The sequence below is a fragment of the Protopterus annectens genome, chromosome 4.part1, assembly GCF_019279795.1.
Source record: "Protopterus annectens isolate FY-2018-M chromosome 4.part1, PAN1.0, whole genome shotgun sequence".
NCBI classification, from domain to species: domain Eukaryota; kingdom Metazoa; phylum Chordata; order Ceratodontiformes; family Protopteridae; genus Protopterus; species Protopterus annectens.
Window position 1 is genome coordinate 75775802 of NC_056734.1, and position 144179 is coordinate 75919980.

The window sequence follows — 144179 nt, forward strand, 5'->3', positions numbered from 1 at the left end:
AAACATGCAGCAGACGCCATTACATCAGTTTTTCTTGCTGTGCAGTGCTAGATGCAGAAGCAGTTCGCAAGTGCCAGTCGGCCGACTCCTGAAATTTTTGTTTTCGAGTTTCAGAATCGATGTCTTCAACTTAAAGCTAAGTACCCCATTGGGGAAACTTTTTCTTGCTCCTTACAGATGCCAGTAAAAGTTAATAATTGCATTACTTGTGGAAAGCAAATACCTCAAGATTTTCATTCGTACTGTATTCCTTGCCTAGGCCCTGACCTTGATGTACCTAGCTGTCGGTTTTGTGCTTTATTTAATCAGCGCACTATCAGTAGTCTGTATATTTTTGCCTCTAAATATTTTGGTTCTGCATTTAATTATCCAGAAATGTCGTCCGTTAGCCATCAGACTACCGGGATTCCGAAAAAACGCAAAGATAGACCGAGACAGGCCGCCAAGGTCCAAAGCTGCCGACGACAGGCCGCCGAGGTCCAAAACTGCCGACGACGCTTCTCTTAAGCTAGTCGCCAGTTTGCCGGTACTCAGTGAGGTGCTTTCACAACCTCTGATACCCGCTACTTCTGATTCGCAGGCCTCTACTGAGACCCATTCGGAGTCCTGTATGCCGCGAGATACTTCAACTGTGGAACCCGCGGATGTCTCTACCTTGGATGGGTCCGGAGCCGCTGTGCAGGCACTGGCTTCTGAGGGTGTATTCAGGCCTACGGATTTGCATATTAAATCGACGCCTCCTTCATTACTAAGGCCTAAATCTCGATCTGTGTCTAAAAAACCGACGCCCAGGCCACATGCTCAGGCCCCTATGCCTACAAAAACAAATGATAAAAATGGCTGAAGATCTAATGACTCTAATCCGGGGTAGTCAACCCCCCCCCCCCCCTCCAAGAGGCCTAGGGCTGAGCTTGACTATGAATCTTCTGATCAGGATTCTGTTTCTTCTGACTCTTCTGATGACCTGGATTTGTCCTTACCTACTTATGAGTATTCTGATGCAGAGGATTCTATTCCCTCTGCTTCCCCTTCTGAGGATTTTTCTTTTGGGGAAACCTTACATACTTTAAGGGAGCATTTTCACTGAGAAAGCCAGGAATTTTCTGATTCAAAAAAGAGGCTTAGGGATTTTCTCTGAATCCAGTTTGGCCCCTGATTCCCTGCCTGTTACTCGTAGTAAACCTGACAGATACTTCAGGATTCCTCAGTCCCACAAGTTTCTTTTCAAAAATCCTGTTACAGATCCAGAGACCATTTCTCAGGAGCACAGCCTTGAGCTACCAAGCACACCTACAAGCTCAATTCCTGTCAGGAAAATTAAATACACTGGCAGATGGACTAAGCAGAAACCTCATGGACCCACACGAGTGGAAACTGGAACCAAGGATTTTCAACATGTTGACAAGCGAATAGGGGAGCCCAGACATGGACCTTTTTGCCTTCACCCAGAACTACCAATTGTCCAAGTTTTGCACAAGGACTCCCTACAAACAAGCCTGAAAAGTGGATGCTCTGTCCTTCAGCTGGAAAAACCTATCAGTCTACTCCTTCTCCCCGCTGCTTCTGCTCCCCAAAGTTCTAGTAAAAGTCAAATGGGACAAACCAAGGATGATTTTGATTGCTCCAGACTGGCCGCGCCAACACTGGTACCCCCTCCTGCGCAGTGTCGCAGTTATCTCCATGGCACCTGCCTCAGACCCCCTTCCCTGTTGTCTCAGCAGGGGAACCAGATTCTGCACCCTCATCTTCTAATATTGAACCTTGCAGCCTGGCTAATTACTTAAACTCACCCTTATCCTCAGTAAACCTGTGATGGATGTCATTTTAGAGGCAAGGAGGCCTAGTACTAGAAAATCTTATGCTGAAAAATAGAAAAGATTCTGTGCCTGAAACCAATCTCAAGGGATGGGCACAGCAGCGCCCAATTTACCTCAGATTTTGCAATACTTAACTGAGATGCTTCACAAGGGCCTGTCTTTTTTTCCTCCATTAAAATCCACGCCTCGGCCATTTCAGCTCATTATAACACAGAACCTCCCATCTTCTCTCATCCTCTGCTCAAGCAGTACCTCAGAGGGGCCAAAAATGTGAGACCACCTAGGAGAGCTCCAACCCCCTGCCTAGGACCTTAGAGTGTGTTTCTCCAATACAAAGTTATCTCCTTTCAAGCCAGCTGCTACTGCAGACTTAAAATTTCTTTCTTGGAAAATGGCTTTCCTTTTAGCAATCACTTCAGCTAGAAGGATATCTGAATTACAGGCACTTGTGGCAGTGGAGCCTTTCATCATTTTTCATGTGGACAGGGTGTCACTCGGGACCAATCCATCCTTCATGCCCAAGGTGGTGTCCAGTGTGGTTCTTAATCAGTCCATTCATTTGCCAAACTTCTTTCCCAATTCACAGAACAAAGGGGAACAGATTCTGCATTCCTTGGATGTGCACAAACAACTTGGATTTTATTTGAACAGGACTAAACCTAGATGAAAAATTGAACAACTGGTAGCATTTGCTGCAGGGGCAGAGGGGAAGGCTATTTCAAAACAAACCATCTCTAAATGGATAAGCCATTGCATTCATTTCTGCTATAAGAACTATGGAAAACCTATTCCCCAGGGAATCTGATCTCACTCCACCAGGGCTGCATGTACTTCTGCAGCCTTTCTCAGAGGTGTTCTTACCAGGGGCATCCTAGAAGCTGCTACCTGGAGTTCTGTACAAACTTTCACCAAGCATTATCATTTGCCAATTTTTTTTCTAAATCCAGAGCTCGCTTTGCCACTGCAGTCTTGTAGGGCCTTATAGCTGGCCCTAATGCTATATAAACCCCCCCCCCCCTCTCAACCATAGCTTTGGGAATCTATCCAAATGTAATGACTGCAACAGTGAAACACTAAGAACATAGTACAGTTGTGTACACTTACCATAAATGTAGATGTTCGAGTGTATTCACTGTTGTAGTCCTGGTTACCCTCCCTCCAGCCCCCTAACATCTGGCTATACTACTACTTTCCTTTTGCTATGCTTAAAAGGCTTTTTGGTGTATTTGCTTTTTGTTGGAGGTATACCTTTGTGCTTTATTTGCTCCCCATTAGGGGGACACCTGACATCTGGGGCAAGAAAAACTGATGTAATGGCATCGGCTGCATATTTTATACCCCCTGATGTCATGGAAGAAGGGACAGCAACCGACGCAGGACCCAAGACTTTGTTAATCAGGCCGACTGAGGGCAACCTGCAAGCAGATTACCCAAATGTAATGACTGCAACAGTGAATACACTCCATCTACATTTATGGTAAGTGTACACAACTGTACTTTTCATCATCTCCTTCCATTTTGAATTATAATTTTCTGCTTGTGCTATGCACATACACCAAATGTCCGAACCTGCAGTTCCTCTCGTACTGAATCAGGATTACTGTAGTAACAACACATTATCAGTAGGGTACAACTAACCTGTCTGACGATGGTCTAACCCAGCTCAAGTTCCCTATTGGTTAGTGAACAATCCAGTTCTTGGTGAATTCTCCTTCACAGTGATGGGAAGAGCAGACATTGAAGGATTAAAAAGCGATGTCATTATGAATGCTTGGCCGCCACAAGCCAGTTATCCCCGTGGTAACTTCTGACCCCTCCTGCTTAAAACCTAAAAAGTCAGAAGGATCGTGAGGCCCCGTTTTCACTGTCTGTATTCGTGCTGCAAATCAAGATCAAGCTAGCTTTTGCCCTTCTACTTCACAAGAGGTTTCTGTCCTCCCTGAGTTTGCCTTGGGACACCTGCGTTACTCTGACAGGTGTACCACCCCAGACAGACTCCCCACCTGACACTGTCCCCTGACCGGATCATGCCTGGATACCCAGGGGCTTGGAGCCAGAAGTGAGAGCATCGGACTTTCAGAAGAAATTTCTTCTCTAATATATCCTGAATAATTTCCACTGCCATTCCTTAAATTCCTCTCTTTTCAACAAATAGGTGGGAAAGCGCCAGTGTCTCATTTTTATTTCATTGCCCTGTGTTTTTATTTTAGTTATTATTGGCACATGATCTGAAATAAGGGGTTGGGTGCATATCAAGACCTTCAATTAAATGCACATGTTCCTTTGAAAATGTAAATTCTGTCTTACCTAGCCCAGATGTTCATCGTGTTTCACTGTTGCAGTCATAACTGTAGGGTGCTCCTGCCGGCAGGCAGCCCGAGGTCGGCCAGAATCCCAAAGTCTGGGTCCGGCGTCGGCTGTACAAGCCAGTACCCTGACGTCAGTACGCTCTGGTACATAGCCCTCAGCCGACGCCATCTTCTCCAGTCTTTCTTGCCGTGCGGTGGAAAGCAGCTCGCAAGTCGTTGGTTGGCGATTTTCGAACAGCGTTTTTGGTTGTTGTCGGTCCGAAGTTCTTACTTCTCTTCTCAAAGCTAAGTACCCCGTTGGGGAATCTTTTTCTTGTTCCTCCGATGTCAGAAAAAGTTAATAATTGTATTGTGTGGGAAACAAATACCTCATAAAGATTTCCACTCTTACTGTCTACCTTGCTTAGGCCCTGACCACGACGTTTCTTGTCGGTTCTGTGCCAGGTTTAATTCTCGTACTATTAAACGCAGGTACGACTGGGCTCTGAATTACTTTGGCAGACGCTTCAGTTAAAGAATGTCGTCTGATACTACCGGAATTCAAAAGAAGCGCAAAGAGAAGGACAGGCCTCCGAGGTCCAAACAGGACTCGTTGCAGCTGGAGTCAGCGTCCAGTTCGGCTGTTGTCAGTGAGGCGCTTTTGCAGCCCCTGTCGTCCGCCACTTCTGAACCGATGGCCGATACGGACTCCCATGGGGAGGCATCAAGACCTATTTTATCTGCTTCAGGACCTTCGGACGTCGCTCCCTCGGATGGGTCCGGAACCGCTGTGCAGTTACCGGCTTCTGAGGGGGTATTCAGGCCTACTCACATCACTATTTCAAAGGCAAAGACAGACTCCTGTTAAGTCCAAAGCTCCTGCTCAAGCTACTTCTGAATCTACTTCCAGGACCTCTTTTGATTTGCACAGAACACCACAGTCATGTGGTACATAAACAAGCAGGGGGGTTCTCATTCGTACCCCCTTTGCAGACTAGCTATGGCTTTATGGGACACAGCTCTAAATCTGAATCTACATCTCCCGGCCCAATTCATACCAGGAGAACAGAATCTCTTAGACAGCCTGAGCAGGAACATTTTAGATCCTCATGAATGAATGCTAGACACCAACTTATTCAACAGGATTACTGCAGTTTGGGGATGCCCCCAGATAGATCTGTTTGCATCCCATCTCAATCATCAGCTGCCTCTCTTTTGCACCAGGTCATTCCACAAAACAGCTTGGAAAGTGGATGCCCTGTCCTTCAGCTGGAGAAACCTTTCGGGATATGCCTTCCCTCCTCTTCCTCGGATTTTACTAAAGATAAAACAGGACGAGCCCAAGTTCCTCATCTTGATTGCTCCAAATTGGCCTCGACAGTTTTTGTATCCAACTTTAAAGCACCTGTTCTTGGAGCCTCCTTGGATCCTCCCTCTGAACCCTTCTCTTCTGTCCTGGCATCAGGGTCAGTTGCTACATTCCAGTCTCAAGACCCTTTGTCTGGCAGCTTGGCTCTTCAAAGGAATTTGATCTCTTCTAGTCTTCCCAAACAAGTTTTGGATGTTCTTTTGGAAGCTAGACGACCTAGCACTAGGAAATCCTATGCCTCTAAATGGAAGAGATTTTGCATTTGGATGCAGGACCGAGGCTTGGACCCTCTGGTACCTGATCTCTCTTCTATTTTGCTTTACCTTTCGGATCTTTTGTCTAATGGACTTTCCTTTTCTTCCATTAAGATTCATGCTTCTGCTGTTTCTGCTCATTTCAATACTGATCCCCCTGTTTTTTCTCATCCTTTGGTGAGACAATTCTTGAGAGGGGCTAAGAATTTAAGGCCTCCCAGAACCCCTCCTGTTCCTGCTTGGGATCTTAATTATGTTTTAGAAAAACTTACTTTGCCTCCTTTTGAGCCTGCTGCATCTTCAGATATTAAGTTTTTATCTGGGAAGACAGTTCTTTTGTTAGCCTTGACTTCTGCGAGAAGGGTCTGAGTTGCAAGCTCTCATGACTGTGGAACCATACCTTATTTTCCACCAGGACAGAGTATCCTTGAGGACCAATCCTACTTTCATGCCTAAGGTGATTTCGAAAGTGGCTTTGAATCAAACAATTCACCTTCCTACCTTCTTTCCTAATCCTCAGAATAAAGGGGAAAGGATTTTGCATTCCTTGGACGTGCACAGACAGTTAAGATTTTATTTGGACAAGACTAAAGAGCTCAGAAAATCTAACCAATTGTTTGTTTCTTTTGCCTCCAGTTCTCTTGGAAAGGCTAAAACTATTTCCAAATGGATTTCTTATGGAATAAGATTTTGTTACACTCATCATGGGAAACAATTTCCAGGTACTGTGAGAAGTCATTCTACTAGAGCAGCTGCTACTTCTACAGCTTTTCTCAGGGGAGTTCCTACCAAGGATATCTTGGAAGCTGCCAGTTGGAGTTCTGTGCATACTTTTTCCAAGCACTACAATCTCCCTTTGTATTCTAAGACCAGGGCAGGCTTTGCCTCTGCTGTTTTGCAGGGTCTTCTTGCTGCCCCTTCTGTCTAAACCTCCCCCCTTTTTTCACTGCTTTGGGATTCCACCCTACAGTTATGACTGCAACAGTGAAACACGATGAACATAGTACAGTTGTGTACACCTACCATAAATGTAGATGTTAGAGTGTCTTCACTGTTGCAGTCGGTGTTTCCCTCCCTCCTATCCCCTCTTTTTCTCTTTTTTGTGGTGTATTTGTGTTTCCTAGTGGGATTCATTTATGATTTATTGGGGACTTCTGACATCTAGGGCAAGAAAGGCTGGAGAAGATGGCGTCGGCTGAGGGCTATGTACCAGAGCGTACTGATGTTAGGGTACTGGCTTGTACAGCCGACGCCGGACCCAGACTTTGGGATTCTGGCCGACCTTGGGCTGCCTGCCGGCAGGAGCACCCTACAGTTATGACTGCAACAGTGAAGACACTCTAACATCTACATTTATGGTAGGTGTACACAACTGTACTTTTTTTTGTATCTTGGGAATTGAGTAAATTCACTCCAGTCCTAGTACTGAATTCAAATTTTCCATGTCAAATATTTTCATAAATTTATTTAAAAAGCTACCCTCCTTTGTTATATTTTCCCTTCTGCCCCCCCCCCCCTCGACACATGTTCATTGTTGCAAATCAAATTCTAGCTCCCACCTATAAGTGATATTCCTTGCTGAAAGCTGATTATTTCTCCCAGAATTTTTTTAAGCTCCATTATAGCAGTTTTTGGTGGAATGTAAATACATGCCAGGATAATCCTTCTCCCTTAGCAGTAGCCCCTTAGTGCTACAAATCTGTCATTCTTATCTTTCACGTTTTCTTCTATTATTGGAGCTCCTTTTGCAATTAATACAAGTACTTCTCTCTTCCTTTGCCCCAGGTATTTTGCTGAACAACAGTCATGAAAACCTTTCTTTATCAAATCCACGAGTTCCGTTCTTTCCAAGTGCGTCTCCTGGAGCATAGCTATTTGCATTCTTTTTAATATAGTTCACCACTCTCTTGTGTTTATCTGTGAGATCATTAACATTTAATGACATTGTATAGAATCGTATTCTTGAGGGATTTTATTCCCACCATTTGTATATAACAACTTTTATGTTAAATGCCTGGTTCCAGCTTTTGTGTTACATGCATGTATCATTTAGCAGATTAATCTTTTATACAATTGTTTCTTATCTCCATTTGAACATATGTCACATCTTGCAGAATTTTTTGTTTTATTGAAAACACAAAAATACACCCCCAGTACCCCCTAAAACCTATTAATGTAACCCACAAAACTATGTACATAGTAAGAACAAATGATATCCTTCTATTCCTATGTTGCAGTATTCTAGGTGTGGGATTTCCTGTTCAGGCGACTCGTACATTGGCTCCTATACAAAAGCTTCAGCTTGGCTCTTGCAGTGTGCGTGGGATTTCGCACGTAGGGCCGTAAACCGGTGGCCTTAAATGTGACGTCTGCACGCACAATCCTCAGAGCTTTTTATCTGCAGACTACATTCGCATCGCATTATCGCTTCTTCACAGATTTTGCATCTTAAAGATAAGTAACCCATTGGGTTTCTAATTTTCGTATTTTTTTGCCGATTTGTTCTTGCTAACACTTGGTTGTTGTAGCCTTTAGCTGATGTCAGGAAAAAAGGGAAAGTATACACGCTACCAGGATGACATTTTTTGTATATGGGAAGGCCATAGCGAGTTGATCCCGACATTCATTGAAAAAATCACCAAACTAACAGACTTTCTTGAATTCACATATAAATTTGATGATGCAGAGATCAATTATCTTGATATATTATTAATTAAGGATTCACATAACCAAAGGTTAAAAAGTAAAATTTTCAGGAAATCAACATATTCCAATGCTTTTCTTCATTTTTCCAGCAATCACCCCTATCACCAAAAGAAATCAGTCATTAAAGGCCAGATGGTCAGGGCAGCCCGTATGGTGAGCGATCCAGCTGACTTTCAGCTAGAATGTAACAATCTTTTTGATATGTTTATCGCAAGAGGCTATCCTCAGTCTTTAGTATCAAACGTTTTGGCTGAAGTAACCAACAAAAGGCAGATAGGATATTTCCTGCCCTTACTTTCTGACCAAAGAAACAATGATCTACAACACTTAAATGATCATATACATCTAACAACTTTAAGTAATGCTACTCCCAAAAATGAAAATAATAGGTTTAACACTAGTTTTCTACACACTTACTGTTTTGATTCTTTAAAAATCAGAGAAATTGTCAATAAAAACTGGGAGATAATTAAAGAAGATAGATCATCGTTTTCTCTATTGGGTGATTGCCCCAAAATTACATATAGGAGGGGGGAAAATTTGAAAAGCATATTCCAAAGAAAAGTGGTTCGTAGGTCCAACAGACAGTGGGGCATGTCCAGATGTGGCGCATGCTCTCAATGTAAATTCATTAGAATAACAACAGCATGCACAATCAATGATAAAGTGTATAGGTGTAATGTGCACTACAATCGTGACTCTAAGGCCATTATATATGCAGCTATTTGTGATTCTTGTAAAGCCTTCTATATCGGTAAAACCGAGAGAAGGCTAAAAAATAGAATCTATGAACATCAATATGCAGTCACAAAAGTAGATGTCAATAATGCACTTGCAAGGCATTGCCTGGAGTTTCCAGGCCATGGCTTTTATTTCTTTGCATTACAACAGCGTGAGATAGACTCAAGAGGTGGGCCATGGCAGATCTTGTTGGAAATCGACGAATTGCTTTGGCAGATTAGGACCAAGGCTCATGTTTCCCCTGGCATCAATGAAAGTTTATCTATTAAATGTGTATTAAAATGGTTATCCCTTAACAGGTAAAAATCAATATTTATATTAATATACATTAATTAATTTGTAACTTTGGTATATGTTTAACAGGTTCAACATGAATACTTAATATAATAAGGTCAAAATAGTAAATTTTTAATGATCTAGTTTATATTCAGCTATTGTCCTTATGGAATATAGGGTTATGCTAATGATGCACTCCTACTGTTTCTAACTTCAAGTGTGCATCATATTTGGTATAACAGCTTTTTGGCCTATTTATCAGTAATAGCAGAGTTTGGTTATCCACTCTTTTGCATATAATTGTTATACATTGTTTTCACATAACATTAACTTTTAAATTTAATAATTCATAAACTTTTCTGTTTAATGTTGCTAGTATAGCACATTCTCTGTAAATACAAGATTTAATTGCAAATATGAGGATTAATTTCAGTTTTGTTAGATGGTCTAGAAAAATTTATTTAGAATACTGTCCTTGAGTCCCTTCATTAGAAGTCCATAGCAATACAAGTATTTTTATGCTTTTTGTAACAACATTTATGGTACATACTTATCAACTATTTGAGAATATAATACCGAGTGCATATATAACACACTGATGCTTTCATGTTATAATTTTTTGAATTTTTTCATTTTTTTAAGATTTTGTCCTTAATTTTCTCATCTATGTAAATGTATAGACATGTCATTTTATCTATTTAGTCTGTTGCCTTTTTAAGGTTGTCATGGTTCCTTTTGATTGTATAATGCACTTTACTCTGATAGGCTAAATGTTTTTAATATTATAGTATAAGACTAACTTTTTGCAAACTCGTGGTTGTCTGAAGAAGGCGGGTTATTTGAACCTGCCGAAAGCGCTTACTTTCAACTGGTTTTACTTGTGGAATAAATTTGTTGTTTTAGCTCTCTTATCGTGTGCTGTCCGTAATTTCTGCAGTTGTAAAAAAGGGAAAGTGCCAATGCAGGGGCCAGATACCCCATAAAGACTCCCATGACAGGTGTGTTTTTTACCTATGCCAGGTGTGTTTTTTACCTATGCCAGGAACACTCACTCCTCCAGCACTATTTGTCAATCGTTTATGCCCAAGACCTTGCACAGCCATCTAACTGCGTTAAACCTCTACCTTGAGAACCAGCGCCTTAAGCAGTTAGCCCTTAGGATGGATCCTGTGTTGGCGGATGCAACCGAACCTCCACACAAGGCCAAGATTCCTAGGGCTTCCTCACCTGCAGCCCCGCTTCCTGACGCACCGCCAACTGCCGATCTAAGGGTTGAGGCATGCTTGGCAGATCTGTCGACCTGCAGTGAAATCCCTCGAGGAAGCTGTTTCGCAGCTGATGACCAGCACATCCTTGGAGCTTATCCAGACCTTGACGGCGGTCGATGTCGAGGGAGAACCAGTTTCGGTGGTACCTCTGGCCGGGATCCAGACTTCGGCTGTGCTACTATCCAAGCCCGACACTGGGCCATGGTCTACTTCCTCCTCAGCCAAAAAGAAGCAGAAAACTAAACACACCTCCACCTCTTCAGAAGCCACACCAGATTGGCAGGCCTTCACTTCTTCTCTCATGCAGGCCTTTATGGCTCTCAGGCCATCTACCTCAGCCACTTCCACCCTGCCTCTTCTGAGCTCTAGGCCTCTCTCTGCTTCTTTCCTCCATCCCATGACACCTCAAGTCAGGAAAGAAGAACATGATTCTTCCTTCTTATCCTCAGAAGAGTCCATTTCTTATTTCCCAGATAGCCTCCCCCAGGAATATTACTCTCCTGATGAGGAATCTGTGGAGGTGGATTTGACTCCTGAGGACATTACTTTTGGTGAGACCATCACCAAGATGAAGGATTACTTTAGATATGTCTGAAATGAGTGACACCCAAAAAAGGTACTTTGAGCTTCTGCAAGTAGAATCACCCTCCCCTTCACCCTGTTCTGCCTACCTACTTGGATGCCTTTTAATGCTGCTTTTAAGGCCCCTGACTCCCAACCTCCGGCTCCTAAGCATTCTGACCGCTTCTATAAAGTACCAGAGGACCAAAAACTCCTGGTTTAAATCACCCTTGGTGGACCCAGCTGTTATTGCCACCTCTGCAGATGAGCAATCTAGACTGCTGCCTTCTGCCTCCCTTCTACCCATTGACAACGATAGCACGTATATGGATAAGGACAGGGAAGAAGGTATACAGATGTCCTTCATGGATGCATCTGCAGTCATAACAAATGGGTTGTCCTGTCAGGCAGCCCTTCGGTCGGCCGGATTCCAAAGTCTGGGTCCGGCTTCGGCTGATGTCGCACTTCACCCGACGTCATCTCTGCTGGTCTTCGGGTATAAAGGCATCAGCCGACGCCATTTTCCTCAGTCTTTCTTGCCGCGTGGCGCCCGAAGCAGAAGCTGTTCGCAAGTGCCGGTCGGTCAGATCCAGAGATTACTACTACCGAATACTACTTCGAAGACTTCTAAAAGCTAAGTACCCCGTTGGGGACTCTTTCTTGCCTCAGCCGATGTCAGAAAAAGTCAATAACTGTTTAACTTGTGGGAAACAAATACCTCCTAAAGATTTCCACTCTTACTGTTTGCCTTGCTTAGGCCCAGACCACGACGTAGCAGCCTGTTCGGCCTGTGCTTCCTTCAACCGACGAACGCTTAGGCGTCGGTCGGAGTTTGCTGAACAGTTTTTCGGCTCAGATTTTGCGTACATTATGCCGTCGGATCCTCCGACTACCCAAATTGTTAAACGCAAAGAAAAAGACCGACACTCGCGGTCCGCGGTTTCGGCTGAAACCACGGTTAAGCAAGCCGCGAGTGTCTCTGTTTCGGCCGAAACCGAGAAAACTGGTCAATCTTCAGCCGAATCCATGACCACTACTGAGGCTCCTGCTACCTTACCTGAATCAGCCTCAGAAATTTTGCCTACAACTGTGGTTCCTACTGATCTATCAGACACCATCCCTTTGGATATCTCTACTCCAGCACGTGGTGCTGCTAGGCCTCCTGCAGCCATGTCTATTAAGGCCTTTGCCAGGGCTAAAGCAGCCAAATCGGCTAAATCAGTGCCTGTTAAACCATCCTCACTCAGGCCTACTTCTAGTTCTCAAATGCTTACTCTGGCAGAAGATTTAATATCCTTAATTAGGGGATCCCAATCTCACCCAGACAGGGCCTCTCAGCCCCCAGGAAAGAGACCTAGAGCAGAGCCCCCCGAGCCTGTGTCCTCTGATTCTGCGGATGACTCAGACATTACAGACCAGCCAGAGGCTCCTTTTTCCAATTATGAAGATTCAGATGCTGAAGAATCCATTCCAGCTGCCTCTCCACCAGAGGAATTCTCCTTTGGGGAAACCTTACATGCCATGAGAGAGCAATTCCAATGGCAGGGACAAGATTTCTCAGATTCAAGAAAAAGGCTTAGGACTTTTCTGCACTTACCACAACATAGGCCCTTAGCTATACCTCCTGTCCTATCTGTTGTGGACGATGCATTTAATGATGTCTGCACTGCACCTGATTCTTTACCTCCAGCCCCTGCTAAACCAGATAGATTTTACAGGGTGCCAGACGCTCATCACCACCTATACAAGGCCCTACTTGCAGACCCCGAAAATATATCCCAGGGGCCTAAGGCAGTAGCCTCGACCACAGCAAAAATCCCTATTCCCTCTGAAAGGGAATCCAGGTCCTTAGAGAGATGGGGGAAAAAAGTCTACACCTCTGCTACTCTCTCAGCTAGAGCTTTAAACTGTCAGTTTCACATGATCCAATACCAAGAGTTTATGCTTGATCAGTTAATTAAAAAGCTGTCCTCTGATGAATCTTTAGATAAGAAATATGTATTAGAAATGGTGAATAACATCCAACAGGTTAGTAACCATTCTTTAAAATGTGGCTATGATGCACTGGAGGCTTCATTTAGATCAGCCATGACTGGCACAGTGATAAGAAGGCATGCATGGTTGAAAGAACAGGTCTTGCCGGATCATGTTAAAGCTAAGCTATTGGATGCTCCTATGGATAAGGCCAGTCTATTTGGGGAACCTGCCCAGCAGGTAATGAAGAAAATGGAAGAGAAGGCAAAATCTGTACAAACAGTTAAAGATTTCCTACAGGTTCAGCCCCCAAGGTTTAGCAGGAACTGGCCTGCCAAAAATTGGTCCTTCCCTGACTCCACAAGATCACAAAGGGCAGGAACAGACGCTCTAGGGGCAGAAATCAATCCAGAGGAGGTGCCTACAGAGGACGACAGTGGCAAGGCAATAACCGAGGCACAGACACAACCACTGCAACAGAACAATCACTGTGACTTGGCTCTGACTCCGCCTACCAGGGAGCAAATAGCAGCACCATTAGGCGGAAAGTTAGCCTTATTCTTGAAAAATTGGCACTATATTACAAAAGACAAGTGGATTTTGCAAACCATAGACCAAGGCTACCGGTTCCACTTCCACACTTTACCAGTAAAAAGAGGAATGCCAAACCTGCCCCCCAAATCAAAAAATAGAAGCCCTGCACCAGATAGCGGAATTAATAAAGATGAGAGCTGTGGAAAGGGTACCAATAACAGAACAGGGCAAAGGATTCTACTCCAGACTCTTCCTAGTTCCAAGAAAAGAAAAACTGGAGACCTATTCTCGACCTGTCCATCTTAAACACATACATCATTGTCCCAAAATTCAAAATGCTGACCCTACAGCAACTTCTTCCCATGCTGGGCAAGGAGTGTTGGCTGGTAACTCTAGATCTCAAGGAGGCATACCTGCACGTCCCCATTCAACCAAATTGCAGAAGATACCTCAGATTTCTTGCAGGATCAGAGCATTATCAATTCTCAGCATTGCCCTTTGGCTTATCTACTGCGCCCAGAGTATTCACAAAATGCCTGGCATCAGTAATCGCTCACTGCAGAGTGCAGGGAATCCAAATTTATCCATACCTGGACGACTGCCTGTTACAAGCGGACAACAAAAGCAAGCTGACAACAGATTTACAAAGGGTCATTTACTTGCTACAAGCCCTGGGATACACAGTCAATTTACAAAAGTCAAGGCTGATACCATCCCAGACAAGAACATTCTTGGGCGCAGAATTGGACACAGTAAAACAGATGGCATTCCTAACTGCAGAAAAACAAAAAGAGCTCCCTCTTTACTTCTTGGCATTAACAAAGCAGAACAAACTAACAGCAAGAAAAGTTCTGCAGGCCTTGGGCTTCATGGCATCATGCATAATCTTGGTCCCACTTGCCAGACTGCATATGAGAAAGTTACAGTGGTACCTAAAGAATTTATGGTCTCAGCACAGGCACAGCTTAGAAACAGAAATACCACTAATCCCATGCTTAAAACAGGAGTTCCTATGGTGGGCTCGGGCATGCCAGTCAAACCCAGGCTTACCCTTCCACAACTTTCGAGCAAACCAAACCATCACAACGGATGCCTCAGACCTAGGATGGGGGGCACACATGCTGGACAAATGCATACAAGGACTGTGGACTCAGGACCAGCTGCACCTGCACATAAACCAAAAAGAAATGCTGGCAGTAAAACTGGCAATCCAAAAATTCAGACCATTCCTCAAAGAAGGCCATTTGATGATAAGGACAGACAACACCACAGTCATGTGGTACATCAACAAACAGGGAGGCACTCATTCTTACCCCTATGCAGAATGACTTTGGACCTTTGGAATCTGGCTCTCAGCTACAACATCCAGTTACAGGCAATATTTGTACCGGGAAAAGAGAACACCCTAGCAGACATTTTAAGCAGAACCACCTCGGATGCTCACGAATGGATGCTACACCCGGACATCTTCAAGGCCATCACAAAGAAATGGGGAATGCCACAAATAGATCTATTCGCTTCCCCACAAAATCACCAGCTCAAATTCTGCACAAGGACATTCCACCCACTTGCATGGAAGGTGGACTCTCTATCCTTCAGCTGGAAAGGCCTAACAGCATATGCATTTCCACCTCTTCCCTTGATGCACAAGGTACTACTGAAAATCAGAGGAACGTCCAAGGATAATTCTGATGGCTCCGAACTGGCCGAGACAACACTGGTACCCATTGCTGAGGAGCATGTCTCGGGAGAAAATGTGGTCAATACCCCTGATGCCTTTGATGTTAACTCAGAACAACTACAACATCATACATCCAAACCTAAAAACCTTGCAACTGACTGCCTGGAACATCACATAGCAGTAACTAACCCAGACCTTTCACAAAGGGTTAAAGACATTATCCTTGAAGCCCGCAGACCTTCAACAAGAAGGAACTATGCAGGAAAATGGAAAAGGTACGTCATTTGGAGTACTGAAAGAGGAAAAGATGTGTCTAACATAGATATTGCTAACATTCTGGAGTACTTGGCAGAGCTTCTACATACAGGCCTATCCTATTCCTCCATCAAGATACATGCATCCGCTATTTCAGCAGAATACAGCTTTAATCCTCCTGTCTTTTCACATCCTCTACTCAGGCAGTTCCTCAGAGGGATCAAGAATGTAAAACCTCCTAGGAAACCACCATTACCAGCATGGGACTTGAATTTTGTACTAGAAAAGTTGACACTCCCTCCGTTTGAACCAGCAGCAACAGCAGATCTACAACACCTGTCATGGAAAACTGCTTTCCTACTGGCTATTACTTCAGCAAGGAGGGTTTGAACTACAGGCCTTAATGGCAGTGCAACCCTTCCTAATCTTCCATCAAGATAGGGTGTCCATGAGAACTAATCCTACATTTATGCCTAAGGTGGTATCCAGAGTGTCTTTAAACCAGGCAATCCACCTACCTACCTTCTTTCCCAATCCACAAAACAGAGGTGAAAGAATAATGCATACCTTGGATGTACATAGACAGTTACGCTACTACCTGGACAGAACCAAAGGTAACAGAAAAACTGACCAGCTCTTTGTAGCCTATGCAACAGGAAGGGAAGGAAAAGCAATTTCCAAACAGACATTCTCCAAATGGATAGGAAATTGCATAAGATTCTGTTACTCCTACCATGGAAAACCAATTCCACAGAACATAAGACCTCATTCTACAAGGGCTACAGCCACTACCACAGCTTTCTTAAGAGGAGTGGCAACCAAGGACATTATTGAGGCGGCTACTTGGACCTCCGTGCATACATTTGCCAAGCATTATAATTTACCTCTATATTCTAGATCCCGAGCAGGGTTTGCCACTGCTGTACTGCAAGGGATTCTGACTACACCATAATTATTATTCCTGCTCCCGTAGTTTGGCTATGGTATTCTACCCATTTGTTATGACTGCAGATGCATCCATGAAGGACATAGTACAGTTTTGTACCTACCATAAATGTAGATGTCCGAACTGGATAGCATCTGCAGTCAGGATTACCCTCCCTCCTTCCCCTCTGCGGTACTCCTAGGGTATTTATCCTCCTAATAGATAGCTGGGGGGGGGGGGTCTCTTATGGTGTATTTGTTTGTATATATGTACATACATGTTTATTTTTTGTGTTTGCCTTCTACTATTTTGGAAACATTGGCATTTATCCAAAATTTAGCTTTCCAAGAGGGCAATTGGCATCTGGGGCAAGAAACACTGAGGAAAATGGCGTCGGCTGATGCCTTTATACCCGAAGACCAGCAGAGATGACATCGGGTGAAGTGCGACCATCAGCCGAAGCCGGACCCAGACTTTGGAATCCGGCCGACCGAAGGGCTGCCTGACGACAGGACAACCCATTTGTTATGACTGCAGATGCTATCCAGTTCGGACATCTACATTTATGGTAGGTACAAAACTGTACTTTCTTCAGCTTTGGCTTTCAGAGCCATAAATTCAGACCCTCGTGACCAAGTATGCATTAGACTTGGTCTCAAGCCACCTCCCTGCTAGCATCCTTGGCTGAGAGTCCCATTAAGACAGATATCGCCTCCAAACTTTCATTGGCCCAACAGGTAACCAGACATTCTATCAGATGCAGCTATGATGCTGCAGAAGCATCAGCCAGGTGTGTAGCATCTGCTTCGGCCCTGGAAGTACTCATGGCTAAGACTCCAGAACCTCCCTGAGGATTTCAAGTCCAAGATCCTGGACAGCCCTCTGGACCACAATCTGCTAACCTTTTTCAAAAATCTACAAGAAAAAAGCAAAGAACTTCAGGACATCAAGCATCTGCTGGTGTCACTCATCCCCAAATATTATAGGAACTACCCTGCTAAGGCCACCTTTTGTGAGATGTACTCCTCAGTCCTCCATTTCCTCTTCCAGGTGTAGGAGAAGGGCTAAAAGACCTACTTCCTACAGGCCCTCTGCTCCTCTACATCAACCCAGACTGCCCTTTCAGGACAGAGGAAGCCCCAGTATAGCATGACTGCCTTGCCCACTTTCCCACTGTCTTCCCCTTTGGCAGTGCATCACTTCAGACCAGTGGGTCTTGAGCATTATCCAGAAAGGGTACTTCCTGTCCTAGAAAGAGAAGCCATGCAGAAGAGGCACCCCCCCCCCCAAAAAAAAAAAAAAAAAAAACCGGCCCATCTCATGCCACAATTTCTGTCTGACCTTTTACAGCTAGGCACCGTAGAACCAGTACCTCCCAGGACATTAAGGAAAGGGTTTTTATTCCCGGCTCTTCCTTATCCCCAAAAAAGGCAGCCCATGGAGACCCATCTTAGACCTGTCCTATCTAAACCTCCATCTTCAGGTACTGTATTTCAAAATGCTCTCTCCCCACCCTGCTTCCTCTTATTCCAGCCAGGGCCTTCATGGCCACCCTGGACCTAAAGGAGACCTACCAACACATACCCATCATGAATTCCCACAGACAATTCCTTTGCTTCTCTGGTTCTGCCTCTCATTTCCAATTTCCTGCCTTGCCCTTTGTTTTATCCATGACCCACCGAGGATTTACAAAGTGCCTAGCCCCAGCCATTGTCTTTTGCCAGACTCTGGGTATACAGATATACCCTTTTCTGGATGACATCCTGATAATGGCAGAGTCCAGGGATGCTCTATTGAAACATCTACATTTCACAATGTCACTTCTGCAGAATCTAGGATTCACCATCAACTTCCCCAAATCCTGTCTGATCCCAGGCCAGGACAAGATTTTCTTAGGCTGCAGAATCAGAACACACAGTGAAGGCCTTTCTTCCACAGCACAAGGTTCTTTCTTTGACTTCCCACGTTCAAGAAGCCCTCCTATCCTAAAAGGTGACGACAAGGCAATTTCTTTGTCTCCTATATTTAATGGCAGCAACCATCCCCATGCTACCTCTGGCAAGAATGCACATGCGCAAGCTGCAGTGGTTCCTCAAGAATATCTGGTCCCAACACCTACATCCCCTGGAGCAGGACATTCCCCTCCTTCCCTGTCTGAAAACAGAAATAAGCTGGTGGATCCAGCAAGTGCAACTGAACCCAGTGCTCCCACTACAACCCCTCACACCAACACAAGTAATGTATACAGATGCCTCAAATACAGGTTGGGGAGCAACCCTAGCCTCTTACAGAATTCATGAAAGGTGACATCCCTCTCTTCAGGCCAAGCACATCAATATCCGGGAAATGACAGCAGTCTTAGCTCTAAAGACCTTCATCCCCCCCCCCTCTTGTTCCAGGGGTGCTCCAGATTGTCACCGACAATACCAAGGTGATGTGGTATCCCAACAAACTGGGAGGAGCAAAGGCCTATCAGCTGTGCAGACTAGCCCTGCTGATATAGGACTTAGCCTCTCACCTCAACTTAGTCCTGCAGGCTGCCGACATTCCCTCACAGGACAACCACCAAGCAGATCATCTGAGCAGGACCTCCTTGCCTCAGCACGAATGGATGCTGAACAGGGAGGTCTTCCTAGACATAGTCCACTGGTGGGGTGCTCCACATATAGGCCTCTTTGCCCCCCCCCCCCCAGAACAGGCAACTGCAGAACTTCTGCTCAAAAACCCACTCTCCACTCCCCTGTAGCATGGAGAGTAGACGCTTTCAGTATCTCTTGGGAGGGGAAGTTCCTTTATGCCCCCCCATTCCCACTGATTCAGAAAGCCCTTCAGATTCAGAAGGACGAACCAAACATCCTGTTAGTGACTCCCTTCTGGCCAAGGCAGCACTGATTCCCCCTACTTCACAAACTAGCCAAGGGCAATCCCTTCAAGGTGGACCTACTGACACGAGACAAACTCTCCTACACCCACACGTACAGATGTTGTCTCGGACTCAAACTTTTGATCCTTTTCAGACACCACTATTCAGAGGACATGCCTTCAGTCCTAATGGAGGCAAGGAAACCTACCACTGGAAAAATCTTACCTGGTAAGTGGGAAAGATTAAATGGGTTCTGCACAAGGGGAAGGGACCCTTGCTCTGTGGAAGTTCCCCTGGCTCTAAACTACCTGTGTCAGTTGATAAAAAGTGGACTTTATTCTTCTGTAAAAGTTCACCTCTCTGCCATATCAGCCTGCCTGCCCCTGAAACCACCTTTGCTGGCCAGGCCCGACGTACCCCTTTTCCTTAAAGGGGTCTTGCACATGAGACCACCTAGGAAACCTATCCCACCACCCTGGGACCTTAACTATGTCCTGGAGAAATTAACCCAACATCCCTTTGAACCAGCAAGTGCCTCTTCCTTACATATGTGTACATGGAAGGCGGTCCTACTGGTGGTTATCAATTCAGCCAGAAGAGTGTCAGAATTGCAGGCCTTAATGGCCTGGACCCCCTGCATTATCTTCCACAAAGACAGGGTGTTGTGAACCAACCCCTCCTTTATGCCTAAGGTGGTCAATGACCTGTCTCTGTACCAATCCATTCAAATTCAACTACTCGCCTTTTTCTCCTCGCCCACTAACGAAGGTGAAAGGTTACTGCACTGCCTGGATGTGCACAGACAGCTTAGGTTCTACCTGGACAAGACCAAAACAATCAGGAAGACTAAACAGCTTTTTGTCTCCTTCCACCCCAGAGCCCTAGTCAAGCCAGTCTCCAAGCAAGCCATCGCATGCTGGATTAGGAAAGCTATTTGCTTCTGCTACTTCCACCATGGAAAGGACCCTCCAGTGGGAATCTGGGCCCATTCTACTAGAGTTGTGGCCACCTCAAGGGCCTTCATGAAGGTCCTAGACACTGCATCCATTATGGAAGCAGCCACTTGGGCCGCTATCTGTACCTTCACCAAACATTACAAACTGGACCAAGTTTCAGGAGCTAGGACAGGATTCGCCAGGGCAATCCTGCAAGGTCTTGTAGAACTCTCTTTACCACCACCACCACCCTCTCATTCGCATAAGCTGTGGTACGGTCCCACACCTAGAATACTGCAACATAGGAATAGGACATATATAATAGGTGTGTAAAATCTTACCATAACTATAGATGTCATTCTCTTCCATGTTGCAGTATTCCTTCCCACCCACCAGTCCCCCCAGGTCCTATTCCTTACCTGTAATATATACAGTCACACACCTGGAAACCACTGGCATTCGTCCTGCTGGGCCTTATTCTCTGCCTGCTGGCCTTCGAGTTCTGAGGATTGTGCGTGCAGATGTCACATTTAAGGCCCCCGGTTTATGGTCCTACATGTGATGTCCCATGCACACTGAAACAGCCAAGCTGAAGCTTTTGTATAGGAGCTGACATAAGAGTCGCCTGATGGCAGGAAATCCCATACCTAGAATACTGAAACATGGAAGAGAAGGACATCTATGGTTATGGTAAGATTTTACACAACTATTCTTTCTAAACTGATAGCCACACCCACAGGCTAGAGACAACCAAAAAGGAAGGTCATACATGCTAAGATGCATGATACAGCCTATATTTTTAGTAAGTGCTTATCCGGTTTTGTCTTAGCTTATCTTTATAGCTCTCCCAGTTAAGAAAACACTTGAATGCTTTCAGTAAACATTTTCTCCAAGCCATTTCTCTATCAGATTGCCTTCTGGTGACATGCAGACCAGACACAAATTGCTAAGGATACCTAGTTTACCAGAAAAAAAAATATATAATATTCAATATTCTTTAACATTTATATGCTTTGTAGTAAATATGTTACTGAATAAGTCCTAGGGTTAACCCACTCCTTTCCCTATGCAAGCATGGAGAAAAAGCACACTAATTTTTCTTTAATCATTCTCTCTTAACCAGACCCCCCCACACACATTTCAGTGCCTATGTTTCTTAAAACTGAACAAGGAAAATGAGAAAAGGGAGGAAAAAAGCACCTGTTTATATTTGTATCCCAATTGGATTTAAAAAAAAAAAAAAACTTTATTTTCGTACCTTGCTAAGAAAGTCATGCAATATTTAAACATTACCATTAAGAAAAGTTTGTTTTGCTTGCAGTGAGCTTTCTCCCTTCTCCTCCCCTCTGCAAAGTAATTTTCCAAAGATTAATGAAAATGTAGGGCATATGCTTTAGAGTTTCCCACAAGTTTAACAAAGTCCAATATTTTCAGATTTTCTTTTCTTGTTCTTTCATGTTTCACAAATATACTTATTGCTTTATCATCCCATTATTGTTGATGTTTTTCTTTCAGCTTTTCCCGGTTAGGGGTCACCACAGCGGAACTCCGGTCCTCTAATGATTGGCAGTCGATTTTTTTATGGTGCCAGCCCGACACCCAACCTTCAATGAAGGCACGCCCATTCACGTATGTCTTTCGAATGCCGCTCGACCATGGGGAGGGCATGCAGACTCCACACAGAAGGCGCTCCAGCTTTAATCCTGTTCATCTCCCTCTCCCAAATCCTGTCTGTTTCATTTCCAACATATTCCCAATTCTTATAGTTGATTCTTAGGTGGCAACTGAAATATTGGAAAAAATTTCATGGGCTCAGTTTCTCTCTAGTCCTCATCACCAGGAGAACCTGAAGTAGAACCACCTCCTGATTCACAGCTCATCCTTTGTTGGGCAAACTTTTTTGTATTTCCTCCTTGGCATTTATTTCATCAAAAAAGGATTTTGTCCCTCCAGGGAAAAACACTTTGAAGATGGCTGGGTACAGCACTTTGAATCTCATGCCTGCTTTTTTACATTCCCTAAATAATGGAATACATTTACTCATCTGTCTGGTGTACACTGAGTAGTCATTCTCCAAAGCCACTCTCTCACTTTTAGCAGTTTATTCTTCTGCCACAGTTTTCTCGGATCTACTCCTGCCAGTAAGACCATCTTTACTATTAACGGTCTAGGTTAATAAGTAACCAGATTTGGAGCATACACACCATGTGCCCTTTCAAATAATAGTTCCTGTTGTGGAATACCAGTCCAGTTACTTATCTGTGCTTTCATAAAATTAATAGTCTGTTCCTTCCAACTTCTCTGGTACAACGGAAAATCTCAGGTTTGCCTTACATGTTCTATTCTCCAACTCTTTATTTTTTTTGAAACCTCTCTTCTTGTGCAGTCTCATATACAGCTCATTTACAGCCAGCTTTTTCCTCATTTTCATCTTTGTAGTTCTGTCACCTTATCTGAATAGCTAAACTGCAAGGTTACACTCACCAACACTCCTGTGCTTCCAAATGGTTAGAGAAAATATATGAAATGCAGGCGTGGTGGCACAGTATGCGTACTACTACCTTGGATATACTCTGTTGAACGCTTGGTTTGTCATTGAAGGTTTCCAAGCTATTGTTCCTCTGAAGTTTTGCTCTTGAATCAGGTACTTTATTTGAATTAACTGTTGACTCCATCTACAAGCAGATAGCTTATTTTTGTATGCACGGACTCGCATACTGGCGTTGAATAACAAGCCTGCATTGCATTTACCTGCTTTCTGTGTTATACGACTTTGGATATGTCCCGTTGAACGCTTGAGGTGCTGAAGAGTTTTCAAGCCATTGTTCCACGGAAGCCTGATACAGTACTTGGTATAATTTTGCTTTTTACGGTGATACTGATTAACTGGTAACTCTATCTGTACGCAGCTAACGTATTAGTGTATTTGTGTGTTATACAGACTGCTGTTGATTGATACGCTCTACGCATACTGTGCCACCACGCCTGCATTTCATATATTTTATCTGAATAGCTGTTTAAAGCTTCCATTTTTTCCATCTTTTTATTGTTTGTGTTTATATACTCCATCAATGTTTCATTTATTTTTAACAAGTTCTGTGTGCAGCTACCTTATGCTCTCATCTGGGTTACTGGAAGTCATGTCTGGAACTTTTACTGCTTCTTGGTGAAGTGGCAGTACTCCTGTCGGTCTGTTTCATTCACACCTTTTGCAGTTGATTTTCCTTTGTCCTTTATTTCTTTTTCCTGGCATCCAGGCAGTGCACTTACTAGCCCGTTACTGAAATTTACCCAAAAACCGAGGTCCACTGGCCTCCTTTGCTAAGTTTCTGTTTTCAGACTGGGAGAGCCAGAATTAAGCTGTTACTCAATGTGCCGCCATCTTTTAACCACCTCCAAAGATAATTTTGGTGACTCCCTTTTGACCCAGATAGCAGTGATTCTCACTTCTCATGAAGTGGCCAAGGGCAGTTACCACAAACTTCCCCACATGATGAATTTACTAACCCAAGACTAGGTATACTGTCATTCACCCATCTTAACAATTCACCTAACTATCTATTTGATACAATTTTAATTATTTTTCAGCACCTATTTTCTGAGTATGTAATGCATGTGTTAAAGGAGGCCCAGAAACCTGTTACTAGAAAGTCTCATTAGCCAAAAGAAGAAATTGTGCCAAGTTGCAAGCACATATGGTGATTTAAACTTGCCTTACTTTTCATAAGGAACGCAGGAGAATCCTTAAGAATCAGCCCTTCCTTCATGCCAAGAGTAGTATCCGAATTCACTCTAAATCTGTCATCACCTGCTTGTCTTTCCTGAACCAGAAAATCTTGCATACTCTGGATGTCTGTAGACTACTCTGGTACACTGACAAAGCAAAGGACTTAAGAAATGCCAATCAAGTGTTCATTGTCTAAGAAGGTAAAAAGTAGATGCAACCAGTGACCATACACACTGTTTCCATTTGGCCATCCCATACTATTCAGTATTGTGATAATTGAAAGACCCTCTCACCAAGGTCAAAGCCCATTCTTCTAACGCTTTGGCAACTTCTAGAGCTTCTGGAAAGGGGTGAACTCTTGGAAAATTGTAAAGATGGGAACTTGGTTATATGTACACATTTTCACTAAGCATTATAAAAGACTCCTCCAGATCAGGAGCAGGTTTTGCTACGACTCCTCTACAGGGGCACCTGGACCCTGCCCACTCTGCCTCCTCCCCTACTTTCTAAGTTTTGGAAATTGTCCTGTATACCTTATGCTACTGCAGCAGTTATCTGATGAACATATACAGTTGTATAAACTTACCATAACAGTAGATGTATGACTAAGTCACTGTTGCAGTTTTAATACCTTCCCTTCTTCCCCTCATTCTGATCTTTGTGTTGGAGTTTTCTCCACCTGATGTTTCTGCTAGGGTGGGTTTCCATGTATTCCTTTTTTCCTGTCTGATAGCTCCATAACTTTAGGGCTGTAGCCTCCCTCTCCTGAGAGGTAATGAAGAGCTCCAAATTGTGACCCCAGTTTCTTCTCTTACACTGGCATGTTGCTTCTACATCTGAGAAGGCGTATGTGGAAGGCACCCTGAAGCTTTAAATGCTGCCTGGACATATGATCATTGGCAGAATACAACCTATAATGCTTAAGTTACTACAACAGTGATCTATTTGAACATCTACTGTTATAGTATGTTTACTTACGCAACTGTACTTTCAAAATGCATGGCAGAATAATCTTTAACTCTAAGGTCATTACAAAAGACACTTTTTTCTATTTTCACAGTGATTTTGGAAGGGTTTTCTTGTGTCACAACAGCCATTTTGCAGGTGGTAAGTAAATAAGCTTATTCAGAGTGTATCAACATCGTTGGGCAGCGGTACATAATTTGAATGAAAGGGTGTTCTGTCTGGTCTTTAATAAAATGGCTCCTTCACAGGTGATGGGCATTCAGTCAAGAAGGACTTTAGAATGATCAGGTTTAATTTGAACATTGGTCTCCCAGGGAAAATGCTTAATTACACTTCAGACCACCTGATTTAATTAGCAGCTGTAATTTTTAAGGATGAGGAGCAAAGCTATTTATTTTGCACTCCAAAATAATAGTGCTCATTTATAGTGTTCTCGTATTTTCCGCAGATTTTTGGCACTTGCCTTATGAGTGATAGACTTTAAATGTTCTACAATTAATTTACACAATGCAGCCTCATAATTCGACTGGTTTTCATATTTACTCTCAGAACATGAATCATGAAGCTTTATTTGGAGCACTCATGTATGTGCTACCTGCCATATATGATTGCAAACTAAACATGTCTTTGTACTTCTCTAGGAGTAGTGCAGTAGGTCCATCTCAACATTGCAGATGCCAATTTTTGCATACATCTAATCTTTGTTTTGACTTCTGTAATTTTATGGCTATTCCGTGTCTCATTGTCTTTCTATTCTGCAAACTTGTATATGACCACAGTGCACATTTGTGATGCTTATCACAGCACTTCTCGATTAATTTTAAGAGTGATAGTCCCCTTTCTGAAGCAATGAACAGTTGAACTGCCAGCACAAAAGCTCACCACACTTGCTGACTTTTGTCAAGAGTAGAGTAGTAGAAAATGTATGTCTGTAACAAAAAAAAAAGTAAAGAAACGCTATTAAAATGCATTTTAATTATATGCCTGATAAATCTGTATTCGTTGCAGCATTAAGAAATGCTGCTTATCCTAAAACTCTGTACGCTGGGATAACACTGATAAAGACTTGTGACGTTGTCCTATATCGCCTTCATTCTTCACTGGTTGGGTTTGGAACTGATCCTCTGTTACAACTTGGCTGTATACAAAAGCTCGGTCTTCCACTAGCTTGTGGCTGAAACCCCTATCCCATCATGCTCTAGCAAGTCTCCTCAGATCTCATTTGCCATTAAACAGATTGGATGCTTCTATACTGGCTCTGGCGAAGTGGGAAAAACTTCTTTATTCATTATTAGAATATTTTGTTGCTTGTTAGAAACTTTGCGATTTAGTGTTTTTATTACATTATCAGTTAGAGTATTCATCGCTGTGCTTTTTGCTTCTGGCTACCGTTGTACTGCTAGGCCCTTGATGTTCATCGTGTTTCACTGTTGCAGTCATGACTGTAGGGTTCTCCCCTGCCGGCAGGCAGTCCTCGGTCGGCCAGAATCCCAAAGTCTGGGTCCGGCGTCGGCTGTTCAACCATGCTCCCTGACGTCAGAGTGCCAGGAGTACATAGTTGACAGCCGACACCATGTTCCCCAGTCTTTCTTGCCGTGCGGTGATAGCAGTTCGCAAGTGCCGGTCGGCTGACTCCTGACCATCTTTTCTGAACAAACTTCAGTCCGAAGACTCTTCTACTCAAAGCCAAGTACCCCGTTGGGGAAACTTTTTTTCTTGCTCCAGTCCGATGTCAGAAAAAGTTAATAATTGTATTTCATGTGGGAAGCAAATGCCTCAAGGATTTTCATTCTTACTATATTCCTTGCTTAGGCCCTGACCATGACGTAGCTAGTTGTCGGTTTTGTGCTAGATTCAATCAACGTACAATTAAACGAAGGTACGATTTTGCATTTCATTACTTCGGTAGGCGTTTTAATTACAAAATGTCGTCTGATACGGATGTTCATCGTGCATACAACTGCAGTCATAACAGATGGTTCTCCTGCCGTCAGGCGGGTCCTCTGTCGGCTGAATTCCAAAGTCTAGGTCCGGCATCGGTTGTCGTCACTTCTTCCCTGACGTCAGTGCGACAGGGGTATAAAGGAACCAGCCAACGCCATTTTCTAAAGTCTTTCACGCCCGTGCGGTGCCCGAAGCAGAAGCAGTTAGCAAGTGCCGGTCGGCCAGCTTCTGAGATTACGAAAATTTGGAAACCGAAGTCTTCTTGAAAGCTAAGTACCCCGTTGGGGAAACTTTTCTTGCCTCAGACCGATGTCAGACAAAGTTAATAATTGTATTTCTTGTGGGAAGCAAATACCGCATAAGGATTTCCATTCCCCTCTGTATACCTTGTTTAGGCCCAGACCACGACGTCTTGGTCTGTCGCTTTTGTGCTACATTCAACAAACGCACCATTAAGCGTCGGGCGGAGTTCGCATTATTTTGGGAAAGCATTTAACTATATTATGTCGTCGGATACTCAGACTCCAGTTTTGTCTAAAAAAACGCAAAGATAAGGACCAACACACGAGGTCCGCGGCCTCTACCGACACCACGCCAAAGCAGACTACACGTGGTCCGGTTCTCAGCGAGGTGCCTATGCAGCCCCTGACTACTGACGACACTTCTTTGACGGTGTCTCCTGTGCCCGAGGTCGCAGGCTCCTCTGCCCACACTCAGACTACAGATACCGAAGCCACTCTGCATTGAAACTGAGAATGTGGACAGGTCCACCTCCACTCAAGGTGTCTTCAGACCTTCCTCTTCTTTCTCCAAGGCTTTCACTAAGTCTAAAGCAACCATGCACTCTGAGACCAGCTACACAGGGCCCATCTCCAGGCCCTATGCCTAAGAAATAGATGCTTAAAATGGCTAAGGATTTAATTACTCTTATCAGAGGTTCTCAGCCCCCACCGGACAAAAGGCCCAGAGTGGAGGAAGATTCCTCCTCCTCTGATCAGGGCTCCATTATTTCAGAGCACTCTGATGATCAGGAACATTCTTACTCCCCTTTTGAAGACTCTGATGCGGAGGAGTCCATCCCTTCTGTATCCCCCCCCCGAGGATTACTCATTTGGGGAAACTTTGGCATACCTTAAGGGAACACTTCCACTGGGAAGGCCAAGATTATTCAGATTCCAAGAAAAGGCTCAGGGAATTTCTCTTGCTACCTCAGCACAGGCCTCTGGCTATACCTCCTGTCTTGGACATCCTAGATGTTTACTCGGAGGCCTGCCTTAACCTGGACTCTCTACCTCCAGCTCCAGTTAAGCCTGACAGGTTCTACAGGGTTCCTGACTCACACCAATTTCTATACAAAAGCCATGCTGCTGACCCAGAAACTATCTCACAGGGCCCAAAGGGAGTTAAGGCCTCCATTGCTAAAAATCCATTACCTTCCGAGGAGAGATTCCAGATCCTTAGAAAGGTGGGGAAAAAAGGTATATACCTCGGCTACCTTAACCATGAGGGCCTTAAACTGTCAGTTCCATATGCTAAAATACCAACAGTTTTTGTCATCACAATTGAAAAGTAAAATGTCACAACCTGAACAACCAGACTTGAAGGAGGATTTGATGCATAGTGCAGAACAAGTGGGTTAGCATACCTTACAATGTGGTTTTGATGCTCTAGAGGCCTCATGTAGAGATGCTGTTACAGGATCAGTCATACGTAGGCATGCCTGGCTCAAGGAACAAGCCTTGCGTGATCATGTCAAAGCTAAATTACTAGATGCCCCTCTTCAAAAGGATGTACCATTTGGTGCTAATGCTGAGGAGGTATTAAGGAAAACGGAGGAAAAGGCTAAATCAATGCAAACTGTGAAAGATTTTCTACAGGTACAACCCCCACGTTTTAGTAGAAATTGGCCTTCCAAAAACTGGTCCTTTCCTGCCACGGACAGACCCCAGAGGCAGATACAGGTGCCCGACGGGCAGAGGACAATCCCAAGGATCGTTGAGGCAGACAATGGCAAGCTCCTACACAGAGGTGGTGAGGATAACTCGCAATCTTTCAGAAAGCAAACCCAATGACTTTCCCCTTTGCATGCCAACCAAGTCTCAAATGGCAGCCCCCTTAGGAGGAAAGCTGGCATTATTTTCAAAAAATTGGCATATTGTCACAAAGGACAAATGGATCCTGGACATTATAAACAGAGGCTACAAATTCCATTTTCACACCCTTCCAAAAATGAGAGGCATGCCAAACCTGCTACACAATCAAAGGGCAGAGGCACAAAGGCAAATTACAGATCTCATAAACATGAAAGCTATTCAAGAGGTACCAACGCACAAACAAAGTCAAGGTTTTTATTCCAGGCTATTTCTGGTACCAAGGAAGGGAAAAGATTGGAGACCTATTTTGGACCTAGCCATCCTAAACACATTTCTACTCTTACTAAAATTCAAGATGCTCACTCTACAGCAACTTCTTCCCATGCTGGGCAAGGAGTCTTGGCTGGTAACATTGGACCTCAAGGAGGCATACCTGCATGTCCCAATCAGACAAAATTGCAGAAGGTACCTCAGATTTCTTGCAGGTTCAACCCATTATCAATTCTCTGCATTGCCCTTTGGCTTATCTACTGCGCCCAGAGTATTCACGAAATGCCTGGCATCAGTAATTGCCTACTGCAGACTTCAAGGGATACAAATATACCCCTATTTGGACGACAGCAAGCACATTCTTCTGAAACATCTGGCTTATGTAATAATGTTGTTGAACTCTCTGGGATACAAAGTCAACAAAAAGAAATCAAGGCTAATACCCTCTCTGAAGATAATTTTCCTGGGTGCCAATTTGGATACAAACACCCAGATGGCCTACCTCACGCCAGAGAAGCAGGGGCAACTAATTCAGTACTTCAGAACACTAGCAAATTGCACCAGGCTGACTGCAAGGAATTTCCTGCAGGCTCTGGGATTCATGGCATCTTGCATCTTACTAATCCCATGTGCAAAGCTGCATATGAGGAAACTACAATGGTACCTGAAAAACATATGGTCTCAACACAGCCACAGTTTGGAAACAATAATACCACTAATTCCATGTCTGCAAAAGGAATTTCTGTGGTTGGCTCAAGCATGTCAAATAAACACAGGTCTTCCATTCAGCAAGCCTCAAGCAAATCAAGTAATCACAACAGACGCCTCGGACTACGCCTGGGGGACGCACATGACAGATCGGTGCATTCAGGGCAAATGGTCCCAAAAAGAAAAGCACCTTCATATCAATCAAAAGGAAATGCTAGCAGTAATAAATGCTATTATAGCTTTCAAGGACCTTCTACAACCAGGTCAACTATTCATAAGAATGGATAACACCACAGTTGTGGTACATAAACTGGGAGGAACACATTCTTACCCCCTATGCAGACTGGCCATGTCACTTTGGAACATGGCCATGGACTTACAAATGGAACTACAAGCACAGTACCTGCCAGGCAGGGAAAACACCCTGGCAGACAACCTAAGCAGGAATATGACAGATCCACACGAATGGAATTTGCATCCAAACGTTTTTACAGAAATAATCCAAGAATGGGGAAGGCCAGACATAGATCTCTTTGCCTCCCACAAAAATCATCAATTGACAAAATTCTGCTGAAGGATTTTCCATCCAAAGGCCTGGAGAGTGGACGCTCTTTCAGTTGGACATCACTGACAGTTTATGCCTTCCCACCTCTTCCTCTGCTGCCCAAAGTTCTATTGAAAACCAGAGCAGACAGACCAAAGATGATTCTCATTGCCCCGGACTGGCAAAGGCAACACTGGTAAGCACTCCTGAGGAGCCTGACGCATTCCCCACCATGGACCCTGCCTCTAATGCCGCCTCTTCTGACTCCGCACAGCTTCAAAACTCTTCACAGCCAGCTAAAAACACTCAATCTAGCCGCATGGAAGATTCCTTAGCATCACAACAGGCCCTTCTCTCCAAGGAGGTGCAGGATGTCATTTTGGAGGCCAGAAGGCCATCCACTAGAAAAGCTTACTCCGCAAAATGGAAACGGTTTTGTGTCTGGAATGAGAAAAAGGGCCAGGATCCTGGAAAACTGAATTTACCTCCAAATACTACAATATTTGGCTGAGCTGCTAAGCAGTGGACTTTCATTCTCCTCCAAAATCCATGCCTCAGCCATTTCTGCAGAATACAACACTGATCCACCTTTATTCTCTCACCCTCTCTTAAGACCGTTCCTCAGAGGGGCTAAAAATTTAAGACCTCCAAGGAAACAACCAATACCTGCCTGGGATCTTAATTTTTTTCTGGAAAAACTGACCTTGCCTTCCTTTGAGCCAGCTGCTTCATCAGATTTGCAATATTTGTCCTGGAAAACAGCTTTCCTTCTGGCCATCACCTCAGCTCGTAGAGTTTCAGAACTACAGGCTCTCATGGCTGTCCAGCCTTTTATCTTCCATCAGGACAGAGTTTCCTTATGAACCAACCCGTCCTTTATGCCTAAAGTGGTATCCAGGGTAGCTTTAAATCAGGCAATACATTTACCTACTTTTTATCCTAATCCTCAAAACAAAGGGGAGAGATTACTACATTACTTGGACATCCACAGACAACTGCATTATTTGGACAGAACAAAGCCTTTCAGAATATCAGAACAGCTCTTTGTGTGCTATGCGGTAGGAGCTCAAGGAAAGCCTATTTCCAAACAGACAATCTCAAAATGGATAGCCCACTGCATACGCTTTTGCTATTCCTTTCATGGCAAAACTGTACCTACAGGTATTAGAACTCATTCCACCAGGGCCACAGCCACCTCTGCAGCCTTCCTCAGAGGAGTTCCTACCAAGGATATTTTGGAAGCAGCCACTTGGAGTTCTGTGCATACCTACTCCAAGCACTACAACCTACCATTATACTCCAAATCTAGAGCAGGCTTTGCCACTGCAGTCTTGCAGGGCATTTTGGCTCCTCCTAGTTCCACCTAGTGCCTACCACCCCTTTCTTAGCTTTGGGATTCTACCCATCTGTTATGACTGCAGCTGTATGCACGATGAACATAGTACAGTTTTGTACCTACCATAAATGTAGATGTTAGAGTGCTAATACAGCTGCAGTCCAGGTTTCCCTCCCTCCTTCCCCTCTAGGCTAACATATCCTCATACAACCTGATTGGGGTATTCATTTATGATGCATTTGCTTGCAACTACTGTATTTTTATTATATTGCACTGCATTATTGCACAAATTTATGTATTGCCTTCCTTCTGGGGGCACCTGACATCTGGGGCAAGAAAAACTGAAGAAAATGGCGTTGGCTGGTTACTTTATACCCCTGTTGCACTGACGTCAGGGAAGAAGTGACGACAACCGACGCCGGACCTAGACTTTGGAATTCGGCTGACCGAGGACCCGCCTGATGGCAGGAGAACCCATCTGTTATGACTGCAGCTGTATTAGCACTCTAACATCTACATTTATGGTAGGTACAAAACTGTACTTTCCGGCTACCGGAGTTCACAAACGACACAAGGACAAAGACAGGCCTCCGAGGTCCAAATCTGACTATATCGCACAAGCGGAGCCAGCTTCAGGTTCGGCTGTCATCAGTGAGGCTCTTTTGCAGCCCCTGTCATCGGCCATTTCAGAACCGATGGCCGAAACAGACTCCCACGAGGAGCCAACTAGGCCTTTGAATATTTCTTTTGCAGGACCTTCGGACAATGCTCCTTCGGATGGGTCCGGAGCCGCTGTGCAGGTACTGGCTTCCGAAGGGGTTTTCAGGCTTACTCCGCTTCTAATAAAGGCAAAGCCAAAGACAAAGGCAAAGACTCCTTCCAAATCAGACTGCAACACAGGCCTCTTCTGATCCGGCTCCCAAGTCACAGAAACAGTTACTTAAGATGGCGGAGGATTTACTTTCTATGATTAGGGGTTCACATCCCCCTCCAGATAAAAGGCCAAGGCAGAAAGTTTATTATGACTCTTCTGATCAGGCTTCTGTTTCTTCAGTTTCTTTTGACCAGGAATATTCTTTGCCTCCTTATGAGGATTCTGATGCTGAGGAATCCATTACTTCACCTTCTCCCCCTGAGGATTTCTCTTTTGGGGAAACTTTGCATGAAATGAGGGAACATTTCCACTGGGAAGGACAGGAGTATTCGGAATCTAAGAAAAGACTAGGGGATTTTCTTCTTCTTCCCCAACATAGACCCCTGGCTATTCCTCCTATTTTGGATATTGTGGATGATGCTTTTTTGGAGGCTAACTTAACCCCTGACTCTTTTCCTCCTGCTCCTGTTAAGCCTGATAGATATTACAGGGTTCCTGATTCCCACCAGTTTTTATACAAGAACCCTAATGCTGACCCTGAAACCATTTCTCAGGGTCCTAAGGGAGTTAAGGCCGCTTCTGCTAAAAACCCCATTCCCATCGAGAAGGATTCTAGATCTTTAGAAAGATGGGGCAAAAAAGTGTACACTTCTGCCACTTTATCTATTAGGGCTTTAAACTGAAATACCAGCAATTTCTCTTGTCTGTTTTAAAACAAAAGCTTACTTCCATTTCTGCCTGTGCAGATAAGGAATTACATGACTTAATGCATGCCACTGAACAAGTTGGGAAGCATGGTTTACACTGTGGATTTGATGCTTTGGAGGCTTCTTGTAGGGCTGCTGCCTCTGGCACAGTAATTAGAAGGCATGCATGGTTAAAGGAACAAAATTTGCCAGAACAAGTTAAAGCTAAATTATTGGATGCTCCTGTTCAGCATAATGTTTTCTTTGGATCTCAAGCTGAAGAGGTGATTAAAAAGATGGAGGACAAGGCGTAAGAAATCTTTAACTGTTTGCATGGATTTCAAGTACAGCCACCCAGATTTAGCAGGAATTGGCCTACAAAAAATTGGTCCTTTCCCAATTCAGACAGGCCTCAGAGGGGTAGATACAGACACTCCCGAGGAAGGCCTCAAACACAAGCCTCTTATAGACCAAGACAGTGGACTGCTTCCACCCCTAGGGGAGGAGAGGACAGGTCGCAAACTCATAGGAAACAGACTCAATGACTCCCAGTGTTGGGCTGCAGGAACTTCTTGCCTGGAAGCCCCTCTCGGAGGAAAACGTTCTCTTTTTCACCGAAATTGGACTCCTATAACCCAAGACAAGTGGGTTCTGGATGTGGTTTCAAGAGGTTACAAATTCCATTTTCATACCCTACCAAGGCCAAGCGGATGGCCAGATCTTCCAAAACATCAATGGACAGAGGCCTTAAACCAGGTGGAAGCTCTTTTGGCTATGAAAGCCATAGAACTAGTTCCACTTTCAGAGATGGGACAAGGTTTTTACTCTAGGCTCTTTCTAGTCCCTAGGAAGCAAAATTCATGGAGACCCATTCTGGATCTGTCCGTCTTGAACACCTTTCTAGAGATTCCAAAATTCAAGATGCTTACTCTACAGCAGCTACTTCCAATGCTGTCCAAAAATGCATGGATGGTAACTTTGGATTTAAAGGAGGCACATTTACACATTCCCATCGGGCAGGAACGCAGAAAATACCTCAGGCTCAAGGCCCTTTCAATTCTCTGCGCTGCCCTTTGGATTGTCTACTGCGCCCAGGGTCTTCACCAAATGCCTGGCTCCAGTAGTAGCTTACTGCAGACTCAAGGGAATTCAAATACCCTTATCTGGACGACTGTCTTATTCAGGCAGACAGCAAGGAAGTCTTACTCCAGCATCTATGGTTTGTTCAGGATCTCCTCAAGTTCCTGGGATTCACTGTAAACATAAAGTCAAATTTGACACCCTCACAACAGATAATTTTTCTGGGCGCTTCTTTATACACAACAACCCAGATGGCATTTCTGACATACGAAAAAACAGTTTCAGCTGGCTTCAACTTTAACTCTGCTATCTGCAAGGAGATTCCTGCAGGCTTTGGGTTACATGGCCTCCTGCATCCTTCTCGTACCATATGCAAGACTACACACGAGGAAAATACAGTGGTACTTAAAAGTGTGTGGTCTCAGCTTTGCCACAGTTTAGACATACTGATCTCTGTCCTGCCTTGTCTTCAAAAGGAATTCCTTTGGTGGTCCAAGGCATGTACTCTAAACAAAGGAAAACCCTTCTGTCTGCCACTTGGATACTAACCACGGACGCCTCTGATTATGCATGGGGAGCCCATTTTCAAGGCAACTGCCTGCAGGGCCTTTGGACAAAGGATCAGAAGCACCTGCATATCAATTTAAAGGAAATGTTAGCCGTTCAGAAAGCTCTAATGGCCTTCAGGAATCTTCTACAACCAGGACAACTACTGATACGGACAGACAACACCGCAGTTATGTGGTACAACACCACCGTTGTGGTACATAAACCAGCAAGGGGGATCTCATTCCTACCCCCTTTGCAGACTAGCTATGGATCTATGGAACACAGCTCTAGCTTGCAATCTGGACCTTCAAGCTCAGTTTCTACCAGGGAAGCAAAACTTCCTGGCAGACAGTCTGAGCGGAAAACTTTCTGATCCACACGAGTGGATGCTGGACACCGAAATATTCAGGATGATAACAGCAGTCTGGGGATGTCCTCACATAGACCTCTTTGCATCCCATCTCAATCAACTACAGAATTTTTGCACCAGGACTTTCCACGAACAAGCTTGGAAAGTGGATGCACTATCATTCAGTTGGAGAAACCTCTCGGGATGTGCCTTCCGCCTCTTCCTCTTCTTCCACGGGTATTATTAAAGATCAAACAGGACAAGCCCAAGATGATAATCTTGCTGGCCCCAAATTGGCCTCGACAGTTTTGGTACCCTTCTAATGTCTGGAACCCCCTTGGGTTTTACCACAGACTCCGAACCTTCTGTCCCAACATCAGGGTCAGGGTCAGGTTCTACACTCCCATGTCAGAACTCTCAGCCTGGCGGCCTGGTTAATCCAGGGTCTTTGATTCCTTCTCTCCTACCCAAGCAGGTTATGGATGTCATTTTAGAAGCCAGACGTCCTAGCACTAGAAAATCTTATGCAGGAAAATGGAAAAGATTTTGTTCCTGGATGCAGGCTCAGGATTCTGATCCTCTTCTTCCTAGCATTCCTTTGATTTTACTTTACCTGACAGATCTCTTACATAAGGGTCTTTCTTTCTCTTCCATTAAGATACATGCCTCTGCTATTTCCGCTCATTATAATACAGACCCTCCAATCTTTTCCCACCGGCTCATGAGACAGTTTCTCAGAGGAGCTAAGAACCTAAGACCCCCTAGATCTCCTCCCATTCCTGCTTGGGATCTCAACTATGTTTTGGAAAAGCTCACCTTACCTCCTTTTGAGCCTGCTGCCTCTTCTGACATCACGTTTTTATCTTGGAAAACAGCCATCCTGTTAGCTCTGACCTCTGCTAGGGGAGTTTCAGAGTTGCAAGCTCTTATGGCTGTGGAACCTTATATTATTTTTCATCGACAGGGTGTCTTTGAGGACTAATCCTACATTCATGCCTAAGGTGGTTTCCAATGTGGCTTTAAATCAAACTATCCACTTGCCAACTTTTTCTCCACTCCTCAAAATAAAGGGGAAAAGATCTTACATTCCTTGGATGTACACAGACCACTACGTTTTTACCTGGACAGTTTGTCAGTGAATTATTGCCTCATATTTTTTCCTGTTCTAACTTAAAGCGTCAGCTCATTTAAGTTAGTGTTCCTGTTGCCCATTTGAATTGGAGGGCTACCTTTGTTTCTTCCCTAACCTTATCACTAGGTAGCTTCGTTTAAGTTGGAGAGCTGCCACCTCTTCCCCTTTTTCTGCTTTAAGGTTGTTTCTTCCTGTTAATGTTAAAGAAAAAATAATAAAAAAAAAGTGTATATGTGTGTATGTGTGTGTGTGTGTGTGTGTGTGTGTGTGTGTGTGTGTGTGTGTGTGTGTGTGTGTGTGTGTGTGTGTGTGTGTGTGTGTGTGTGTGTGTGTGTGTGTGTGTGTATATATATATATATATATATATATATATATATATATATATATATATATATATATATATATATATATATATATATACATAAATAAATGTTTTTTGGCTAGTTATACTGTTAAGTTTTTGTTCTGGTCATTGTTGTAGTTAACTGTTGTATTCTGAATATGTTGAAGGATCACAAGGAAACCGAACCTTATGTCTTCAAGAAGTGTGGAAAGTCTAGCCAGAAGATGTCTATAGCCGGTGGTCACACTATTTGTGTATACTGCCTTGGAGCAGTGCATCTACAAGAATCCTGTTCCATTTGTCACTCCTTCAGTTCAAGAGTACTGCCTGAGAGAAAAAAAATTGTAGCGAGAGGATGTTCATCGTGTTACCCTGCTGCAGTCATCACACTTGGGTTATCCTGTCGGGCAGTCCCGCACTCTGCCTGAATTCCAAAGTCTTGGTCCAGTGTCGGTTGCTGTTGCTTCTTCCCTGACATCAGTGCGCCAGGGGTATATATGATGCATCTGACGCCATTTTCTTCAGTCTTTCTTGCCGCGTGGTGCCCGAAGCAGAAGCAGTTCCGAAGTGCTGGTCGGCCGACTCCTGAGATTTTCGAAGTAGAATTTCCAATCCGAAGTCTTCTATAAAGCTAACTACCCCATTGGGGAAACTTTTCTTGCCTCAGACCGATGTCAGAAAAAGTTAACAACTGTATTTCTTGTGGGAAGCAAATACCTCAAGGATTTTCATTCTTATTGTATACCTTGCCTAGGCCCAGACCACGACATCACTGGTTGTCGCTTTTGTGCTAGATTCAATAAGCGAACTATAAAACGACGCTTTGATTTTGCACGACACTACTTCGGTAGAAAATTTAATTACACTATTCAGTCGGAGCAACAGACTACCGGCGTGCACAAAAAACGCAAAGATAAGGACAGGCAGCCTAGGCCCAAGCTAGACTCAGAGGCCTCGGCTGGGCCGGCCTCCGGTTCACCGATTTTCAGTGAGGCGCCTACGCAGCCCCTGGCTACCGCAGAATTGGAACCTGAGACCGCTTTGGATCCTATGGCAGAGAGTTCTAGGCCGACGCAGCCATTTTCTTTGGGCCCTACTGACGACATTGCAGAAAGAGAAGCCAGTGCTGCAGAAACACCTTCGGTTTCTGAAGGTGTCTTCAGACTGACAACGCTCACCGTAAAAATGTATCCTAAGCTTAAGACTCCTCCTTAAACCAAAAAAGACTGCACTTCAGTCTCCAGTTCAAGGCCTCATGCCTAAGAAACGGATGCTTAAAATGGATTAAGATTTGATCTCCTTAATCAGGGGTTCTCAACCCCCCCGACAAAAGTCCTAGACAAGAGGAAGATTATGCCTCCTCTGATAGTGTCTATTTCCTCAGGCTCCTCTGAGGAACAAGATTACTCCTTTCCCCCTTGTGAATATTCTGATGCTGAGGATTCCATTCCCTCAGCTTCTCCCCCTGAAGACTACTCCTTTGGGGAAACTTTACATACTATGAGGGAACATTTTCACTGGGAAGGGCAGGACTACTCTGACTCGAAGAAAAGGCTTGGAGAGTTTATTTTACTCCCCCAGCACAGATCCCTTGCTATTCCCCCAGTTTTAGATATTGTGGATGATGTTTACTTAGAATCTAGTTTAAATCCAGATTCTCTGCCTCCTGCTCCAGCCAAACCAGACAGATATTAGAGTGCCTAACTCCCACAAATTCCTTTATAAAAGCCCTGTTGCTGACCCAGAGACAATCTCCCAGGGTCCCAAAGGGGCTAAGGCTGTACCCTCTGAAAGGGACTCCAGAGCACTAGACAGGTGGGGGGAAGAAGGTTTAGACCGCAGCCACTCTAGCTATGAGAGCACTAAATTGTCAATTTCACATGCTAAAATACCAGCAATTTCTAATGTCTCAAATAAAACAAAAGATGAGCACACACTCTCAACAGTCTGAATTGAAGGAAATGCAGGATCTGTTGCATGCAGCTGAACAGGTGGGCAAACATACTTTACAATGTGGATTTGATTCCTTTGAAGCTTCCTGTAGAGCAGCTGTTACTGGGTTTGTTATACGTAGGCATGCTTGGTTAAAGGAACAGACTCTGCCTGATCATGTTAAAGCAAAGTTACTAGATGCTCCCTTACAGCAGGATGTCCAATTTGGAGTTAAAGCAGAAGTAGTCTTTAAGAAAATGGGGGATAAGGCAAAATCTATGCAGACGGTCAAAGATTTCTTACAGGTTCAGCCCCCTCGCTTCAGCAGAAATTGGCTAACAAAAAATTGGTCCTTTCCAGCTACTGACAGACCTCAGAGGGGTAAATAAAGATGCCCAAGAGGCAGAGGACAACCACAAACCCACTACAAACCTCGACGATGGGGCACTGCAACACAGAAGGGAGAAGACAGGCCCCAAACTACTAGAAGGCAAACACAATGACTTAAACCTCATATGGCCAAGCAAAACTCTCTTGGCAGCTCCCTTGGGAGGAAAATTAGCACTTTTTTCAGGCAACTGGCGCATTGTCACAAAGGACAAATGGGTCCTAGACATTATTTCACAAGGATACAGATTCCATTTCCACACCTTGCCAACTATGAGGAATGCCAAATCTGCCACAAAATCAATGGGCAGAGGCACAAAAACAAATTACAGCTCTCATGGACATGAGAGCCATTCAACTGGTACCTACACAGGAGCAAGGCCAAGGATTTTACTCGACTCTTTCTAGTCCCCAGAAAGGGCAATGCTTGGAGACCAATTCTGGACCTTTCAATTCTAAACACCTTCTTACAAGTACCCAAATTCAAGATGCTAACACTACAGCAGCTTCTTCCCATGTTTGGCAAGAAAGCATGGCTAGTAACAGACCTCAAGGAGGCATACCTGCATGTCCCTATCGGATAAAATTGCAGAAGATACCTCCGTTTCATTGCAGGTTCAACCCATTACCAATTCTCTGCACTGCCCTTTGGCTTATCCACTGCGCCCAGGGTTTTCACAAAATGCCTGGCACCAGTAATTGCATACTGCAGACAGAGGAATTCAAATATACCCATACCTGGACGACTGCCTCATCCAAGCAGAAAGCAAGGACATCCTCTTACAACATCTGGCCTTTGTAAAACACCTTCTAGGGTACACAGTAAATGGAAAAGAAATCAAAACTAGTACTCTCACAAAATGACATTCCTGGGTGCCAGCTTGAATAAAACGGCCCAGATGGCTTAACTGACTCCAGGCAAACCACTACAACTGACTCAATATTTCAAAACAATGGCAACAAAGACCCAACTCACTGCAAGAAAAATTCTGCAGGCCTTGAGCTTCATGGCATCTTGCATACTACTAATACCATTTGCAAAGCTGCATATTAGGAAATTACAGTGGTACCTAAAAAGCGTATGGTCTCAACACAGCCACAGCTTGGACACAATGATCTCTCATTCTCTGCCTTCAACAAGAGTTTCTATGGTGGTCACAGGCATGCCACCTCAACAAGGGTCAGCCTTTCACCTTGCCCCCAGCCAGGCAAACTATGACAACAGATGCATCGGACTATGCCTGGGGGGCACACATGGCAGGACCGTGCATTCAAGGCATATATGGACTGCAGATCAAAGGAATCTACACATCAGTCAAAAAGAAATGCTAGCTGTACAGAATGCCCTGACAGCCTTCAAGGACCTCTTGCATCCAGGACAGCTTACAGTAAGGACGGACAACACCACAGTAATGTGGTACATAAACAAACAAGGGGTACACACTCCTACCCTCTATGCAGGCAAGCAATGACCTTGTGGAACACAGCACTGGCTTACCAAGTTCAGCTACAAGCTCAATTCCTGCCAGGAAAAAAGAACACATTGGCAGACGACCTCAGCAGAAACCTCATGGATCCCCACAAGTGGAAACTGGATCCACAAGTATTTGCAGTGATAACTCAAAAATGGGGCCACCCAGACATAGTTTTGGGGCTGGCAAACAGGTCTATCAGCTAACAAAATTTTGTACAATGACACTTCACAATCAAGCTTGGAAAGTGGACGCACTCTCATTCAGTTGGAAAAACCTGACAGTATATGCCTTCCCTCCATTGCCCCTTCTCACAAAGGTGCTGCTGAAAGTCAGGAAGGAGAGACCCAGAATGATTCTCATAGCCTCAGACTGGCCACGCCAGCACTGGTACCCACTACTAAGGAATATGGCCCAGGGGCCCACCTTGGATTTTACCACAAATTGCTCATTTGCTCTCACAGCAGGACAGTCGGATTCTACACAACCAGCTCAAAACCTTAAATTTGGCTGCATGGCAAATCACCTAAGCAACCAGCCAGCTCCTTTTCCTCAAGCAGTTATGGATGTTATTCTGGAAGCTAGGAGGCCCAGCACCAGGAAGGCCTACTTGGACAAATGGAAAAGGTTTTGCGCCTGGAACCAAGCTAAAGGCCAAAATACCCTTCAGCCTCACATACCTCAGATTCTACAGTATTTAACTGAGATGCTGCACAAAGGACTTTCTTTTTCATCTGTTAAAATCCACGCCTCTGCTATTTCAGCCCACTACAACACTGATCCTCCCTTATTTTCACATCCGCTTCTAAGGCAGTTTCTCAGAGGGGCCAAAAACATTAGGCCCCCCAGGAGAGCACCTACACCAACCTGGGACCTCAACTTTGTTCTGTAAAAACTTACGCTACCTCCTTTTGAACCAGCTTTCTCTGCTGACCTAAAGTTTATTTCATGGAAGACTGCCTTGCTGCTAGCAATAACTTCAGCCAGAAGAGTCTCAGAGCTTCAGGCACTCAAGGCAGTAGAGCCTTTCCTCATTTCCCATCAAGACAGAGTTTCTCTATGAACTAATCCCTCCTTTATGCCTAAGGTGGTATCCAGTGTGGCTCTAAATCAAACCATCCACTTACCCACCTTTCCAAATCCACCGAACAAAGGAGACTCCTGCACTCCTTGGACATTCACAGGCAACTGCATTACTACTTGGATAAAACTAAGGTTTTCAGAAAATCTGACCAGCTCTTTGTATCCTATGCTGCAGCTTCACAAGGGAAGGCTGTATCAAAACAGTCAATCTCCAAATGGATAGGACATTGCATTCGTTTTTGCTACACCCATCATGGAAAACCGGTTCCTGCTACCATACGGCCCCACTCTACCAGGGCAGCAGCTACATCTACAGCTTTCCTCAGGGGGGTGCCAACCAAGGATATTTGGAAGCTGCAACTTGAGTTCAGTACACACCTTCACCAAACACTACCACTTACCACTTTACTCTAAGACTAGAGCTGGCTTCGCCACTGCAGTTCTGCAGGGCCTTCTAGCTTCCTCTAACCCTGTTTGACTCCACCTCCCATCCTTAGCTTTGGGATTCTACCCAAGTGTGATGACTGCAGCAGGGTAACATGATGAACATAGTACAGTTTTGTACCTACCATAAATTTAGATGTTCGAGTGTACACCCTGCTGCTGTCAAGATTACCCTCCCTCCATCCCCTCTGACCTAACTGACTAAAACTTTACAATACCTTCAAACCTGATACTACTTTTGTGATGTATTTGCTTATAGCTGGAGGGATGTTTTGTTTGTGCTAAACTTTTTAGATTGGTACTATTTACTGACCACCTTTTTGGGGGCACCTGACATCTGGGGCAAGAAAAACTGAAGAAAATGGCATTGGATGCATCATATATACCCCTGTCGCATTGACGTCAGGGAAGAAGCGACAGCAACCGACACCGGACCAAGACTTTGGAATTCAGGCCGACTGCGGGACTGCTGACGACAGGATAACCCAAGTGTGATGACTGCAGCAGGGTGTACACCCTAACATCAACATTTATGGTAGGTACAAAACTGTACTTTTACTGAAGGTTCCCCTTCACTGAAGCACTGGAAGAAGGTGAGGGCACTTAAAAATTGGCCAAGTCTCCATCTTCTAAGGCTGACAAATCTGGAAAGAGGTTATCTCCTTCTGGGCAATCAGAGCCAGCAAAAAGATTGAGCAAAGTGGCAACACTGGATCTGAAGACTGCTGGGCCTGGAAAATCTCCTTCATTGGCTCCTTCTGTATTGGAGCTGATGAAGTTTGAATTTAAGGAGCCAGTCTCCGGAATTTGGGCCTGTTTCTCCTATTTTAAGGTCTCCTCTACTGCTACCAGTCTGATCTCCTGCTCCTTCCTCTGTCATCCAGGAGTCTTTCAGATGATGATGATTGGTTGGTGCACAGACTTTTAAGGACACCGGTGCTGGCCAAACAGTTTGGCCCCAACCCAGAGGGATTTAGAGCCAACCAAGACTTCCCCTTCGATGTCTATTCCTCCTCCAAGCTGACATGGGACCTCTGTGTCGGAATGCCTGGAACTGATTGCAGTGGAACAGTCTGTGCCGAGACCTATCCTGGGATCTTCAGGCCCGACGTCTGTTCTGACATCCTCTGTTTCATCTAAATCTCTAGTCTAGGAGCCGACACTGTCCGGTTGGGACTGGGAAGGAGAGTCTGATCGGATGGTTGTCTGATCCGAACTTGCCTCTCAGGGCTTCAGCGCAGGTGAGCTCTGACTGCTCCTACATTGGCCTCGGAGCCAACTCTCTTGGTTCTGGGGATGTCTTCTGGTACTTTGGAGCAGGGGGTTTTCTCTGATCAGGGGCAGGGGTGCTTTTGAGATGGTGAGAGTGCTGTCTTCACAGACAGCTCCACTCTTGGGCCCTGAAATTCTTCTCTAAAGCACTGGCATCTGTTTCAGCACCACACTGCACACACACATGGAAACCCTAGGTCTCAGGATGCCCCAGTGGGTGAATCGGTCTTCCAAAACCTCTCCAGAATACTCTTCTGAGGAGGTCCCGCATAAGAGACTTTGCAAGAGAAAGCATTTAGACTCCACAGAGGAGTCTGTCACTTCCAATACAGACCTTGATGAGTCAGAAGGGTCCCCACTGTCACCCTCTGAGGATGTCTCCTTTGCAGACATCCTGGAAATTCTTAAGCAGAGAGGAGGCTGGAAGTCCATCAACCCTTCTGAGGAGCCTGTATACCTGAAAGCCTTTGAGTCTCACCCTTCTGCAACTTGGGTGTCTCCGCCTTTTGACGAACTTATGGAATTAGTCGAAAGGTGTGGAAGTCTCCAGACACAGTGGAACCTATTCCTCGGAGGCCAAACAAGTTTTTCTGCACCGTCGGACAAAGATTCCCTTGCCAAGGGTGTTCCAAAAGATGCTGTAGTGGTAGCATCAGCCACCAAAAAGGAATTTTCAGAGGTATCCTCATTTGTCCGTCCGCCGAACAATGAGTCTCGTACAATGCTGAGATATGGAAAGTACACTATGTTCTTCGTGTTTCACTGTTGCAGTCATCACACTTGGGTTATTCTGCCAGGGGTATCTGTCGGCCTGAATGCCAGAGGCTTAGTATTTCTGTGTCGGTTGCAGTTGCTCCAGGACTGATGTCAATGGTATAAAATCAGGCAGCCAACGCCATTACATCAGTCTTTTTTGCCAAGGAGTCTGAAGCAGTTGGCATGAGTGCCAGTTGGCCGCTACCTGAGTTTTCGTTTCCAAATTGAAGTTAGTTTTCTAAAGCCAAGTACCCCATTGGGGGGATCCTTTTTTTCTTGCTCTAACCAATGTCAGGAAAAGTTAATTGTCTCGCCTGTGGAAAGCAAATACCACACTGAGACTTCCATTCTTACTGTGTCACCTGTTTAGGTCCAGACACAATGTCCCTCGCTGTCACTCTTGTGCTTTGTTCAACACCAGAACTATACGTCATCGGGCCCTTATTGTAGCTAGATATTTTCGCTGTCAGTCCTCTAATTTCAGTATGGCTTCGATAAGCCATCCAACTACCGATTTTCAAAAAAAAACACAAGGATAAAGATAGACTGCTTGGTTCCAAAACCGCTGCTGACGCTTCCGTTAAGTTAGCAGTCAGTTCTCCAGTCCTCAGTGAGACACTTTTGCAGCCCCTGATGCCTGCTTCTGTGGATTGGCAGGCCGCTACTAAGACCCTTTGGGAGTCCGGTGACTAAGGATCTTGCGGATGTCTCTACCTTGGATGGGTCTGGAGATGCTGAGTAGGCACTGGCTTCCGAGAAGTACTTTGCACTACCGATACTCTACACAAACCGACCATTTCTTTTGCGTCTTCAGTTCTTTCTAAAACTACATAGTTTCTAAGGCCCAGGGTACGAACTACACCCAAAAAACTGACTACCCAAGCTCAGGCACCTGCTTCCTTTCCTCAATCTCAAATGCTAAAAATGGCAGAAGACCTTATGCTTATTAGGGGAAGTCAGGCTAACCCTTCCAAAAGAAAGACTTGTCCCCAGTAGTTTTATCTGAACACGAGTCCGATGACTCTGATGCTTCTGAATATGAAGACATGCAACCCCTCTCTGCTTACGAGGATTCTAATGCAGAGGAATCCATTTTTTCTGCCAGCCTCCAAGGTTCATTAGGCATTGCCCCTCCAAGCACTGGTCCTTTCCACCCCCTCCAGGCCAGCTCGTCCCAGACAGCAGCCCCAGGGAATGCAGACATCTAAACAATGGAGTTCTTCCTCTTCAAAAACAGGGAGTGCTAAGCCATCTCCTTATCATAAGAACTCTTAATGACTTTACACCTCCACCCCTTACCTCTGCCCACCTGCTTGTGCCACTAGGAGGAAAACTCTCCTTCCATGCAAACAGCTGGACCTCTATCACCAACGACCAATGTGTCCTCAAAATAGTTTCCCAGGGATACAAATTTTTATTTCCACACTCTGCCAACCCCAAGAGAGTTCCCAGATCTTCCTCCAAACCAGTGGGCAGAGGCCAAAAAGCAAGTTCTTTCCCTGCTCTCCATGAGGGCAATACAGCATGTTCCTGCAGATCAGATAGGCCAAGGTTTTTATTCCAGACTCTTTCTGGTACCCAGAAAAGAGGGTACCTGGCGCCCACTCCACAACCTTTCAATTTTAAACACCTTTCTGGTAATACCAAAATTCAAGATGCTCACCCTCCAACAGCTTTTTCCTATCCTTTCCAAGAATGCTTGGTTAGCCACCCTAGACCTAAAAGAGGCTTACCTATACATCCCAGTCGGGGAATTATGCAGGAAATATCTATGTTTCAGGGCAGGATCTATGCACTTTCAGTTCTCTGCACTTCCCTTTGGCTTATCCACTGCTCCCATAGTTTTCACAAAATGCCTGACTCCTGCCATTGCTTTTTGCAGGCAAAGAAATACTCAAATTTGCCCCTTCTTGGACGATTGCCTGATTCAGGTAGACGGTCAGGAAAAGCTGTTACAGCACCTGACCTTTGTAAAGGGCCTGCTGACCTCATGGGGTACACCATCAATGAAAAGAAATCAAAACTAGTACCCACACAAAAAATTGCATTCCTGGGAGCAGGCCTGCACATAGCATACCAGATGGCATTCCTTACTTCAGGAAAACAAGCCTACCTGACGGGCTATTTTTCTCAACTAGCCAGCCGAACTACAGTTATCCACAAGGACAATCCTGCAAGCTCTAGGGTTCATGACCTCCTGCATTCTACTCATTCCATATGCCAGACTGCATTTGAGGAAACTACAATGGTACCTAAAAAGCCTTTGGTGTCAGCAGTCTCAAGACCTGGAAACTGTCATACCAGTGATACCTTGTCTAAGGAAAGATTTTCTTTGGTGGGCAGCAGCATGCAACCACAACAAGGAACTTCCCTTCTCACAACCCCACACAGTCCAGACCATCACCACAGACTCATCAGACTATGCTTGGGGTGCACACCTGGACGGCAGGTGCATTCAGGGCCATTGGAGCTTGCATCAAGTACATTTGCACATCTACCAAAAAGAGATGCTAGCTGTTCAGCATGCCCTGACAGCTTTCAGACCTCTACTCTCCCCGGGACCTCTACTGATCAAAACGGACAACACCCCAGTGATGTGGTATCTCAACAAGCAGGGAGGAATTCACTGTTATCCTCTCTGCAGACTCGCCATGACCATTTGGCACACAGCCTCAGCCATTCAACTACACCTACTAGCACAATTCCTGCCAGGATCCCTAAACTATCTGGCAGACAACTGGAGCAGAAACCTGCTAGACCCACACGAGTGGCAGCTAGACCACAGAACCTTCACCCTTGTAACCCAGAAATGGGGCACCCCAAAGGTGGAATTCTCTGCATCCCACTCCAATCATCAGCTCAGCAAATTTTGCACCAGGGAACCTCACAGCAAGGCCTGGAAAGTGGATGCTCTATCCTTTCAGTGGGTAAACCTCTCTGTCTATGCATTTCCCCCTCTACCACTCATTTCAGTGGTACTGCTCAAAATAAGGGAGGAAAAAAATCTAGGGCAATCCTGATTTCCCCAGACTGGCCACGCCAGCGGTACCCATTGTTGCGCAGCCTATCACCCCTGCCACCTACCTCCGATCCCTACACTCCTGACACAGAAGAATGGAGAATTCATGCATCCCCAATTGCAGACCCTTAACCTAGTAGCCTGGCTTATTCCCTTACCTCTCCTCAAACTACCAGCCTAAGCAAACAAGTTCTTGATGTAATACGTGAGGCCAGATGCCCCAGCACTAGAAAATCCTAGGCGGACAAGTGGAAAAGGTTTTGCATGTGGATCCAGGTTAAGGGAGCCGAAACAGCACAGCCCTCCCTACCTCTCATCCTGGATTACCTGGCAGACCTACTACACAGGAGTCTATCCTTCTCTTCTGTTAAAATTCATGCCTCTGCCATCTCTGCTCATTTCAGCACAGTCACCTCTCTTCTCACACCCTCTCATCAAACAGTTCCTAAGAGGAGCTAACAACTTGAGGCCACCCAGAAGAGCTCCAACCTCAGCTTGGGACCTTAACTTTGTGTCGGAAAAGCTCACCCTGCCTCCCATTTGAACCTGCAGCTTCATTAGAGGTAAATTTCCTCTCTTGAAAAACAGCTTTGCTTCTAGCCATCACTTAGCTAGAAGGGTTTCAGAACTACAAGCACTCATGGCTGTAGAGCCCTTCATTTTCCACGCTGACAGGGTCTCCCTCAGGACCAACCCCTCCTTCTTGCCTAAAGTGGTGTCTAGTGTGGCTCTCTACCAATCCATTCATTTGCCCACCTTTTTCACGAACCCACGAAAGGGAGAAAGGATTCTGCACTCTAGATGTGCACAGACAGCTCAGATTCTATCTAGATAGGACCAAATTCTTTAGAAAAACTGACCAATTCCTAGTCAGCTTTGCAGCAAGGGCAGAAGGCAAGGCCATATCCAAACAGCCAATCTCCAAATGGATAGCACATTGCATCCATTTCTGCTACAAACAGCATGGGAAACCACCCCCAAAGTGGGTCAGGGCACATTCCACCAGGGCAGCAACCACCTCTGCAGTTTTTTTGGAGGGGTATCCACCAGGGACATTTTGGAGGCTGCAACTTGGACTTCTGTTCATACCTTCACCAAGCAGGCTTTACCACTGCAGTCGTGCAGGGCATCCTAGCCAGCCCCCAGGCTTCTTGACTGCCTCCACCCTTTTTCTTCAGCTTTGGGAATCAACCCAAGTATGATGACTGCAACAGTGAAACGCAAAAAACATAGTACAGTTGTGTACACTTACCATAAATGTAGATGTTAGACTGTATTCACTGTTGTCCTGTCCCCCCTTCTCTCTCGGTCTCTCTCTCTCTCTCTCTCATTCATCTCAGAGTAATTCCGTTGTAAGCCTTTTCAGTACTTCTGAAAGGCGGCCCGTTTTTTCCCCTCTGGAAGCAATTGGGGGTTGCTTATCTTTGTATCCAGAAGCCTGGCTAGTGTTAAACAAATGGGTACAAAGTAGCATATCCAGAGGCTACTCCATACCCTTTTCCTTCCCCATCCCAAACGTAAAAAGCATCCCGGAGGTTCAACCCAGTCAAAGGGAACAGGCATCTCTAGAAATTCAAAAGTTGTTGGACAAAAGTCATCCAAACAATCTCCATAGACCAAATAGGAAAATGAACTTACTCAAGGTTCTTTTTAGTGTCAAAGAGAACAGGGGACTGGAGGCCCATACTGAATCTCAGCAGATTAAACAAATCAGTGAGAAAAACAATGTTTCGGATGGTAACACTGCAGTTGATCCTTTTTCTGGGAAAAGACGATTGGATGTGCTTTGTAGACCTCCAGGATGCGTACTACCACATAAAAATGGCAGGCCATCCAGGAGTCATCTGCACTTTCTGCTGAGAGCCAGTCACTACCAGTTTCGGGCACTGCCCTGTGGTCTCACTATAGTCCCCAGTGTGTTCAAGTGTATGGCAGTAGTCGCAGCTCATTTGAGATGCCTGGGATTCCACGTGTTTCCGTATCTAGACGACTGGCTCCTAACCTCCATCTCCAATCATCTACTAAAAAAAAAGGGACACCACATTACATCTCTGCTATCATGTAGGAATCAAGATAAGTTACGAAAAATCTGCCTTGTTGCCTTCTCAGTGCATCATTTTTATAGGAGCAGATCTAGATGCAACACAAATGAGGAACTTCTCCCAGGAGTCCAAGTACTTCAGCATTTGGTCTTGAACCTGCTTTTAATAAGGAAAGTTCAGGCAAGAACAGTACTCTGTCTTGGGGACCATGTCAGCAGCAATAAACTTAGTTCCATTAGCATGCCTGCACATGAGGATTTTTCAGTGGCTAGTGTTCACTCAGTGGTCCCTACAACAACTTCCCATGTCCCACCAAATTTCAGTAACGGAATCTTGCAAGAAGGACCTTTGCTGTTGGCTGCACTCAAGTGACATCTGGTCGACCCTTTGTTCTTCCACATCCATTAGCCACAGTAACCACAGATTCTTCCCAGATAGGGTGTGTGTGGGGGGGTCATTATCTGGGAAGAACAGTCCAAGGCACCTGGCAGGATCACGAAGCCCATTTGCACATCAGTGTTCTAGAGATGAGAATGATGCTTTTAGTGTTGCAAGCATTTCAGGACTCTTCTGCTTGGAACTGTTGCAATACAGACATACGACGTCAGTTGTTTGGTACATAAACAAGAAGGAACCAAGTTCTGTCTCCTATGTCGAGAGGGCCTGAGAGTATGGCAGTGGCCGACCTCCCAGCGCTTTCTGATAGTAGCGCACATACAGAGGAAATCCAACATAACAAACTCTCTGCGGAGCTATTCTGATGCTTCACAAGTGGTCTTTAAAACAGGAAGTAGCAGAGATGATTTTCCGCAAATGGGGCCAATCTTGCTGCAACCTTTTTGCCTCATCCATAAATGCCAAATGCAGCAGCTGTTTTGCCCTAATCCTTCGCTAGGGGAGTCGCCAAGGGATGCACTTGTACATGATTGGCCCTCAGGTCTCTTTATGCCTTCCCTCCCTTTCTATTGATGCCCAAAGTTCTTCAGAAAGCAAGGTCATTGGGAAGGAACTTAATACTCCTCTGTCCATACTGGCCTCATCAAATCTGGTCCTTCTCCCTTTGGAGAGCCATGGGTTCTGGACCCAGTTCTGGGCCTCCTGACTCTTGTGTCAGGGGATGCTCTATCCCTCTCCAAACCCTCAAATTGACAGCTTGGCTGCTCTGATTCCAAACATAGCCAGGTTCCCTAATCTGTCTTCATCTGTGAAACCTATCTTGATTTCATCTCGTAAGGTTTCAACAAGGAAGATATATATAAGTAAATGGAAAGATTTTCTTCCTAGGCATCAAATAACCACATTGATCCCTTTTCTGAACCTAGAATGTCCATTCTTGAATTTTTACCAAGTTATTTAATGAAGGCGCAGCTGCAGCCACTATTTGAGTTCATTTAGCAGTGATATCTAATTTTCATATAAATCTGGCCAAAATCTGATGTCACAGACTATGCAAAGCTTTTCTGAAGGGCACCATTTTTATTAAAACCACTCATTAGGACTCCTCCAGTGCCATGGGACCTAAAGTATGTTTTATCACATTTGATTGTCCCCCCTTTAAACCTGCACCATCTTGTGATCTAAAGTTTTTGACTTGGAACAAATGACTTGATTGCCATCACTTCTGCTAGAAGAGTTTCAGAACTGCAGGTATTATCAATAAAGCCCCCCCCCCCATGTGATTTTCCACAGACTGAGTATCCCTTCAAAGAAACCTTTCTTTCCTACCAAAAGTATGCTTAGAGTCCAATTTGAATAGATCCATAGTACTAGCGGTCTTTTTCCCCACCTATGGCAACAAGGCAGAATATATGCTACACCAACTAGATGTGCATAGGCAATTATGCTTCTACTTGCATTGGACAGAGGACTCTGAGCAATTATTTGTTTCCTTCTCAGACTAAGGACGGTGCTCCTGTATCAAAAGTCACACTTTCAAAATGGCTATCTAGTTATATTGCTTTTACATACAAATCTCACAACAAAGATCTGGGCTTAAAATTCAAAGTTCATTCTACAAGAGCCATAGCAACCTCTTCTGATAGAGGTAGACTACCAATTATTATTACTATTTGTGCTGCAGCTACATGGGCAACACCGCATACCTTTATCACTCATTAAAAAGTGGATTTGGCCTCCAGGAACAGGACCTCCTTTGGGAATTTTCTTCCGTGAGCCACCCAAGAAACGTGCTAGAGATGCTGTCCCAACCAGTGAAGAATGAAGGCGAGATAGGACAACATCACAAAAAGTTATGTACTCACCATAACGTTCCATGTGTGTTGTCTATCTTGCCTTCATTCTTACCTCCCACTCTTCTGCCCCCAGTCTTGGGCTCCTGGAGGACCTAGAGGTTATAGTTGGTAATTAATGTGATCCAGCCTTCTTCAGTACTCTTATGTATTGTGTAGTTTTTATTTGGTGCCATTATAAACAAAGGTAATGCCGCAATTGATGGATATGAATCAGTGTGGTTTTATGGAAGGGAGGCAAACATTTGATAACATTAGTAGAAGGCAAACATTTGATAACATTAGTAGAACAGTGATGATCCAGAGGGAAGTAGAATGTAAACAAATACCACTGTTGGTAGGTCTTGATGCAGATGAAGCATTTGACAGAGTAAGCTGGGATTTTATGAGTAGGGCAATAGAAGCATCTGCATTCCTTGATTTAAATTATAAGGTTGATTAGGAGGATATATGAAGGACTGGAGGCAAAAAATTAGTGTGTGTGGGGGGCCCTCTCTGATAAGTTCTGTTTGAGCAGATGAACCAGGCAGGGGTTTCCTTTTTCCTCATTAGCATTATATTTAGAAACAGTCTCAAAGAAAATAAGGGACTCTAAAGTTCAAGGATATAATTGGTGTGCTAATTAAGAAAATTTGACTTTATTTGCAGATGTGTTATACCTGATGAAGCAAGAAGAGAACATTTCAGTATTGTGGAACGTTTTGAGACCAGGTCTTTTTGGAATACAAAATTGATAAAACTGAACAAAGGCAATAGCTATAAATTATGTACCCACAGAGGAATTGGTTCAGCAGTAGCCATATTTATAGGAACATAAACTGAAGTGCTTAGGAGTATGGGTAAAAAAGAGGGACTAAAGAAAAGATAAAAATGTTGAGAAATTAGAAGCTCTGTTTTATGGGTATAGATAGCATGATACAAGCAGTGAACATATTTTAATTACCTTTAGTTTTATACATAGGTCAAGCATATTTTTATCAACAAGGGAAGTAGTTTTGGATAGCAATTAAGAGTTGAAGGATTTCATGTGGGAGGCCAAAAGTCAAGTGTGTGAAGATGATCCTTACAATACAGCAAGGTAGTGTGGGATTACCTGATTTCAAGGGGTATTTCAGAGCTACACAGTTGCAGTTCATATACAGAGCACAAGCAGTAAGCTGTATTCAGTGTGGGAAAGGGATGTGATGAAATGGGGGGGGGCCTCCGGAAACAAGGAGAGACTGGGATTTTGGATGCAGATTTTTGAGGAGAATAATCCCCATACAGAATATTATATTCATAAAATGACAGTATTCCAAGAAGTAAGCCAACACGGGAAAAGAAAGTTGATTCTGCAAATGGGGATGACTGCAATTAAGGGTGCAGAGGGTAGGCAAGAGGAGGCTAGAATGTACTGGAGAAATCTGGCAAAGGAGCCAAGGTATTGGGAGCATCTAATTAGAGAGGGGGAGAGGTAATAGAATGGGATGAGGATGCAAATTAATTTGGACTGCAGGCTAGAGATTGTCTGCCCTATCAAGAACTGATGTCACAGGCAGAGAGAAAGGAATAGGAGGCTCCTAAGTGAAAGACCAGCACTGGTAGCGCTTTCAGTAGCATCTAGAACAGAAGCCGCTGTAAAAAGGTTAACTAGTATGTCATATAAAATACTGCATGATAAGTATTGGAATCAGTCAGAGGTAGTTAGAAAAGATTGGGAAGAGATTGGATAAATAATTCACAAAGAAACAATGGGAGGATATTTTTATGGTTCCCAAATATGCAAGTCTAGAAGATTTAGGATCTTTGCTTAGAAGTGTTTGCATAGGTATTGTTATACCACAAGCAGACTCCAACAAATTTTTCCTTGGATAGATTGACAGTGTTAATTGGTCCATGTGGGTGTGAACAACCTGGCAGCATAGGGCATCTGCTTTAGGCCTGTGATTCTTTTAGTGAGGTATTTCTGCGGCCTTTCCAGTTGTTGCAGATGTCTTGAGAGGTACATACCAAATGGGGCATTGTATTCTGTAATGGGTCTAATGAGGGATGAGTACAGTGGGACAATCCTTTTTTCTGGATGAAAAGCCCTTAGTGATGAGGTGTGCCACATAGAAGGATTTCCTGACTGTTGTGGCGATGTGGTTATTGAAGGTGAGACCACTGTCCACCTGTGTCCCCAAGTCTCTTATCACACTTTCGGTGTTTAGTGTACTGCCACCTATGTGATAATTCACGGGTACATGTTTTTTCCCAAAGGGGATAACCATACATTTCTTGGCATTGAGCTTGAGACCATGGCTCTGGCACCAAGCATCTGTTTCTATAAGGCCCTTTTGTAGATTATCCACATCATTTGGGGATTTGATAATGGCTCCCAGTTTGCAGTCATCTGCGAACTTTGTTAGTCAGAGTTCGTTAGTGTTGGCCTGTACATCAGAGAAGTAGATGCCAAACAAAAGCGGTCCCAGGACTGAACCCTGAGGTACTCCACTTGTCTGGAGCTGGATTTGGAGTCCGCTACTTCTACAGTGTGGGTTCTGTCACTAAGCCAGTTGGCAACCCATCGAATGACATAAGGATTAATGCCCAGCTTAGTAAGTTTATCTGATTCCAGAGTGGGGGATGGCGTCAAAGGCCTTGGCGAGGTCCAGATAGGCTGTGTGGACTGCCTTACCTTCGTCCACAGTTTTGGAGACTGATTCAAAAGAAGTCAATAAGGTTCAGGAGACAAAATTGGCCCTTTACAAACCCAAACTGGGTGGGGTCCAGTGTTTTAAGGTTGTCAATGTCTTTGTTTAAGTTCCATGATAATACGTTCCATGACCTTGCAGATCAGGCTCGTCAGACTGATGGGGGCGGTAGTTCCTGGGATCCAAGGTGAATCCTCCCCCTGTGGAGTGGGATAACTGTAGCTGTGCACCACTCAGTGGGCATGAAGCCTGAGGTGAGGTTATGATTAAACATGACACTTGAGTGAGGTTGCCAGTTCATTTTGCAGTTCATGTAGTACACAGCCTGTGATGTCATCTGGTCCCATGGATGCTGTATTCTTAGCTTTGGAGAGTGCGTTTTTTACCTGGGTGGCCGTTATTACTGGAATTTGGCAATCTTCCAGTATTAAGATGGGCCATTTAGGGGGTGAGAGGGGGGTGAAGTTTGCACTGAATCGATCTGCCAGGATATTGGCAATATCCTTGGGATCAGTATATGTAATGCCATTCTGTTGTAGCTCAGAGCAGATCTGTGCATTGCCATTTAGATTCTTGACATAGTTATAGAATGCCTTGTGGTTATCTTTGGCAATTTTATTTTCGTAACTAGATTTGGAGGATTTTATGGGGGATCTCCGCTTCTTACTGAGGCTGGTAAGGGAGTTTTTTGCATCCTGGGATTTCCTCTTTTCTGCAACAGTTTTATTCCTTTTGTTGTAAAGTTTGTTTATGGCAGGGGACCACCAGATTGGCTTCCTTATTTTGGAAGAGAGCATTTTGGTTCTGTTTGTGATGGCACGATTCATGCATGAGTGGATGTGCTCATACAGTGCCTTACGGTAGGACTCAGCAGTCGAACTTTCAGTTCCCGTCTGCATGGGTGTTATGAAGTTTGTAACTTCTGACTTGAGTAACATGTAGTTGTCCTTGGAGAAGTTTTTTATGGAGGTTTCCTTACTGGGGGGGTGGGATGTGGATGTTAAGGGTGATTAGCTTATGGTCTGACCTGACCAACGATGGGGTGACCATTGGTGTGGAGAATTGATTTCCCATGTTGGTAATGACCAAGTCTAGAATATTGGAGCCCCTGGTGAGACTATGGATTAGTTGATTCAGGGCATTGGAATTTATGAATTCCAAGAACCGTTGGGCAAAGGTGTTGGTGCAGGAGTAGTTTTCCCAGTTAATGGCAGGGTAGTGGATATAGATGAGTGGCTTTAATTGTGTAGTTGGTACCATTCTAGGGGGATCCATAATGTGTCAACATTAGAGGAGTTAAGACTGTCCCTCTTGGTTTGCCAAGGATGGCTTGTTCCTCCCATCCCAGGGCTTCTGCATATTGGTTAAAACCTTTGCTGTCCCTATAGTGCCTTTTTAGGCAGAGACCAGTTAATGGCTCTCACAACCAACAAATGCATATCATGTCATAGTGGCACTGCTCAACGCCAGGAGTCAAAATAACACATTTCCTGATCTTGAGGCCCTGGTGCTTTTTGAGTATGTACATGCATGTGTTATTGCAGAAATTTGAGAAGTACAAAAAGCACTCCCACCATTCCAAGGTTCTGTGGCTACCACGTCTTTTGGCCTGATGGTAACTGGGGTGAAGTATCCATATTTGCCAGGGACCACATAATTGTTAGTCTTAGAAACTGAAATGATTGCGATCCAGATCACACTAAACCGGGCCAGCTAACGGATCATTTGTTACCAGGCCCCCTCTATGCTTTCAGAAAACCATGTTAGGTTCTTAAGTTTACTGGATGAACTCCAAATCAACTCCATTATCCTAAGGTATTCCAGTTAATTAAAATCAGGCATTTAAATTCTCTATCTATACCTTAGCTGTAGGTTGCACGCCAAAATTCCCGTATTTCATAAACAAAGCTCCCTTGACCAAATTGTCAAGGAACCCACTAGGGGACAATGTATTCTAGACCATATCCTTAGCAACATAGCATCAGAGCTGACTATCCCTGGTACTCCCTTTTCCACTTAAATCTGATCACAAACTGGTAATATTTTCCTTCAGAACCTCCAAACAGTTAGATGCTAGCAAAGTTCAGGGACACCAGACATACAGACCTTCTATAATTCTTTGACGAAGTCTCAAAATTCATGGTTAACTGTACTTCCCAAGATACTGACATATCAGTTACACAAACTCTCTGCACCTAGTGGCAGTCTGTGCCAGTGCCAGACAAAATGGGAAGTTTATAAGTAAACTAGGTTGGTGGTCTGCACGTATAAATAAAAAATACAATGAAAGAAAAATGTTTATTAAACTATATAACACAAAAACATTAAAATGCTTTTGAAGGAACTAAAAAAAACTGTCAGGAATAAGAAGGCTTCCCATGTGCTTAGACTAGCATTAGAAGCAAAGGGCAGTTAAGGTCTTTTTTTAGTTATGTTAGGAAACTAAAGAATAACATTCCAAATTGCACAGAATTTATTCAAAATGGCACTACTAGAGATGGCCAACATACTAGTAAATAAATTTTGTGCAAAATTCTCCCCCAACTATAAAAGGCCCATATACAGTGAATATAAAGAGTACACACCCCTGTTAAAATTATATAAAAATGAGACCACAATAAATCCATTTCAAAACTTTTCCCACTTTTAATGTGACCTATAACCTGTACAATTCATTTGAAAAACAAATCTGTTAGGGGAAAAAATATTAAAAAAAAAAAGCGTACAATAAGCTGGTTGCATAAGTGTGGCCACCCTTAAACTAATACTTTGTTGAAGCACCTTTTGATTTTAATTACAGCATTCACATCTGGCATCAGTTAGAGCCTCTGATTAACCCCAAGTAAAATTCAGCTGTCTTAGTAGGATTTTCCTGACATTTACTCAGTTACCTGCTACAGCAAAAGCCATGGTTCGCAGAGAGCGTACAAAGCATCAAAGGGATCTCATTGCTGAAAGGTATCAGTCCGGAGAAGGGTACAAAAAAATTTCCACACCATTGGATATACCATGGAACACAGTGAAGATGGTAATCAAAAAGTGGAGAAAATATGGGACAACAGTGGCATTGCACAACTGGATGTCCCTCCAAAATTGATGAAAAGATGAGACAAAAACTGGTCAGGGAGGCTGCCAAGAGACCTACAGCAACTCTGGAGGAGCTGCAGGACTTTCTGGCTAGTACTGGTTGTGTACTAGATGTGACAACAAATCTCCCATATTCTCCATATGTCTGGACTATGGGGTAGGGTTGCAAGACAGAGGTCTTTTCTTACACAGAAAAACATCCAGGCCTGGCTAAAATTTGCATAACAATACATTAAGTCACCCTAAAGCATGTAGGAAAATGTGTTATGTTCTGATGAGACCAAGGTTGAACTTTTTGGTCACAATTCCAAAAGGTATGTGTGCTGCAAAAACATAGCATCACCAAAAGAACACCATCCCCACAGTGAAGCATGGTGGTGGCAGTATCATGTTCTGGGGTTGCTTTTCTTCAGCTGGAACTGGGGCTTTAGTCAAGACGGAAGGAATTATGAACATTTCCAAATACCAGTCACTCTTGGCCCAAAACCTTCAGGAATCTGCTAGAAAGCTGAAGAGGAATTTCACCTTTCAGCACGACAATGACCCCAAGCATACATTTACATCAACAAAAGAATAGCTTCACCAGCAGAAAATTAAAGTTTTGGAATGGCCCAGCGAGAGCCCAGACCTAAATCAAATAGATAATCTGTGAGGTGATCTGAAGAGGGCTGTGCACAAGAGATGGCCTAGCAATCTGACAGATTTGGAGCGCTTTGGCAAGGAAGAGTGGACAAATATTGCCAAGTCGAGATGTGCCATGCTGCTAGACTCCTACCTAACTAGACTGTTGAAGCACCATATGATTTAATTACAGCATTCAAAGTATTATATGTGAAGTTGTTCAGTCTCGCCGTTCATTCTTTACTGATGGGTTCGGAGCCGATCCCTCTGCTCCGATACAGCCAGTTGCAAAGCTTGAGGTCTTCAAATAGCTCAAGGCCACGTCCCTATCCCATGATGCACCTGTGAATTACCTCAGATCTAGTTTGCTGCTGCAACAGATCAGAGGTTCTGATTTAGCTCTGGCCAGGTAAGCAATTTTTTCTTTAAAAAATTTCTAAAGTTTTTTGATAGCTAGTATAGTAGTTAGCATTGTTATAAAGCTCTCATGGCTTTACTGTGTTTTCCCTTCCCTTTTTACTGTTTTTTTATACAATTCTAGTCTGCCTCTTTTAGGCCTAGTTAGTAGTAGTTATTTCTAGGTGTGGTCTGTGTAGCCTTTGGGTTTTTATATTCGGCTTTGTAGAGTAAACCTTGGTTACATAGATAAGGTTATTGCTTTCCTTGTTTTTCAGCTTACTGTGTTATTTAGTGACCTTGTCACTTTTTCTTAGATAGATGTAGTTATCAGATTTCTGTGTGGCCTGTCTAGCTTTCTGTATTTTAGATGAGGTTTAGTAGTTTACTTGTTTAGATAAGGTTGTTCTTTATCAGCAATCATCTGTTTTTCTTGCATAGTCTGTGTGGTATCACAATTTGTGTGTGTGAGTCTGCTTTTAGCCTGCTTTTATTGAGGCTTGACTGAACTTTTCTATTGTTAAAATTTTACTATTGTAAGTTTTTGTGTGGTAACAGTAAATATTTCCTATCTTTACTATGGCTGATCAAGATAAGCACCCCAAGTCTGGGTTAAAAAAAAGTGCCCAAAGTGTGGCCAGAAAATATGAGACAGTCATGTTAACTGTGTTTATTTTCTAGGGGCTCTGCATTTTCAAGACAATTGTGCCATTTGTCATTCCTTCTCCTCTAAGGTCCTGCAGGAAAGGAAGAGGAAATTGATCGATAGAGGCTTGTTGAAGCCTTCATTTCAGGAAGCTTTGAGTGACCAGGATGGTTCCAGTAGGTCTTCAAAGTCTTCCAAGACATCAGACTCAAAAGTCAAGGAAGCATCGACTTTGGCTCCACTGCCTTCGGAGTCGACAGTACTTTCTTTTCAGAGCCAGTCCCCAGTCTTGGAACTGGTCTCCGAAGTGCCGAAGAGTCCTATTCTCCAGTCGGTACCACCTTCGGTACAATCTTTTCTATCATCTAGCAGCCTGTCGGATCTGGACGTGGATCGTGTGGTACAGAAGCTGTTGTCTGCACCAGCATTAGCCAAAATGTTATCGGCTTCGACCCAAAGGGCTTCGGAGCCGAAGACCATTGCATCGACTTTCTATTCCTCCTCCAAGCCATGCTGGTCCTTCGGAGGCATACCTGATGTTAGTGTAACCCTTGGAGCTGACACCTGCTCCAGTCTCTTCGTCTCCCTGTACTCTGATGTCCTCTGTGCCTATCGAGGACTCAAGGAGCCAACACACTCTGGTCGGGTCTGCGGAGGACAGTCTGATCGACTTGTCGGTTTTGACTTTGCCTCTGGGGGCCTCTGCTCAGATGAGCTTTGCTCCTACTTTGGGCTCTGAGCCCACTGTCCCAGTGGTGGGGGTGACTATGGTTTCCTCTGATCCGTTGGCTTCCTCACATCGGAGCAGAGGTGCTTTTGATGCCATGAGGAGATTCAGGTCTCCTAGGACATACTCTACCTCTGGTCTGCCCTCCTCCCCAAATGTGCCTGTGTCTGCTTCTGCCTCACACATCCTGACCAAGCATAGAGATCCAGAGTCTCAGTAAGCCCCAGTGGGTGGCCCCTGCTCTTCCGAGACCCCCCACTGATGAGGTTCCCAGGAAGAGATTGTGCAAGAGGAAGCACCTAGACTCCCCACAGGAGTCTCTCACATCGGATACGGACTTGGAGGGGGACCATGGGGACCCTTCTGACTCATCTGAGGATATCTCATTCGCTGAGATACTTCAGATCCTTGGGCAGAGAGGTGACTGGCAGCCCAAAAGCCCTACTGAGGAGGAGTAACATCTCCTGAAGGCCTTGGGGTCTCAGCCCTCCACCTGTTGGGTGACTCCGCCCTTCGATGAGCTGATGCAGCTGGTCTCACCAAGGGTGTGGGAGTCTCCGGATGCTATGGAACCTTTCCCTAGGAGGCCTAATAAATTTATTTCTGCCCCAATTGACAAAACATTTTTAACTAAAGATGTTCCGGTTGATGCCATGGTGGTGTCGGCGGCTGCCAAGAAGGAAATGTCCGAGACTTCATCATCTATCCATCCTCCTAATGGAGACTCTAGGATTATGGATAGCTACGGGAAGCGCATGTTCAGTTCAGCAACCTTTGCTCTGTTCGCTAAACTACTTGAACCATTTCACTAGTTTGCAAAGGGATCTCCTTAAGGAGTTGGGAGATGCTCTTCGGGGTGCAGAAGCTGCAGGAGCCTCCAACAAAGTTGCTGCCCAGCTCGCTTCTCTAAATTCTATTGTCAACTCATCCATGATTCTCATATCCTATGCAGCTGAAGGAACGAGTAGGGCAGCAGGTACAGGAATCACTCTTAGGAGACTTTCCTGGATGCACTTGTGTTCCTTTGTGGAGCCCTTTAAGTCATCCTTTGTGAACGCTCCCTTTGATGGCTCGTTCCTTTTCAGGCCTAAAGTGAGGGAAAGCTTAACGAGGTGTGAACAGGACTGAAAGACTCTGTCTGCTGTTGGGGTCCGTTTTTCCATCCCTACTTTACCCTATCCCAAAGGTCAACGGGGAGAAAAAAATGTGGTTCCGAAAAGCCCAAGGAGCCTTTCCGTGCACACGTGGTGAACCGCCCTCCAGCCTCCAGGGGCAGAGGAAGGGGTAATAACGGAAGATGTCACCCTCGCAGCAGAGGGGGTCTGCAACACAAGGGTGACAGATCACTTCACTTCTCTGGGAAGCCCAACCAGCACTCCTGAGAGGAGGCCTGACTGTCCTGCTCTGGAGGCAGTCAAGGGTCACTTGTCTTTGTACCCAGACGCCTGGCTCAAAATAAGACAGCTGGGTGAAATGCATCATTTCCAGAGGGTTTTTCATTCCATTTGCCACCCCCCATTGTAAGAAAAATCCCAGATGTTCCACCCACAGGGAATAGGCAACTACAGAAGTCCAAATGTTGCTAGCAAAAAGAGTCCTCCAACCAGTCACAGCAGACCAAACAGGATCTGGAACTTACTCAAAGATTATTTTTGGTTTCAAAGAAGACAGTTGACTGGAAACCCATATTGGACCTCGGCAGACTGAACCAATACGTAAAGAAAAATAAGTTTTGGATGGTCACACTTCAGACTGTTCTTCCCTTTTTAGGGAAAGACAATTGGATGTGGTCGCTAGATCTCAGGGATGCGTACTACCACACACAAATGGCCAGACCATACAGGGATCACCTGCGCTTCCGGCTGGGAGCCAATCACTACCAGTTTCGAGTCCTACCCTTTGGTCTCACTATAGCCCCCAAAGTGTTCACCAAATGCATGGCAGTGGTCACAGCTCAGCTGAGGCGTCTAGGATTCCAGGTGTTTTCGTACCTAGATGATTGGCTCCTTACCGCCACCACCAGGCATAAATTCATTCAGGCCAGGGAGTCCACTCTGTCACTCTGCCATCATCTGGGCATTACAATAAACTCTGAAAAATCTGCCCTGTTGCCATAGCAGCATATCGTTTTTTTGGTCAGTTGGATACCACCACCACCACTCTAAGACTTCCAATGGAAAGAGTCCTTCTCAATTCTCAACATGTCAGCATCCTGTTATCAAAAGACAAAGCACCCAGCATTGGATGTTCTGAAAGTATTAGGCATGATGACTGCAGCAAATCTAGCCATACCACTAGCTCGGATGCACATGCGGGGTCTTCAATGGCTGTTGTTCACTCAATGGTCTCACCAAAAGCTACCCATGAATCACAATAATGATCACAAATTCTTGCAAGATGGACCTTCAGTGGTGGTTGACCTCACTTCATGTCACGATAGGACGCCCATTTGTGCTATCCCCTCCAACAGCCACTGTGACCACAGACGCTTCCCTAATAAGGTGTGGGGGGGTATTTTCAGGGAAAGACTGGCCAAGGCACATGGACCGACCAAGAAACACATCTGCATATCAATGCCCTAGAGATGAGAGCAGTACTTTCAGGACTCTGTTTCTCTGGATACGATTGCAATTCAGACAGGCAACATGTCGATGGTCTGGTATTTGAATAAACAAGGAGGAACCAGATCTTACCCCCTTTGTCATGTGGCTCTTCGAGTTTGGCAGTGGGCTGATGTTCATCGTGCATACAGCTGCAGTCATAACAGATGGGTTCTCTGCCGTCAGGCGGGTCCTCGGTCGGCCGAATTCCAAAGTCTAGGTCCGGCGTCGGTTGTCGTCGCTTCTTCCCTGACGTCAGTGTGACAGGGGTATAAAAGAACCAGCTGACGCCATTTTCTTCAGTCTTTCTTGCCGCGCGGTGCCCGAAGCAGAAGCAGTTCACAAGTGCCGGTCGGCCAGCTCCTGAAATTACGAAAATTTTGCAACCGAAGTCTTCTTGAAAGCTAAGTACCCCATTGGGGAAACTTTTCTTGCCTCAGACCGATGTCAGACAAAGTTAATTGTATTTCATGTGGGAAGCAAATACCGCATAAGGATTTTCATTCCCTCTGCATTCCTTGCTTAGGCCCAGACCACGATGTCTTGGTCTGTCGTTTTTGTGCTACATTCAACAAACGCACCATTAAGCATCAGGCGGAGTTCGCCCAGCACTATTTTGGCAAAAAATGTAACTATATTATGTCATCGGCGACTCCAGTTTTGTCTAAAAAACGCAAAGATAAGGACCGACACACGAGGTCCACGGCCTCTACCAACACCACGCCAAAGCAGACTACAGGTGGTCTGGTTCTCAGCGAGGCGCCTACGCAGCCCCTGCCTACCGACGACACATCATTGGCGGTGTCTTCTGTGCCGGATCGCAGGCTCCTCGGCCCACACCCCGACTACTGATACTGAAGCCACCTTTGGTGGTGAAACTCAAAATGTAGACAGGTCTGCCTCCTCTCAGGGTGTCTTCAGACCTTCCTCCTCTTTCCATCAAGGCTTTCACCAAGTCTAAAGCAGCCATGCATTCTAAGAGACCAGCTACACAGGGCCCTTCTCCAGGCCCCATGCCTAAAAAACAGATGCTTAAAATGGCTGAGAATTTAATTACTCTTATCAGGGGGGCTCACCCTCCCGGACAAAAGGCCCAGAGTGGAGGAAGAATCCCCCTCTGACCAGGCCTCCATTATTTCAGAGCACTCGGATGAACAGGAACATTCTTACTCCCCTTTTGAAGATTCTGATGCAGAAGAGTCCATTCCCTCAGTTTCCCCTCCAGAGGATTACTCATTTGGGGAAGCCTTGCATACCTTAAGGGAACACTTCCACTGGGAAGGCCAAGAGTATTCAGATTCCAAGAAAAGGCTTGGATTTTCTCTTGCTACCTCAGCACAGGCCTCTGGCTATACCTCCTGTGTTAGACATACTAGATGTGTATTCGGAGGCTTGCCTTAACCTGGATTCTTTACCTCCAGCCCCAGTCAAACCAGACAGGTACTACCGGGTTCCTGACTCGCACCAATTTATATACAAAAGCCATGCGGCTGACCCAGAAACTATCTCACAGGGCCCCAAGGGAATTAAGGCCTTCACTGCTAAAAATCCATTACCTTCCAAGAGAGATTCCAGATCTTTAGAAAGGTGGGGGGGGGGGGGAGTTATACACCTCTGCCACCTTAACCATGAGGGCATTAAATTGCCAGTTCCATAAAAAGTACCAACAGTTTCTGTTATCACAGTTGAGAAGCAAAATGTCACAACCTGAACAACCAGACTTGGAGTTGCAGGATTTGATGCATAGTGCAGAACAAGTGGGTAAACATACCTTGCAATGTGGTTTTGATGCTCTAGAGGCCTCGTGTAGAGCTGCTGTTACAGGATCAGTCATACGTAGACATGCCTGGCTCAAGGAGCAAACCTTACCAGATCATGTCAAAGGTAAATTACTAGATGCCCCTCTAGAAAGGATGTATTATTTGGTGTTAAAGCTGAGGAGGTATTAAAGAAAATGGAGGAAAAGGCTAAATCAATGCAAACAGTGAAAGATTTTCTACAGGTACAACCTCCACGTTTCAGTAGAAATTGGCCTTCCAAAAATTGGTCCTTTCCAGCCACGGACAGACCCCAAAGAGGTAGATACCGGCGCCCGAGGGGCAGAGGGCAATCTCAAGGATCGTTTAGAGGCAGACAATGGCAAGCTCCTACACAAAGAGGTGGTGAGGATAGTTCGCAGCCATTCAGAAAGCAAGCCCAATGACGTTCCCCTTTTCATGCCAAACAAGGCTCAAATGGCAGCTCCCTTAGGTGGAAAACTGGCATTTTCGAAAAATTGGCATATTGTCACAAGACAAATGGATCCTGGACATTATAAACAGAGGCTACAGATTCCATTTTCACACCCTTCCAAAAATGAGGCATGCCAAACCTGCCACACAAAGGGCAGAGACACAGACAAATTTCAAATCTCATGGACATGAAAGCTATTCAAGAGGTACCTACTCAAGAACAAGGTCAAGGTTTTTATTCCGGACTATTCCTGGTACCAAGGAAGGGAAAAGATTGGAGACCTATTTTGGACCTATCCATCCTAAACACATTTTTTACTCTTACCAAAATTCAAGATGCTCACATTACAGCAGCTTCTTCCCATGCTGGGCAAGGAGTCTTGGCTGGTAACTTTGGACCTCAAGGAGGCATACCTGCTTGTCCCAATCAGACAAAATTGCAGAAGATACCTCAGATTTCTTGCAGGTTCAACCCATTATCAATTCTCTGCATTGCCCTTTGGCTTATCTACTGCGCCCAGAGTATTCACGAAATGCCTGGCATCAGTAATTGCCTACTGCAGACTTCAAGGGATACAAATATACCCATATTTGGACGACTGCCTGATCCAAGCGGACAGCAAGCACACACTTCTGAAACCTCTGGCTTTTGTAATAATGTTGTTGAATTCTCTGGAATGCAGAGTCAACAAAAAGAAATCAAGGCTAATACCCTCTCAGAAAATCATTTTCCTGGGTGCCAACTTGGACACAAACACCCAGATGGCCTACCTCACGCCAGAAAAACAGGGGCAACTAACTCAATACTTCAGAAAACTAGCAAATTTCACCAGGCTGACTGCAAGGAAAATCCTGCAGGCTCTGGGGTTCATGGCATCTTGCATCCTACTAATCCCATGTGCAAAGCTGCATATGAGGAAACTTCAATGGTACCTGAAAAACCTATGGTCTCAACACAGCCACGGTTTGGAAACAATACCACTAATTCCATGTCTTCAAAAGGAATTTCTGTGGTGGGCTCAAGCATGCCAAACAAACACAGGTCTCCCATTCTGCAAGCCTCAAGCAAATCAAGTCATCACTACAGATGCCTCTGGCTATACCTGGGGGGCGCACATGACAGATTGGTGCATTCAGGGCAAATGGTCCCAAAAAGAAAAGCACCTTCATATCAATCAAAAGGAAAATGCTAGCAGTAATAGATGCTATTATAGCTTTCAAAGACCTTCTGCATCCAGGTCAACTATTGATAAGGACAGAACACCACAGTAATGTGGTACATAAACAAACTGGGAGGAACCCATACATACCCCCTATGCAGGCTAGCCGTGTCACTTTGGAATATGGCTCTGGAATTACAAATCGAACTTCAAGCACAGTACTTGCCAGGCAAGGAAAACACGCTGGCAGACAACCTAAGCAGAAATATGACAGATCCACACGAATGGAAGTTGCATCCTCAAGTTTTACAGAGATAATAAAAGCATGGGGAAGGCCAGACATAGATCTCTTTGCCTTCCACAAAAATCACCATTTGACAAAATTCTGCTCAAGGACTTTTCATCCACAGGCCTGGAGAGTGGACGCTCTCTTTCAGTTAGACAACAATGACAGTTTATGCCTTTCCGCCTCTTCCTCTGCTGCCCAAAGTTCTATTAAAAGCCAGAGCAGACAGATCAAAGAAGATTCTCATTGCTCCAGACTGGCCAAGACAGCACTGGTACCCACTCCTGAGGAGCCTGACGCATTCCCCACCATGGACCCTACCTCTAATACCTCTTCTGACTCAGCGCAGCTTCAAAACTCTTCACAGTCAGCTGAAAACACTCAATCTGGCCGCATGGAAGATTCCTTAACCTCACAACAGACCCTACTCTCCAAGGAGGTGCAGGATGTCATTTTGGAGGCCAGAAGGCCGTCTACTAGAAAAGCTTACTCCGCACAATGGAAATGGTTTTGTGCCTGGAATGAGAAAAAGGGCCAGAATCCTGGAAAACTGAATTTACCTCAAATATTACAGTATCTAGCTGAGCTGCTAAGCAGTGGACTTTCATTTTCCTCCATCAAAATCCATGCCTCAGCCATTTCTGCAGAATACAGCACTGATCCACCTTTATTCTCTCACCCCCTCTTATGACAGTTCCTAAGCGGGGCTAAGAATATAAAGCCCCCAAGGAAACGACCAATACCTGCTTGGGACCTCAATTTCATTTTGGAAAAGCTGACCTTGCCTCCCTTTGAGCCAGCTGCCTCAACAGATTTGCAATATTTGTCCTGGAAAACAGCTTTTCTTCTGGCTATCACCTCAGCTTGCAGGGTATCGGAACTACAAGCCCTCATGGCTGTGCAGCCTTTTATCATCCATCAGGACAGAGTTCCCTTACGCACCAACCCGTCCTTTATGCCAAAGGTGGTATCCAGGGTAGCTTTGAATCGGGCTATCCACTTACCTACCTTTTAACCTAATCCTCAAAACAAAGGGGAGAGACATCCACAGACAGCTGCGTTATTATTTGGACAGAACAAAGCCTTTCAGAAAAACAGAACCACTCTTTGTGTCCTATGCAATAGGAGCTCAAGGGAAGCCAATTTCCAAACAGGCAATCTCAAAATGGATAGCCCACTGCATACGCTTTTGTTACTCTTTTCATGTTAAAACTGTACCTGCAGGCATCAGATCTCACTCCACAAGGGCCACAGCCACCTCTGCAGCTTTCCTCAGAGGAGTTCCTACCAAAGATATTTTGGAAGCAGCCACTTGGAGTTCTGTGCAAACCTTCTCCAAGCACTACCACCTACCATTATACTCCAAAACTAGAGCAGGCTTTGCCACTGCAGTCTTGCAGGGCATCCTGGCTCCTCCTAGTTCCACCTAGTGCCTACCACCCCTTTCTTAGCTTTGGGATTCTACCCATCTGTTATGACTGCAGCTGTATGCACGATGAACATAGTACAGTTTTGTACCTACCATAAATGTAGATGTTAGAGTGCTAATACAGCTGCAGTCCAGGTTTCCCTCCCTCCTTCCCCTCTTGGGACAGGCCGATTGGCTAACACCTCCTCATATAACCTGATTGGGGTATTCATTTATGGTGTATTTGCTTGCAGCTACTGTTTTTTGATTATATTGCATTGCTTTATTACATAAATTTATGTATTGCCTTCTTTCTGGGGGTACCTGACATCTGGGGCAAGAAAAACTAAAGAAAATGGCGTCTGCTGGTTCTTTTATACCCCTGTCGCACTAACGTCAGGGAAGAAGCGACGACAACTGACGCCGGACCTAGACTTTGGATTTCGGCCGACCGAGGACCTGCCTGACTGCAGAGAAGCCCATCTGTTATGACTGCAGCTGTATTAGCACTCGAACATCTACATTTATGGTAGGTACAAAACTGTACTTTTCCACCCAGCGCTTTCTGTTGGCAACGCACATCACAGGGAGATCCAACATGATAGCAGACAAACTGAGCAGGGCAATCTTGTTGCCCCACGAGTGGTCCCTCAAGAAAAGTTGTGGATGGGATATTTCGCAGATGGGGCCAGCCTTGCTGCGACCTTTTTTGCCAGTCACATGAACACGAAATGCAGAAGCTACTTTGCCCTGATTCCCCCTCTGGGAGAAGCCCCAGTGGACACTCTCGTACAGCATTCACCTCCTGGTCTCCACTATGCATTTCTGCCAATCCCATTGATACCCAAAGTTCTACAGAAAGCAAAATCCCTGGGAACGGACCATCATTCTTATAGCCCCTCACTGGCCTCGTCAGATTTGGTTCCCCTTCCTTCGGCTTCATCTTGTGGAGGATCCGTGCATCCTGGACCCAGTTCCAGACCTTCTGACACATCCGTCTGGGGATCTCCATCCTTCTTTGCAGTCCCTGAAGCTGACAGCTTGGCTGCTCCAGTTCCCATCATAACCAGGTTCCATAACCTTTCCAGTGAGACAAAACAGATCCTTTTGTCCTCGCATAAATCTTCTACCAGAAAGCTATATCTGAGCAAATGGAAGAAATTTTCTATATGGGCCTCTGGAAAATATTGATCCTTGCCAAGCTCCTATGGCTTCCATATTCTAATTCATGACTATGATTTTCAATAAAGGAGCTGCAGCAGCAATAGTTTAGGTTCAGTTGTCTGCTATCTCTAATTTTCATGTTGGATTTTAACTCATTCACTCCAATGCAGCTCAGGAAGTTTGCATTGTAACTTCCAATGGGCGGAGCCCAAGCCTTTTGACTGCATCAAATTATGTCTTCACATTTCAAACAAATGTTCATATCTCTGGAACCATAGGGATTATGAAAGAACTATAAATAGCAAACTCTTTAGCACAAACTATTTTTATAGTTGTAGTATTCTTTAAGTTCAAGGTCTTAAAATGAATTTTATAAGTCACAGTAAACACAGTAACTATTACATTTGTAATATTTTGTAAACAACTTATAATATCTCTGCAACCACTCAAGTTTCACACACATTATCTGCAGCTATCACTTCTGCCCACAGAGCGTCAGAGCTTCAGGCTTTATCCATCAAGCCTCCCTATTTGATATTTCATGCTGGCAGTTTCACTTAAAACAAATCCCTCTTTCTTGCCTAAAGTTTGCACTGAAACCAATCTCAACCAAGTTATTGATTTGCCAGTTTTCTTCCCCAATCATTCTAACAATTTAGAGTATATGCTGCACAAACTTCATAGACAGCTCAGATTTTATTTGGATAGAACAAAAGATTTCAGGAAATCAGACCAGCTTTTTGTTTCATTCTCAGACTCAAGAAAAGGGAGATCAGTGACTAAAACAAGTGTCTAAATGGTTATCTGATTATATCACCTTTGCCAATTTAGCTGCCAAATATGCCTTTGCAACACAAGATTAAAGCTCACTCAACCAGAGCAGTTTCTACATCTGCTTTTTCTGCCAGACTTCCCATTGATCACATTTGCGCAGCAGCCACTTGGTCAAAACCTCATACCTTTATCACTCATTACAAAGTTGACAAGGCCTCCAGGTACAGAGCCTCCTTTGGATCCACAGTCTTGAGAAATATACTCCCGTGAGCCACCCAAGATTGATGGTGCTTGGGATGCTATCCATCAGTAAAGAATGAACATTGAGATACTTCACATAAAGAGGTTATGTACTTACCATAACATTCCATGCGAGTTGTTCATCTCGCCTTCATTCTTACATCCCTCCCTCCTTCCCCCTCCTGGGCTGATACATGACCAAGATGCTGGATCCATCGTCGTTACTGAAACCTTCTCTTCCTTTTCTCTAGGAATGTAACAATGACATGTGGTATTAGCATGCGCAGCAAACAAGATCTGAGGTAATTCACAGGTGTATCCTGGGATAGGTACTTGGCCTCGAGCTATTTGAAGACCTCGAGGTTTGTAATTGGCCGTATTGGAGCTGAGGGATCAGCTCTGAACCCATCAGTAAAGAATGAAGGCGAAATGAACAGCTCACATGGAACGTTATGGTAAGTACACAACTTATTTTTTTAAGGGTGAAATGTCCAGTCACCCGCAATGTAACTTAAACAGCATGAAAGAAAAAAGAAACCAGGCCATATAAAATCCAAAGGACTTCTCTTTAATGATAAACTAGATTTAGTGCTTTCGGCTACAAAATATAGCCTTCATCAGAATAAACTTCCTGTAAAACCTTCTTTTTTTATAAAATATATTAACCAATCACCATAATCAAACAACTCTCCTAATCACTAACTACAATCCAAAGCATTTGTTAAACATTTAAAGTATATACATAACATTTTCATATAAAAATAAAAATGATGACTAATTTTATTTTATTAAAAATATTTAGATACTAGTCTACATATGAATCAAAACTTGTGTATTGTATATTAGCTCTTTCCTGTAGCATAGGAGCTATTGATGTAGTCTCATTTAAGCCAGGGGGAAACATGGCTGCTATTGAGTTTCTCTCTCTAACAAGTTTTTCCAGTCCCCTCCCCTGTAATGACATTAAAAACAAAAAAGCAACAAGTGAGTTTACAAACATTCTCAGGTTTGTCCCCACTTTATTAAATATTTATTTGGTATCTTGGAACAGGTCAAAACCAATCCCAGGGGAGGGGACCTTAGATGTTCTTCGTGTTTTGCTGTTGCAGTCATTACATTTGGGTAATCCTGCTGGCAGGTTGCCCTCAGTTTGTCTGAATTCCAAAGTCCTGGGTCGTATGCTGTCCCCCTTCCCTGACATCAGGTCGTCAGGGGTATAAAAGATGCGGCCGACGCCATTTTCTTTAGTCTTTCTTGCTGCGAGGTGCCCAAAGCCGAAGCAGTTCGCAAGTGCCGGTCAGCAGACTCCTGAGATTTTCGTGTTAGAGTTTCAGATCCGAAGTCTTCAATAAAGCTAAGTACCCCGTTGGGGAAACTTTTTTCTTGCTCCAGACCGATGTCAGAAAAAGTTAATTGTATTTCTTGTGGAAAGGAAATGCCTCATAAGGGCTTTCATTCTTACTGTATTTCTTGCCTAGGCCCCGATCACAACATTGCTGGTTGTCAGTTTTGTGTTAGATTTAACCAACGCACTATTAAGCGTCTGCATGATTTTGCTTTGAACTATTTTGGACACCGGTTTAATTATCCAGAAATGTCGTCTGATAGCCATGCGACTACTGGAGTTCACAAAAAACGCAAAGAAAGAGAGACAACCGAGGCTCAAAACCGACTAAGCTTCTCCTAAGCCAGTCACCGGTTCTCAGTGAGGCACTTTTGCAGCCCCTGACACCCACTACTTAGTCGCAGGCCTCTATCAACTCCCACTTGGAATCGGCCATGTCGCTGGAAACTCGAGGTATTGGAGCCTCAGATACTATTCCTTCAGATGGGTCCGGAGCTGCTGAGCAGGCACCGGCTTCTGAGGGTGTATTCAGACCTTAACATCTTTACATTAAACCAACCTCATCTTCAATGGAAAAGACTAAAGCACCTTCTAAAGCAAAGAAACAAACTCAAGAGCCCCGTGGACAGGCCTCTATGCCCAAAAAACAGATGCTCAAAATGGCCAAAGACTTTATTACCTTGATCAGGGGTTCCCATCCCCCTCCAAGCCTAGGCAAGAGACTGACTATGAATCTTCAGATCAGGTGTCTATTTCTTCTGATTTCTCTTCTGATCAGGAGTATCCCCCCCCCCCCCCCCATGAGGATTCTGATGCTAAAGAATCTATACCTTCAGCTTCTCCTCCAGAGGACTATTCCTTTGGGGAAACCTTGCATACCATGAGGGAGCATTTCCACTGGGCGAGCCAAGATTTTTCAGAATCTAAAAAGAGGCTCAGGGATTTCCTTTTACTACCCCAACACAGGCCACTAGCCATTCCACCTGTGGTAGATATTGTGGATGATGTGTTTTCGGAGTCTAGTCTTACCCCTGACTCCTTACCTCCAGCTCCTATTAAGCCTGACAGATATTACAGGGTTCCTGACTCTCATAAATTCCTTTTTAAAAACCCTGCTGTAGACCCTGAAACTATTTCACAGGGTCCCAAAGGAGTTAAGGCTTCCGCTGCAAAAAAAACCCTACCCCCTCTGACAGATTCTAGGGCACTGGATAGATGGGGAAAAAAGGTTTACACATCTGCTACCTTGGCTATAAGGGCCTTAAACTGTCAGTTTCATATGCTCAAATATCAGCAACATGTCATGGCATTGCTTAAACAGAAATTGTTAAACTGTGAATGTGCAGAAAACCAGGAAATGCAGGATTTATTGCATGCAGCTGAACAAGTTGGAAAGCATACTTTGCAATGTGGTTTTGATTCTTTGGAGGCCTCCTGCAGGGTCGCAGTTATGGGTTCTGTAATTAGGAGGCATGCTTGGTTAAAGGAACAAAATCTGCCTGATCATGTCAAAGTTAAATTATTAGATGCACCTTTACAGCATGATACTTTGGTGTTAAGGCAGAGGAGGTGTTAAAGAAAATGGAGGACAAAGCTAAATCTATGCAAACTGTAAAAGATTTTTTTACAAGTACAACCACCTAGGTTTAGTAGACACTGGCCTACAAAGAATTGGTCCTTTCCTGTGTCAGACAGACCTCAAAAGGGGCAGATCCAGACGCTCCTAGAGGCAGATCCCAGGTGCAAGGTTCCTACAGGTCAAAGCAATGGGGTGCTTCTACCTCCAAAGTTGGAGAAGACAAATCACAACCTTACAGGATACAGTCCCAATGACTTCCCTCTGCTGGCACCAAGCACTCATCTCCTGGCAGCACCCTTAGGGGGGAAAATTAGCACTTTTTTCTCAAAATTGGCACATTATAACCCAGGACAAGTGGGTAATAAATATCGTATCACAAGGGTACCGGAGTTCCATTTCCATACCATGCCAAAGGCAAATGCCTGGCCAGATCTGCCAAAATGTCAATGGGCAGAGGCACAAAAACAAGCCCCATCCCTCATGGACATGGGGGCCATTGAGCAAGTACCAGAGCAAGAGCAGGGACAAGGATTTTACTGAAGTCTGTTCTTGGTACCTAGAAAGGACAAGACCTGGAGACCAATACTGGACCTATCTATTCTGAACACATTCCTGGATATACCAGAATTCAAGATGATGATTTGGCAGCAGCTTCTGCCCATGCTGGGCAAGAACGCTTGGCTGGTGACTCTAGACCTAAAAGAGGCATACCTGCATGTCCCAGTCAGACAATTATGCAGAAGATACCTCAGATTCAAGGCTGGCTCAATGCATTACCAATTCTCTGCACTGCCCTTTGGCTTATCTGCTGCGCCCAGGGTCTTTACAAAGTGCCTGGCACCAGTAATTGCATTCTGCAGACAAAGAGGAATACAAATATATCCTTACTTGGACAACTGTCTAATTCAAGCAGAGAACAAGGACATTCTTCTACAGCATCTGGCGTTTGTGAAAAGACTTCTAACCTGCCTAAGGTACACAGTCAATGAAAAGAAATCAAAACTAGTACCCTCTCAAGAGATAATATTCCTGGGTGCAAGCTTAAATACAACTGCCCAGATGGCTTATCTCATGCCAGACAAACAAAGGAAACTGACTACCTATTTCCAAGTGTTAGCAACAAAGGCCCAGTTATCTGCAAGAAAAATTCTGCAGGCTTTGGGCTTCATGGCATCCTGCATCCTACTAATTCCATATGCAAGACTGCTAATGAGGAAACTTCAATAGTACCTAAAGTGTTTGGACTCAACATTGCCACAGCCTGTAAACTATTACTCTCATTCCCTGCCTACAACAGGAGTTTCGATGATGGGCAAAGGCTGGTCACCAATACAAGGGACAGCCATTCACATTACCCCCAGCTAGGCAGACACCAACAACGGATGCATCAGATTATGCCTGGGGGACCCACATGGCAGGAAGATGCATTCAGGGCACATGGTCCTCAACCCAAATGCATCTCAATCAAAAAGAGATGCTAGCTGTTCAGAATGACAGCCTTCAAGGAGAATGCTCTGACAGCCTTCAAGGACACAGCATTAACTTGCCTACTTTATCCGGGACAACTACTAATAAAGACAGACAACACCACGGTCATGTGGTATATAAACAAGCAGGGGGCACACATTCTTACCCCCTTTGCAGACTAGCCATGACTTTGTAGGACACAGCATTAACTTAGCAAGTACATCTGCAGGTGCAATTCCTGCCAGGAAGGAAAAATACTCTGGCAGACTAAGCAGAAACCTTATGGATCCCCACGAGTGGCAGCTGGATCCACAAGTCTTCAGCATAACAAGGAAATGGGGATGCCTGGACATAGATCTATTTGCCTCCCCTCACAACTACTGACTAAAAAAATTCTGTACAAGGACTTACCACAGACAAGCATGGAAAGTGGACTCCTTATCTTGCAGCTGGAAAAACCTATCAGTATATGCCTTTACCCCACTGCCTCTCCTCCCCAAGGTACTCCTGAAGGTCAGACAGGAGAAGCCAAAAATGATACTGCTTGCCCCAGACTGGCCACGCCAGTACTGGTTTCCAATCCTAAAGACCTTGTCTCAATGCCCAGCTTGGACCTTACCTCAAATACCTCATCTGCTGCCCCAGCAAAACAATCAGATCCTGCACAGCCAACTCAGGACTTTAAACCTGGCAACATGGTGGATAATGTAGTCCTACAAAACACAACTCAGTAAAGCTGTGATGGATGTCATTTTGGAGGCCAGAAGGCCTAGTACTAAAAAATCTTATGCTGGAAAATGGAAGCGATTCTGTGCTTGGAGCCAGGCACAAGGAACTGATACAGCTGTGCCAAATATTCCTCAGAGTTTGCAATACTTAACTGAGATGCTGGACAAAGGCCTATCGTTTTCATCTATTAAAATTCATGCCTCTGCCATTTCAGCTCATTACAATACAGAGCCACCAATCTTTTCTTATCCCTTGTTAAAACAGTGCCTCAGAGGAGCCAAAAATGTAAGGCCTCCAAGGAGATCACAAATGCCTGCACGGGACCTTCACTATGTCTTGGAAAAACTCACCCTGCCTCCTTTGGAGCCAGCTGCTACTGCTGATATAAAGTTTTTATCTTGGAAAACAGCTCTGCTCCTAGCAATAACTTCTGCAAGATGAGTTTGAGCTACAGGCACTCATGGCTGTGGAACCTTTTATCATTTTTTTATCCAGACAGGGCCTCTCTGAGGACAAACCCAACATTTATGCCTAAGGTGGTGTCCAATGTGGCCCTTATCCAAACTATGGATCTGCCAACTTTTTATCCAAATCCACAGAACAAGGGGGAGAGAATTCTGCATTCTTTGGACGTACACAGACAGCTTAGATTCTACTTGGACAGAACCAAAGTTTTCAGAAAGACAGAACCAAAGTTTTCAGAAAGACAGAGCAATTGCAAGTGGCATATGCTGCAGGATCATAAGGAAAGGCTATATCTAAACCGACTGTTTCAAAGTGGATAGGTCACTGCATTCGTTTCTGCTACTTACACCATGGCAAACCAGTGCCTAAGGGCATTAGGCCATATTCAACCAGAGAAAGGCTATAAATTCTATGGCTATACTTTTGTTTGTATTTAGTTAATTATGTATGCATATTTAGATAAGTATATTCTATTAGTGATATATTGTTTCTATATATATTTGTTATATTTTCATTATATCTTTATTGCATTTTATTGCATTTATACTGCAATTTTTATTGCATATTTTAGATATGAGTAAATTATGTATATATGTGTATATTATATTTTACATAGATGTATAGAGTCTGTTAGACCATTACTATGATAGTATGTCATTCATATCTTGTTTTTAATGTTTTATAATACATAGGTTGTATTTATAGTGCTGTTCTTTTAAGTTTTCTTGTGTGGTTGATTAGTGGGATGGGCTGAAGCATGTGATTTGTTGATTTTTCCTATTTAAATGTAATAATATTGTTGTAGTGTTATACTGATGAAGGTTGTAGACCCGAAAGCTTTATCAATTAAACTTTTTATGGTGTGGTATCATTGTACGTATCTTGCATTTGGCAGTAACACCATTGTTACTTTAGTTTCTCTGGGGAGTACCAACCAAGGACGTTTTAGAGGCTGCTACTTGGAGTGCAGTGCACACCTTTACAAAGCACTATCATCTGCCACTCTACTCTAAATCCAGGGCAGGTTTTGCCACTGCAGTTCTGCAGGGCCTCATAGCTGCTCCTAATGCTGTTTAGCTCCAGCCTCCCATCCATAGCTTTGGGACTCTACCCAAATGTAATGACTGCAACAGTGAAACACAAACATAAATGTAGATGTTGGAGTGTATTCACTGTTGCAGTCCGGGTTACCCACCCACCTTCCCCCTTTTCTTCTGATAAATTTTGGCTACCCTTTTAGGGGGCACTTGACATCTGGGGCAAGAAAAACTAAAGAAAATGGCGTCTGCCGCATCTTTTATACCCCTGATGTCAGGGAAGGGGCGACAGCAGCCGATGCAGGACCCAGGACTTTGGGATTCAGGCCGACTGAGGGCAACCTGCCAGCAGGATTACCCAAATGTAGTGACTGCAACAGTAAATACACTCTAGCGTCTACATTTATGGTAAGTGGACGCAACAGTACTTTTCTCTACTTCCTTTTCACAAAGCTTAATGAAAGTTCCACTACTGGAGGGTTAATGGTAGTAAAAGTATTAGGTTACTTCAAATGTGACATAAAATCTGTTGGCTGATTGGCAAAAATAACTAAGACAAAGCAATCCATGTGAATCACTGTATTATAATATTACCAAGCAGGAAAAAGAAGCGCTTTTTGATCTACAGAAGAATCGAGATATAGTAGTCAAGCCTGTGGACAAAGGGAGTGCTATTGTGATACTTCATGCTGAATGGTACGATGCTGCAGTGTTGCATATGCTGCAAGATGAGAAAACTTACCAGAAAATTAGTAAATTTGAATTAAACAAAATCTTAGTGAAAGAAGATGTATATGATATGGTAATGCAAGGACAAATCAGGAGCTTTGAGTTCTTTGATACACCACACCCCACAATAGCATCCATCAGCGGATTGCCTAACATCCATAAGGATATTTTCAACCCTAACCTATGTCCTGTTTCTGGCCGAGGTTGAGTCACTGAATCTCTTTCAGTGTATGTGGAGAAACAACTAAAAGTTCTATCATCAACAGTACCAACAGTTCTTAAAGACACTAGTATGTTACTGGAACAATTGAAGATGGTTCAAAGCAGACTGAAGAATTATCCTAACATTAGACATTTGCAGCCTGTTTACCTCTATTTCAAATGAGTATGACATAGAATCTGTGAGAAATTTTGTTACCAGAAATGCATGCAACTTGGATATAGAACTTATTTGTACACTGCTTGAGATAGTGCTGGAAACAAACATCTTTTATGGGAAGAATTATTATTGACAATGCTGGTGAGTAGCCATGGGAACACCATGTGCTAACAGCTAGTCTAATTTAGTGCTAGCAGAGCGGGAGAGAGAGTTCTTTCAGACTAATCCCTGGTTTGAGAATGTGGTTTATTATGCTCAGTTCGTGGATGATGTCCTTATTTGGAATGGACATGAAGAACAGCTACAGTCCTTTGTAACATACCTAAATGAAACTACCACTTACTTGAAATTTACTGTTCAGTCAGATATTAATATAGACTTCTTGGATGTAACCTTATTTTTCAATCATGGGAAGGAGATTGGTACTAGGGTACACAGAAAAGGGACTTGGAAGAAGCATTACCTACATAAAAGTATGAATCCCAAGCATATTTCTAAGAATATCATGGAGAATGAAATTGCAAGGATATCAAGACTTTGTACTAGTGAATCAGACTATGAAAAAAGTTCATCTACAAAATAATTTAAAAATGCGTTTACACTACTAATGCTAATCACACTAGAAGTGGTGTAAATGTTTTCTTTGAGAGTGTTGATGGAGAAGTACAGAGAATGTCAGAAGGAGTTGCGTTGTGTCTTTGTGGACTTAGAGAAATCATATGACAGGGTGCCTAGAGAACAGTTGTGGTATTGTATGAGGAAGTTGGGAGTGTCAGAGAAGTATGTAAGAGTGGTACAGGATATGTACGAGGGTTGTGTGACTGCGGTGATGTCTGCAGTGGGAGTGACGGATGGGTTTAAGGTAGAGGTGGAATTACATCAAGGTTCAGCTCTGAGCCCTTTCTTATTTGCAATGGTGATGGACAGGTTGACAGACTAGATCAGACAGGAGTCCCCGTGGACTATGATGTTTGCAGATGACATTGTGATCTGTAGTGAGAGTAGGGAACAGGTGGATGAGACCCTGGAGAGGTGGAGATATGCTCTAGAGAGAAGAGGAATGAAGGTCCACAGGATTAAGACAGAATATGTGTGTGGATGCAGGAGCGGCCTTAGGTCAACTGGTGCCCTAGGCAGAAAGGCTCCATGGCGCCCCCCACCACACCACCTGGCACCCCCATCCTAGTCTACCTACACCAAATAAATACTGGAAAAGCGCTGCTAGTACAGCGGCGCCCTAGGCGGCCGCCTAGTTGGCCTATGCCTAAGGCCGGCTATGTGTGAATGAGAGTGAGGATAGAGGAATGGTGAGGATGCAGGGAGTAGAGGTGGCGAAGGTGGATGAGTTTAAATACTTGGGATCAACAGTTCAAAGTAATGGTGAGTGTGGAAGAGAGGTGAAGAAGAGTACAGGCAGGATGGAGTGGGTGGATAAGAGTGTCAGGAGTGATTTGTGACAAGGCTAGTAAGAGTGAAAGGGAAGGTCTACAAGAGGGTAGTGAGGCCCGCTATGTTATATGGGTTGGAGACTGTGGCATTGACAAAAAGGCAGGAGTCTGAGCTTGACGTGGCAGAGTTGAAGATGTTAAGATTTGCACTGGGTGTGACGAGGATGGACAGGATTAGGAATAAGTATATTAGAGGGTCAACCCAGGTTGGAAGGTTTGGAGACCAAGCCAGAGAGGCAAGATTACGTTGGTTTGGGCATGTGCTGAGGAGGGTTGCAGAGTATATTGGGAAAAAGATGCTAAGGATGAAGCTGCCAAGTAACAGGAAAAGAGGAAGTTCTAAGATGAGCTTTATGGATGTGGTTAGAGAGGACATGCAGGTAGTTGGTGTGACAGAGCAAGATGCAGAGGACAGGAAGAAATGATAACAGTTGATTTGCTGTGGTGACCCCTAACGGGAGCAGCCAAAAGAAGAAGACTAGAAGTAGTGTAAACTTCAGTTTAACATGTATCAATGATTGTCAAGAAGTATGTGGGATCATAAAGAAATAATGGCCCATTTTAACACAAGATGACAAGATACGAGAGGTAGTAGGTGAGGCACCCAGATTCACCTTTTAAAAATAAAAACAACTTGAAATGTTTGCTCTGTATGAAGACTATGTGAAGAATACATCCATCAAAGCAGCGAAAAAAGGAACCTCTCGCTGTGGCAGATGTATGGCTTGTAATAGTATTGATACCAGCAATTCATTCATACATCCTGTTAGCAAAATCCAGTACCACTTCTATTGTCAAACCGATAGTAATACCCCTCATGTTGTGTATCTGGCTACCTGTTCAGATTGTCCTGTCTACTACATAAGCAAAAACTGACCAGTGTTTCAAAAAGAGTTTTGAGACATCTTCGAGATATCCGTCATAAAGATTCTAAGAATGGTCTTGCCAGCCACATTATGCAATTTATTATAAAATAAAACTCCCAAACTGATAACCAGTGAAAAAAACAAAATGTACTAAGAAAAAACAGTGGTTGTAACGATGCTAAAAACAAAAGCATTTAATGGCGTAAGCGCTTCCACGGATACACTGCTTCAGACTACATTCAAACAAACAACATCACATTTAAATGCTAAAACAATCAAACTAATTATGACATCATACAATTAGAACCTAGTTTACTTAAGGGAACACTGTATAGCAACTCTTAAAAACAATGAAATCAATGTTTCAATGGCTTTACCTTGAGAAAGGGTTTAAGTGAAACCATGCTGTTCAAGCCTGGAGGCTTGTCCGCATGGAATCGCAAAATCAATTCTTGTTCAACTAATTCAGTAGCATTTTTAAAATCTCCCCCCTCTCTTCTTAGCAGCTACAATCTGAAGTACTAAAAACTTAAATGTGTGGTCCATGCCTTCCTTCATGTTATGCATAGCTAGTGCAGTGCTTTCTTTCATATTTCTGATGTCCCTAAAACAGTAGTATCCTATCCTTAAGGCAACAATTTGTTTTACCTACATAGAAAGAAAAACATTTAACACAATAGCTAAAATAAACAACATTACAAGTCCTACAGTCAGCATAGATATTGGGGTCAATCTTAAAACCTAAACTGGGATGTGTAAAAGGTCTTCCAGTGTATATGTGTCTGCATGCCATAAAGTTTCTGCATGCATAAGTACATATTCTGTCTGACCTAGGAAACTTAAAATCAGCAGTTCTATAACACACATGGCTTTTCAAGGACCTGTTACTGCGAAAGGTAAAATTTGTTTTTTCACCTATCACCCCTTTAAGCCCTTCAACTGTAGACACTGTCCCAGTTCTTAACCTCACATACCACATTAATTTCACTAGCAAAGGTTAAAGGCATCTGTAGAACATTATTGGTGCTGCGTCCAACATCATTCCTACTAACTTCCATCTGTAAGGGAACAATATTCTCGTTATAATAAGGTTTACATCTATCATGCCTGGTACTCCAGGCCTCAAGAAAAATCAATGTCATATCCTTTATATCCTCTCTCAATTAATTCTGATTTAAGTTGGTCCAAAGCAAGTTGCAGCTGGTTATCATTATGTAGACGCATCGTCCTAAAACCTTGTCCTTGTATAATATTCTGTTTAGTGTGTTTCGGATGGCTTGAGGAATTTCCAATGAGCCCTATTGTTTCTAGTAAAGGATGGGCTAGAGAACCCCTTTCCATATATATCGATAAAAATTTACATCCAATTTTGGATAGTTGTTAGTCTTGAAAGATACTAAGACCTTTTTGAATATGCTCTGCTCCAAATGGAGAGATGTTGAGCATGGTTGCTATTTTGTGACTCTAGATATTGAGTCATTGTTTACTGTCATTCCCATTGAATGGGTATAGAGAAGGTGAGAGACTTGCTTTGTGACAAGGGGATGGAGAATAACAAAGTGCAGTTGATCTGTAGATTGCTTGACATTGTATTGGATAATAATGTCTTTGTTTTTGGGGACACATGCTATTTACAGAAGGTTGGCGTGGCTATGGGCACTGCCTGTGCCAATAGCTACACCAACCTTTGTTTGGTCAAATGGGAACATGAATATATACTTTCTAGTGAATTTAGTGGATCCATTGCTTGGTACACAAGATTTGTGGACGATATATTTTTGTTGGGGCAGGGTTCTCAACAAGCTCTTACTGATTTCATTGTATATCTGAATGGGACTACAGGTTTTCTGAGGTTTACACAGAAATATTCTCCTAATGAAATAGATTTTCTTAATGTTACAGTCAGCAAGCATCGATTAGATTCTATCAGGACCAGTCTGTATAGGAAGCCAGTGAGGAAGAACAACCTGTTGCACAATAGTAGTATGCAACCGAAACACACTAAACAAAATATTATACAAGGACAAGTTTTTAGGATGATGTGTCTACATAATGATGGTAACCAGCTGCAACTTGCTTTGGACCAACTTAAATCAGAATTAATTGAGAGAGGGTATAAAGGGTATGACATTGATAAATGTATTTTTGAGGCCTGGAGTACCAGGTGTGATGCATGTTTACCTTATGAGAATATTGTTCCTGTACAGATGGAAGTTAGTAGGAATGATGTTGGATGCGGCACCAGTAATGTTCTATGGATGCCTTTAACCTTTGCTAGTGACATTAATGTGGCATGTGAGGTTATTAATAAGAACTGGGACATTCTGTCTACAGTTGAAGGGCTTAAAGGGGTGATAGGTGAAAAAAAACAAATTTTACCTTTCGCAGTAACAGGTCCTTGAAAAGCCATTTGTGTTACAGAACTGCTGATTTTTATTAAGTTTCCTCGGTCAGAGAGACTAGGTACTTGTGCATGCAGAAACTGTATGGCATGCAGACATATACACACTGGAGGACCTTTAACACATCCCAGTTTAGGTTTTAAGATTGACCCCCAATATCTATGCTGACTGTAGGACTTGTAATGTTTATTTTAGCTAGTGTGTTAAATGTTTTTCTTTCTATGTAGGTAAAACAAATCGTTGCCTTAAGGATAGGATAGTAGAACTTTTTAGGGACATCAGGAATATGAAAGAAAACCGTGCACTAGCTATGCATAACATGAAGGATGGCACAAATTTAAGTTTTTAGTACTTCAGATTGCTAAGAAGAGAGGGGTAGACTTTAAAAATGCTATTGAACTAGTTGAACAAGAATGGATTTTGTGATTCCATGCTGACAAACCTCTGGGCTTGAACAGCATGGTTTCACTTAAACCCTTTCTCAAGGCAAAGCCACTGAAGCATTGATTTTATTGTTTTTAAGAGTTGTTATATAGTGTTCCCTTAAGTAAACTAGATTCTAATTGTATGCTCTCATAATTGGTTTGATTGTTTTAGCATTTAAATGTGATGTTTGTTTGAATGTAGTCCAAAGAAGCGGTGTATCCGTGAAAGTGCTTACTCCATTAAATGCTTTTGTTTTTAGCCTTGTTACAACCAGTGTTATTGTTTTTTCTTAGTACATTATGCAATTTCCTTCCCATTGATTTTATTTTAAAGTATTAGAAACTACTTTCTTGGGTATGAAACAAGGAGACACTACTAATGCTACAGAATGTAATGAAATTAAATGGATTTTCAATTTGAGAGCGAGTAAGCCGCCAGGTTTGAATGCGATAGTTTCTTTACAGCCCATATTAAAGAATAGGAGACCTACAAAGGAGGAGTGTTCACTTTGAATGTTTTCTTTGGCCTAAAGTTAATTGGATCATGGAGAAGGTGTTGGCTTTACAATGAACCCTTGATTGCATGGAAGTTTAGTAGGAAGTGTCTGCTTTTCGACCATTGTCATTGGTCTATAGTTGATTGGATTCTGGAGAAGGTGTTGGCTTTGTACTGACCCTTGATTGGACAGAAGTGTTTTTTATTGAATATCCCCCTATCCTACTATACAATCTGAAGAAGGATATTTCCAAAAGTGCTTATCGTTAAGAAAAACAGGGGATTTCATTTTATTCGGTCTATGCTCTACATTTTATTAAAGGATTTAGCCATTCGTGGTGGAGATTTTGGTTTCTTACTGTTTGGCTTGTACCTTACACACCTTTGGCAGCTACAAATATGTTTTTTACTTCACGACTCTAAATCGGGGACAGACTTATCTTGTCCTTATAAACTTAGAAAGTTGAGGGCATAAGCAGGTTTTGCATTAGTTTATATTTTCTAAAGGATATGAAGTCTGAAACTCAAATGACTTTAGTGATTTTAACCTTAGATTTGTAAAAAGAGAGACAAAGTTTGCAAGAAACATAAACAATATGAGGCAAAAATCTGCATGGGTGAGAACTCTGCTTAGTTCTCTCTGAGGACTTGCTTTTTGGGTAATTTTCACAGCATGACCTCTGAGGTTAAAAGGTAAGTAACTTGTGAAGAGTAATGGATAAGCAGCAGAAGATCTGACATCATTCCAAAGGATCCGGTGATCCACTATCTCAGGAGCTGCAGAGGCCAAGTAGGACTGAGTATAGACTGATCCCTTACCATGAGAAGGCAACTTAATCACCTGCACAAGCACTTTCTTGGAACTGTGGCCTGATTGTAAGCCAGACTGAAGTGAACCCAGAGGGATCTTGAGATGACGGACTGTAGCGTATGAATAGTCATCCTTTTCAGTAACGTTCTACAAAGATGACCTGCTGGGCATGGGTCAGAAAATGTTCTTTTTTGCAGGAATTAAGTAGTTGCCCTGAAGCAGGAGTAATTGATGCCCATTTTGTATTGCACACAAAAAAGTGGTTCTCTGAGAAGTCCTTAACTGAACCCAGGACCTCTTGCAATATTTAAGCAAGTTACACAGCCCAAGCTTAATGCTGTTTGAACTGCTGAAACTAGATATGCTAACTATGAAAAAGTCATGAATTTAAAGTCAAGCCAGAGAACACTGGGCAATCATTGTTGATACCATCAATAGTATCAGGGTACATCAGAGGTGAAAGAGCATTTGATTGATGACATTGGCAAAGAACCATGCAGACTTTTCAAACTTGGCCTGTATTAAGTCATTAGACAGGTTTGCTTGCACAGCTTTTCTACAGACCGAAAGGGCATAGCTAACTGGGTAGAGATCTTGTAGAACATTAGATCTTTCATAACTACAAGTCGAGAACACCAAGTGATGTCATAATACAAGATCCAGTGTTGTCTGTATCTGCCAGTTCTTGTACTATACTGCTGTTAGGGCTACACAGTCAGTGATAAAAGTGACTGTTGCTGCTTTTGTTTTCCTTAAACAAAAGTTAAGGAGATGTATGTTTAGTTTTGTTTGTAAGGGTATTCAGCCCTTTTAATCTCACTTTATTCATTTATTTTTAAATTAGCAGTGGTAGTAGTGGGGAATACCCCCCTCCCTTACAAGCAGAATTAAAATGTCAGAATTTGTCAATTGTTATGGTTGCAGTGGCTGTTAAATTTCACTACCACTGCAACATTCTAAAAACTACCCAAATGGCAAGATCGTTTTGTACCCAGTCACCAGGATCTCTGCAAGAAATTTGCCATCTTGTATGAGATTCCCTTTTAAGCCCATCCTTGATTAGACACATATTCTGTATCATATGCACTCCAGCCTGACTTGCATAGATCATGGAGGTCCTAGTCATAGGACTGGCGTGGAGATGTGCAACTTCTAGGGTGAGATTGTGCCATGTATTGGATATTCACAAGGTGATGTAGACCATCGGCATCATACTTGCCAATGAACTGATCCAGTACAGAATAATTTCCAGTAGCATTTCAATAAATCCTCTTACCAGGCCCTTTTGGTTCTGGGGATATGAGTAATAGGAAGCTATCGAGAGACAGGGCCAGACCAGTTCAGACCAAGACTACCAGTTCAACGACTAGTCTTCATTGTAATGTTTCTAACCAAACTCAATTTGTTTTGTGAAGATGGTTATTTACCATAAATTCCGCCTATTTATCAGCATCTTCCCATGATAGAAATGTGACTCTTGGTTGACACACAAGTGCAATTTCAAAATAGACATTTGCCGAAACAATCATTAAAAAAAAAAAAAAAAGTACTTCCGGGAAACTGCAGCATTTATTTCCTTCTTCCCTCCAGTCTTGGTGCATATGTCTCTGGAGGCCATCGAAGCAGTACCCTTAGATTACTCAGGGAAAGGAATTTATTCAGGGATATTTCTGGCAGCACAGAGAAGAAATTTGTAGACCAGTACTAGACCTCTACTTTCTTAATCTCTGTGTTGGTGTTAAAGTTCAAGATGTTACTGTTCCAGACCGTCACCCCTGATTTTCTACTTTCAGTATTTTAGCAACATTAGACGTAATTGGAAAGTAATGCTGCTAAGCATATAAATTTGTGGAGAATTCAGATGTTTTTAAAGACTTTTCTGCATCTGGCTTACATGATCAATTCTATGTCTTATCTTTGGTCTTATCTACTGCACCAAGGATGTTTACAACCTGTCTGGCTCCAGTAACAGCTCGCTGCAGGCTACAAGGCATTCGCCTCTTTACATATTTGGATGATTGTCTTAATGTTTGCAGACTTTTTCTCTAAATGCCAATACTTCCTGACTGGAACCAGGAGGGATTTCCTCTTTCCCTTTATTTGTGTTATATTTAAACCCATTGGCAAATAAAATAAGGGACTCAAATTCAAAGATATAATTGGTAAGATATTCAAGAAAAGTTGGCTTTATTTGCAGATGATATTATTTTGTCATTGATAAAACTAGAAAAGAACATCTCAGTGTTGTGGAACATTCTGAGATGGTTCCATTTTGGGGGGAGGATATAAAATTAATGGTAAAATAAAGGCTATAGCTGTAAACTAGGTACCCACACATGCATTGGTTTATCAATAACATTATTTATGGAAACATAAGTATTTAGGAGTGTGGGTTAAAAGAGATTCTGTTATGGCAGCTAAAGATATATGGGAAGAGACTAAACAAAAGATGATACAAAAACTGAGAACTGGAAGCTGTTCCCCATGGGTATGGATAACAAACAGTTAACATGTTTTAATTTCTTTAGTTTTGTACACAGGTTAGCACATTTTTATCAACCAGAGAAGTTGTGGGTAATAATAAAAAGTTGAAGGATTTTTTTTTCTGGGAGGGGAAAGGGCAAGAATCAAGTGGGATAAATGTATCCATCCAATAAAACAGAGGTTTAGGATTATCTGATTTGAAGGGATATTTTAGAGCTGCAAAGTGGAAATGGATGATGATGAAGCAGGTGTAATTGAAGAAATAAGGGGAGAGTGGGATTTTGGGTGCAGGTCTTTAAGGAGAATAACAGTCATACAGAATATTGTATTCATAAATTAGCAGAACATATATTGCATATTATGCCAAAATGGATATGGAGAAAGTAGATTATGCTTATAGGGATAACTGACATTGGGGGTACAGAGAAAAGGCAAGATGGGGCTGAAATTTACTGGAGGAAGCTGGCAAGGGAACCACAGTAGTGGAGCAAATAATTAAGGGGAGAGGTAGGTAACAGAAAGGGAAGAGGCCAAGAAGACATTTGAACTGCAGACTACAGATGGCATTCCCTGTCAGAGTTTGATATCTGAGTACAGGCAAAGGGAATGATTTTGGAGAATCCTAAATGAAAGACCTGCCCTGCTTTGAGTTTCTAGCTGAGTCTAGAAAAGAGGTTGCTGTTAAAAAGGGATAATTAGCAGGTCATATAAAATATTGCACAATAAATGTAGAAATCAGTAGAGGAAGAGAGATTAGATAAAAAAAAAATTCACAAATAAACAATGGGGAGGGCATATGTATGGCTCCCAAATAGGTTCCAAAATGTGGCAGATTTGGGATTTTTCCCTGGGTTTAATAGGTACTTTTATACCCTAAGCAGACTTCACATCATTTTCCTCAGACAGATGGCAAATATTGGAGGTGTAATGGAGAAGGAGGTACCTGAGATCATATGTACTGGAGTGTAACGAGTTGGCAGACTTTAAAAATTCCCTACAGAGTACTCTGTCAGGAATACTGGGCAAGCAAATGAGTCCAGCTAAGGAAAGTATTTTTTGAGGTGGGGTACAGGATCTTAATTGCATAGACATTTTAAGGACTTGCTTTTTTTTCTGCTTTTGAGTGTCACACACACTTTTATCTAATTCTTTTTACTAAGATTTCAGAATAATTAAATCCAACTATAAAACAATAATTAGAACACAACTAACATTAAATAATAGAACATTCATTTATAGTAATTAAACTATTTACAAAAGGTAAATTGAAAATCGGTAGTCGCCGCTGTAGGTAAAACGCTGGGGTTTAATAAAAGTAAAGAGTATTCAATCAAACAATCATAAACCCCAGTGTAGGCAGGCTCGATTCCTTGAATGGTAGAGGTCCAAATAGTAGATACAAAACAGTAGGTTAAGAAAACCAATAGACTGTTTATTGAAATAAAATAAAATAAAAGGTGAGCGCTTTCGCTTTACAGCTTCTTCAGATCTATAATGGCAGTCATCTAAAACCACACATATATATATATATATATATATATATATATATATATATATATATATATATATACACATACCTTAATTAGCCAATTAACCATTGGTAATTGATGAAAATATTTAAGATAGCTACAACCACCACATCTTGTAAAATGTACATATGGAAATATAAAAAATCCAGGGAAATGTATACACTTATAACAATCTAGTAGATTATAAAAAATCAGGATTGGTAGAACATCAATCCATTACATTAAAAACAATTAAAACAATATATCAAAACAGCCACAAATAGAAAAACTTTTGTTGATCATGAAACAAAGTTAGTGTATAGGTTTCATTGTGTACTTACAAACAGGGCAAAAACTTGATATGGAATAATATAAATGTGCATAAATATGCACCTAAGTACATACAATAGGCCACTACTTCTATAACACAAAATACATACAAAGAACCACTACTTCTGTAGTATACAGAATGCATCTTATGTTAAAACAACAAGAGCATATACCAATGTTAATGTATTATTGTGTTATTATTATATTGTATTATAATTTCAGAATGTATTTTCTAAGGTTATCAAACATTGAAGAAGCTTAATGAATATATATGTATATGTGTATGTCTTATACGCAATCATTTAAAATAAAAACTAAAACTGTAATATATATCTAGAATTATGCTCTATCTAATGTTCCTTCTCTGTCTCAATTTTGGTTTTAGAGAAACCCTCTCATTGAGGCCACACCCTTTATCGGCCTTCAGTAACAATATCCACTCATTCTCCCTACCTTCAGTACATGTACTGATGTCACCCCCTCTTGGATTTGGGTTTAACACTTCTAGAGCTTTAAAAATTAAAGAAGTGTGAGCTATCTGTCATCCTCACATGTTTAGCTAGAGCATTGTATGCTGAGCCTTTCTTAATGTGATAAATGTGTTCTCTCATTCGATCCCTGAATGGGCGATTGGTTTTCCCTATGTAAAATGAGGAACACTTCTGACATATAGCTATATAAACTGTGTGGTGTCATACAGTTAGCTTCTGCTTGGATAGGAAAATGTTTCCTCAAGTCCGGATGATAAAAGTGGGGTGTACTATCTATATACTTACAAAAATTACATCGCCCACATGGCTTTGTGTGGCCAACATTTTTCGGTACTTGGGTACTGGTGTTGTAACAAAGCTTTCTCCAAGTTCTGTTTATTCCTATATATAAATCTGGGATATTCACCTACTATAGTTTTAATATCATTATCTACTAGTAGTATATCCCAGTGCTTCTCTACTATTCTTCTCAGTTCTATATGATCAGACGTGAACTGTGTATTAAATTTAATGAATTTTGATGTCAATATATCAGGGTCTGACTCTGTCAGATTTTGTCTAGGTCCAAAATAGGGTAGGCCTTTAGTGCATCTTAGGTCTGAAGCATCCTGAAGATGTCTACTGATTTCTTTAGTTCCATAACCTCGTTGTACTAACCTATCATTCAGATTAGATAGTTCTCTTTCAAAACATTGATCAATTGGGTTAAGTCTAGAGGCCCTGATAGCCTGCCCTCTCATAATGTTTTTAAAAACATAAGGGGGATGCATACTAGAATGGTGAAGGAGATTGTTACTATGGCAACTTTTACGAAAGACACCTGTATTAATAATATCATTCTCAAGTCTTTCTATATACATTATCAAGGAACTCTATTTTGTATTGTGAGGAGTTCTTTGTGAACTTGAGGCAAGTAGTGAGATCATTCAGAGTAGCAAAGAATAATTCTAGTTGCTCATCTGTGCCCTTCCATAAAATGAACAAATCGTCAACAAAACGTCGATAAAAAGTGGCATGTTTAAAAAGATCTACTTTGAAGAGGATTTGCTCTTCCCAGTGAGCTAGAAACATATTGGCGTAGCTATTGGCACAAGGTGTGCCCATAGCTACGCCATCTTTCTGTTTATAGATTGATCCATTGAACATAAACAGGTTATTCTCAAGTATCAATTCAAGAAAGCAAGTAATTAGATCAATCTTAACATCTGAGTAATCACTGTGACTGCGCATGTATTCAACAACATAAGTGACACCCAAATCATTGGGTATCATTGTAAACAATGATTGGATATCTAACATTACAAAAATGTAATCCATATGAATATTTATGTCCTTAATGCAGGTGTAGAAGTCAAGTAGGAATTGTTTGGAATCCTTTAGAACAATGCTATTATTACATAGAACATGCCTCAAATGTTTTTCTACATAGGCAGATAGGTGTTCAGTGACCCAGCCACGTCCTGAGACTATAGGTCTTAGGGGTGGATTGACTGGGTCCTTATGTATTTTGGGAAGGCCATTTATAACTGGTGTCATGGGATGTTATCATGAGATATTCATATGTGTCCTTATCTATCAAGGATCCTTCATATATGTCTGTGATGGTTTTATGTACATATTCTATGGTGTTATCAACATCCTGCTTGGTACACTTAACATAGAAATCATTCATCACTAAGCATAGAAATCATTCGCTCATTGTAGTCTGCCATATCCATGACGACTACTTTCCCTCCCTTGTCAGCTGGTCTGAGGGATATATTTGCATCATCTTGCAATTTCTTCAAACTAAGCCTTTCACCATGTGTTAAATTATCTTTCCCAAAGAATCGTTTATGAGATGTCATATTTTCATAATAATCATAAATCTCATCCTCAGTTAGTTTCATGTAAGCTTCTATAAGGGGATGATTGGTTGGTATAAATTCGCTCATGTTCTTAAATCTAAATCCAGGAGCTGTCTGATTACTATCTTTATAGATATATTTCAACATCATATTTCTACAGAAAAGCTTAACATCCATAATTGTTTCTGTCATGTTACTCTTACTTCTTGGAATAAAGCTTAGACCTCTATTCAGTAATTTAAGATCATCATCTGTCAGAAAGATATGGGACAAATTATGTACTAGTGTTTGTCCACCCACATCTTCCTCAGTGTTTTCTGTGGAGTGTATTCCTCTGTTAGCTTTCTTTTCTGCCTCCTCTGTTACGGAGAGCGGAACTTGTTGTTCTCCGCTCTCACCGGTAATGGAAAAACCAATTGTTGAGGCATGTTAGCGTTTAATACTAATTGTTTAGGTCTGACTACAGGTCCATCAGGGCCTGTCCGTGTATGCCTGTTCACTTGCAGTTCAGTAGATTCTTTAACTATTCTGACTTCTGGATACAAATTTGTATTGTTGTTTACAGAGGAATGTATTAAGTGTATGACATCAGTGGAGTCATTACATTGGTCATTAGTTAAAACATTTTTATCATTAGGGTTGCTATCATTAGTTGGTATCCCACAGTCAACCCCTCCCTGTTCTTCACACTGTGTTCGAGTCTCCATCTGAGGTCTGATTCCCTCATTACCAACATTGTCACTAGGTTTTTTATTATTTAGTGATCCATCATAGATGTTTTGTCTTATGCCAATATTCATACCCTCATTCACTGCTGTTGTATTAGCTGTAGGGTTAGACCTAGGCCACATAAAGACGTGGCCGTTTCTAAAGTCATTTGTGTCTCTAATGACTTTATGTCGCTTCTGTTGATATACCTTCCTTTCAAACACAGAAACGCTATCAAGCATATTGTCGAATAGAGGGTAAACAATGTCTAATGGATAGTCTCTAAACAGTTGTTGTTGCTTGTTCTCGATCTCCTCAGTTAAATTTGCCTCTTCTGGCTTAAAGTCAATTAGTAACTGTAAGTACTTTTGACTCACCTCCAAATTAAGCCGTTGCCACTGTGCCAATAATTCCGGGTAGTCCCTGCCTTGGCTAGGCATGGTGAATACGCGTAGACCCCTCAGGATGATGTTACGTTCTAAGCATAGCTCAAAGCGTGTTCTCTGTGCTTGCAATCTTTTTAGTTTGATAAAGCTCTTCTCGATGCTTTCCAATGTCATATAAAGTTTATTAGAATCAAAACCTTGTGTGAGTGCATCCATCCGCTCTGGTTTGGCGTCCAAAAACCAGGAAGATTTGGCGTTTCCCTTTAGGTAATTTTGAAATCTCTTAACGATGACGTCATCACGCGATACAACGTTCCCACGATGTTCATCTCTGGGGACATAATCAAGTTCAATCTCGGCCATCCGTACTGGTGTATTTAAAGGCAAAGCAAGTGTATATAAACGATCGTTGTCCTGCCCCTACTCACAGAGACTATAACAGCGTATAAAATAAATTGAAAATCGGTAGTCGCCGCTGTAGGTAAAACGCTGGGGTTTAATAAAAGTAAAGAGTATTCAATCAAACAATCATAAACCCCAGTGTAGGCAGGCTCGATTCCTTGAATGGTAGAGGTCCAAATAGTAGATACAAAACAGTAGGTTAAGAAAACCAATAGACTGTTTATTGAAATAAAATAAAATAAAAGATGAGCGCTTTCGCTTTACAGCTTCTTCAGATCTATAATGGCAGTCATCTAAAACCACACATATATATACACATACCTTAATTAGCCAATTAACCATTGGTAATTGATGAAAATATTTAAGAAGATAGCTACAACCACCACATCTTGTAAAATGTACATATGGAAATATAAAAAATCCAGGGAAATGTATACACTTATAACAATCTAGTAGATTATAAAAAATCAGGATTGGTAGAACATCAATCCATTACATTAAAAACAATTAAAACAATATATCAAAACAGCCACAAATAGAAAAACTTTTGTTGATCATGAAACAAAGTTAGTGTATAGGTTTCATTGTGTACTTACAAACAGGGCAAAAACTTGATATGGAATAATATAAATGTGCATAAATATGCACCTAAGTACATACAATAGGCCACTACTTCTATAACACAAAATACATACAAAGAACCACTACTTCTGTAGTATACAGAATGCATCTTATGTTAAAACAACAAGAGCATATACCAATGTTAATGTATTAATGTGTTATTATTATATTGTATTATAATTTCAGAATGTATTTTCTAAGGTTATCAAACATTGAAGAAGCTTAATGAATATATATGTATATGTCCATAAAAAGCAGTCGAGAAAGGAAACAGTCTCTGCTGCTGTAGTTTAACAGTATAAACGTAGCAATGGTAAAAACCACACGAAACAACAAATAGCGTAATAAATTTTACTCCATACACGCTTTCGTCAAAAACTTCTTCAGAATACATTACAAGTCCACAAACATCATTTAAATACCCAACTCATTAATTAACATTCAATTATCCAATAAACATAATCATGGTTTTAAAAAGACAAGCTAAATAAAAAATTCCGTTATGTTCTTGTCTATAGATAATTTTTTGTTTTTTAAAAAACATTTAATGTTGATTGAATCGTTCAGACCTGGGGGTCGGTCAGACCTCAATCGAATCTGCCACATGGTTTCCCTCTGTTCGACAAAATTCTTGAAATCGCCCCCCCCCTCAGGTCTGACTGAAACTTCTAATACTGAAAAAAGAAATTTCTTAAAGTTGGGACACACAACTGAATGTTTAAACAAAGCATTATTTGTGTCCTTACTTTTTATGCTGTACAGATGTTCGCGAATTCTGGTTTTTAAACATCTAGTGGTCATTCCTATGTAAAATGAAGTGCAACTACTGCAAAAACTAATGTATATGACACCCTTTGTGTTACAATTGACGTACTGAGGTACTTCAAAAGTTTTATCCAAGGAGTCTATCATAATGTAGGGGCCTTGTAAAATGAATCTACACATATTACATCCAAAGCAAGGGAACATCCCCTTCGTTTGTGTGGTACTAACTTCACCAACTTTATTATGATTCTTGATTTCTAAGGCTCTTTTAATATTATAATTATTCCTTAACACAAAGCTGGGCTGTTCCCCAACTATTTGACTAATATCTGCATTGCCCTGCAAAATTCTCCAATTTTTTCTTAAAACATGTTTAATAGGTTCACTATCAATAGTCATGTCCAGGGAACAAATTACATTCTTACTTAATTCGTCATTATATGTGCCTAAGATAAAAAAGTTGTCTTTGTTATTTAAAATAGCCTGATATTGAGTGTTGCGTTTTTCAAACACTTCACTTTTTATATTTTCCAGAAACAGAGTCATATCCCCTATTAATGAACATTTCAGAAATGAAATCTAACTCTTTATGAAAATCACTGTCATTGGTAGTCAATCGGCTGGCCCTTATAAATTGCCCTTTTGGTATGTTCTTTTTAATGTGGGATGGATGACCACTTTTAAAATGTAAATAGCTGTTTGTAAATGTTTCTTTTCTAAAAATACCACTTTGAAATCTAGATTCAACTGAATCCCACCAAAAAAGAATATCCAAAAAACTGATTTTCAAACCTATTTCTCCCTTGGTGAATTTTAAAAATTCAACGGTATTGTTAATAGCCGCATGGAGTTCCCTGACTGTGTCATTATTTCCTTTGATAATAAAAACCAGGTCATCCACAAACCTATAATATAGTAAAATGTTAAATTTGTGTCTTAAAGGTTGAAGAAATTCATCTTCCCACCATGACATCACAAGGTTGGCATACGACGGAGCGGCGGGAGACCCCATGGCCACCCCTCTTTTTTGCCTGTAATAGTTGTTACCAAAAATAAAATAGTTGTGATGTAATAAAATCTCCAGAAATCTACAAATAGTGGAGATCTGTCCAGTTTCAAACTTTCTATTTTTACTCAAAAACTGGCGTATGGCTTCAACCCCTTCCTCATGGGGAATGCATGTATATAAGGACTCGACATCCAAACTGAAGATGATATGTTGATTAGGATCAAATGTGTTACTCTCACTAAATGCCTTGAGTTTTTCTAAGAAATGCCAAGAATCCTTTATATATGATTCTTGTTGTAGCACTAAGGGTCCTAAAGTGGCATCTATAACTAAAGAAATTCCCTCAGTCACTGAATGGGCTGAGGAAACAATGGGCCTGAAAGGGGGGTCTGTTAAACTTTTATGTGTCTTCGGTATCCCAAAGAAAATCCCTATTCGGGGATTTTCAATCAGACAAAAGTCATATACCTTAAAGTTGATTTCATTAGACATGAGTGCGTCATACAATAATGAATGAATAACTTTAAATTTCTTTTTTATTTCATAAAGCGAAATCGCCTCATATTCATCAATATTGTTTAACATCTCAAGCATTTTAGATTTGTATTTCTCATGTGTCATAACTAAATTCCCACCTTTGTCGCTTTTCATAAATCTAATAGTCTCATTCTTCTTTCGCAACTCATTAAAGGCCTTTCTTTCCCTAAATGTTAGGTTGTGGGTAACGTTTGTGTTCTTGTTCAAGATATTTTCTAGATCCTGTATACAAATATCCTCAAACACTTTCAAGGTATAATTTAACTGTGGATTAAAAGTGGATGGTTTAAGACTATTTTCTGTCAAAGAGATGTCATGCATTAGATAATGTAAGTTTAATTTCCTCACATATTTCTTTATATCGACTATAGTTTTACTATAATCTGCTCTTTTTGTTGGTACAAAATTTAGACCCAGTTTTAAAACATATGTTTCATACTTATCAAAAACTGTATTTGTTAAGTTAATAATTTCAAAGTCATTAGTCTTTACGTTTCGTCCGCTGAGGAGCTTGATCCCAGGAATGTACGACTCCTGGTTGATATTGTCCTTTTTTCCAACGGTGTTTTCTTCCCAAAAAAATTAGATGTTTTCAAAACCTTTGGACCAGTTACTTTGTTAACACTATTTGCTTTACCTTGAATGTTGTAATTGTCATTAGATTCGTTCGTAGAAACATTATCACCAGATTCTGCCCCCACAGTTTGAGGAGCCTTATCATTACTAGCCCCATTTGAGGCCGTAGCTTTACTCATGGTTTTATTGAAGCTGTTAACCGGACCAAAAGCACGCCTGGTATTATGACCCAAGCTGTTAATCTTAGGGCCTTGCGTAGTAATTACGCATGTTGCCCCTTTCAGGTTGTGACTTTTTATGGTTATTATCTTTATGGCCTGATACAAAATGGTTGAAGGCAGACTTAGATTCATAAGCTGTGATGTCTCGTAGTAACTTCGAGTGTTTTCTGTTGGTAACTTCACCCGCGTGTTTTTCCAAGTCCTCACTCATTTTGTCAAACAGTTCCACTTGTTTATTTTTGTCAACACATAGAGTTTTAATTTCGTTTTCTAAGACACAAATGTCCTCTTTCAAACTCTTAAGTTTCTCCGCATTATTGTCAATCAATAGTCTCAAAAAAGCCTGTCCGGCTTCATTGAAAAAATTAGTTAACACTTGAAACATAGGGTCCCCGATGAAAACACCATTGGGGCATTTAAAAAATCTTAACCCCTTCGGTGTTATGCCCAGTTCTAAACATCGCTCAAAGTAGCAATTTTCGATAAAAATAGAGCGATGTTTTCTTAGCAAACTGCCTAACAACTCAATTTTCTGATGAAACTCTTCATTATTAAATGTTAGTACATACCCGGTTTGTCCGCCAAATGGATTGTCGAAGCAATCTATGAGAGATCCAAGGCCGGGTTCCTTTCGTTGTAAAAATCCATGATTACCTTCAAGGTTGCCGCTAACTCTTGTCTGTAGTTTTCCAGAATAAGGGTTAGTCTCACTGGTGTCTACAACAGTATCCAATTCATTGAAAGACCCCAACGGACTTGAGGCGTTCGCCACATTTGCCGGCTGACGTATGTTGCGTTTGGTAGCATCAGCCACTAAAAAATTTAACGAATTCTGGATGTTGATCAGAGTAGCAATCAGCAAGTCCTGTGGGTTCGGTAAATCCGAACCCGGTGTAGGATGAATTGTTAGGTTGAGAAGCTGCTCGTCACCTTCCTCGGCCATGGAAAATAAAAGTAACAACTGAACAATTTCACAAAGACCAAGACCATAAAAAGCAGTCGAGAAAGGAAACAGTCTCTGCAGCTGTAGTTTAACAGTATAAACGTAGCAATGGTAAAAACCACACGAAACAACAAATAGCGTAATAAATTTTACTCCATACACGCTTTCGTCAAAAACTTCTTCAGAATACATTACAAGTCCACAAACATCATTTAAATACCCAACTCATTAATTAACATTCAATTATCCAATAAACATAATCATGGTTTTAAAAAGACAAGCTAAATAAAAAATTCCGTTATGTTCTTGTCTATAGAGAAAATCTGACAGTCAGACCCTGATATACTGACATCAAAATTCATTAAATTTAATACACAGTTCACGTCTGATCATATAGAACTGAGAAGAATAGTAGAGAAGCACTGGGATATACTACTAGTAGATAATGATATTAAAACTATAGTAGGTGAATATCCCAGATTTATATATAGGAATAAACAGAACTTGAAGAGAAAGCTTTGTTACAACACCAGTACCCAAGTACCGAACTAAGATGGTCAACAAAAACCATTGGATCCAGATGTAAGTTTAGATTAGTAATCCAGTGTCATGGGGAACTCCAGACATAGATCTGTTCGCTTCTCCACTAAACCACCAGCTGCCAAAGTTTTGCACGAAGGAATTTCATCACACAGCTTGGAAAGTGGATGCTCTTTCTTTCAGTTGGAAAAATCTTCATGTGTATGCTTTTCCACCTCTGCCTCTTCTCCCAAAGGTGCTTCTAAAGGTCAGACAAGACAAGCCAAGGATGATTTTAATAGCTCCAGATTGGCCTCGGCAGCACTGGTACCCATTACTGAGGAGTCTGGTAAGGAAGCCTCCATGGCCTTTACCCTTGATTCCACACCTATTGTCTCAAAGGGACGGTCATCTGCTCAATGTCAAGCTTCAAACTCTTCATCTAACAGCCTGGCATATTCTGTTTTGAACGGCAGCAGGTCTCAACTTCCTCAGCAAGTTTTAAATGTGATTATGGAAGCCAGGAGACCTAGTACAAGGAAAGTGTACGCAGAAAAATGGAAGAGATTTTTGTTTTGGAGTGCAGCAAACAATTTGGAGATTTCTGAGCCTAATTTGAGTGTGGCTCTTCAATATCTTACTGAGTTATTGGACAAAGGTTTGTCTTTCTCTTCCATTAAGATTCATGCTGCAGCAATATCAGCTCACTATGATTGTGACCCACCATTGTTTTCACATCCTTTGTTCAAGCAATTTCTTAGAGGGGCAAAGAATATAAGACCCCCACGTAGAGCTCCTACTCCTGCTTGGGATCTCAATTTTGTGTTGGAGAAACTTACTCTACAACCTTTTGAGCCTGCGGCTACTGCTGAACTGAAATACTTGTCATGGAAGACTGCTTTTTTGTTGGCCATTACTTCTGCAAGAAGGGTTTCTGAGTTACAGGCCCTTATGGCGGTTGAGCCTTTTTTGATTTTTCATAAGGATAGGGTATCATTACGTACTAATCCTTCCTTTATGCCTAAGGTGGTTTCTAGTGTGGCTTTAAACCAAACTATTCATTTGCCTACTTTCTATGCAGATCCCCAAAATAAAGGGGAAAAGATTTTGCACACTTTAGATGTACACAGGCAATTGCGTTATTATTTAAGCAGGACTAAGGATTTTAGGCAGTCTCAGCAGTTGTTTGTTTCTTTTGCTTTGAGTTCGCAGGGCAAGCCTGTGTCAAAACAAACTATTTCTAGGTGGATTGGGTTTTGCATTGCATTTTGTTATTCCCATCATGGCAAAGAGATTTCAGCTGGGATTAGGCCTCATTCCACTAGAGCTACTGCCACTTTAACAGCATTTCTAAGGGGGGTGGCAACTAAGGATATTTTGGAGGCAGCTACTTGGAGTTCAGTGCATACTTTCTCTAAGCATTACCACCTTCCTCTCTACTCTAAGTCTAGGGCTGGTTTTGCCACAGCTATTTTGCAAGGCATGTTATCAGCTCCTGCTTCCTTATGATTTGCCAGCCTCCCTTACCTCTGCTTTGGGATTCTACCCAATTGTTAGGACTGCAGCAATGTGGAATGAAGAACATAGTACAGTTTCGTACCTACCATAAGTGTAGGTGTTCGAGGATCCACATTGCTGCAGTCCAATTTACCCTCCCTCCTTCCCGTCTGTGTTTAGGGGTGGTTGTGTAGGTGAGATTATATTCTGGTACCTTTGTATATATTGTATATATTTTTGGTGCAGGTATGTTTGGTGTGTTTTGGTTTTGGCCTTGTCTTTTTAGGGTCTTCTGACATCTGGGGCAAGAAAAGACTGAGGATATGACGTCGGTCATGCGCATTAGTACCCTGACGTACTGACGTCAGTCTAATGCGCCGTGACCGACGTCAGCCATATACTTTGGTATTCGGGCCGACTGGACAGCGGACTACCCAATTGTTAGGACTGCAGCAATGTGGATCCTCGAACATCTACATTTATGGTAGGTACAAAACTGTACTTTGTGGGTAACGTTTGTGTTCTTGTTCAAGATATTTTCTAGATCCTGTATACAAATATCCTCAAACACTTTCAAGGTATAATTTAACTGTGGATTAAAAGTGGATGGTTTAATAAGACTATTTTCTGTCAAAGAGATGTCATGCATTAGATAATGTAAGTTTAATTTCCTCACATATTTCTTTATATCGACTATAGTTTTACTATAATCTGCTCTTTTTGTTGGTACAAAATTTAGACCCAGTTTTAAAACATATGTTTCATACTTATCAAAAACTGTATTTGTTAAGTTAATAATTTCAAAGTCATTAGTCTTTACGTTCGTCCTGAGGAGCTTGATCCCAGGAATGTACGACTCCTGGTTGATATTGTCCTTTTTTCCAACGGTGTTTTCTTCCCAAAAAAATTAGATGTTTTCAAAACCTTTGGACCAGTTACTTTGTTAACACTATTTGCTTTACCTTGAATGTTGTAATTGTCATTAGATTCGTTCGTAGAAACATTATCACCAGATTCTGCCCCCACAGTTTGAGGAGCCTTATCATTACTAGCCCCATTTGAGGCCGTAGCTTTACTCATGGTTTTATTGAAACTGTTAACCGGACCAAAAGCACGCCTGGTATTATGACCCAAGCTGTTAATCTTAGGGCCTTGCGTTACGTAGTAATTACGCATGTTGCCCCTTTCAGGTTGTGACTTTTTATAGTTATTATCTTTATGGCCTGGTACAAAATGGTTGAAGGCAGACTTAGATTCATAAGCTGTGATGTCTCGTAATAACTTAGAGTGTTTTCTGTTGGTAACTTCGCCCGCGTGTTTTTCTAAGTCCTCACTCATTTTGTCAAACAGTTCCACTTGTTTATTTTTGTCAACACATAGAGTTTTAATTTCGTTTTCTAAGACACAAATGTCCTCTTTCAAACTCTTAAGTTTCTCCGCATTATTGTCAATCAATAGTCTCAAAAAGCCTGTCCGGCTTCATTGAAAAAATTAGTTAACACTTGAAACATAGGGTCCCCGATGAAAACACCATTGGGGCATTTAAAAAATCTTAACCCCTTCGGTGTTATGCCCAGTTCTAAACATCGCTCAAAGTAGCAATTTTCGATAAAAATAGAGCGATGTTTTCTTAGCAAACTGCCTAACAACTCAATTTTCTGATGAAACTCTTCATTATTAAATGTTAGTACATACCCGGTTTGTCCGCCAAATGGATTGTCGAAGCAATCTATGAGAGATCCAAGGCCGGGTTCCTTTCATTGTAAAAATCCATGATTACCTTCAAGGTTGCCGCTAACTCTTGTCTGTAGTTTTCCAGAATAAGGGTTAGTCTCACTGGTGTCTACAACAGTATCCAATTCATTGAAAGACCCCAACGGACTTGAGGCGTTCGCCACATTTGCCGGCTGACGTATGTTGCGTTTGGTAGCATCAGCCACTAAAAAATTTAACGAATTCTGGATGTTGATCAGAGTAGCAATCAGCAAGTCCTGTGGGTTCGGTAAATCCGAACCCGGTGTAGGATGAATTGTTAGGTTGAGAAGCTGCTCGTCACCTTCCTCGGCCATGGAAAATAAAAGTAACAACTGAACAAATTCACAAAGACCAAGACCATAAAAAGCAGTCGAGAAAGGAAACAGTCTCTGCAGCTGTAGTTTAACAGTATAAACGTAGCAATGGTAAAAACCACACGAAACAACAAATAGCGTAATAAATTTTACTCCATACACGCTTTCGTCAAAAACTTCTTCAGAATACATTACAAGTCCACAAACATCATTTAAATACCCAACTCATTAATTAACATTCAATTATCCAATAAACATAATCATGGTTTTAAAAAGACAAGCTAAATAAAAAATTCCGTTATGTTCTTGTCTATAGAGAAAATCTGACAGTCAGACCCTGATATATTGACATCAAAATTCATTAAATTTAATACACAGTTCACGTCTGATCATATAGAACTGAGAAGAATAGTAGAGAAGCACTGGGATATACTACTAGTAGATAATGATATTAAAACTATAGTAGGTGAATATCCCAGATTTATATATAGGAATAAACAGAACTTGAAGAGAAAGCTTTGTTACAACACCAGTACCCAAGTACCGAAAAATGTTGGCCACACAAAGCCATGTGGGCGATGTAATTTTTGTAAGTATATAGATAGTACACCCCACTTTTATCATCCGGACTTGAGGAAACATTTTCCTATCCAAGTAGAAGCTAACTGTATGACACCACACATAGTTTATATAGCTATATGTCAGAAGTGTTCCTCATTTTACATAGGGAAAACCAATCGCCCATACAGGGATCGAATGAGAGAACACATTTATCACATTAAGGAAGGCTCAGCATACAATGCTCTAGCTAAACATGTGATGATGACAGATAGCTCACACTTCTTTAATTTTAAAGCTCTAGAAGTGTTAAACCCAAATCCAAGAGGGGGTGACATCAGTACATGTACTGAAGGTAGGGAGAATGAGTGGATATTGTTACTGAAGGCCGATAAAGGGTGTGGCCTCAATGAGAGGGTTTCTCTAAAACCAAAATTGAGACAGAGAAGGAACATTAGATAGAGCATAATTCTAGATATATATTACAGTTTTAGTTTTTATTTTAAATGATTGCGTATAAGACATACACATATACATATATATTCATTAAGCTTCTTCAATGTTTGATAACCTTAGAAAATACATTCTGAAATTATAATACAATATAATAATAACACATTAATACATTAACATTGGTATATGCTCTTGTTGTTTTAACATAAGATGCATTCTGTATACTACAGAAGTAGTGGTTCTTTGTATGTATTTTGTTATAGAAGTAGTGGCCTATTGTATGTACTTAGGTGCATATTTATGCACATTTATATTATTCCATATCAAGTTTTTGCCCTGTTTGTAAGTACACAATGAAACCTATACACTAACTTTGTTTCATGATCAACAAAAGTTTTTCTATTTGTGGCTGTTTTGATATATTGTTTTAATTGTTTTTAATGTAATGGATTGATGTTCTACCAATCCTGATTTTTTATAATCTACTAGATTGTTATAAGTGTATACATTTCCCTGGATTTTTTATATTTCCATATGTACATTTTACAAGATGTGGTGGTTGTAGCTATCTTCTTAAATATTTTCATCAATTACCAATGGTTAATTGGCTAATTAAGGTATGTGTATATATATGTGTGGTTTTAGATGACTGCCATTATAGATCTGAAGAAGCTGTAAAGCGAAAGCGCTCATCTTTTATTTTATTTTATTTCAATAAACAGTCTATTGGTTTTCTTAACCTACTGTTTTGTATCTACTATTTGGACCTCTACCATTCAAGGAATCGAGCCTGCCTACACTGGGGTTTATGATTGTTTGATTGATTATTTACAAAAGGTGTCTACATCTTAAAAGATTATTTCAGGTCATATTGATCTCAGTTTTTTCTCTAATGCATCCTTGACATTTAGCCATGAATTATAATAGAAGTGATCTGTTCTCATTTTTCTTGTAGATGGCTCCATGATAGAAACATTGATAGCAATATGCTTGAACTCATTGAACGAAGGTATAGTCTCATTTTTCCAATTTGTTGTGATTGTTTTGTGTGTAATGGCTAATAAACTCCATAACATCTAATATTTGGATCTGGGAACACATTTAGGAACGGATATGTTGAATAACACCATTGGTTTAGTTAAGTTACAATTGTCATTAAAAATAGTTTGCAAAAAGAATTTAAAATTGTTCTAAGAAGGCCTAAGTAATATACAGACCTAGAACATATGCTGCCAATCTGCTTTAATCTGTAGTAGACGGCTCCAACAACCTATATCCTTTTTTTAAACATCAGTTCCATCCTGCGAGGGGTAAGTAAAACTTCTGTTTAAAAATGTCCATGTGAATAATCTCTACTGCAAAATTTATTCTGTTTTGAAGATGGTAACATTAACTATGTCCTTCAAGAATGCAACTGCAGTCATAACATATGGGTTGTCCTGCCTCAGGCAGCCCTCGGTCGGCCGAATTCCAAAGTCTGGGTCCGGCGTCTGCTGGTGTCGCCTCCTCTGACGTCACAACGGCTGGAGTATAAAAGCATCGGCTGACGCCATCTTCTTCAGTCTTTCTTGCCGCGCGGTGCCCTAAGCAGAAGCAGTTCGCAAGTGCCGGTCGGTCAGCTCAAGCAGTTCGCAAGTGCCGGTCCGTCAGCTCCTGTGTTTTCAGTACCAAAATCATCTAAAAGCCAAGTACCCCGTTGGGGAACATTTTTTCTTGCCTCAGCCGATGTCCGAACAAATTGAGAAAGTTAATTGTGTGTCTTGTGGTAAATAAATACCTCATAAGGACTTCCATTCTTACTGTCTTCCTTGCCTGGGCCCAGATCACGACGTCTCGGCCTGTGCTGCCTGTGCTCGCTTTAATAAGCGCACTCTCAGGCGCCGGGCAGAATTTGCTGAAGACTTTTTTGGCGAATCCTTTGCGTATATCATGCCATCGGATCAACCGACAGCTCAATCTTCCAAAAAACGGAAGGACCGGGACCGGCATCCTCTGCCCGCGTCCTCTACCGATACTACTCCTAGACCCTCCGCTAGTGCTTCGGTCCCTGCGGAAGCGGTAATTCAACCACTCCAGGCCGACACAGCGTTAACTCGTCCTTCGGTCCCGGAGACCTCTCTGGTGCCGGTCGTTGATTTTCCTCCGGAAACCGAAGTTCTTGATTTACCCGACACCATTCCGGTGGACAAGGTCACTCCTGCACGTGGGGCTGCTAGGCCTCCTGTATCTATGTCCATCAAGGCCTTTGCACATGCTAAGGCTGCCAGCCAGGCTCATCCTAAACCTGCTTTCCAGGCCCCCCCCTCCTCTGATAAACAGATAATGTCTCTTGCTGCAGACCTTATTTCCCTTATCAGGGGGTCTCAGCCTCACCCAGACAGAGGTTCTCAGCCTCCTGCAGAGAAAAGGCCTAGAACTGAGCAGACTGAAAACCTCTCTTCAGATGAGGCCTCTGGGGTTTCTGAGCATTCAGATATTCAAGAAGAATCCTTCCAGGCCTATGAGGACTCTGATGCTGAGGAATCAATTCCCTCTGCCTCTCCTCCAGAGGATTTCTCGTTTGGTGAAGTCCTGCACTCAATGAGGGAACATTTCCAATGGCAGGGTCAGGAATTCTCTGATTCCAGGAAAAGGCTACGTACCTTCCTAAAGCTTCCCCAGCACAGACCTTTAGCTATTCCTCCTGTGATGGATGTTTTGGATGATGTTTTCTCCGACTCCAGTGCTAACCCTGATTCTCTCCCCCCTGCTCCTGTCAAGCCAGACAGATTACAGAGTCCCTGACTCTCACAAACATCTCTTTAAGGCCCACTCAGTGGATTTAGAAACTATTTCACAGGGTCCCAAGGGAGTGGCTACGTAGACATGCTTGGTTAAAAGATCAGCCACTGCCAGACCATGTCAAAGTAAAGTTACTTGATGCATCTCTGGAAAAACAGAAGCTTTTTGGTGCTAATGCACAAGATGTGTTGAAGTCCATTGAGGAAAAAGCTAAGTCAGTACAGACAGTCAAGGATTTCCTCCAGGTTCAGCCACCCAGATTCAGTAGAAACTGGCCCTCAAAGAATTGGTCCTTCCCAGACTCTGACAAGTTTCAAAGGGGAAAGAACAGGCGTGGCCGAGGACAATACCGTGGCTCCTACAGGGGCCGCCAATGGCAACCTACAAATCAAAGAAGTGCTGCAGCCAGTCCAGCTGCACCACAAGGACAGCAACAATGACTTGACTTTCATACCGCCTACAAGGGCTCAGAGAGAAGCACCCTTGGGCGGAAAATTATCCTTATTCTCAGAAAACTGGCATATCTTAACCAAGGACAACTGGATTCTGGATTTAATAGACAAGGGTTACAGATTCCACTTCCATACTTTACCTACAAGACAAGGCATGCCAAACCTGCCACACCATCAAAGGGCAGAGGCACTCATTCAAGTTTCAAAGCTATTAAGTATAAAAGCAATAGAAAAGGTACCTCCTCAGGAACAAGGCCATGGATTTTATTCAAGACTGTTCCTTGTTCCAAGAAAGGAAAACAAATGGAGGCCTATACTGGACTTGTCTACTCTAAATACCTTTCTCATTGTGCCAAAGTTCAAAATGCTGACGTTACAGCGACTTCTTCCCATGCTGGGCAAGGAGTTTTGGCTGGTCACTCTGGACCTCAAGGAGGCATACCTGAATGTCCCAGTCAGACAAAGCTGCAGAAGATACCTCCGATTTCTTGCAGGGACAGAGCATTATCAATTCTCAGCATTGCCGTTTGGCTTATCTACTGCGCCCAGAGTGTTCACGAAATGCCTGGCATCAGTAGTGGCACACTGCAGACTCCAGGGAATTCAAATATACTCCTACCTGGGCGACTGCCTGATACAAGCAGACAACAAACAAACCTTAATAAAAAACTTGGACTATGTCATGCAATTACTACAGGCCTTGGGATACACAGTCAACATTCAGAAATCAAGACTACTGCCATCCCAACAGATTATTTTCCTAGGAGCCAAACTGGACACACAAACACAAATGGCCTACCTCACAGAGGAAAAACAGCAGTTACCAGAGTACTTCAAAGGCCTAGCACAGCTCTCCCAGCTGACTGCAAAGAAACCCCTGCAGGCCCTGGGATTCATGGCATCATGCATTCTTCTGATACCTTTGGCAAGACTTCATATGAGAAAGCTGCAATGGTATTTGAAAAGCTTATGGTCCCAACACAGCCAAAGCCTAGAGGACGTAATCCCACTTATTCCATGTCTGCAAAAAGAATTCTTGTGGTGGGCTCAAGCAAGTCAATTAAACAAAGGCATGTTTTTCAACAGACCTCAAGCAGGTCAAATAATTACAACAGACGCCTCAGATCATGGATGGGGGGTGCACATGGAGGGCAGATGCGTTCAAGGTCAATGGACACCAAAGGAAAGACATCTGCACATAAACCAAAATGAGATGTTGGCAGTGATGCATGCAATCGAGAGTTTCGAAAAATCACTGCAACAAGGACATTTACTAATAAGGACAGACAACACCACTGTCATGTGGTGTATAAACAAGCAGGGAGGGACTCATTCATACCCCCTCTGCAGACTAACAATGATTCTCTGGGAAAAAGCACTGAGTCTGAAGATACACCTGCAATCCCAGTTTGTGCCAGGCAAGGACAATGTACTGGCGGACAAGCTGAGCAGAAATTTCTTGGATCCACACGAATGGATGCTGCATCTCCACATTTTCTCACAAATAACAAAGACATGGGGAAGACCGGACATAGATCTCTTTGCATCTCACACGAATCATCACCTGGACAAGTTCTGTACCAGGACCCACCATCCTCTAGCCTGGACAACGGATGCTCTCTCCTTCAGCTGGAATTCCCTAAAAATTTAAGCATTTCCTCCCCTGCCACTGTTTCAGACTGGCCAAAGCAACACTGGTACCCATTGCTGTTGAGCATAACTCTGACCAAACCGTGGCCTCTGCCCCTATGGCCCCTGCTCCTAACACAACACAACTACAGGACTGTTCACCAAAACCTGAAAACATTACATCGGACAGCCTGGAGGTTACCTTAACTCCTTCCGCTTCCACTCTTTCCAAGGCAGTTCAGGACATCTTATTGGAAGCACGCAGACCTTCCACAGAAAAACCTATTCAGCCAAGTGGAAGAGATTCAGCATCTGGACTGCCAACAGGGGTCAGGATACAACAGTACTGAGCATACCTCAGATATTGGAATACTTGGCAGAAATGTTTCATTCTGGACTCTCATATTCTTCCATAAAGATTCATGCCTCAGCAATCTCAGCAAGATACAATTGTGATCCACCAGTGTTCTCACATCCTTTGCTAAGACAGTTCCTGAGAGGGATAAAGAATATCAAGCCTCTCAGAAAACAACCAGTATCTGCATGGGACCTCAATTTTGTATTGGAAAAATTATCTCTTCCTCCCTTTGAGCCAGCAGCAACCTCAGAGATGCAATTTCTATCATGGAAAACAGTTTTTCTATTGGCAGTCACATCAACAAGAAGAGTCTCTGAGATACAGGCACTCATGGCAGTACCTCCTTTTCTCATCTTTCATCAGGACAGAGTCTCTCTAAGAACAAATCCTCCTTTCATGCCACAGGTAATTTCTAGGGTGTCTCTAAATCAAGCTATTCACCTTCCTACTTTCTTCCCCAATCCTCAAAATAGAGGGGAAAGACTGCTGCATACCTTGGACATACACAGGCAACTATGCTACTACTTGGACAGAACTAAGGCCACCAGAAAGTCTGACCAGCTGTTTGTAGCCTATGCTGCTGGAATACAAGGAAAAGCAATCTCCAAGCAAACAATTTCAAAATGGATTGGACACTGCATCAGATTCTGCTATTCTTACCATGGAAAAAGTGTGCCAGCCAATATTAGGCCACATTCCACCAGAGCTATAGCCACATCCACAGCTTTCCTAAGAGGAGTGGCTACGAAGGACATTCTAGAGGCTGCTACATGGAGCTCCGTGCTTACATTTATCAAACACTACAACCTGCCTTTATACTCCAGATCCCGAGCAGGCTTTGCTTCGGCAGTCCTGCAGGGCATTTTAGCTACACCATCCTTTTCTTAGCTCCATCCACCCCCAGCTTGGCTATGGTATTCAACCCATATGTTATGACTGCAGTTGCATTCTTGAAGGACATAGTACAGTTTTGTACCTACCATAAATGTAGATGTCCGATAGATATGCAACTGCAGTCGGATTTTCCCTCCCTCCTTCCCCTCTTTTCTTTCTTTATGGGTCCATTCCCCCTGTTCCTTTTAGCTGGGGGTATCTCCTATGGTGTATCTGTTTATTACTGTTGTGCATGTCTGGAATTGTTTATCCATTCACCAAATTTAGCCTTCCTAGGAGGGCATCTGGGGCAAGAAACACTGAAGAAGATGGCGTCGGCCGATGCTTTTATACTCCAGCCGTTGTGACGTCGGAGAGGAGGCGACACCAGCCGATGCCGGACCCAGACTTTGGAATTCGGCCGACCGTGGGCTGCCTGAGGCAGGACAACCCATATGTTATGACTGCAGTTGCATATCTATCGGACAGCTACATTTATGGTAGGTACAAAACTGTACTTTTTATCTTCATCAGAAGGCAGTTTATTAATTTTGTAATTATCCCAGGAAATTTTCTTTAATACATTTTGTATCTTTAACTATTTTATATATTTTAGGTAAATACCCTTCCCTGCAATTGGTTGATCTCCTGGAACAGTCATTAATTCCATAAATTTTGGGACAGGTTTTTTGATAGATGTATTCACTAAGTAATTCTCTAATGGATTGTATTTTTAGCCACTTTTCTTTGTTATATTTAGTCATAATATAATTCATTGTATGTATTTTCTTAGAATCCATTAATTGATGCCAAAATTTAAGATTCGTTTCCCCGAGCTCAGTCATATCTGAAATGTTATGAGTGCTTAGTTCATTTGGATTATAAGCTATAGGGAATAGTAAAAATGACCATGCTTTTAAACTTGGATTTATGTTTACAGAGTTTTTAAAAGTATATAATGTAGTTGTTGTATACCAAGAACATATTGTTTTATTTTTAATTCCTAAAATATATTTTTAACAACCAATGCACTGTATTGGGAAATACCTTACTAATTCTTATTAAATCTGAATTATTTGACTCTAACCAGATTGTTTCTTGTTTTTTTTTTCCAGTGTGAAAAATAATTTGGATTTAACAATAAGTTCATTGTTTTTACAGCTGCTGATGGTGCATAAATTTCTATATCTGAGAGTCCAGTATTTTAAATAATGATTCAGTGCTAATATGGGCTTATTAAACTACTGTAAAATGTAAAATGCCATTAGTGTATTAATTCCTTTTATACCACCTTTGGTAAGAGGAAGTAAAGTAAGTTTATAATAAATATAAAATTTTTGGAAAAATGATTTTTAAGTTAAGAAAATCTCTCATTCATTGTAAAACAATTACATTTATTCATTAGAGATTTTATATTGTTTAAAGTACTAGAATAATTAGTTATGTCATTAATATTGTCTATTAGTATAACACCCAAGTACTTCTTAAGACTATATATTTGGTGAATTCCTTACGTGCATTACTTATTTTACAATTTGTAGGTAAAATCTTAGTTTTATTATCATTACATTGAAGTCCTGATATCCTTTGGAAGACCACCATTGCATCACAAGCTTGTAGACATTCCTTTATTGTTTTAAGTGTTTAGAATTTTGGGCATTGGAACAGGATTTTTCCATAAAATTGGTACACACTTCTTTTCTTTCATTTGATGTGAGCTAACAAGTGCAGTATAATTATTTATATTAAGTCTGTCAGTGCCTTCTTGTAATAGCTGAATCTCTTGTAAAAATACCAGTTTGGTATTCAACACCTTTAATTATTTATATAAGCTACCTCTCTAATACACTTCATAAATGATGAATTTGTATGCACATATCTAGTCTTGTATTTTCAATAAGAAAGCTAAAAAAAAAAAAAAATCAAAGAAAAAAGAGAAGCACCTTTTCTCGCTACATAACTTGTTTATGAATGACTAGATATGATCTTATTTGATTTGTTGTACCTGTAGCTTTAATATTAATAGACACCAAAAACTGTATATTTATAAAAAAACAGTGACCTAAACAATAAAATATTTATAACTCTTCCATTGATGTTTGACACTCCCTTGTTTTAATAACATCCCTATTCAAATGTACCTCTGACTTCCTTATAAAAATCAAACCCTCTGCTAATACTTGATTGTTAATTGTAATAAAAGGTAGTATTGTTAATATAATTTCTGACAATTTTAATACTGAACATTATTTATAGATTTTTAAAAAGAAAACAGATTTAATGAAAAGGAAATTAGTTTGTTATACCAACTCATTCTATATGTATTTTATTCTGCAGCTCTTTTATATGTATGAAATAAATATAAGACTTAAAACATTGATGTCTTTATCTGTTTGATATAAAATAGTATGTTGTTGCATCCAACAATTAAACTGCTTTAAAATGCACATGTCCCCTCTTATTTATTTGTTAAAACCTAGTGCTTAATCATGTAACATCATAAACAGCATAATAATAAAACCATGGAGGTAACTACTCACTTAATATAATCTTAGTGATAAATATTAAAGGAGTGTTCAATATTGTCTGCCCTGAATCTTATGCATGTTTTAACCATACAAGTAGGTATAATCCTGTAATTTTATTGACTGTGCAAATTCCAATGACGGACTTGACTTGTATCAAATAAATAAAATTTGTATTTTAAGTGTTGACCGGTGCCATATTTCAAGTTTTTGGTTAATTCGTATTCTGACACCTTTTATAATACTACTTAGTCTGTAAATTTATGTCATATTAATTCTATTTAGATCTTTATATCAATATTATAAATGTCAGGAAAGATATAATTGTGATGAATTTTAATTCTTATATTCAAAAAACCCCTCAAACTCACATATATTACATTTATATAAAAATGTCCTAAACATGAATTGTGTATATTAACTAATTCATAATAGTAAATGTTGCAGCTTCTAATAAAAATATAAACAATTAATACCAACATTCCCATTTTGTCCACCCGCCTGCCTTCAACCACGTATTGTACTGCATGATAATCAATAAACATACTTTTTGCTTCTTTAATACTGTTTTAAAATACTAAAAAAATAAACTAACACACTAACTTCTGAATAGTTGTAAGATCATTTATACATTCGTTCCATACTTAGTTGTATATCCTGTGTTTTCCAAGCTCTTTTTTACAGAATTTATATCAAGGTGATTGCATTTATTACTATTTGAATTCTCCACACTTACTAATGGGATGTATCATTTCTTTTTGTAAACAAATAATGCCACTTTATTGTGATGTAAAAAATTTCAACTAGGAATGTAACATCCTAATTATAGGTGTTCTAAAATTTAAATTTTTATGAAATTCTTTACATCTTGTCAACCTTGTAAAGCAGAAAATCCAAACAAAATCGCAAACAGAAGTGAAACAGTTGCTCCGAAACAGACAAATTCCAATCAGCACTCTCATAAGCCTAAAACCTTGGCAAAATGACAGACACTGCACTAGCATGAACCTGTAAAGTACAATATCCAAAACTCAGATGTCTGTCATTATTTTCTGTGTTAAATCACAATAATTTGCCACTATTGTTAGAGAACTACTAATCTGTGATATACTGACCAACAATACCAAGCTAAAACTTGGACACACTGTGAAAATCTACACTGTTGAGAAGCTTGCTTAAAAACTTTAACTGCATTGTACAGGTTCATATTCTAGTGAAAGCAAACAAACTGAAAACCTGCATTTCTGTATTAATTTAATCACAATGAAAAGTGCCTCAAAGTACCATAAGCCATCACATAAATCTGAATTATTTTTATCACTTAAAGAATTATTTATATTTTTTAAAAGGTGAAGTTATCAAAATAGAATTTACCTTTCTACCTACTCATACTGACACTTGTCACCTTTTACCTCTTAACAATTGTCACTTTTTTAGCACCAGCCTTCTTGATTGACAATTTGCAAAGTCGTGTTTTGTATTTAAGTAAAATACAAGTTAGCTCAAGACTTCAGTGGGAAAATTTAAAAAGTGAAGGAGAGAGAAAATGCTTCAATTTGAGTAGCACTCATTTTTGCAGCTTACCACCAAAAGTGTGAATTCTCTAACCAATGCAACTTCAAGGCAAGTCATACAATCGAGAGCCCAAAACTCTTAATAACTTTAGTAAAAAGCATTGTATATGGAAAGAAACGCACTTTTTTCAGTTCTGTCTGTAAATAAAGCACACCCTTCCCCACTTCACAAACAGCTACAACAGAAACTCAAATGACATTTTAAACAGACGCACAAAACACCACTATCTTACAAAAACACAACTTTTGATAAAACATACTACTAGCTATATTCCATTAATTCGTTGCTTTAGTGGAGTAAAATAGTAATTAAAGGAAAGTAAATCATATATATGTAGTTATATACATACACACATGCATATGTACGTACACACACACATTCTCACATACATTTACTACTATATTAGTTGAACTTTTGCTTAACTTTTACTATAAATGAGAATTTATTTATAAATCAGGTAGTTAGATAAATTTTGATTGTATAACTTTAAAGAAAAAAAACTTTTATATTATAATTAAATATTATTGATTCTGTATGTGTGTGTGTATATGTATATATATATATATATATATATATATATGTATATATGTATATATGTGTATATATATATATATATATATATATATATATATATATATATGTATGTATATATAAAATGCATATTAAAAGTTACACATGCAAAAAGATGCATGTAGAATAGAGGGTGAAAAGAAAATGGGAAGACAGATGCGGGAAGGAAGAACAAACATTAAGAAGGTTGTTATATTAGAGTATATTACAATATTTCAATGATGTATACTTAACTATTAAAGGATTTCTTCACTGTCTTAAGAAACTAAAAACCTTTTTACCTCTTCATGTAGAGTCAGTAGTATTTTCACTTATTCAAGTTGAGATAGCAAAAACAACTTGGTACAAAAACATTTGCTATCCCAGGTGTTCTTTAAATACAATTATAATATTCCTTTTGGTCGGCTGAAAGAAGACTGGAGAGGGTAACATATTTGTCCTTGTGTTTCTTCTTCTTGTCAGATGTCCTTCCATTTGTTTTTATCTGCATGTCTCTTTAAGGAAGTATTGTTCCAATCCATCTCATCTAGTTGATCCCAGATTTTTAGTCTTTAAAAAGGATATAGCCATTTCCCGTGATTCAAATATTTTGATTCCATCTGATGGAAAAACCTTTAGTCTTGCTGGTAATAGTAGAACTTTTTAATTTGATTCTTTTTCAGTTATTTCATCAAAGGAAGGAATTTTCTTTTTGATTTTACTTAAAAAGAATCATAGTTGACAAACCTTTACTCCATGCTCATTAAACTTTATCGAAGAATTTGTTCAAGCAGGTTTTAAAATCAATTCCTTGTCTTGAGGAGAAAAAATCTTGCAATTATCAATTTTGGAATTTACTTTTTTTATCGAAGGAACCACCAGTGACCTGTATTCTCTTGATAACAAAAGAAAGAGCATCTGACAGATTTAAAGTCTTAGGAGTTAAGAAAATTAACTAAGTTGTCACCGTTAGTTTTCTCTGGTAAATAAATATTAATATTATTCCTTCTGGATCTATTTTCCAGATCATCCACTTTGTTCAGCAATAGAGTGTTTTGTTTTAACAGGAATTCAGCGTTCTGTGCATATTCTGTTACCTTTTCCTCTATCATTTAAAGCGTCTTCTATGCCCAAAATTTGGACTTTGTTTCATTATTTCATGTAATTGATTAAATTATACAGTCCATTTTTCTTTAAAATTGTCCAGCTTATTGTCCATTTTTATCAGTAGCTCTTGGATGTTTGTGAGAACTGGCTTCAACTCCATTACTGACCCATCTTGTCAGTTGGTTTTGAAATAACTCATTTTGAAGTAGTGAGCATATACCTTTTTGCTTAAATAATGACAGGAATATGATTGAAAATAGATGTAAAAACTAGATAATGTCTTCCCAATTGATAACAGGAATAAAGTTCCACAGAAATAAGAATAGGATAACTTGTATTTTAAAAAAAATCCTGTTAGAAATATAATGCAAGTAGCAGAGAAGTGAAAGTGTTAGCTTGTCACCATCTTGGCCACACCCCCATGTTAAGGACTTGTTGAGTTTAATTCTGGTGGCTGCCAAAAAAGCAGTTACTAGAAAATGGAAATCAAACTCTAAACCAACCATACTTGAAGTAGCGCTTATTGTAGTAGAGATAAAACAGGAAATGGGATCTTGAAAAGGGTATGAGTAAATTATAGAAAAATGGAAATTGTGGGAACAACACATGCAGAAACATGTTTTGGAGAGGGAATGAGGATTAAGAGAAGGCAGGAATTGAATACATGTAATGTTTGATTATATTGTATAGAATTATATATGTGATGTATAGTGTTTGTAAATGTGAACTTATTAATATGGTTTGATTACTTTTACATAAATGTAAGTTTGACTATGTCACAAGTGATAATTCAACAAAAAAAAAAAAAAAAAGATTTTCTGACTTGCGTGGAACTCCTCAGTCTGGGGATTCAGGTGAACAGACAAACATCTCTCATTCCTTCCCATAGAATAGTTTTCCTAGAATGCCTTCTGGATACATCCCTAGGGTGAGCCTTTCTTCCTCTGGACAACATAGGACTATACAAATAAAAATTACCAGTCTTTTTCAAGCCAGTCCCTGACATCTGCCTGGTAAAATTTTAATATTTCGGGATTCGGGGTTTCATGATCTCTGTGATTATCATGATTCCCATGACCAGACTTCACTTGAGAAAAATTAAATTGCAGCTCAATTTAGTCTGGTCCCAACATCAAAACAACTTCTATATTTTCAGATTCTGGTTTTGGGATTTGTAAGAAAGGAATTACTGTGGTGGGTTGACCATTTATCTCACAATCCACATATGCTCTTCTCTCTTCCTCCTCCTTTTCAAACTGTGACAACAGATGGCACAGACTTTGCTTGGGGTGTATACAAGAGGGTGAAAGTGCAGTGTCTGGAAAAAACAGGGCATACAAAATCACATAACTATGAAGTAGATAATGGCAATAATAAAAGCTCTAAAATGTAAATTGTTGGTGTTCAGGACCTCTGCAAGTAACAGACAACACAGTGATGTAGTATATAAACACTCAGGGTACCATATCTTTCCCCCCTTTGCAGACTTGCTGTAATTGGTTGGGATGTAGCAACTCTGCTCAGCTTGATCACCAGGCTTCATACATAATGCCAGAAAAAACATTGCGGACAAGGTGAGTAGGACCCAGGACCCAGTCACAAATGGAATTTGCACCTGGGGTTTCTTCCAGGAAATGGTCCAAATGTGGGGAACTCATCAAATAAATTGTTTGCCTCCTTTCAAAGCAGTCTATTAAAGAAATTCTACTCCAAGATTCCTTACAAGCAGGTCTTGAAGGCAAATGCTTTCTCTTTCCTATGGATACGAATATTTGTGAATGCTTTTCTTTACCCTTTCATTGACATCCAGGATTCTTATAAAGACTGAGGACGACTCCCCCAGATATTGTTGGTTTTCTCTGTTTTGACCCAGGCAACAGTGGTTCTCCATTCCTTTGAAAATGGTCAAGGACATTTTCCACAGATTTAACTCTCACAAGACCGGGGTTGCTTGGTACACCCCAACTGAAAATCTGTCAGTTGACTGCCTAGATGGTGTAATTTTAATACCTGTTAAGACACCTTTTTTTTTTTTTTTTTTTGAGGATGTGTTGTAGGTACTAATCCTATACGAGTAAGTGGAAAAAGTTTTCTAGTTGGTGCCATGCTAAGAACCATATGCATCTGTTTGTAGAATGTGTGCAAGTTGTTATCCCCTGACCCTTCGTAGTCTTGTATCAAGATTCATCTTTCATTATCTCTACTGGTCTTCCCTTAGCCCCCCCTCATCTGCCCTTTAAAAGGGGTTTGTAGATATCCATCTGCCTAGAAAACAGGTGTCTTCTCCTTGTGACCTTAACTTTGCACTTTATTTGATCCAGGCTGATTTGAGATTCTTAACTTGGAAAACTGTTTGTCGTTGCTTAGATGCTGCTCTTGCAGATGTCAAAGTTAAAAACTTTTGTAGTGTCACCCTTATCTTATTTTTCTAAAGAGCAGATCTTTCAGAACAAATCCTTCTTTTATTCCTAAAGTGGTTTCAGAGTTTACTTTGTCAAATCTCCTATTCTCTTAAGAGCTTAGAAAGAAGGGAAAAGAATTCTAAGTACTTTGGATGCCCACAGCCAGCTGAGATAGTGGTTGCTCATTACCAAAGTGATCAACTATTTATTTTGCCTGAAGGTAAGGGGGGGGTGGTAACCTGTGTCAAAACAATTTTTAGATTGTGTCATGCTTTTTTTTTTTTCTGAAATTCTCACCCGAGTCACTTCCAGGCAGGCTCAGGGCTCTTTCTGCCAGTGCTTTGGCCTCTTCTGTGGCTTTTTAGAAATCTGTGACGTCTATTGACAACATCTTGGTCCTCTGTGCATACTTTTACAAAGCACTACAAACCAGATTCATTTTTTCAGGTCTAGAGAAGTCATTTCTAGGACAATTTTTTTCAGGGGCTTCTGGGCTCTCATCTTTCCTCCTCTCATGCTATCTAAACTTTGGTATTCTACCTGTATAGCTTAGGCTACTGAAGCTGTGACCTAATGGTGAGCATCTTGCAGTTTTGTAAGTAAACTTGCCATGACAGTAGATGTTCAGATAATTACTTCTGCAGTAGTCACTCACTCTCCCCTTAGTGTATGATTTTTTGTTTGCTAGAGTGAGGACACCAACTTTTTATATACCAGACATTGACTTCTTTCAGGGCTGTAGCCTTTCTTCTTCAGTTTTTATGAAAGGTCTGAAGGGTTTGGCTCCAGACCACTGCTTTTTCTCCCTACCCTGTTTGAGCTTGTTACGGTCTGGGTGCGTAGACAATGCCCTTAAGCTTTGGAAGCTGGCCAGCTGTTATATCCTTCCTAGGCTGGATATAACCCATGTAGCTTAGGCTACTGCAGCAGTGAACTATTCAAGCATCTACTCTTCTGCTGAGCTTACTTGCACAATTTTCATTTTTTCATTTGAAGTAGTTACCTTTCATAAAGAAGTTGAAAAAGTTGGAGTTCCTTTAGGGAAACAGAAGGGTTTTCAAAAAACCTCAAATGGTGACTTCTCAGCCCCCTTGTTACAGTGGCTGGAGACACTCACTTCACTAGAACATGTATGCTAAAAAAAAATGTGGTAGAAGATGCAGCCAGCATTGTATAAACATTATTAAATCACAAAATACATAGTGACACAGGTACACTTGCATTAATAAAAGCTTCCAAAATTTCAGGTCACCTTCCACGTGCTCAATCCATTGGGCAGTTTGAGCTGAGCTGCCTAAAATCACAGGTTTGAGTGTTAAGCCCTTCAGAATTTTTCTGCCACAGAAGACTGAGGTCCTTTGTGGCCCTTTGAGGATAGATGATCAGCTTGTGCAGCTCCTTTGTTGGGCATATGTTTCTTTTGAGGAAAAAAATGTTCAAATTTTAAATTTATTCTTTAAATGTACTTTTCTGGTTTGGAAAGGTTTTTTTTTTTTTTTTTTTTACCTAGGAGGTTGTGTTTTAATGGACTGTCTCAAGACTTTCGTGTACATTTAAACAAAAACATATTTTCTTCCTGTCCATTTTAAAAAGTAATTTAAATTAGTTGAAAACCAATTTTTTCTGTGAAGAAACTGTTTATTTTAGTTTTTGAGGTGGCACAGTGGAGTAAAGTGTGTTTTACTGTGATTTTGTTGGGGAAAGGATACGTTTGAGCATGAGCTGCCAGTTTTTCCACAGGAAAGAGAATTTTCAGCTTGACCATGAAATAAACTACCCTTATTGTTGGTCCTTCTTCCAGCCACAAAAAGAAAATGTTAAGCAGACAGCCTTTGCCACCACAGATGGTTATCAGTTTGCTTTAACTGCAGTTAAGTAACTGGACTGTGGCCAAAACTAGTTCCTCAGACCGCATCTTTTGACCTGGATCCTTCTGGTGTAGCACCTGCATCAACTTTGGAATTGGGGATAGCTATGTCCTCAGGTTTTTTTTGTCCCCTCAGTATCCAAGGGAGAGCCACTCTTGTCAGTCCCAGGAGAGTGAGTAGGGAAGATTTTCCTGTTCAGTCACAATGTTGTGCTCATCCTTGGAGAATTTTCTGCTGCCATTAACAACCTTGTTGGCCCTGTTTGTCCTGTCAAAAAAAAAAAAAAAAAACAGAAGACTAAATGTATTCCTCCTGCTCATTTATTTTTTGCACAGGAGTATTTTGGTACATCTTGTTCAGGGTCTAATTCAGGCTACTTATCTTTCTTATAAGGTGGTTTCTGGTAAAAGGAAAAGGGATGTCTCTTCCTAAAGAGAATGAAGATTGTGAATATGAACCGAAAGAAGGGGCAGATGAAGGGGTTTTCCTCATATTTCTGATTCTGATCCAGAGAACAGCACTGTATCTGATTCTACCTGTGGGGGGGTGGGGGGTTCTCTTTCTCAGACTATTTCCAGAATGTGCCAATGTTTTCAGTGGTAGAACACTGAGGTTTCTCAGTCCCTCATAAAATACTGTGAGCTGTTGCAAATGGAATTTGCAGAACTTTCACCCATTCTTCGAGGGCTAACTATTGTAGGATGTGTGTCACTGGATGTAAATTTCCTGATAGTCAGCTTGCTTGCCCTAAAAGAGGCAGAGATAGATTGTATGAAGTTCCTCAGTCTTTCAGTTTTTACACTCCTCCAAAATCTGACCCAACAGCTATAGCTTTGGTTAATCCTACTGCTTCTACACATTTAGTTATTTTCCCATCCTTGTCAGAAAGGGCAGAATTGGAATTAAGTATGGGAAAAAGTGTATGCTTGTACAACTTTCATTTTCAGAATTTTGAATTGCCAGGTTCATGTGTTACAGCTTATTCTGAACTAATTGTGAATGTATTCGTAATGATCATCGTGTTTCACTGTTGCAGTCATTACAATTGGGTTATCCTGCTGGCAGGCCACCCGCAGTCGGCCTGAGTTCCAAAGTCTAGGTCCGGAGTCTGTTGCTGTCGCCTCTTCCCTGATGTCCGTGTGCCAGGGGGTATAAAAGATGCAGCTGACGCCATTTTAAGTCTTTCTTGCCGCGCGGTGCCCGAAGCAAAAGCAGTTCAAGTGCCGGTCGGCCGACTCCTTAAGTTTTCAAATTCGAATTTCAGATCCGAAGTCTTCATTAAAGCTAAGTACCCCGTTGGGGAAACTTTTTTTCTTGCTCCAGACCAGACCAGTGTCAGAAAATGTTGATAACTGTATTTCTTGTGGGAAGCAAATACCTCAAAAGGATTTTCATTCTTACTGTATTCCTTGCCTAGGCCCAGACCATAACGTTGCTAGTTGTCTGTTTTGTGCTAGATTTAACCAATGCACTATTAAGCGTCTGTACGATTTTGCATTCCATTACTTTGGCAGAAGATTTAATTATATAATGCCGTTGGATCAACCCACTACCGAAGTTTACAAAAAACAGAGAAAAAGAAAAGGACAGGCATCTGAGATCCAGAGCAGACGACTAGGCTTCTAGTCCTGTCGCCGGTTCTCAGTGAGCTGCTTTCGCAGCCCCTGACACCCGGTACCTCAGCCACAAACCGCTTCAGACTCCCACGTGGAGCCGACTGGGCCTCTGGAAACTCAAGGTATTGGACACTCGGAAACTATTCCATCAGATGGGTCCAGAGCCACTGAGCAGGCATCAGCTTCTGAGGGTGTTTTCAGGCCTACACAGTAGTATGTGAAACCTACTTCAGCTACAAAGGCAAAGACTAAAGCAGCTCTAAAGACAAACGAGTACAGCATTCTCCTGGACAGGCCTCCATGCCTAAAAAACAGATGCTTAAAATGGCCGAAGACCTTATTACTTTGATCAGGGATTCCCATCCCCCTCCTGAAAAGAGACCTAGACAAGAGTTAGAATATGACTCTTCAGACCAGGTTTCCATTTCCTCTGATTCCTCCTCTGAACAAGATTACTCTATTTTTCCCTATGAGGATTCTGATGCTGAAGAATCTATCCCTTCAGCCTGTCCTGAGAATTATTCTTTTGAGGACACACTGCATACTGTGAGGGAGCATTTCCACTGGGAGAGCCAAGACTACTCAGAATCCAAGAAAACGCTCAGAGATTTGCTTCTATTGCCACAGTACAGTCCCCTTGCTATCCCGCCTGTTTTAGACATTGTAGATGTATTTTCAGAGTACAGTTTTTCTCCAGACTCTTTCCCACCAGCCCTTATTAAGCCAGACAGATATTACAGGGTACCTGATTCACATAAATTTCTGTATAAGAACCCTGCAGCTGACCCAGAAACAATCTCTCCGGGTCCCAAAGGGGTCAAGGCTTCCACTGCAAAAAACCCTATCCCCTCTGATAGGGATTCTAGGGCCCTAGACAGATGGGGCAAAAAGATTTATACCTCTGCTACCTTGGCTGCAAGAACCTTAAATTGCCAATTTCATATGCTTAAGTATCAGCAATATGTTATGTCTTTGCTTAAACAGAAAATGTCAGCAAATACAGAATGTGCAGACAATAAAGAAATGCAGGATTTATTGCATGCAGCTGAACAAGTTGGAAAGCATACTTTGCAATGTGGTTTTGATTCTCTTGAGGCCTCTACAGGGCCGCTGTTACAGGTTCTGTCATTAGAAGGCATGCTTGGTTAAAAAAACAAAACTTGCCGGATCATGTTAAAGCAAAGCTATTAGATGCTCCTTTACAGCATAATACTTTGGTGCTAAAGCAGAAGAGGTGTTGAAGAAAATGGAGGACAAAGCTAAACCTATGCAAACAGTCAAGGATTTCTTGCAGGTACAGCCGCCCAGATTTAGCAGGAACTGGCCTACAAATAATTGATCCTTTCCAGTGTCAGACCACAAAGGGGCAGATACAGACGCCCCAGAGGCAGATCACAGCCCCAAGGCTCATACAGGCCTAGACAATGGGGTGCTTCTACCTCCCAAGAGCGGAGAGGAACCAAGCACTTATCTTTTGGCAGCCCCTTTGGGGGGAAAACTAGCACTTTTTTCACAAAATTGGCACATGATCACCCAGGACAAATGGGTTCTAATTATAGTTTCACAAGGCTACAGGTTCCACTTTCACACCCTGCCAAGGCAAAACGGTATGCCAGACCTGCCACGCAATCAATGGACAGAGGCACAAAAACAAGTTTCATCCCTCATGGTCATGTGGGCCATTCAACAAGTACCAGAACAAGAGCAGGGTCACGGATTCTATTCAAGACTGTTCTTGGTACCTAGAAAAGACAAAGCCTGGAGACCAGTACTGGACCTATCTATTCTAAACACATATCTGGATATTCCAAAATTCAAAATGTTGACTCTACAGCAGCTTCTGCCATGTTGGACAAGAAGACTTTGCTTGTGACTTTAGATCTAAGAGGCATACCTGCATGTCCCAATCAGACAAACCTGCAGAAGATACCTCAGATTCAAAGCTGGCTCAATGCACTACCAATTCTCTGCACTGCCCTTTGGCTTGTCTACTGCGCCCACGATCTTCACAAAATGCCTGGCACTGTAATTGCGTTTTGCAGACAGAGGAATACAAATATATCCTTACTTGGAAGACTGCCTTATTCATGCGGAAAGCAAGGACATTCTACTACAGCATCTGGCGTTTGTAAAAAGATTACTGACCTGTCTAGGGTACACAGTAAACGAAAACGAATCAAAAATCATACCCTCAAGAGATATTATTCCTGGGTGCAAGCTTAAATACAACTGCCCAGACAGCTTATCTCATGTCAGACAAACCCAGACAACTGACTACTTATTTCAAAATGTTGGCAACAAAGCCCCAGTTATCTGCAAGAATTTCATGGCATCCTGCATCCTACTAATTCCATATGCAAGACTGCATATGAGGAAACTTCAGTGGTATCTGAAAAGTGTTTGGACTCAACATTGCCACAGCCTGGAAACAATTACCCTCATTCCCTGCCTACAACAGGAGTTTCGATGGTGGGCAAAAGCCTGTCACCGCAACACGGGACAGCCATTCACCTTGCCCACAGCCAGGCAGACATTGACAACAGATGCATCAGTTTACGTCTGGGGGGCCCATATGGCAGGAAGATGTATTCAAGGCACATGGTCCGCAAGTCAAATGCATCTACATATCAATCAAAAGGAGATGCTAGTTGTTCAGAATGCCCTAACAGCCTTCAAGGATCAACTTCATCCAGGACAACTACTAATAGACTGACAATACTACAGTGATGTTGTACATAAACAAGCAGGGAGGCACACATTCCTACCCCCTCTGCAGGCTAGCCATGAACTTGTGGCACACAGCATTGGCTTACCAGGTACATCTGCAAGCACAATTCCTGCCAGGAAGGAAAAATGCTCTGGCAGACAAACTAAGCAGAAACCTAATGGATCACCATGAGTGGAAATTGGATCCACAAGTTTTCAGCATGATCAGAAGGACCTGGGGATGCCCGGACATGGACCTATTTGCCTCCCCTTACAACTACCAACTACAAAGATTCTGCACAAGGACTTATCACAAGCAAGCATGGAAAGTGGATGCTCCGTCTTTCAGCTGGAAAAATCTAGCAGTATATGCCTTTCCTCCTCTACCTCTCCTCCCCAAGGTAATCCTCAAGGTCAGACAAGAGAAACCAAAAATGACACTGATTGCCCCAGACTGGCCCCGCCAGCACTGGTACCCAGTCCTAAAGAGCTTGTCTCACTGCCCAGCCTGGACATTACCTCAAATTCCTCACTTATTGACCCAACAAGACAGTCGGATACTACACAGCCAACTCAAACCTTAAACCTGGCGGCATGGCAGATAATATAGCCTCTCAAGACACACCTATCTCTAAAGCAGTGATGGATGTTATTTTAGAGGCCAGGAGGCCTAGCACCAGAAAATCTTATGCAGACAAATGGAAGAGATTCTGTTCTTGGAACCAAGCACAAAGTATTGACACTTAGATTTTGCAATACTTAACTGAGATGCTGGATAAAGGCCTTTCGTTTTCATCAATTAAAATTTATGCTTCTGCCATTTTGGCTCATTACAATACAGAACCACCTATTTTTTCTCTTCCATTACTAAGGCAGTACCTCAGAGGGGCCAAAAACATAAGACTCTCCAAGGAGAGCACCAATACCTGCATGGGACCTCAACTACGTCTTGGAAAAACTCACACTGCCTCCGTTTGAGCCAGCCTCTGCAGCAGATATAAAATTCTTATCCTGGAAAACAGCTCTGCTCCTAGCAATAACCTCCGCTAGAAGAGTCTCAGAGTTACAGGCACTCATGGCTGTGGAACCTTTTATCAATTTCCATCCTGACAGGGATTCGCTGAGGACAAACCCTACATTTATGCCTAAGGTTGTGTCCAGTGTGGCCCTTATCCAAACAATTCATTTGCCTGCTTTTTATCCAAACCCGTTCGTTTCTGCTATTCACAGCATGGCAAATCAGTGCCTAAGGGCATTAGGCCACATTGAACCAGAGCAACAGCCACTTCAACAGCCTTCCTCAGAGGAGTACCAACCAAAGACCTCTTGGAGGCTGCAACTTGGAGCTCAGTGCATACCTTTACAAAGCACTATCACTTACCTCTCTACTCTAAATCCAGGGTAGGCTTTGCCACTGCAGTTCTGCAGGGCCTTATAGCCTCTCCTAATCCTATTTAGCTCCAGCCTCCCATCCTTACCTTTGGGATTCAACCCAATTGTAATGACTGCAACAGTGAAACACGATGAACGTAGTACAGTTGTGTACCTACCATAAATGTACATGTTTGAGTGTATTCACTGTTGCAGTCCAGGTTACCCTCCCACCATCCCCTTTTTTCTTTGCTGGGACCCATCTGTACTTTTCTACTTCTATACAACCTATGTGGTGTATTTGCTTGTAGATGAAGAAGTTGTTTTTTGTACATGCATGCTTATTGGCATAATTTAGCCTACCATTATAGGGGCACCTGACGTCTGGAGCAAGAAAAACTGAAGAAATTGGCGTCTGCTGCATCTTTTATACCCCTGGCGCACTGGCGTCAGGGAAGAGGTGACAGCAACCGACGCCGGACCTAGACTTTGGAACTCAGGCTGACTGCGGGTAGCCTGCCAGCAGAATAGCTGCAACAGTGAGTACACTCTAACATAGCCTAGTATGAACCTATGAACCTATCTGCCCTGGGGCATTTATAAGCCTAGCCCGATTGGCTTACGCCACCCCTTGATTTGAGTTTACTGTGCCTCTGTCTAATAGTGACACGGAAGTAATTCCCGGGACAAACCTACGATCCCCCATCCACTCATCAAGATTAGTCTTGAAGAGAGTCAGTGAGGTGCTCTGCCTAACATGAATTGAAATTCTATTCCAGAGCGAAGGGAGCCTCTGGGTTATGAATCTGTCCCTCCAGCGTGTTCAATTTATTTCTGTGCTGAGGTTCAAGTCCCTCGAGCACGTGGCTCTAAGGGATTTAGATTTACTGAGGTGGAGCATGTCCATTAATTCTGGGTTGGACATAGCTTTATATGTCAGGCATAGATCGCCTCGAAGTAGGCGGTATGCAACTGAGTAGAGCTGGAGTTTTTTTTAACAGAGCAGCATATGGCATCTGTTTGAGTCCCTTGATCCTCCTGGTGAGGTACTTTTGGGGTCTTTCTAATTGCTGCAGGTGTCGGGTAAGGTACATCCCAAAGGGGGCATTGTATTCTATGATGGGCCTGATGAGGGATGAATAAAGTGGCACTGTTACCTCTCTTGATCTAGATGTGAATCCTTTCATAATGAGGTGGGCTATGTAGAAGGTCTTTCTAACCACATTGGCAATGTGGTTGTCAAAGGAGAGATTGCTATCAACTTGGGTCCCCAGATCCCTAATTACTTTCTCTGTACTTAATGGGTTACCACCTATGTGGTAATTTGTGGGCACATTGTTTTTGCCAAAAGGTATGACTATACACTTTTTTGGCATTTAGCTTTAGACCTTGGCTCTGGCACCAGTTATCCGACTCTGCGAGACCTTTTTGGAGGATGTGTCAGCTGGAGAGTCTATTATGGTGCCCAGTTTGCAGTCATCTGCGAACTTGGTGAGCCATAGTCCTCCCACGTTGGCCTGTACCTCAGAAAAGTAAATACCGAACAAGAGAGGTCCCAGGTCAGAACCTTGTGAGACGCCACTTGTGACCGGTTTCGAGTCTGACATGGCTCCAGCAACTCTGACTCTGTGGGTTCTGTCTTTGAGCCAGTTTACGACCCATCTTGTGACATAGGGGTTTATATTTAGGCTGGATAGCTTATCTATGATGCCCAAGTGAGGTATTGTCAAATGCCTTTGCGAGGTCCAGATAGGCTGTGTGGACTACCTTCCCTTCATCTATGGCCTTTGTGACTGTTTCGAAGAAGTCGACCAGGTTCAAAAGGCAGGATCTGCCCTTGAAGCCAAATTGGGTAGGATCTACTGTCTGTAGGTCCCCAATGTCTTTGAGTTCCATGATGATCCTCTCCATAGCCTTGCATACTAGGCTAGTCAGGCTTATGGTAGGTACACAACTGTACTTTTTATCTGCTGTTTTTTCTTGTGAAGAAAATTTTGCTTTAAATGTGTCTTTCCATCTTACAGGTCACAACTCATTGTTTAGTGTGTGTGTGTGTGTGTGTGTGTGTGTGTGTGTGTGTGTGTGTGTGTGTGTGTGTGTGTGTGTGTGTGTGTGTGTGTGTGTGTGTGTGTGTGTGTGTGTCTCTGTCTTTCTTTTGATACTACTAGGGTTATGGGCATTGGTATGGTTTTGAGGAGGTTTGTTTGGCTGTATTTTCAGAAACTCTCAGATGTGAAAAATTAGATTTTAAATTCACTTTTGGATAGAGATTTAATTTTAGGTCCCTCTGCTACAGAGGTCATCAAAAAGTGTGATGCAAGGGGTAAGCAGATACAGTGAATCTCTTTAAGATTTGCAGCCTTCCTATTCCAAATTTTCTTATGGATTCTCTAACCCCTTGTCCAATTTTGGAAAGAAACACAATAAATCTCAACAAAATGCTGGTAAATGATCATTTAAAAAGCAATGACATTCTGGCCCTAAAATGCAGAACTCCTCCCCAAAAAGTACAGTCCAAGTCAGAGTGACTGTTTAAGGGACCATGTCCACCTCCCCATCCCACCCTGTCAGTCCCTTTCCCACTTCTAGAAAATCTGAATCTCAACTTTTCTCTTTGGCAATAAATGGATAGTTTCAGACAGTTGGGTTCTGAATGTCATTCACCAAGGTTACAAAGGGCAGTGGGAGGAAATTCCTCCTTTGTAGGGAGTAATTCTGGGTTTATATCACAAGATCAAAACGTTACAACATCGAAGACAGTGACATCGAACTGAAAACCTCGAAACCGTAAAACTCTGAAAGCTGAGAAAAGCAACCCCCCCCCCCCCGGAAAAAAAATGCTGTTCCAGCACAAAACACGAAAGACACAAATGCTACAAACTAATTCTAATGTGGGGGGACTTCGCCCCTACACCCCCCTCTACTTAAATATACCAACTCTGAGATTGCACCACAGTGGAGGAAATAGCAAAGCCGTGGAAACACCCCACCGACTTCTTTCCCTGAGAAAGAATTTGATGTTCTGTGGCTTCACTGTTGTCAGTCTTGGAGGTTTTGGGTACAATATTATAACCTTCGAAGTTGTGCAACTTCGATGTTATGATATAGATCCATAATTCTTCATCCAACTGACCAGACTCCTCTATTTTCCTGTCCTTTAACATATATGGTCTTGGAGAGTAATAGAGCCAGTTCTTCCTCGCGGTTTGGGAAAGGTTTTTATTCAAGGATGTTCTGGTACCAAGAACAAAAATGTTTGGAGACCTGTTCTGGGTCTTTCTTCCCTAAACCATTTTGTGATGGTGCCAAAGTTCAGAATGCTGTCACTTCACAACCTGTTCTTCCTTTTTCCTCATTTGTTACCTGCTAACAGTTGATTTAAAGGATGCTCATCACATCCCTATTCGTCCAGATTTCAAGCATTTAAGGTTTTTTGTGTCAGGATCACATTATCAGTTCTTTGCCTAACCCTTTGGGCTACCTACTGCACCAGGAGTGTTCACAAAGTGTCAAGCTCCAGTTATAGCATATTGCAGGCTAGAGAGTATCCACATTTTTCACACAATGATGATTGTTTATCTTGGCAAAGTCTTTTTCAAAGTGTCAGGAATCTCTCACATGAGAGAGAGATCTCTTACAAAAGCTGGGATTCCAGGAGAAAAATTCAAAAGTCTCCTTTGCGTCTCACACAGGATTATATTCCTGGGGAGTCTGCCAGACACCTCTGTTCAAAGAGCTTTTCTTCCACAGCAGAAAGCTATCTCTAGGTCTGTTTCTGTGGTTTTCCTTTCTGACTTCAGTGGGAATACATCAGGATTTTGGATCTCATAGCATCAATGATTCTCATGATGCACCTTACAAGACTCCACATGAGAAAGGTAAAGTGGTATCTGAAGTTTCTGGTCGCGGCACCAGCATCCATTATCTTTTCAAGTCCCAGTTCTGGGATTTGCCAGAAGAAAACTTCTCTTGGTGAAAACTGCAAATATCCCTAACTCTAGGTCCCCCTCCACCTGCAGCAAAGCAGTCTGTCATCTCAGATGCCACAGACTTTGCTTGGGGAGAAGTTTCAGGAGGGATAAAAGTTCAAGGTGTTTGGGACATCAAGGACAAATGCAAGCACATAAATATAAAAAAGATGCTTTTTCTAGTCAAGGCACTCAACTCTTTGAATCATCATTGGTTCTCTGGACCTCATCATCATCCCCATTCCCCCTTTTCCCACTCATGTGTTGCATCGACAAACAAGGGGGAACCAGGTCTTGCCCCTCCTTTGTAGACTAGACTTGTTAGTTTAGGATATAGCTTTACAGCACACTGTCTACTCAGACAGGATATCCTGTCTGAGTAAAGTAGTGTCAGACCAGCTGAACAAGAAAAAGATAGATTCTTGCAAATGGAAACTAGGTCAGATGGTCTTCCAAGATTTAATCCATTTGTGAGGAGTTCAAGTAGACCTTTTTGCTTCCTCTCTGAACAATCAACTGACAAATTCTGCTCCATGACTTCATGCAGGAAGACAGATGCTTTTTTCCTTTCCTTGGACAGGAATGTTTCTGTATGCCTTTACACTGATATCCAAGGGACTTCTGAAGATTCAGAAGGAATACCCAAAGATCATTGTGGTGACTCCCTTCAGGCCCAGCGCAACAGTGGATGTTCATGTTTCACTGTTGCAGTCATCACACTTGGGTTATGTGCCTGCAGGTAGCTCTAGTCAGTCCGAATACCAGAGACTTAGTATTTCTGCGTCGGTTGCTATCGCTCCAGGACTGACGTTGGGTCGTCAGGGGTATAAAAACAGGCAGCCAACGCCATTACATCAGTCTTTCTTGCCAAGGAGCCCGAAGCAGAAGCAGTTCGCATGAGTGCCAGTCTGCTGCTACCTGGGTTTTTGTTTCCGAATTGAATCATCCTGAAGTCTTCTGAAGTGAAGTACCTCGTTGGGGATCCTTTTTTCTTGCTCTAACCGATGTCAGCAAAAGTTAACAGTTGTCTCACCTGTGGAAAGCAAATACCACACCGAGATTTTCATTCTTACTGCATCACCTGTTTAGGCCCAGACCATGATGTACCTCGTGTTTTGTGCTTTGTTCAATGCCCGAACTATTCGTTGTCAGGCCTTTGTTGCTAAATACTTTTGCCCTCTATCTCCGTATTCCGAAATGGCTTCGGTAAGCCATCGGACTACCGATCTTCTGAAAAAACACAAGGATAAAGACAGAGACAGACAGCACAGATCCAAAACTGCTGATGACTGTTATGTTAAGCTAGTCGCCAGTTCACCGGTACTCAGGCATTTTTGCAGCCCTTGATGCCCACTTCAGTGGATTTGCAGACCGAAGACCCGTTTGGAGTCTGGTATGCCTCGAAACTCTTCTTTGACTATGAAACTTGCGGATGTCTCTATCTTGGATGAGTCCGGAGCCGCTGTGCAGGCACCAGCTTCCGAGGAAGTTCTTCGCACTACCAATATTCAATACAAACCGACTTCTTTCGCGTCTTCAGTTCTGTCTAAAACTACCAAGTTTCTAAGGCCAAGAGTACGAGCTACGCCTAAAAAACCGACTACCCAAACTCTAGCACCTGCTTCCTTGCCACAACATCAGATGCTTTAAATGACAGAAGACCTGAGTATGCTGATTAGGGGAAGCCTGCCTTACCCTGCTAAGAGAAAAATCTGTCTCCAGCAGATCTAACAGACCAAGAGTCCGACTACTCTGAGGTTTCTGAATATGAAGACATGCCTTTATCTGCTTATGAGGATTCAGATGCAGAAGAATCCATTCCCTCTGCTTCACCTCCAGAGGATTTTTCTTTTAATGAAACCCTACGTACGTTAAGAGAACATTCACTGGGAATGCCAAGACTATCCTCAGTCCAAAAAGAGACTGAGAATTTTTAGATTTGCTATAACATAGACCTTTAGCAATACCTCCTGTTCTGTATGTTGTGGATGATGTTTTTATGGAATCCAGTCTAACTCCTGATGCTTTACCCCCTGCTCCAAGGAAACCAGACAGGTGCTACAAAGTGCCTGACTCTCTCAAATTTCTTTTCAAAAATCCTACTGCTGACCCAGAGGTCATTTCCCAGGGGCCTAAAGGTATAAAAGCAACTACAGCTAAGAATCCCACCCCTTCAGACAGGGATTCCAGAGCTTTAGACAGATGGAGTAAAAAAAAAGTATACACCTCTGCAACTCTCACCATTAGGGTATTGAATTGCCAGTTTCACATGCTGAAATACCAGCAACATATTATGGAACTTATTAAGCAAAAATGATCTACCTTTACAGACTGTGCAGAAAGCGTTACAAGAGCTTATGCATTCTGCAAGCCAAGTCAGCAAGCATACTTCGCAATGTGGCTTTGATGCCCTAGAAGCATCTTGTAGGGCAGCAGTCGCTGGTTCTGTACTGAGAAGGCATGCTTGGCTTAAGGAGCAGACCTTGCCAAATCAAAATAACTAGATGCTCCTTTGAACAAGGACAGTCTGTTTGGCATCAAAGCAGAAGAGATTCTAAAAAAGATGGAAGAAAAAGCTAAATCTATGCAGACAGTCAAAGATTTTTTGCAAGTGCAGCCTCCTAGATTCAGTAGGCATTGCCCCTGGAAACATTGGTCCTTTCCAGCCCCCTCAAGGCCATCTCAAACTAGACCCAGGGGGAAACAGACCCACCCAGATTACAGTCTCTGGGTATGCAGAGATCTAAGCAATGGAGTGCCTCCGCTTTAAAAACAGGGAGTGCTAAGCCACCCCTTTATGGAAAGAATTCACACTGACTTCTCAACTCCACTCCTCACCTCTGCCCAACTCTTCGTGCCCCTAGGAGGAAAACTTGCCCATCATGCAAAAAAATGGACCTGCATCATCAAAGACCGATGGGTCCTCAACATTGTATCCCAGGGGTACAAATTTTACTTCCATTCACTGCCAACCCCAAAAGGGTTCCCAGACCTTCCTCCAAACCAGTGGGCAGAGGCACAAAACCAAATTCAATCCCTGCTCTCCATAAGGGCAATTCAACCTGTTCCTGCAGAACAGATAAGTCAAGGGTTCTATTCCAGACTTTTCCTGGTACCCAGAAAAGATGGCACTTTGTGCCCAATCCTAGATCTTTCCATTCTAAACACCTTCCTGATGGTACCAAAATTCAAAATGTTCACCCTTCAGCAGCTTCTTCCTATGTTTTTCGAAGATGCCTGGTTATCCACCCTAAAAGAAGCCTATATGCACATCTCGTTTCAGGGCAGGAGCTATGCATCATCAGTTCTCTGCACTTCCCTTTGGCTTATCAACTGCTCCTAGAGTATTCACAAAATGCCTGGCTCCAGCCATTGCCTATGGAAAGAGAAAAATTCAAATTTACCCATACTTAGACAATTGTCTGATTCAGGCAGACAATCAGGAAAAACTGTTGCAGCACCTGACATTTGTAAAGAACCTTCTAACCTCCCTGGGGTACACTGTCAATGAAAAGCAATCAAAACTAGTCCCCAGTCAAAAGATTGTATTCCTGGGAGCAAGCTTGGACACAGCATCCCAGATGGCATTCCTTACTCCAGAAAAACAAGCCTATCTGACAGGCTACTTTACTCAAATGGCCACCAGAACCCAGCTATCTGCAAGGTAAATCCTGCAGGCCCTAGGGTTCATGGCCTCTTGCATTCTACTAATTCCATATGCCAGACTGCATATGTGGAAACTTCAGTGGTACTTAAAAAGTCTTTGGTGCCAATATTCTCAGGACCTGGAAGCAGTCATACCTTGTCTAAGACGGAGTTTCTTTGGTGGGCAGCAGCATGCAGCCACAACACGGGACTTTCTTTACTCAACTTCACAGTGCTCAGACCCTAACCACAGATGCATCAGACTATGCCTCGGGAGCACACCTGGATGACAAGTGCATTCAGGGCCACTGGAGCCCAAGTCAATCTCATGTGCACATCAGCTAAAAAGAGATGCTAGCTGTTCAGCACACTGACAGCTTTCAGATCCCTACTCTCAACAGGACCCCTGCTAATAAAAACAGACAACACCACAGTTATGTGGTACATCAACAAGCAGGGGGGAACCCACGATTACCCACTCTGCAGACTAGCCATGGCCCTGTGAAACACAGCCTTGGATATGCATATTCATCTGAAAGCTCAGTTCCTGCCAGGCAAACAAAACTCTCTGGCAAATGACTTGAGGAGAAATCTCCTAGACCCACATGAGTAGCAGTTAAAACCAAGCACCTTCAGCTTCTAATCCAGAAATGGGAGATCCCAGAGGTGGACCTCTTTGCCTCCCCTGCAATCACCAGCTCAGCAAATTCTGCACCAGGATACCTCACAGCAGGGCCTGGAAAGTGGATGTCTTATCCTTCCAGTGGGAAAACCTCTCAATGTATGCATTCCTCCTGCCTCTTCTTTCAAGAATATTACTCAAGATAATACAGGACAGACCAAGGGCAATCCTGATTGCCCTGGATTCACCACACCTGCACTGGTACCCACTACTGTGCAGCCTGTCACCTGTGCCACCCTGGCACCTACCCCAGATCCCAACCCTTCTCACTCAGCAGGGGGGGGGGGGGCGGGGGCAGATCTTGCATCTGCAACTGCAAACCCTGAATCTTGCAGCCTGGCTTATTCCTTGAATTCTCCCCAGTGACCAGCCTAAGCAAGCAGGTGCTGGACTTCATTCTTGAAGCCAAAGACCCAGTACAAGGAAATCCTATGCTGATAAGTGGAAAAGGTATTGTTCCTGAATTCATTCTAAAGGAGAGGACACAGCACTGCCCTCCTTGCCTCTAATCCTGGATTACCTAGCAATTCTACTCCACAGAGGCCTATCTTTCTCCTCCATTAATTTACATGCCTGTGCCATCTCTGCTCATTACAACACTGAGCCACCTCTCTTCTCCCACCCCCTCATCCAACAGTTCCTGAGAGAGGTAAACGACTTGAGGCCACCAAGGAGAGCACCCACCCCTGCTTGGGACCTTAACTTTGTACTGGAAAAGCTCATGCTATCACCCTTTGAGCCTGCAGCATCAGCAGAGTTAAAATTCCTTTCTTGGAAAACAGCCTTGCTTCTGGCCATCACTTCTACAAGCACTTATGGCTGTGGAACCCTTCATTATTTTTCATGCTGACAGTGTCTCCCTCAGGACTAACCCTTCCTTTATGCCTAAAGTGGTGTCCAGTGTGACTCTCAACCAATCTGTCCATTTGCCATCCTTCTTCCCTAATCCTCAAAATAAAGGGGAGAGGATCCTGCACTCCTTGGATGTGCACAGACAGCTCAGATTCTACCTTGATAGGACTAAGCCCTTCAAGAACTCTGACCAATTACTAGTCAGTTTTGCACCAGAGGCAGAAGAGGGCAAGGCCATTTCAGAACAATTTCCAAATGGATAGCACACTGTATCCATTTCTGCTACAAACACCATGGGAAACCAACCCCTCAGGGGGTCAGAACACATTCCACTAGGGCAAATTCTACCTCTACAGCATGTCTCCCTACCAGGGACATTCTGGAAGCTGCTACCTGGAGTTCTGTTCACACATTCACCAGGCATTACCACCTTGCCTATCTTTTCCAAATCCAGGACTGGTTTTGCAACAGCAGTCCTGTAGGGCATACTAGCCAGCCCCAACTCTTCTTGACTGCCTCCACCCTTTCTTCAGCTTTTGGAATCAACCCAAGTGTGATCACTGCAACAGTGAAACACGAAGAACGTAGTACAGTTGTGTACACTTACCATAAATGTAGATGTTCGAGTGTATTCACTGTTACAGTCCTGGTTTCCATCCTTCAGCCCCATTCTCTCTCTCCCCTCTCTGTTTTACTCAGCCCTTACAGGGCTATCGGTATTTACTTTTCACTGGTGGTATTTTTACCACCATAACTTAGCTCCCTATTTGGGGTGCTCCTGACATTTGGGGCAAGAAAACTGATGTAATAGTATCGGCTGCCTGTTTTTATACCCCTGATGACCTGGCATCAGTCCTAGAGTGATAGCAACTGACGCAGAAATACTAAGTCTCTGGTTTTCAGGCTGACTGTGGGCTACCTGCATGCAGATAACCCAAGTGTGATGACTGCAACAGTGAATACACTGTTAACATCTACATTTATGGTAAGTGTACACAACTGTACTTTCTCCCTTCTTTTGGAAATGGTCAGGGGCAATTACCACAATTTTTTGTTTCACAGAATGCATCTACTTGCATAAGAACAGGTATTTCATACTCCCTGGTCCCAATTAACTTCAAATGACTGCCTAAATGTATATAATCTTAATTCCCTTTAGACACCTGCCTACAGAGTACGTGCAGCAGGTGCTAGAAAATCATATATTAGCAAAATGAAAAGGTTTTCTAGTTGCCAACAACATAAACACCACCCATTCAGGGTAATGTCCTCTGGTTTTACAATATTTGAGTTACTATCCCTTGGACTTCCTTACCCCTCCATCAGGGTACATTTGCTGAACTGTTCAGCATGTCACCCCATGGATCCCCTTCTTTCAGTGTGTTCTCAAGTGAAAATGTTTTTGAAAGTGGTTTTGAATAAGAGACCTCCAAGAATGCCAGTGGCCTCTCCTTGGGATCTTAATTTTGTGTTGGAGAGGCTAATTCTCGCTCCATCTGAACCAGCTCATCAGGCTGACATGAGGTTCTTAACATGGAAAACTACTTTACTGATTACTCCAGCATCTCCAAGAAGAGTATGACTTGCAAGCTTTTATAGTGAGTTAACCCTGTATTATTTTCCCCAGAGACAGGGTTTCTTTGAGAACTTATCCTTCTTTTATGCCTAAAATGGTCTCTGAGTTTACATCAAGACAAACTGTCCATCTCCTCGTTTTCTTTCCTGAACCTAAGAATGAGGGAGAGAGGATTGTTCATACTTTGGACGTCCACAGACATCTTTGTTACTGTTTTGACAGAACATCATTTTTCAGGTCTTCAAACCAGATGTTCATTTCTTGTAAAGGTTGGAAGAAGGGGTAACCTGTGTCTAAATACTTTACAAATGGTTGTCTCAGACTATTGCCTTTTGTTCACCACACCAAAATTATTCCAGGTAACGTTGAAGCTCACTCTACCTGGGCCTTGGCTTCATCTATAGCTTTTAGGAAAGGTCCGAATTCTAGAAGTTTTCTAGAAGCAGCAATTTGGTCCTGTGTTTATACTTTTCCAAAGCATTACAAGCTTGATTCCTTCTTTAGGTCTAGATCAGGCATTGCCAGGAACATTCTCCAGGGGCTTCTGGATCTTTCCCCTTGTACCTCTCAAATGTTGTAACCTACGGTTATCTACACATATAACTGACTACTGCAGCAATGATCAATATGATGTATGATGAACACAGTACAGTTGTACAAGTAAACTTAACATAACTGTATATGTTCAAATGATTAGTGCTGCAGTAGGATCTCTTTCTCCCTCTCCCTCTGTCTCTGTCTCTGTCTCTGTCTCTGTCTCTGTCTCTGTCTCTGTCTCTCCCTCTCTGTCTCTGTCTCTCCCTCTCTGTCTCTGTCTCTCCCTCTCTGTCTCTCCCTCTCTGTCTCTCCCTCTCTGTCTCTGTCTCTGTCTCTTCTGATTATGCCAGGGTGTGTCTATGTATATATGTTTACTCCTATGTCCTGTCAGGGCTAAAGCCTACCTCTCTCAATTGGCATGAAAGTTATGAAGGGCTTACAGCTTTAGACCTGTTCTTGTTTTAAAAAAAAAAAAAAAAAAGCATCTGATCTCTTATGAGCGAGGCAATCGTACATTTATATAAGTAAAAAATGAACCATCTTGGTTGCAAACATTTTGCATCACTTATCTATCCAGTTATCAGTCAGCCATTACATAGCTCATTCAAATCTGCCTTATTTTAAACCTCATTCCTCTCCTGTATGTTCCCACATACATTTTTTTTCCTATATAATTTGTGACTTCCCTTTTCTAAAGATAAAACCACTGGTGAAGGAGCGGAGAACTCCACGTAATAAAATAAAAACAACTAATGAAACTAGTATGTTACTAGTTTCATTAAAATTGTTTTTATTTTATTACATGGAGTTCTCAGTTTCTTCACCAGCTGTTTTTATTTTATTATGTGGAGTTCTCAGTTCCTTCACCAGTGGTTTTATTTAGTTGCTTCCTTAGTTTGCCTTTTCTAAAGATCCCAATTTCAGTTGTTTTATCTCTCTCACTATATTCACTACTTCTAGTACAGTTGATTTAGACTTTGTTTCTGTTTTCTAGTAATTGGTTTTCTTTCAGCCAGCATAATTACTTAGCAAGGCCTTACTGTGTCTAGGCAATACCAATTCTGTATCATAACTCGGAAAAATAATTCCCCTAGTTACACCAATTTGTTCATCCAGTATCTCTGGTAGAGTAGTCTGCATGGAATAATTTAAAGTCTGCTAGCTCATTACACTCCAGGAAAATATGTTCCCAATTACCTCTTTCTTCCCAATCACACCTCAAACATTTACTATCTACCTGAGGAAATTTTTTCTGGACTCTACTTGGGGTATAAAAATATGTATGTAAACATTTCCAAGCAACAATCCTAAATCTTCTAGATTTTGTTGCATATCTGGGAAACAGAACTACACCCCATTGTTTTTGTGGATTGCTTATCCAATCTCTCTTCCCAATACTTTCTAACCTCCTCTGATTGATTCTTAAAGTTATGCAATATGCTGTATGCACTACTAATTATTTCCTTTTTAACAGAAGCTTCCTCTTTGGATTCTACTAAAAATCCATCAATGTTGGTCTTTCATTTTATGATCCACCTATTTCTTTTTCTTTGCCTATCCTCTGCCTTCCCTATCAAGAATTGATATCCATCCATAACCTGCAGTCCAGATAAATTATTGGCACCTTCCCAATCTGCTGCCTTTCCCTGTCTAGTTATTTGGTCTCAGTATCTTGGTTCCTTTGCTAAATTTCTCCAATAAATTCCAGCCCCCTCTTGCCTATTATCTGTATCCCTAGTTGCAGTCAGTCCTGTCTGTAGAATCTCCTTTCTATTTCTGTGTTTGCTTAGTTCTTAGAATATTTTCTGCTACTGTATGAATATAGTCTTGTGTGATTATTCCCATTAAAGGTCTGCATCCAAAGTCCGTCTCTCTGTTTCTTGAGCTTCCCCCATTCCACTTTGAATTATAGGTTTCTGCCTGTGCTGTGTATAGGAGCCTGAAATACCCTTTCAAATTGGGCAGTCCCAGTGTGCCTTGTTCACTTGGAAGAATCAGCTTATTCCACTTGACTCTTTGTGTTCCCCTCCCTGATAAAATCCATCAGCAGTTTATTAATTGCTATCCACAACTTCTCGTATGTTTGACAAAAATATGCCTCACCTGTGTATAAAAGGGACTAAAAACATTTTAACTGCTTGTATCTTACTATCCATATAACAGAGCTTACAATTCCTCAGTTTTTGTATTATCTTTTGTTTAGTGTCTTCCCACATATCCTTACTATCACACTGGAATAAATTTTAATCCATACTCCTAATACTTAATTTTATCATGTCCCCATAAATATGGATATTGCTGAATCAATCTGTGTGTGGGTATATAATTCACCGATATTGCTTTTGTTTTAGCTTCATTAAATTTGTATCTCAAAAATATTTGAAGCTCTCAGAATGTTCCACAACACCATAATGCCCTTTTCTGTTTTTTATCCGGTATAAAAAGTCATCTTCAAATAGAGCCAGCTTTTCTTGACTACCATACCAATTGTATCCTTGAATTTTGGAGTCCCTTATTTTCTTTGCCAGTGGTTCTAAATATAATGGAAATAACAAAGGAGAAAGAGGACACCACTGCCTGGTTCCTCTGCTGAGGCAGGAATTATCTGAGAGGAGCCCCACCCACTTTCATTTTGCCTCTGATTCATCATATATCCTCCTAATTAAAATTATATGGTTAAAATTATATGGTTATCAGCCAATGCAAATGCTTCCATTGCCCTCAAAGTCCCATCTTAGTCTGTCAAATGCTTTTTCTGCATCTAGACCCACCAACAGTGGTATTTCTTACATTCTGCTTACCTCTGGATCATCAGTGTTCTCTTAAAGTTGTCAAATGTTTAACTGCCCTCCACAAAAAGCAAACTGATCCATATATCTTCTTTCAGCTGCTCCCGTCAGGGGTCTCCACAGCAGATCAACTGTTTCCATTTCTTCCTGTCCTGTGCATCTTGCTCTGTCACACCATCCACCTGCATGTCCTCTCTCACCACATCCATAAAGCTTATCTTAGGCCTTCCGCTTTTCCTGTTACCTGGCAGCTTCACCCTTAGCATCTTTTTCCCAGTATACTCTGCATCCCTCCTCAGCACATGTCCAAACCAACGTAATCTTGCCTCTCTGGCTTTGTCTCCAAACCTTCCAACCTGGGCTGACCCTGTAATATACTTATTCCTAATCCTGTCCATCCTAGTCACACCCAGTGCAAATCTTAACGTCTTCAACTCTGCCACGTCAAGCTCTGACTCCTGCCTTTTTGTCAGTGCTACGGTCTCCAACCCGTATAACATAGCTGGTCTCACTACCCTTTTGTAGAACTTTCCTTTCACTCTTACTGGTACTCGTCTGTCACAAATCACTCCTGACACTTCCACCCTGCCTGTACTCTCTTCTTCACCTCTCTTCCGCGGTCACCATTACTCTGAAATGTTGATAAATGTAAATCGGCATCACTTTTGCCATTATAGATATAATCACTTTATATTCATGGTTTAGTATTGAAATGGGCGTATATGAAGCTGGAATCTGATGGATCTTTGCCCTCTTTAGGTATTACAGCTACCACCACTTCCAGGATGTTGGTACTTATTCTCCTCCTTAAAATATTGTTAAACAAAACCTTCTATATCTTTATCGGCTTTTCCATACTAGCTTCCAAACTTTCACATGAATGCCATCTATTCTGGGGTACTTTGTAGATTGGTTGTATATTACCATTTTTATCTCATCTCCTCCTATCCTGTTAGTAATTGAGCCTCATCTACCTCTATCCATGACGTATTTAATTTTTCCTTAAACATTTCCATTTGTACCTTTTCTTGATTTTTCCATATTCCTCTGCTTTTATACGGACTTTCATAGAATTTCCGAAATATTTTTAATACTTCTACTGGATCTCTTGTTGTCTTCCTTGTTATAGGCTCCCTAAACTTGTAGACAGCCCTTTCTAATTTCTGTTCCCTAAGTCGTTGTGCTAAAAGTTTTTGTGCTCTAGAGTTGCTAGCAAAAAACAGTTAATCTCAGTCTTTCTAAATTCATGCATATTATTGAAGTAATCCCTCATTTTCTGTTTAGCATTCTGCAGGTGTTCTTCGTGTTTCACCGTTGCAGTCATTACATTTGGGTAATCTGCTTGCAGGTTGCCCTCAAGTCAGCCTGATTAACGAAGTCTTGGGTCCTGCATCGGTTGCTGTCCCTTCTTCCATGACGTCAGGTCATCAGGGGTATAAAACATGCAGCCGACGCCATTACATTAGTCTTTCTTGCCGTGTGGTGCCCGAAGCAGAAGCAGTTCGCAAGTGCCGGTCAGCCGACTCCTGAAATTTCCATTTTCGAATTTCAGAACTGAAGTCTTCAACTTAAAGCTAAGTATCCCATTGGGGAAACTTTTTCTTGCTCCTTCCGATGTCTGGATGCCTGGGACCTTAACTTTGTATTGGAGAAACTCGCTCTACCACAAATAAAATCCAAATGCAGGCAAAAGTACACAAAACGAATCCAATAAAACCACGAAAGTTGCACTGAAAGCGACCCAATATAGCCACGGATGAAGGCAAGCAGTATATGTAACGTTTTATTTAAGAAAAATTCACACTAAAAACACTCCATTGACGCTGGTTGCCTTTGTCTGTGGCTTTATTGGGTTGCTTTCAGTGCACCTTTCGTGGTTTTATTGAAACTCACTCTACTGCCTTTCGAGCCAGTTGCTACTGCATACTTAAAACTTCTTTCTTGGAAAACAGCTTTCCTTTTAGCAATCACTTCAGCTAGAAGGATATCTGAATTACAGGCCCTTATGGCAGTGGAGCCTTTCATCCTCTTTCATGCCTACAGGGTATCACTCGGGACCAATCCATCCTTAATGCCCAAAGTTGTATCCTATGTGGCTCTTAATCAGTCCCTTCATTTGCCAACCTTCTTTCCCAATCCACAGAACAAAGGGGAATGGATTCTGCATTCCTTGGATGTGCACAGAACTTGGATTCTACTTAGGACTAAACCTCAAAGAAAATCTGAACTGCTGGTAGCATTTGCTGCAGGGGCAGAGGGAAAGGCCATTTCAAAACTAACCATTTCTAAATGGATAAGTCATTGCATTAATTTCTGCTATAAGCACCATGGAAAACCTCTCCCCCAGGGGATCAGATCTCACTCCACCAGGGCTGCATCTATTTCTGCAGCCTTCCTCAGAGGTGTTCCTACCAGGGGCATCCTAGAAGCTGCTACCTGAAGTTCTGTATATACTTTCACCAAGCATTATCATTTGCCAATTTTCTCTTAAGTCCAGAGCTGGCTTTGCAACTGCTGTCTTGCAGGGCCTTATAGCTGGCCATAATGTTACATAAACTCCTCCTACCAACCATAGCTTGGGAGTCTACCCAAATGTTTTGACTGCAACTGTGAAACACAAAGAACATAGTACAGTTGTGTACACTTACCATAAATGTAGATGTTCGAGTGTATTCACTGTTGCAGTCCTGCTTACCCCACCCTATAGCCCCCTAATTTCTTCTGGTTATACCTCTACTTTCTTTTACTATGCTTAAAAGCCTTTTTGGTGTAATTGCTTTTTGTTGGAGGTATACCTTTGTGTTTTTGTTTTTCTCCCCATTATGGGGGCACCTGACATCTGGGACAAGAAAAACTGATGTAATGGCATTGGCTGCATATTTTTATACCCCTGACATCATGGAAGAAGGGACAGCAACTGACGCAGGACCCAAGACTTTGTTAATCAGGCCGACTGAGGGCAACCTGCAAGCAGATTACCCAAATGTAATGACTGCGACAGTGAATACACTCTAAAATCTACATTTATGGTAAGTGTACTTAACTGTACTTTACCCCTCTTCTTGTGTGGAATTCCCTCTTTTTTTGCAATACTTCATCATTTGTCCGTCCCTCTAAATAATTCTTGTTACTTCTTAACCATATTTCCCTTTCTTTTATTTCCACCCTATTTTTAAACTCCAGTCCCTAGCTATATTTTCAGAATAAATTTCTATCTTCTGTAATAGCTCCTGAATATTTTCCACTAACCATTCCTTAAATTCTTTTTTCAACAGTTAAGTGGGAAAGCGTGCAAGAGTTTCAATTTTATTTTATCACCCTGTGTTTTTTTTGTTGTTGTTGGTGCATGATCTGAAATAGTTATTGGGTGTGTAGCAAGATCTTCAGTTAAATGCACGTGTTCCTGTGAAATGTAAATTCTGTCTAGCCTAGCCCAGTTTGTGTCTTGGGGAATATGTAAATTCACTCTTAATTCCTAGTACTGAATTCACATCTTCCATGCCCAATACTTTCATAACCTTCTTCAAAATCTACCCTCTTTTGTTATATTTTCCCTTCTCGGCCCCCCAGACATATCTTCACTGTTGCAAATCAAATTCCAGTCCTACCAGTTAGTAATATTCCTTGCTGAAAGCTCATTATTTTCCCCAGAATTTTCTTAAGCTCCATTGCAGCAGTTTTAGGTGAAATATAAATACATGTAAGTGTAATCCTCCTCTCTTGACAACAGCCTCTCAGTACTACAAATCTACCATTATCATCTTTTTTTATTTATCCTCTTCCATCACTATTGGAGCTCCTATTGCAGTTCATTTAAGTGCTCTTGTTCTTTTGCCCCAGGTTTTCTGGTAGATAACCACCCTGAAAATCTTTATCAAATTTACATGCCCATTTCTTTCCAAGTGGGTCTCCTTTAGCATTTTTATTTACACTCTGCGTTTTTTTTTGTATTTATCCATGAGGACCATTGACATTTGAAGACATTACAGAAAGCATAAGTTATTATTCCCACCTTTTATATATTACAGCTTTTTTGTTAAATGTCTAGGTCCAGCGTTTGTGTTGCATGCATACACTGTTTGGAAGGTTGTACTTTTTACAGTTGTTTCTTATCATATCCATTTCAGCTTATGTTGCATCTTCCAAAACTTGTAGTTACTCTTCTTATTCTTCTATGAGATTCCCTTTATTCTGCAATACTTTAAGCTTTGTCACACTTCTAAACAATTCCTATTATTTTTCCTCACTTTTTTTTTATTTCTGTTTTTTAAACACCCATTTTAATTTTATCCCGGTCAACAGCTGTCCATTCTGAAGAAATATCTATTTCTTTCCTAATAACTCTCAAATTTCCACTGTCCGTTCCTTAAATTCCTTTATTCTCAAGAGTTAAGTAGGAATGTACCAGTGTCTTTTTCACTCTATTGCCCTGCATCTCTGTCTTGGGATTTATTGGTACATGATCTAAACAGTCATTGTGTGTATAAGCTTTCAATTGACTATATATGATCCTGTGAAATATAATTTCTGTCTAATCTAACCCAATTATTTTACCTTGTGAAAGACGTAAATTCCTGCTACTCCATTCACATCTTCCATACCAAATATTCTCATGCATTTCTTCAGAAATGTACCCTCTTGTTATATTTTCAGGTCTGGGTCCCCCTGACACATCCTCGCTGTTGGAAACCAAGTTGCAGTCCATGCCCATAAAAATATTCCCAGCTGAAATTCTGTTGAATTCCATAATCGTAATTTTAGGTGGATTATAAACACCTGCCAGAAAATCCTCTTATCCTTCCAGTAACCCTTTACTACCCCAAATGTATCATTGTCTTTTTTCCTCCTCTTGTCATAATTGGAACCCCTCTAGCAATCGGTATTATTACTTCCTTTTTCTTTTGTGTGTGATATTTTCCTGAGATTCTACCCTGAAAACCTTTCTTTCTGAAATTCAAATGTTCATTTTTATCCAAATCTCATGCAATATTGCTATTTTGCACCCTACAGTTATTAATATAATTAAGCATGCTGTTTTTTTTGTCTACATCAGTAAGGTCATTTACATTACATGATATGGACAGAGTAGCCGTTAAGATAGAAAACTATTACTCCCACCTATTATACATGACAGTTGTTTTCAATGTACATTCCCAAACTGTAGTTTAAATGTACACATCAATTTTTAGCTGGTTGTACTCTTATGTAGTTGCTTCTCATTTTGTTTTGAACCTGTCACATTTTTAATAAAGTTTAACTTCAATGAAGACACTCAATCAAAAACTATACAGATTTTCAGAATCCACCATCCCTTGTTAATGTACAACAAGCATGCAGAACTATGTTTAAAATAATGTACTCCCACAGAATGGAGCGGTTGCCCCAGATAGATGACTGCAGGCACAGGCATCCTCTATTATTAAATTAAGGTTACCTATGCTAAAGTGCATGTTGGAGCCTGTGTTCCTACTTAATAATGACTGCTTTCTGTTCTTATGTCTGTATTCATGTCCCAGATGTGAAAAACAGTTTGCATACTTTCATTAAACATTAACTTTTATGCTAAAGAAAAATTACACTGGCTATCTTTAAATCAAACTGTGCACAGTTATATTAAAAGTGTTAAAGTATTTAAGCTGCTGGAGAGAGAACTAGATTGTCAGTGCGTCATTAAATGTTAATTACATTTGTGCTAGAGAAATGTCTAAGGTAAAGATTGTTCAAAGTCTCATAATTGCTTGCACCTGAAGACAACTTGTCTGCAAGTAAAAGCAGTTGGGAATAAAAATGTTAACATTGTTGATGCATGAAAGAATCTTTGTAAATTTTGCTTAGTACACACTGTTCAGACTTCCCATGTTTAACATTGTGCATATGTAGTCTTCTTGTCTCCCACATTGACAGCTTTTACTAATGCTCAACAATGTTTAACAAGAGATGCCCTTGCAATCTGACAGATTTGGAGCTCTTTTGCAAGGAAGTGTGGGCAAATATTTCCAAGTGAAGATGTGCCATGCTGATAGACTCCTACCCAAGAAGACTGAATGTTGTAATTAAATCAAAAGGTCTCTCAACAAAGTATTAGTTAAGAGTATGCACACTTATGCAACCAGCTTATTGTACATTTTTTATTTTTTTTATATTTTTTCCCCTAACAGACTGGTTTGTTTTCCAATTGAGTTGTACAGTTTATAGGTCACATTAAAGGTGGGAAAAGTTTTGAAATTATTTATTGTGGTCTCAGTTTTTATATCACAAAAACCTGGTGTTTTAACAGGGGTGTGTAAACCTTTTATATCCACTGTAGCTGAATTGCTTGGCACTCTGTTTAACCATAGCCTGAGCACATAAATTCATCCTGGGAGTGTCGCCTGCGTCCCTCATGGACAGGGGTAAACTGTACAGATCATAGAATGTATGTGTTAACAACGACCATCTAACTGTGTTTGATTAGGGTACATGGATTTGTTTACATGTGTAGGCTTGTAAAGGCCCTAGGG